Here is a 129,342-nt window from a genome sequence, read left to right as displayed (position 1 = left end):
AAACATTTTCTAGAGGGCTCTTTGGCGACTCCCAAGAGGATGGCCACAAAAATTCTTCTTGTAAATATATTATGACGTGTATGTATATATATATATATATATATATATATATATATATATATATATATATATATATATATATATATATATAAATATATATATATATATATATATATATATATATATATATATATATATATATATATATACATATATATATATATATGCATGTATATATATATATATATATATATATATATATATATATATATATATATATATATATATATATATATACATATATATATGCATGTATATATATATATATATATATATATATATATATATATATATATATTATATCTATATATATATATATATATATATATATATATATATATACATATACATGCATATATATATATATATATGTATACATATATATATATATATATATATATATATATATATATAAACATATATATATATACATATATATATATATATATATATATATATATATATATATATATATATATTATAAATTGTAATTGTAAATGTGTCTTTCCTAATAAAAGATAAAAAATAATCTTCAAGAATAAAATATCAATTAAAATATAGAGGATGTAAAAAAATCAAAATGTCCTCTAAAGATGGCTTACGTCCTAATCAGGAGTGTTGAGAGGAAGACGACAATAATTGACCATTTCAAGAACGTTGTTTAAGAATTTAAGTTCTCCAGTGAATGCTAACTTATAAAAAGAACAACACGACTGCTGACATATATACAGAAAAAGCAAACACTGTTGATACAAGACTACTGACATCTTTTCTTTAAAGGCCGCTCATGAATGGCAGAGACAAGGGACAGAGACATTGCCCTATTAAGCAGGACAATGCCCTAGAGACTGACCATATTTACATATGATCAGCGTCCAAGCCACCTCCCCTATATACAGAAAAAATACTGTTGATACAAGACTACTGACATCTTTTCTTTAAAGGCCGCTCATGAATGGCAGAGGCAAGAGACAGTGACATTGCACCCTATCAAGCAGAACAATGCCCTAGAGACTGACCATATATACATATGATCAGCGCCCAAGCTAGGACCAAGGAGGGCCAGGTGAAGGCTGCTGATGACTCAGCAAATAGGCCTATAGGCTCACCCCAAAACCCCCATCCTTAGCTCACAAAAATGGTGATAGGGTAATGTCACAGTCCCTTGCCTCTGCCATTCATGAACGGCCTTTCAAATCTTTAACTATCCCCACACTTCTAATTTTGGTTTCGTTTTCATTACTGCAACAACATTCACACTTCAAATTTTGGTTTCGTTTTCATTACTGCAACAACATTCACACTTCAAATTTTGGTTTCGTTTTCATTACTGCAACAACATTCACACTTCAAATTTTGGTTTCGTTTTCATTACTGCAACAACATTCACACTTCAAATTTTGGTTTCGTTTTCATTACTGCAACAACATTCACACTTCAAATTTTGGTTTCGTTTTCATTACTGCAACAACATTCACACTTCAAATTTTGGTTTCGTTTTCATTACTGCAACAACATTCACCTATTTATTTCTTAATACGTATTTATTACCTATTCCACAATTATACCAGCTTCTTTTCCAATATAACCACATTTCCTGGATGTATCTTTACCTCTATCATCAGACGTTTTGCCGATTTCTTCATAGGTAGTAGGTTGGCTAGGGCACCAGCCACCCGTTGAGATATTACAGTGAGATAGTTCTTGAGTCCTTTGACTGGCCAGACAGTACTACATGAAATCCCTCTCTCTAGTTACGGCTCATTTTTCCTTTGCCTACACGTACACCGAATAGTCTGGCCTATTCTTTCCAAATTCTCCTCTGTTCTTATACACCTGACAACACAGAGATTACCAAACAATTCTTCTTTCCTCAAAGGTTAACTACTGCACTGTAATTGTTCAGTGGCTACTCTCCACTTAGTAAGGGTAGAAGAGACTCTTTAGCTATGGTAAGCAGCTCTTCTAGGAGAAGGACACTCCAAAATCAAACCATTGTTCTCTAGTCTTGGGTAGTGCCATAGCCTCTGTACCATGGCATTCCACTATCTTGGGGCAGAGTTCTCTTGCTTGAGGATACACTCAGGCACCTGATTCTATCTTATTTCTCTTCCTCTTGTTTTTTTTTTTTTAGTTTTTATATTATATATATGCAAGATCTATTTCAATGTTGTTACTGTTCTTAAAATATTTTATTTTAATTGTCCATTACTTTTCTTGTAGTTTATTTATTTCCTTGTTTCCCTTCCTCATTGGGCTACTTTTTCCTGATGGAGCCTTTGGACTTATAGCCTCTTGCTTTTTCAACTAGGGTTCTAGCTTAGCTAGCATTGATAATAATAATAATAATAATAATAATAATAATAATAATAATAAGTGTTAGCTAAGCTACAACCCTAGTTGGAAAAGCAAGATGCTATAAGCCCAAGGGCTACAACAGGGAAAAATAGTCTAGTGAGGAAAGGATATGGGGAAATAAACTCTATGAGAAATAATGAACTGTCAAAATAAAATATTTTACGAACAGTAACAACATTTAAATAAATTTATAATATATAAACTATAAAAAGATACTTATGTTAGCCTGTTCAACGTGAAAGCATTTGCAATTACTAGAAGACGTAACCAAGCCATTTATCATGATTATAAGACAGAATAGACCGAGATGAATAGCATGAATTTGTCATTTCATCTACTGAAGATCATGATACCTTAGTTGAGGTGCAGATAGTAATAATCACCTTCAGAGGATTTTTTTCCATCACCGCCTGCGGCAGCTTCACATTTTTCTACTCTCTAGCTCTTCCTTTCCCTCCTCCATCATCTGCTTACTACTTCTATGCCCTTACCTTGCCCCGGCCCACGAAAAGATCTACCAGCATCTCGTTGCCCGCCAGGGATGGTAATCATATTCGAGTCTCAGCGACCTTGCAACTTGAAAGTTGCTCTTCAAAGAAAACGGGTACGTCCATTTTCTATGTTTATCTAAACAAGGGGGGGACACTGAAGAAGTTTATTTCTGAAGTTTAAAACAAGGATTTTGTTATATTCTATACAATTTATACGCTGGGTGATCTGGTGGTGGCATTTTTTAATTGTCTGCAAAATGCAGAAACTTGAGTAAAACTTCAAACCTCTCTCTGTTGAAGTGGTTAGAGAACCACGGTGTTGCCTGGCTTGGATTTGTACAATCCCAGTAAGACCTCAGGGTTGGTTTCTTGATAAGCCCCATATTCAAAATAACTCCTAAGAAAGCAAACATTTCATTCTACAAATGTTTGACCTTGTTTGATCCATAAGTTGACCATAGACCTTTTCTTTTGTTGAAGAGACTCAGTAGGAGACTGGATCCACAGGCTTGCATACAGATTAGTTTCATCAACAATTTTCTGAACAAAACTATCTGTAATACTATCTGAGATACTGCCACTAGAGAGTTATGGGGTCTTTTGACTGGCCAGACAGTACTACATTGGATCCTTCTCTCTGGTTACGGTTCATTTTCCCTTTGCCTACATATTCACACACCGAATAGTCTGGCTTATTCGTTACATATTTTCCTCTGTCCTCGTACACCTGACAACACTGAGATTACCAAACAATTCTTCTTACTGCATTGTAATTGTTCAGTGGCCACTTTCCTCTTTGTAAGGGTAGAAGAGACTCTTCAGCAATGGTAAGCAGCTCTTCTAGGAGAAGGACACTCCAAATTCAAACCATTGTTCTCTAGTCTTGGGTAGTGCCATAGCCTCTGTACCATGGTCTTCCATTGTCTTGGGTTAGAGTTCTCTTGCTTGAGGGTACACTCGGGCACACTTCTATCTAGTTTCTCTTCCTCTTGTTTTGTTAAAGTTTTTTATAGTTTTTATTGGAAATATCTATTTTAATGTTACTATGCTTAAAAAATATTTTATTTTTCTTTATTTCCTTTCCTCACTGGGCTATTTTCCATGTTGGGGCCCCTGGGCATATAGCATCCTGCTTTTCCAACTAGGGTTGTAGCTTAGCATTTAATAATAATAATAATAATAATAATAATAATAATAATGATAATAATAATAAAGAGCTTCAGGTATTCTATTGGTTGGGCCTCGTGTTTTGGGGCATAGATTGGTCCACAATGGCCTCTGTGACTCTTACTGGAGGTGGTCCAACTTCATCGTCTAATACCCTCATCCAATCTCCTTCATCACTTCTATCACTATCGGGATTATCATCACTTTCATCAACTGATACATCATCATTGTCACTTTCATCATCAGTAGAAATATCTTCCTCACTAGTATCACAGCCATCATAATTGCTATCATCATCATCAGTCTCTGACTGGGTAAAACTCCTATCATTCTCATCATCCATAATAATCAGAAAAGGTGCCCTTATGAAAAGTACTATATATATATATATATATATATATATATATATATATATATATATTTATATATATATATATATACTGTATATATATATATATATATATATATATATATATATATATTATATATATACATATATATATATATATATATATTTATATATATATATATATTTATATATATATAAATATATATATGTATATATATATATATATATATATATATATATATATATAAAATATATATATATATATATATATATATATATATATATTATATATATATATATATATATATTTATATATATATTCATATATATACATACATATATATATATATATATATATATATATATATATATATATATATAATATATATATATATATATATATATATATATATATATATATATATATATATATATAGCCTACATATACATATGTGTGTACACACACATAAAATTGAAACAGGCAACACCAAAGACCAGCGGAGAAAACTGTAAGTTACATTCATAAAGACATTCATAAAGACATACACAAGTACAAGACACAAACAAAATCATAATTACAACAAAGTGTTACACACATATATTAGTGTGTGTTTTATCATTACTCTGTTTGTTCAATTATTACACTGAAAAGGTGATGTGTTTCCCATGTATGAAAAGTGTTACCAAAATTTTCAAGTGAAACGGCTTATCCTATAATATATTTTATTCCCTAAAAGAGTGTGGGATTATAGACAATATTCCGTAAAATAATAGAGAATTAAAACACTATCATTCAACTAAATAGCACAGAATAAAATATGCTTCTAAAACTCAATAAAAAGGTATGCAGTAAGTAATGTTTACATTGGAGACCTGTACTCACGTGCGTGTATTTACATCCAGCTGTCGAAACGAGTCTACGACGCTCAAAGAAAAACAAATAACAAGGATAACATTTTGGCATGGTTTTGCTTTTGTAGTAGTTATCCTGCATTACACTTTGGCATGTAATATATATAAACTGATACTAAGTCACAATAAATGCTCACAATACAAAATTCCAAATGGACAACACAAACAGCACAGCAACACAAACGTTTTGGCAAAGATGTCGTCTTTGTAAACGAACTCTTATGATAAAATCCCGTTGTTCACTGCTTTGCCAAACATTTTTCCTTCATTACAAAACGCACAAAACATTCAAGAATCAGAGGAAACCATTATATCAATAAATATTAGCATATAAATACGAAATATTACGTAAAAGATGTAGACAATAAGTTCGTGTCACACAACAGGAAACTTGCCGCCGAAAGCAACCATCCAACCAGTGCAACCACATTCAAAACCAAAACAAAAGCTGATAATGTCATTGGTTGCTACATTATGACGTGGAATCAGTGAGCCAATGGGAAGGAAGCATTGCTGTGACGTATCCAGGCCACCAAAATTGTCTAGTGGGGACGTGAGAGCGGGGAAATTGAACAGAGGATTAGCAATAATAGCAAGCCACAATCATGGCCTCACGGGCTTTAGCGGTAAAGCCATGATAGTGGCCTCACAGAGTATAAGGGTTTACAAGGACTTTGTTATAATTAGTATTATTAGCCAAGCTTTAACCCTAGCTAGTTACATCTACAACAAGCATACACTCTCTCTCTCTCTCTCTCTCTCTCAGACAGGAGACAATTCATCTGTTTTTTTTTTAAAGCTAGTAGGCAGTGTAATACCACCCTCCTCCCTCCAGTGGCTTCAAATTCCCCCCCCCCCCCCCGCCAGTTCAGGAAATGCTAATCCAGAGACAGGCTGTACCAGGTTTCACTGCATTTGTTGTTGTATATATCATATGTCGTGAAGCTTGGTGATTTTTGCAGGAGACTCGCATTGTCCAGTCTCAAATTCAAATCCTACTTAGGTTGGAAAGAACAGACTGGATTACCATCCTGCCACCACTTTAGACTAAGGATGGATCACAGGCCAATGAAATGATGCTTTTCCATCCCCTGTAAACAGAGGATTGGTCCGTGGGCCCTTACACAGGACCCTACCAATCCTGTGAGCGAGGGCTGGGTCACTTAGTTCTCTTGTAGTCTTTCATCACTTGATATGCAAATTTTGGGTCCCTCTCCAATCATGAACTATTGAGCGCTAGTCCCACAGCTATAAATATAACCCTAACACCCTTGTGAGCTAGGCTGGGTCACTTAGTTCTCTGGTAGTCCTCCAGCAATTGAAATGGAAATTCTGGGTCCCTCTCCAATCACGAACTATAGATCACTAGTCCCACAGCTATAAATATAACCCTAACACCCTTGTGAGCTAGGACTGGGTCACTTAGTTCTCTGGTAGTCCTCCAGCAATTGAAATGAAAATTCTGGGTCCCTCTCCAATCATGAACTATAGATCAATAGTCCCAGAGCTATAAATATGACTCTACAACCCTTGTGAGCTAGGGCTGGGTTACTTAGTTCTCTGTTGGTCCTCCAGCACTTGAGATGCGAATCTCTGGGTGCCTCTCCAATCGTGAACTATTGCTCACTAGCTTTTGAAACGAAAATCGGACAGTCTGAGGACAATCTTGAAAAAATCGTAAAATCTTGAAAAAATATGTTCCTTTGCTTTATAAACAATAAAATCTTGAAAATATATAAGTCAACTGGCTTTATCCATATTAAAATCTACTTCAGTAGGCTTGAAAACATAGTAACCCATAAATATGTCACGCAACTTTGACAGCTACAAATGCCTCTAAGCAAAATGTCAACTTCGGGAGGCTAATTTGGCAGCCATCTTGAAAAAAACAATCCGTCATCTTGCATTTTAAATTGGCTAATCGGACCAGATTTGATTAGCCTAATTTGGAGAACAAATGTGCCAAATCTGATGCTTGAATCATCATTTGCATTATTTTTTCTCCTATCTCCTACATTAGATGGGCTGTGAATCTATCATTTATGTCATCATGAGGAAAGATGAGCACATAAATAAAATGAATGACACCCTAAATGACAGAATAAAATTTGAGAGTTTAGAAAAGGATCTGACTGGCCCACTGAGGAGAAAAGATTTGAACTGGTAACCAAAGCAAACATCCTACAAGATATCAGCTACAGACCTGAAAATTGCGAAGCCTGTCAAAACCTATAAACCTTGAACCATTCCGGACCTTGATGTCCAAACACCATCCCAACATAAAGGATGGCTAAGATAAAAAACGAAATCTTAAACCCTACCCACCTACAAACTTCTCTTTAAACTCCTCTACTGATTTCAGTAACATCCTTAAAACCACTGAACCGAACTTAGTACCTCTGGATTTCCCCTATCAACCAATGCTTCAGTTCAAGATACAGTTCAGATCTTCTTAAATAATGTTTGAAGAGCTGTTAGACAACCTAACAATCCTTCAAAAACTACCAGAGGATATGCTAATGCTGTGCACAATGGAAGACCCTTTCCTCTTACAAAGATGTGAACTTTTTTGGGGAGTGAATGGAGTGACAATGGAGCTCTCTTTGCCAACGTATACATGGCTGCCATGGATGACAATGGTTGGAGTGACAATGGAGCTCTCTTTGCCAACGTGTACATGACTGCCATGGATGACAGTGGATGGAGTGGCAGTGGAGCTCTCTTTCCCAAAGTTTACATGACTGCCATGGATAACAGTGGATGGAGTGACAATGGAGCTCTCTTTGCCAACGTGTACATGACTTCCATGGATGACAGTGGATGGAGTGACAGTGGAGCTTTCTTTACCCCAGTATACATGACTGCCATTGATGACAGTGAATTGAGAGACAATGGAGCTCTCTTTGCCAAAGTTTACATGACTGCCATGGATAACAGTGGATGGAGTGACAATGGAGCTCTCTTTGCCAACGTGTACATGACTGCCATGGATGACAGTGGATGGAGTGGCAGTGGAGCTTTCTTTACCCCAGTATACATGACTGCCATTGATGACAGTGAATTGAGAGACAATGGAGTTCTCTTTGCCAAAGTTTACATGACTGCCATGGATAACAGTGGATGGAGTGACAATGGAGCTCTCTTTGCCAACGTGTACATGACTGCCATGGATGACAGTGGATGGAGTGGCAGTGGAGCTTTCTTTACCCCAGTATACATGACTGCCATTGATGACAGTGAATTGAGAGACAATGGAGCTCTCTTTGCCAAAGTTTACATGACTGCCATGGATAACAGTGGATGGAGTGACAATGGAGCTCTCTTTGCCAACGTGTACATGACTGCCATGGATGACAGTGGATGGAGTGGCAGTGGAGCTCTCTTTCCCAAAGTTTACATGACTGCCATGGATAACAGTGGATGGAGTGACAATGGAGCTCTCTTTGCCAACGTGTACATGACTTCCATGGATGACAGTGGATGGAGTGACAGTGGAGCTTTCTTTACCACAGTATACATGACTGCCATTGATAACAGTGGATGGAGTGACAATGGAGCTCTCTTTGCCAAAGTTTACATGACTGCCATGGATGACAGTGGTTGGAGTGACAATGGAGCTTTCTTTACCACAGTATACATGACTGCCATTGATGACAGTGAATTGAGAGACAATGGAGCTCTCTTTGCCAAAGTTTACATGACTGCCATGGATAACAGTGGATGGAGTGACAATGGAGCTCTCTTTGCCAACGTGTACATGGCTGTCATGGATGACAGAAGATGGAGTGACAGTGGAGCTTTCTTTACCACAATATACATGACTGGCATTGATGACAGTGAATGGAGTGACAATGGAGCTCTCTTTGCCAACGTGTACATGGCTGTCGTGGATGACAGAAGATAGAGTGACAATGGAGCTCTCTTTGCCAACGTGTACATGGCTGTCATGGATGACAGAAGATAGAGTGACAATGGAGCTCTCTTTGCCAAAGTTTACATGACTGCCATGGATAACAGTGGATGGAGTGACAATGGAGCTCTCTTTGCCAACGTGTACATGACTGCTGTATGACAGTGGATGGAGTGACAGTGGAGCTTTCTTTACCACAGTATACATGACTGCCATTGATGGCAGTGAATGGAGTAACAATGGAGCTCTCTTTGCCAACGTGTACATGGCTGTCATGGATGACAGAAGATGGAGTGACAATGGAGCTCTCTTTGCCAAAGTTTACATGACTGCCATGGATAACAGTGGATGGAGTGACAATGGAGTTCTCTTTGTCAATGTGTACATAACTGCCATGGATGACGGTAATTTCATTAGCCACACAAGGGGAGGAAGTTAAGCCAAATACGCAGAAGACACTTTTTTTCCACCCACAGCAAAAGAGATGAAGCAAAGAGGAAAGTCAATGTTGTGAAATCTAATTCAGTTTTCAACTTTACCATCAAATCTAGCAAAGAAAAGGACTCCCCTTTTCATGATGTTCATGGCAAAAGAAACCCAAATAATATGGCACATATGTAAACATGAAAAGTAAAATGTGGACATCTGGCTTTAAAGAAAGGGAAACTGACAAGATTTATACAAAAAAAAATCAGTCAATTGTGTTCACATTAGAATTGCATTTAATCACTGCAGTACCAACAATTCTGGTCTAACTAATAACAGATATCCAAATGATATGACAGATAAATGATAAGTAAAAAAGGGATTAACACCACACAACAAACCAAGACAGCCATAGAAAATTTATACAAATTTACCAAGGGGTGTCCTACAGACAGGGAGTATAAAGGGTTCTTTACTAACTCGGCCACTGGATCCCCAAATTTCTAACTATGCCCCTGAGCTTATTCAGAATGAACACGTGTCTCCAGATTGTTCTCCAGGAGAAAATTATGTGACAAACCACTAGAACCAGGGGATACAGTTCTCTGAAAATTCAAGGAATAACTAGGCTACCTTTGATTGCCTTTGAGAGTGTTCAAAATTATGTTTGGATTCTTTTTTTCCTAAATTTCTCATCTTTGACTAAAATAGCTGTAAATTGTAGTTTCATTGTCAATATCGTATAATCTCGAAGAACATGAATGGATGGTGAAAACAGCTACCAGAATTAAAGAAAAGGGAAAAGCATGGTATAAAATTCATCTTTTGCAGAAATCATCCAGGTTTATTTTTGAAAGTCCTCTTGTCAGACTACTTGGTCTGTGTATAAGGCCCTTTCATTCATTTAGTTTCCTTATAAAGCAAGGAAGTCTATTACCTTACTCTCTCTCTCTCTCTCTCTCTCTCTCTCTCTCTCTCTCTCTCTCTCTCTCTCTCTCTCTCTCTCTCTCTCTCTCTCTCTATATATATATATATATATATATATATATATATATATATATATATATATATATATATATATATACTGTATATAAACACATATATATACAAGAGAGAGAGAGAGAGAGAGAGAGAGAGAGAGAGAGAGAGAGAGAGAGAGAGAGAGAGAGAGAGAGAGTAAATGGCTACCTCTCCTGATAAGGCTTACAGTACTGTATACAGATATCATTTTAGTCACAAATTCCTACAACCCGCAGTGAAATTTTTATAATAAATAAATATATTCTAAATAACCCCGAATGTTTTAGATAATAAACATTTCCTTGGTTGATATAAAAACCACAATAAAGTTACATTTCCAAAAAGGACAGTTAAAAGCCACCACACAGAACGTGAACACATTTTTACAACAAGTAGTAGAAATGTATATAATGAATAAATATTTATTGTATACAGAACATCGCATATTTTAGATAATAAAAAAAAAACATTTCCTTGATTGATATAAAAATCATGATAAAGATATATTTAAAAAAGGACAGTTAAAAGCCACCACACAAAACGTAACCAGGGTTGCCATTCGTACGATAATTATCGTTCATGTACGATTATTTTGGGTCCGGTACGATACATACCTTGGGTATATACAATGTATGTGTGTGTTTTTTATTAAACAATTATACTAAAATACCTTGAAATAAACTATATATGTTACTCCTTAATATTCTTGTTCAAAGTGTGTACGATAATTTTGGTTTATAAAACGATAATTTCAAGGTTCAGGTATGATAATCCAGTGGAAATAATCTGGTAACCCTGAACGTAACTAACGCAGGGGTGCCGTTCGTACGATAATTATAGTACGTGTACGATTATTTTGGGTCCGGTATGATGTACGATACATACCTAAGGTATAAACAATGTAGGTGTGTGTGGGTTTAATTAATCAATTATACTAAAATATTTTGAAATAAGTCAATCATGTAACACCCTAGTAATTATATTGAAACTGTGTACGATAATTTTGGTTGAAAGACGACAATTTTAAGGCTCATGTACGATAAATCAGTCGAAATAATCTGGCAACCCTGCCGAAGATCCTCAAGATCAGACAACAACTTTGTTTATGGAGGGAGAAATCAAAATTGGTCTGTGTGACAAGGGCCACAGTCATTATTAATCAAGAACTGATATATTTCTTCTTCAGGACGTATTTTTTGGATTATTTCTCGCAATGGGTGATGCTACAATGCCCGCCAGCCTTTCCAGTTCTGTTGAAAAGTGAGATATTCGAGTGTGTTAAGTCTTGTGTTCCTTTTACGAGTCTTGTTCTCTCGTATACAATATTAAACGAAAAGAAGGTTAATTTTAGTACTTTATACATAATATTATGACCTTGTTATATTGTTTAATGTTATATTTGGTATAGTGATATTATTAATCCGAGAATTACGGTTAAATGTTACCGCCTAACCTAGAGAGTCTCGGAACAGCCCATGTAGGCTGCTATTGGTCTTTTTGGTAAAGTTTTACTGTATTACAGATTTTCAGGTAATTTTGTATTGTATTACAGGGTGAGATTTCGAACAGAAAATATGTTTTCCTATAGTAAAAAACGTGATTTAACAGAATTTGATGTTCATTTCAACAGGAAACAAACAGATCAACCAATTCGGATAACTTTAATCTGCCGAATTGGTTGATGTTATTACGGATGAAATGAAGGTGAAAACCGGTTAAATCACGATATTTCCTCAGGAAAACATATTTTCTGTTAAAATGGTTAAATATAAACAATGCTGTCATATATGTTGGGTTAAAATATTTAAATATAAACACTAGTTCAACGGCGACACTTCCCTTACGGATGTGATGCGAACGATAACATTAGCATCGTTACCAATGATGCACAGTGTTACCGACGATGGCGAATGGTACACAGAGTTACCAACGGTACGATGGCATTACTAGCGACAGCAATGCTAGATATTTGCATATGTATTTCAAATAATTTTTCCATATAAGTTTTACACAATATATAAAAAGTACAAAAAGGGCACAGAACCTAACAAACCTAACCTAGTAGTATGACAGGTCACAAACCTCAGGTATTTACTGAAAACGGTAAAATTCTCCATGTTACGAATGATACGCAGTGTAACCAACGGTACAGTGACATTACTATCGATAGTAATGCTAGATATTTCCATATGTATTTTAAATAATTTTCCTATATAAGTTTTACACTATATAAAATGTACAAAAAGGGCACAGAACCTAACAAACCCACCTAACCTAACCTAGGAGTTCCCCGGTCACAAAACACATATACAGTAATGACTATTGAGGAATGACTTACCTTTTTGCAATTAATATTATCTTCCATGGGGGTAGATGACTTTTTCCCAAAAATGTACCTTTATAATAAGTAACGGTATAACCACAACGACGTTTCTTTTTGGTTTTAGGAATGATGGTTTCGGTATTACAATAAAATACGTGAATGTCTTTCCTGTAAGATGGGAGGGAAACGGCACTTGGGGCACTGTAAGGGTTGAGGAATTACGTTGTGTGATTTCAGGAAATTATCAACATTGGCTGAAGAATAATAAAAATTGCCATGGAATTTAGCAAATGAGTTTAGGTACGGAATACTGAAGCCGTTACAAGTATCTATAACTACCTCCATCACAAAAACCGAAAAAATAAAACTCACTTGAAATGAATGACGACACATTACTAGGACAAAGGTTACAAGGGAAAAGGATTTGGTATGAACAGACCACTTAAAGAGACAAAGGAAGGGGGAAGGGAAATATCAGTTGACAACCCCATTGTGTAAACTTTGAATACATATCGGTTCGTGATTGGTTAACAGAAAAACAACGGAGTGTAGAGAGTAAACATGAATGAACTGTATAGGAAAACTAGTCCAGAGAAAGTATACATGTATGATAAATAATATTGAATGGGAATATAAAATGAGATGATTTTAAAAGGAATAGGATAATAAAACGAGTAATAGGTAGGGAGAAAGCTTCTGCGCAGGGGGGAGGGGTTTCTGCACGGGACGAAACTGGTATGCATGAACAAACAAACGTACGGGTGCTAATGATAGCATGGAAAGCTAACATTTGATCTACATCAGACGTTGGCAGCACTGGTTACTGTATTTTTTCAATATTAATCTTACCCGATGATCATGTAGCTGTCAACTCCGTTGCCCGACAGAAATCTACGGTCGGGATACGCCAGCGATCGCTATCCAGGTGGGGGTGTACACAACAGCGCCATCTGTGGTCAGGTACTCAAGTACTTCTTGTCAACAAGACCTCAATTTTTCCTCTGTCGTGCCGCCGGCAAGACCTACATGGATACGCTGTTGATTTTGGAGTCTTTTGTTCACGTTTTGGTGATGTATTTGCTCTGAAATTTAGCCTTCGCTGTTCAGGAAGCTTTATCCTTAGCTTAGCAAGCTTTTGGAATTAATTTGATTCATTGGTTAACGATCTTTGCTTTACTTTGGAATTCCCCCTTGACTACCTCTAAATTCAAGATGTCTGACGATTCCCAAGTTCCTAAATACAGGCAGTGTAGTGTTAGGACTTGTAATAGGCGTCTTCCGAAGGCCTCTATAGATCCTCACACCGTATGTTCCAATTGTAGGGGAAAATCCTGTCAATTGGAAGATCGATGTGGGGAATGTGCTGGGCTTTCGGAATTCGATTTTAATGAATTCCTCAGATATACACGTAGGTTAGAGAAGGAGAGAGATAGGAGGAGTTCTTCTCGCTCTGTGGATTTTTCCTCTCCCCATGCCCCTCAACCTTTTCCTTCCCCTGTGGTGGTGACTCCCGAACCTGCTACGAGTGCTCAGCCTGCAATGGCTGATATGTTGCGTGCCATTCAGGCTCTCGGTGATAAGGTGGAGTCGTTGGTTAGTGACCGCAATCAGCTCTTGGCAGATGTCAGAGAGCTGAAAGCGAAGAGTGCAGTGGGAAGTGTTAGTGCTAGTGCTGTGCATAGTGTCAGTGTCAGTGTTGCGCATGAGGGTACATCTGTGCGTGCCAGTCGTCCTCCCAGTCCGGGACCTCTTGCAAGCTCCCAAGCCCAGGGGAGAAGCAATGTCGAAGGACCAGAGGGTTCGGCAGGCCTTGATCGGCGCACGGATGTATCCTCAGTGGTTGCGGACGCATCTGCTAAGGATCGTCCCTTCCACTCCCAGACGAATGAGCCCTTACATTCCTCGTCTGTGGAAGAGGTTTCCAGGAGGAAACGGTGGACCAAGGTCTCACGACCGTTCAAACGTAAGGTCCCTTCCGAGCTAGTCCAACGGCCCAGGTGTAGCCACTGGGTCAGTTCGGACTCGCCGCAGTCATCTGATGACTGCACACCTCCCAAGAGAGGTAGAGTGGTCCCTCAACAGGCCTCTGCACCGTCTGTTGTTGCTCCAACCACAGTAGACCCTAAGTGGTCCATGCTGCAGACTATGCAGTCTCAGCTTGCGGCTTTTATGCAGGAGTATCATGCCGAGAAGGTTAACACCTCTCCTGTTATCCTACAACCCGCAGAGGTTGTGCGCTCAGCAGATACTGCGGCTGCCTGCTCCCACACCCTACCTGTGAGAGCTCCTCCACCGATGCGCAGTCCTCACTGCCAGACGCATGTTCTTGCTGCACCATCTGCTAACATGCGTGAGCTGCCGCATCAGGAGTTGCCGGGTTCCAGCACTATGCGGCATTCTCCTCAGCCCATGCAGCATGCTCTGCAGACCTTACAGCATGCTCTGCAGACCTTACAGCATGCTCTGCAGACCTTACAGCATGCTCCGCATACCATGCAGCATGAGCCGCATACCATGCAGCATGAGCCGCATGCCTTACAACATGCTCTGCATACCATACCGCATGCTCCTCAGCCCACCGCAGACCCTCCCACACACCAGCCCTCTGCTTTTGTTGTTGCCAGCTCACAGTCTGTCCAGCAGAGGCATGATGATGGATCCGCAGGTACGCATGCACCCGTTCTGCAGGATTCAGCTGTTCAGCTTGCTGCTCTGCCTTTGCCACTCACAACTCAACTTTCGGATGAGGAGGTATCGGAGGATGAAGCTGCTCATCTGGATGATCCTCACTCTGATGTTGAAGGGCACAAGTCTTCGCCACCCTCCTTAGACTTTCGCAAAGTCCTTGCTTTGTTCAGAGAATTGTATCCTGAACACTTTGTGTCTGCAACCCCTCGTTCTCCTCCCTCCGAGTTTGCTCTGGGCATGCAGTCTGCTGCGCCTGCCTTCACCAAGCTTATTCTCGCCAGATCATCAAGGAGAGCTTTGAGGGTTATGGGGGATTGGTTGCATTCCAAGAAGCAACTGGGAAGGACCTCTTTTGTGTTTCCTCCTCCCAAGCTGGCTTCTAAGTCGAGCGTCTGGTATGCCACGGGAGAGGAACCTGGCTTGGGGGTTCCTGCCTCTGCCCAGGCCGACTTCTCAAGTCTGGTTGACTCTCCCCGCAGGTTGGCTATGAGACGTTCGAAGATCTGCTGGTCCTTTTCCGATCTTGATCATATGTTGAAGGGAGTCTTTCGTGCCTTCGAGATATTCAACTTCCTCGATTGGTGTTTGGGAGCCTTAAGCAGGAAGACTTCCCCTTCTGACAAGGACTCGGCCATGCTGATCATGTCCAGCATGGACAAGGCAATACGGGATGGGTCTGGTGAACTTGCGGCTTCATATGTATCAGGGGTCCTCAAGAAGAGAGAACATCTGTGCTCCTTCTTATCTGCTGGTATCACTCCTTGCCAGAAGTCAGAGTTGCTGTTTGCTCCTCTCTCCAAGTGTCTGTTTCCGGAGGATTTGATTAAGGGGATGGCTGCCTCTCTTATCCAGAAGGATACGCATGACCTCATGGCTTCTTCTGCACGTAAGGCTAAAACCTTACCTTCCGTGCCTAGACCCTTCCGCCCTTTAGCAGTTGATACACCTGCTTCTAGGTTCATCCCGCCCTTTCGTGGCAGAACCTCCAGCAGAGGAGGTACCCGTGCAGACAGTCACCGTGGCAAGTCCAAGAAGGGTTCCAAGTCCGCAAAAGGCAAGTTTTGACTGCCTTCCTCTCCGGACAGCAGTAGGAGCCAGACTCAAGACCTTCTGGCAAGCTTGGGAGAGCAGAGGTGCAGACGCTCAGTCTGTGAAGTGGCTAAGGGAGGGATACAGAATTCCGTTCTGCCTCAATCCCCCTCTAGCTACATCTCCCATCAACCTCTCTCCCAACTACAAGGAGAAGGACAAGAGGCTAGCGTTGCAACAAGAGGTGTCGCTCTTGCTACAAAAGGAAGCAGTGGTCATAGTCCGGGATCATCAATCCCCGGGCTTTTACAACCGTCTCTTCCTGGTAGCCAAGAAGACAGGAGGTTGGAGACCGGTGCTGGACGTCAGTGCTCTCAATGCTTATGTCACCAAGCAGACGTTTACGATGGAGACGACGAAGTCGGTCCTAGCAGCGGTCAGGCAGGAGGACTGGATGGTCTCGTTAGACCTGAAAGACGCATACTTTCACGTCCCCATCCATCCAGACTCCCAACCTTTCCTAAGATTCGTCTTTGGAAAGGTTGTGTACCAGTTCCAAGCCCTGTGCTTTGGCCTAAGCACGGCACCTCTTGTGTTTACGAGACTGATGAGGAATATTGCGAAATTCCTTCACTTGGCAGACATCAGAGCCTCCCTCTATTTAGACGACTGGCTTTTAAGAGCTCCCACAAGTCGTCGCTGTCTGGAGAATCTCAGATGGACTATGGATCTGACCAAGGAACTGGGCCTCCTGGTCAATTTAGAGAAGTCCCAGCTCGTCCCATCCCAGACCATTGTTTACCTGGGTATGGAGATTCAGAGTCGAGCTTTTCGGGCTTTTCTGTCGGCCCCAAGGATCAACCAAGCCCTAGAGTGCATCCTGAGCATGCTGAGAAGGAACCGATGCTCAGTAAGGCAGTGGATGAGTCTAACAGGGACACTTTCATCGCTGGCCCTGTTCATCGGGTTAGGGAGACTCCACCTCCGCCCCCTTCAGTATCATCTGGCTGCTCACTGGATAAAGGACATGACGCTAGAGACGGTCTCAGTTCCTGTTTCCGAAGAGATGAGGTCTACTCTAACGTGGTGGAAGAACAGCATTCTTCTCAAGGAAGGTCTTTCGTTAGCTGTTCAGACCCCCGACCACCGTCTCTTCTCGGACGCATCAGACTCGGGCTGGGGTGCGACATTGGACGGACAGGAATGCTCGGGAACATGGAATCAGGAGCAAAGGACACTTCACATCAATTGCAAGGAGTTGTTGGCGGTTCATCTGGCCTTAATAAACTTCAAGTCCCTCCAGCTAAACAAGGTGGTGGAGGTGAACTCCGACAACACCACAGCCTTGGCTTACGTCTCCAAGCAGGGGGGGACTCATTCGAGGAAGTTGTTCGAGATCGCAAGGGACCTCCTCATTTGGTCAAAAGATCGAAGGCTCACGCTGGTAACGAGGTTCATTCAGGGCGATATGAATGTCATGGCAGATCGCCTCAGCCGGAAGGGTCAGGTCATCCCCACAGAGTGGACCCTTCACAAGAATGTTTGCAGCAGACTTTGGACCCTGTGGGGTCAGCCAACCATAGATCTGTTCGCTACCTCGATGACCAAGAGGCTCCCATTGTATTGTTCTCCGATTCCAGACCCAGCAGCAGTTCACGTGGATGCCTTTCTGCTGGATTGGTCCCATCTCGACCTGTATGCATTCCCGCCGTTCAAGATTGTCAACAGGGTACTTCAGAAATTCGCCTCTCACAAAGGGACACGGCTGACGTTGGTTGCTCCCCTCTGGCCCGCGAGAGAATGGTTCACAGAGGTACTGCAATGGCTGGTCGACGTTCCCAGGACTCTCCCTCTAAGAGTGGACCTTCTGCGTCAACCTCACGTAAAGAAGGTACACCCAAACCTCCACGCTCTTCGTCTGACTGCCTTCAGACTATCGAAAGACTCTCAAGAGCTAGAGGCTTTTCGAAGGAGGCAGCCAGAGCGATTGCCAGAGCAAGGAGGACATCCACTCTCAGAGTCTATCAATCTAAATAGGAAGTCTTCTGAAGCTGGTGAAAGGCCAATGCAGTTTCCTCAACCAGTACCACTGTAACCCAGATTGCTGACTTCCTGTTACATCTAAGGAACGTTAGATCCCTATCAGCTCCTACGATCAAGGGTTACAGAAGTATGTTGGCAGCGGTTTTCCGCCACAGAGGCTTGGATCTTTCCACCAACAAAGATCTACAGGACCTCCTTAGGTCTTTTGAGACCTCAAAGGAACGTCGGTTGTCCACTCCAGGCTGGAATCTAGACGTGGTCCTAAGGTTCCTGATGTCATCTAGATTTGAACCGCTCCAATCAGCCTCTTTTAAGGACCTCACATTAAAAACTCTTTTCCTCGTATGCCTAGCAACAGCTAAAAGAGTAAGTGAGATCCACGCCTTCAGCAGGAACATAGGTTTCACATCGGAAACGGCTACATGTTCCTTGCAGCTCGGTTTTTTGGCTAAAAACGAGCTTCCTTCACGTCCTTGGCCTAAATCGTTCGAGATCCCTAGCCTGTCCAACTTGGTGGGTAACGAACTGGAGAGAGTACTTTGCCCAGTCAGAGCTCTTAGGTACTATCTAAAAAGGTCAAAACCCTTACGAGGACAATCAGAAGCCTTATGGTGTGCTGTTAAGAAGCCTTCGCTACCAATGTCTAAGAACGCAGTTTCTTACTACATCAGCCTTCTGATTAGAGAAGCTCATTCTCATATGAAGGAAGAAGACCTTGCTTTGCTGAAGGTAAGGACACATGAAGTGAGAGCTGTGGCTACTTCAGTGGCCTTCAAACAGAACCGTTCTCTGCAGAGTGTTATGGATGCAACCTATTGGAGAAGCAAGTCAGTGTTCACATCATTCTATCTCAAAGATGTCCAGTCTCTTTACGAGAACTGCTACACCCTGGGACCATTCGTAGCAGCGAGTGCAGTAGTAGGTGAGGGCTCAGCCACTACATTCCCATAATCCCATAACCTTTTTAACCTTTCTCTTGAATACTTTTTATTGTTGTTTTTGGGTTGTACGGTCGGCTAAGAAGCCTTCCGCATCCTGGTTGATTTGGCGGGTGGTCAATTCTTTCTTGAGAAACGCCTAGGTTAGAGGTTGTGATGAGGTCCTTTAGTATGGGTTGCAGCCCTTTATACTTCAGCACCTAAGAGTCGTTCAGCATCCTAAGAGGACCGCTACGCTCAGTAAGGAAGACGTACTTAATAAAGGCAGAGTAATGGTTTAAGTCGACTTCCTTACCAGGTACTTATTTATTTTATATTGTTATTTTGAATAACTAATAAAATGAAATACGGGATACTTAGCTTCTTTGTTAACATGTATGCTGGTCTCCACCCACCACCCTGAGTGTGAATCAGCTACATGATCATCGGGTAAGATTAATATTGAAAAATGTTTTCATTAGTAAAATAAATTTTTGAATATACTTACCCGATGATCATGATTTAAAGGACCCGCCCTTCCTCCCCATAGAGAACCAGTGGACCGAGGAGAAAATTGAGGTCTTGTTGACAAGAAGTACTTGAGTACCTGACCACAGATGGCGCTGTTGTGTACACCCCCACCTGGATAGCGATCGCTGGCGTATACCGACCGTAGATTTCTGTCGGGCAACGGAGTTGACAGCTACATGATCATCGGGTAAGTATATTCAAAAATTTATTTTACTAATGAAAATAACATTTTTCATGAGACAATCTTTGCAACAGCACCTCCAAAGTTTACTCGCATATACTGTTTTGTATTTTCCTTCGATTATTATACATTCAAAAAGTTAATGTATAGAGAAGAAAAGGCTTGTTTTACGATTATACAGCATATCGTTTCCCCAGTATGTTTTCCCCATCCAAAACCCCGAGTTCCCACTGGGGGTCCCCCATTATCGTAGGATATAGATGTATATATATTTCTGAAACTATTCATTTGCGACGGGAACGAGTGTCATTTTCGAAGAGAGCGTAATTTTTTCTATAAGAAAAAGTAGTTTTTTTCCTAGGTTACATTGCTCTGTAATACAGTACACTACAATAAAACCCAAATGTGACCTTCATTTCAACCGCAAACAAACTGAACAACCAATTCGACTAACTTTAAGTAGCCGAACTGGTTGCTGTTATTACGGATGAAATGAAGGTCAAAACCGATTAAATCACGTTATTTTCTACAAGAAAACATATTTTCCGATAAAAATGTTTAAATATGATGACTTGTTCAAATTTTGTGTCACTTAACTCACGTATGTACTGCGAACGTTAACATTAGCAATGTTACGCAACGTTACCAACGTTGCGATGGCATTGCTAACATTAGCAATGCTACGATAATATTAGAATGTGTATTTTAAAGCATTTTTCCATATACCCTTTACACAATATATAAAAAGCTACAAAAGGCTATAGAATCTAACGAACCCACCTAACTTAACCTAGAAGTTCCCAGGTCACGACCCCTACCCGGGGGCAAGCCCCCAGACCCCCTTCCCAGGTCACTACCCCTACCTGGGGGCAAGCCCTTCCCAGGTCACAAAATTGTACTGGCAAGAGGTAATGTTGAGCTTAGCACTATAAAAACATTAAAATGAAAGAAATGAATGACTTTCTTTTATGATTGGCATTTCTTCTTGGTCTTAGATACCTTAGTTTGGGTATTGCAGTAATATACGTGAATGTCTTTCCAGTTAGGAAGAAACGTCACTTGAGGCACTGTAAACGTTGAGGTATTACATTGTGTGACTTAAAGAAATTATCAACAGTGGATGACGTATCAAAAAAATCACCATGAAATTTAGCAAATGCTTTTAAGTATGGAATACTGCAGCCGTTACAAGTTTCTATAACTTCCTCCATCGCAAAATACGAAAAAAAAAATTCACTTGAAATAACGAACACCTGACTAGGACAAAGGTTTCCAGGGAAAAGGATTTGGTGTAAGGGGAATGAATAGACCACATGAAGAGGTAAGGGAAGGGGGTAGGGAAATATTAACCCCCAACCCCCTCGTGCAAACTTTACATACGTATGGGTCCGTGATTGGTTAACGGGAAAATAACGGAGTCTAGAGGGAAAACATGAATGAACTAGAATGGGAAACTTGTCCAGAGCAAGTATTTATGTGAAATTGGTGTGTGACAAGGTAATAACAAAATGAATAAAAGTAATACTGTATAGGAAGGTAAAATGGAATTTATGATAAATATTATTTAATGGGAATATAAAATGGGGTGATTTTATGAGGTATCGGATAATAAAACGTGTAATACTTGAGTCAATCGTAATATGTATGCGAGGGTATTACATAAAAGGAATGGTATAGTTGAACTGGATCAAGTAATAGACTTGAACAGAGCTGGTAGAGAAGACGCATAGTTACATTTCATGATTAGATAAGAAAACCTATTGGTGGAGGAAGAGTCTCTGCGCAGGGAGGTGGGGTTTTTGCGCAGAAGGTCGAAACCTGCTATGTACAAACGAATGAACGGGAGTGACAACAACCGGCAAGTAGAATGAGAAAAATTAATTGAAAAACACTGCTAATGTTAGCATGTTACGCTAACATTGCCACAGATCTACATCACACGTTGGCAGCTCTGGTTACTGTATTTTTTCATGAGACATAGCCTTTGCAACGGCGCCTCTAAAGTTTATCCAGTTACATGTATACTGTTTTGTCTTTGTTCCGTAACAGAAATACAAACCACGCTATTTACGTAGGGTAATTACTTTGGCGTAGCTGAATGACAAGCCATAAGAATTTTAACGAGGGTTTACTACCCCACCGCTAGTTAGCGGGGAGTAGGGAGGGGTAGCTTGCTACCCCTCCCCCTCACACACAGTGAGTGCTTCACTTTGCTTTTGGCTCAGAGAGACGACAGATGTGTCTGCGCTCTCCTTCGTTTTGACTGCCATAATCTGTTCTGCTTTTTCTTTCAGAGTGTGTTTGAAGTTGGCCTCTATTCTTTTATCATGCGTACGTGCCCTGGACAACCCGGCCGCCCTTGTGGTACCTTTATGTCGGCCACGGACACCGATCCTCACTCCTTATGTACTCACTGTAGGGGCCAACGGTGTGATAGGTCTAACGTATGTATTGAGTGTAGGGAGTGGTCTACCTCCCAGTGGGAGAGGTTTGCCCGGCGCCGCAAGAAGAAGGCTAAGAGGGATATTTCTCCTTCAGAGGTTTCTCTGAAGAGAGAAAGTTCCAAGGCTTCTTCCGTAGCTCTTTCCTCCTCCGAAGCTCCCACTCGATCGGCTTCGCCCGGGAGGCCGGCGAGTGGTACTGTAGACCGTGTTTCTGTTCACCGATCCCGGGGTGCGGGAGAGGTAGTTGCCTCCCATAGCGAGGCAGCTGCCCTTCCTCCCCCTGAGGAGGATATTGTTTCTCATTTAAATGTAAATAATTCTGATTTATTGCAGCTTTGGGCTTCCTTGGGTCTTCAGGGTTCGCCCTCCAGGGAAGCCCTGTTTGATATGATCAAACTTGGTGCAACTGTCAAACAATCGCCAACAACAGCAGGGATAGATCCTCTGTCTGTGGTTGACGTTGTTGTGACGGAGGCATCGAGTGTTTCTGTTCAAACACCCGTGCCTGTTGCTGTTGCCGAGGTAGCTGAAGGTTTAGGTTCCCCCTCCGAACATTCTTCGAGGGAGGAACTAAGTCCTACGGTCTCTCCTGCAAGTGTTTCTCCCTCCCCTCGGGGAAGTTCACTAAAAGAGACTCCTCTGCGGAGGTCCTATGAAGGTCAGAGTGCTGATTCAACGGCCCCTCGTGGGCGTATAAAGCGGAAGGCTCGTCCTCCCCTTAGCCGTAGAGGCCTTCCTTCTCCTTACAAGGGAGTTAGGAGGCGCCTCTTCGGCTCGTCATCCCCACAGTCCTCTACGGAGGAGACAGCTCGCCGTTCACCGTTCCTGCCAGCTACCACCTTAGACCTCTCCAGAGATCGTTCGCGATCCCCGTCGGAGGATGGTCGTCCTTCGGGACTCTGTATCCAGTCACCCTCCAGGCCCTCTTAATGAGAGAATGCCTTGATGAAGTCATTAAGCTTCAGCACGGCATTTCATTCCTGTGCTGAAACTTGGTGACGGACAAGAGGGCTCTCGAACTAGGGGAAATTGCTCCCCCAGTTCGAATCTAAATTTCTCTCCTTCACCTTTTTCTTTTACTCAATATTACGTCGACCTTATCCTAATTTCATAAACTTTCTTTCGTCTTGCTTTCCAAACTCTATGAGAAAAATTTCCCTCATTATATATGTGTATACATTATGTACATATATATTTATTATTATTTTTTTTTTTCTTCTATGGCTTGGATGTTTCTACATCCATTGTAGTCCCGGCGGGGATGTTCATACATCCTTTATTGCTGCCTGCTTTGATGAGTGGGAGGAGGTATCACGGTTAGGAGGTGTTTGCATTCAAAGGTATATGTGAGAGTATTGGATGATTTCAGCCATCCTGAAGATGGTTTGGACCTTTTTGGCGGAACTATTCTCAAGTGTTGGGTCTTCGGAATCCAAGGGGATCCAATGCTTGGGATAGGACTCTCGGCTTTTGGCCGGAAGCCCGTCATTACAGATATGGGGAGGATGATTCCATAGTTTCTTGGTCTCAGTCCTAACAGGCGGGTTCAGCTTACACCTGTGCCTCTATATCTGTTTTGATGCTATCCTTCGGGTAGGGTATGGAGTGGACCATCTGGGAAGTATACTCTCATTGTGCCGATAGTGGAGAGTGCAAATTTCCTTTCTGACGTGTGATGGCCTAACATTCTCGAGCAGGTACATCAAACTAACCCTTTTCTCTCTCTCTCGTCTAATGGATTCTTTAAGTAACGAACCCCCATCCCCTGGATACGCTGACTCTCCCCCGGCACTGTTGACGACCTCTGCTAATTCAATTAAGGAAAATTCTGTTGACGACCTAGGAACAAAAAAGGACCCCTCTACTAATGTTTTAAAACCAATTAAGTCGGGTAACAAAGGGAAACTCCGAATCCTTCATGTTACCCAAATTCCAATGAATACTGATTATGATATGATATATAAAGCATTTAGATACTATGGAGTGATAAAAGAAATTAGAATGAAACTTGAAAATGAAAAGTGGCATTCATGGATAACTTATGATAATCATGAAGAAGCATTCAATGCAATATGTAACATCAATGATATCAAAATTAATAACTTAAATGTCATGGGTGCCCTATGTGATAAGATACCAAACAGTTTGGATGTATATAGACCTGCTGACTGGTTTGAGAAAGATATCAATTTAACTATGCTCCCCAAAAGAAAGCCAAAACCACCAATGTGGCTTGTTGCTGAACCTAAAGGGAGTAATGGGAATTATTTTAAAATTAGCAAACTAATTCAGAAAAAGGTAGGAACCATTGCACCAGGTGATATATCTTGCTTTGGGAAAAATAGCTTCTTAATCCATGCAAAATCATACACGCAATCAGTTATACTGTCTAACCTTAAGATAAGCAGTGATGAGGATATGTTAGATGTCAAACCCCACCTAAACTTTAGTTACGGAAGGGGAGTAGTCTTCAGTAAAGATCTGTATGAATTTACAGAAGAGGAAATACCAGCCATGTGCCCATTAACAGTGTGGAAAGTGCACAAGATTCCTGGGACGTCAATGATTATCCTTACTTTCCAGGATGCTGATGTGCCTTTCCACATCGATATTGAAAATGAAAGAATAAAAGTTCGACCTTTCAAACAAAAGCCCTTACAATGTTTCAAGTGTTTCAAATTTGGACATCCTTCTAAAGTTTGTAAAAATGAAAAAATGTGTAGCATCTGCTCCAAACCTTATCATGGAGAGTGTACACTTGAGCCCAGCTGTTTGAACTGCAATTCAAACCATAAATCCACTGACAGGAGCTGCGAGATTTATAAGTTTGAAGAAGCAGCCCTCAACAAATCCAGTGTAGAACACACAAGTGTAGGACATGCCAAAAGACTACTGAAAAAACCAAACAGCTATGCAAAGGCACTGAAATCAAGAGAAAATATACCACAGGAGACATTGAACCCACATAGTGCTGCCAGTAACTCCAAGAAAAGGAATACATCATCTAATGATAGTAAAGTTTTGCGTGACAAGGTAAGCATATTGCCTTCCAAGGCTTTGCCACTGTGTATCAAATCTCCAGCACTGCCCACTTTCATACAAACTTCATCCCCCATTACCAGTAATAGTATTAACCTCTCTCAGGCCATGTCCTTGCCTGATTTGATGGAGGTTCCACCCGAAACAAAGTTACCAGGTGCACCTGTGGTAGGGAAGGTGCAAAAACCTGGTAGATCCTCACCACCGATAAATAGGAAAAGAGAGAGACCTCCATCTCTCTCACCCCCTTCCATAAGAAATATTAGAGTTATGACATCAAATAAATATGATGTTTTGTCTGTTGATGTTTCTGATCAACCAGAAGACAATTTAAATAAATCAGTAATTCAAGTTGAGGTCCACCATCCCCCTCAACAAATAGATAAAAAAGATACAAAGAAAAAGTCTTTCAGAGAGCAATCCTCATTGTTCAATGTTGATGCTAAGTGAAGAACCTTATCCAAGGACCATGAAATGGGCTTTGGAGGGGCTGTGGGCTGAAGTTTAGCGCAGGCTTTAGGAATCTTGTTAAAGATTTCGTTAGAGAAGTCTACCTGGAAGGCGTAAAGCAATGGTCTTGTTAGGGCAGATTTGCATGTAGCAATCGTATTGGCTGCTAAACCTTGTTCATGGAGATGGATGAAGAAGGATAAGCAAAAATCCATAGAAATCTCCTTTGGTTTCTTTGCCTTGACAAAGGCAACCCATTTTTTCCAGGAAGACTCATATTGTCTTCTTGTTGACTTTGACTTGTATTCTTCTAAGAAGTTAATACTGTCTCTTGAAATTCCGAACCTTTTCTTGACTGCTAAATCGAGAAAATCATGAGATGAAGGTTCCGGGTTAGCTGTGATGAAGCTGAGACAGTCAATTTCTGCACTTGTTGAGTCAGAACTGGATCCGGCAACGGGATCAGCTTCAGGCGTAGTTCCATTATTAAGGGGAACCAAACGCTGTTGGGCCACTTGTGAGCCACTATCGCTGCTGTTCCGTGGAAAGATCTCAGTTTGTTGAGGACTTTTAGCAGAAGGTTGGTTGGAGGGAACAGGTATATCTTGGACCATCTGTTCCAATCTATGGACATTGCATCCGTTGCTTCCGCTAGAGGGTCCTCGTACGGGGCTACATACCGGGGTAGCTTCCTGTTGTCGCTCGTTGCGAAGAGGTCTATCTGCAGTCCTGGGACTTTGCGTAAGATGAAGGAGAATGATCTTGTGTCTAGGGACCATTCTGACTCTATCGGGTTGACCCTGGATGAGCGTCCGCCGTCACATTGCGGAACCCTTGAAGGTGGACTGCTGACAAGTGCCATCTCTTCTTCTCCGCTAGTCGAAGGATGGCCAATATCACTTGATTGATTTGAGGCGATCTCGAGCCCTGTCGATTTAGGCATATCATTACGACCTCGCTGTCTAGAACCAGACGGATGTGGATGGAGCAGCGAAGTTTCAGTTTCTTCAGTGAGAGGAAAACTGCCATGGCTTCCAGAAAATTGATGTGGAAGGTTCTGAAGAGGGAAGACCAGGTTCCTTGGACTTTCCGATTGTGAGAGTGGCTTTCCCATCCTTCTCTTGAGGCGTCCTTGTGAATGGGGACTGATGGTGGAGGCGGTTGTAAGGGTACCTTCTTCTTTAGGTACTTGGCCTCCGACCATGGCTTGAGTAGGAATCGCAGACGATTCGGTATCGGTCTATTTTTTTTTTTTTTTTTTTTTTTAAGATCTTCAAGCGTTTGATGCGTATTTTCTCCAAACTCCTGACCCTCTTAATGAGAGAATGCCTTGATGAAGTCATTGAGCTTCAGCACGGCATTTCATTCCCGTGCTGAATCTTGGTGACAGGCAAGAGGGCTCTCGAACTTCGGGAAATTGCTCCCCCAGTTCAAATCTAAATTTCTCTCTTTCATCTTTTTCTTCTGCTTAATATTACTTCGACCTTCTCCTAATTTTATCAACTTTCTTTCATCTTGCTGTCCTATCTGTATGATTATTATTTTTCTTAAGTTATATATATGTAGATGTATGCATATATGTATTTATGGGTCGACCTGTGACGGCCGGTGAAATGAGTCCTTCTTTACACTTTTCTGATATAAATCTTCCAAATATACCAGAGAAAGATAAAAGCATGGAATGCAGAGGTTACTTCCCTCGCGCGAGCACCTCGTGGGTGTCGTGTATACATCAGGGGCGTCTGAAAACCACTATTCACAGGCTGTCTTCCATTTAGATCATTCCTTCATCAAAGGGAAGGGCCGTAACAAAGGCCCCAGAAACCACACTTGGACCACGCCACCGTCACTCAACACGAGCGCCCTCTAGGTCATCCTTCTGTTTTGGACTTGCCCGCATAGTCGTATTTTTTTGTGCTGTCGGTGTTTTTCAAGTGTTTGTCGTTAATTCATCATGACTGACGCTGCTACTTCACCTTTACCAATGTTAAGTACCATAGTTTGTTTTGACAGCTTTTTTCAGTACCGGGCATTTGTTCTCTTTCCAGTAATGTGGATTTTAATTTTGGAAGCGGCTTGGCCTTCCTCGGTGATGGCAGCCATGTTGGATTCGTTTGCTTCGCTAGTATTTTAAGTTAATATTGCCCATCTGGTACTCTGTCATCTAGGTTATATCACTTACGTTTTATGACCATTATTATTATCATTATTTTATTATTGTTTTTACTGGGCGTCACAGGTCTCTCCCCAGAAATAGATTTTTCCTTCGTCAAAATCCCTTATTTATTTATTTTATTTGTTCATTTATTTATTTATCTATTTTTTTTTTCTATATTATTTAAATGGCGTGGATATTTCCACATTCGTTATTACTGCCTGCTTAGATGAATGGGAGAAGGGATCACGGTTGGGAGGTATTTGTATTCAAAGCTATATATGAGAGTATTGGATGATCTCGGCCATCCCAAAGATGGTCTGGACCTTTTTGGCGGAACTTCTCTCAAGGGTTGGGTCATCGGAATCCAGGGGGATCCAATCCTTGAGGTGGGACTCTTGGCTTTTGGCCGGAAGCCCATCATTACAGATATGGGGAGGATGATTCCATATTTCCTTGGTCTCAGTCCTAACAGGCGGGTTTAGCTTACACCTGTGCCTCTATATCTGTTTTGATGCTATCCTTCGGGTAGGGTATGGAGTGGACCATCTGGGAAGTATACTCTCATTGTGCCGATAGTGGAGAATACAAATTTCCTTTCCAACGTATGATACTTTCTTATACAGTAATTCTCAAGCAGGTAAACCAACAAAACAACAAAAAACATGAAAATCCCACCCTTAAATATGGACCCTTCAAATACTGACTCCCCATCCCCTGGATTTGCTGACTCCCTCTCGGCACTGTTGACGACTTCTGTACTGTAATTAAGGAAAATTCTGTTGACGACCTTCGAACTAAAAAGGACCACTCTACTGATGTTAAAAAATCTAGCAATTTGGGTAACACAGGGAAACTACGATTCCTTCATGTTCCCCAAATCCCATTAGAGACAAATTATGATGGTATATATAGAGCATTTGAGTGCTATGGATTGATAAAGGAAATAAGGATGAGACTCGAAGATGAAAAATGGGACTCTTGGATACATTTTGAAAGTCATGATGAAGCGTTTAATGCCATATGTAATATTAGTAGTATCAAAATTAACGAATTGAACATCATGGGAGCTCTTTGTGATAAGGTCCCAAAGGAATTGGATGTGTACAAACCTGCTGATTGGTTTGAAAAAGATAGAAATGTACCCATGCCTTCACAGAGAAAACCCAAACCACCAATGTGGCTCTTAGCTGAGCCTAAAGGGATAATAGGGAATTATTTTAAGATATGTAAATTTATCCAAAAAAAAGTAGGAACCATAGCACCTGGAGATATATCTCGTTTTGGGAAGAATAGTTATCTCATCTATGCCAAATCTTCGACTCAGTCTGCAATACTATCCAACTTATAGACAGGCAGTGATGAAATTACATTGGAAATGAAACCTCATCTAAATTTTAGTTATGGACGGCGAGTGGTCTTTAATAAGGACCTGTATGAATTTACAGAGGAGGAGATACTTTCTATGTGTCCATTAAATGTATGGAAAGTGCATAAGGTTCCTGGAACTTCAATGATTATACTTACTTTCCAGGATGCTGATGTACCTTTCCATATTTTTATTGAAAATGAAAGGATTAAAGTTCGGCCTTTCAAACAAAAGCCCCTGCAATGTTTTAATTGTTTTAAATTTGGACACCCATCCAAAGTTTGCAAAAATGGAAAAATGTGTGGTATTTGCTCCAAAACTTATCATGGAGAATGTACACGAGGCCAGGTGTTCAAATTGCAATTTGAATCATAAATCAACTGATAGGAGATGCGAACTGTATAAGTTGGAGGAAGCTGCCCTAAACAAATCAAGTTTAGAACACATAAGTGTGGGACATGCAAAAAGACTGTTGAATAAATCAACCAGCTATGCAAAGGCCTTAAAATTAAAGGTAAATTTACCACAGGAGACATCAACCCCACCTAGCACTGCCAGTAATCCTAAGAAAAGAAATACAACCTCTGATAATAAAGTACTGCATGACAAGGTAATCATATTGCCTTCTGAGGCTCTGCCACAGTGTATTAAAAATGGGTCATTGCCCATTTCTGTATAGCCTTTGTTCCCCATTACCAACAATAGTACTAACCTCTCTCAGGCCATGTCCTTGCCTGATTTGATGGAGATGCCACCTGACACCAAGTCACCAGGTGCACCTGTATTGGGGAAGTGCAAAAACCTGGTAGCTCAAAACCTACTAATCGGAAAAGAGAGAGACCTCCATCTCTCTCGCCCCCTTCCATAAGAAATATTAAAATTACGACGTCAAATAAATATGATGATTTGTCTGTTGATATTTCTGATCTGGAATTCAATTTAAATAAATCGGAAATTCAAGTGGAGGTCCACCAACCTCCTCAACAATCAGATCAAAAAGACAAAAAGAAAATCATAATTGCTAAACCCAATCTATCAAGAACCTCTTTAATAAAGCCACCTAAAAATAGTGTCTACCAAATTATAAACCATAGTTTTTTCCTCCATTTTGCAATGGAATTGTCAGGGTTTAAGGGCCAAATATGAAGAACTTAAGCTCCTTATTCATGAGCATTCCCCCATAATTATTTGTCTACAGGAGAGCAAACTTGATCATAATACCCCTTGTCCTCGCGAATATATTAGTTATAGGACACCATATGATCACCAAGTGGGGAGCCATGGCGGAAGTCTCATATACGTTCGTCGAGATTTTCCCCAAGTTTCTCTGTCTATTCGTACACCTCTGCAGGCAGTGGTTGTACGGATTGACATAAGGCAAAAATATACAATTTGTTCTCTGTACTTGCCTCCAAATGATAACATTTTGTATGATAACTTAGTGGAGGCGATTCAACAACTCCCTCAACCTTTTCTTTTACTTGGAGATTTGAATGGTAGACATCCTTTGTGGGGTGATGTTTTAGCAAACACGAGGGGAAATATCATATCATCAATTGTGGAAAATGAAGATGTGGGACTCCTTAATACAGGAGAGCCCACACACTTTCATGTCCAGACAGGTACCTTGTCATGTATTGACCTATCAATCGTAAGCTCTAATTGCCTTCTCGACTTCGATTGGAGAACATTAGATGATTGGCATACTAGTGATCATGCACCAATCATTATAAACACCAACAATGGTCCACCTTTACAGAGATCGCCACGATGGAATCTTGACAAGGCAGACTGGGATAAATTTCGTGAGCTAAGCGAAATTGAGGGGGATGCAGGACAGGTTGAAAATATCGATGATGCCATAGACTTACTGAATGGAACTCTCCATACAGCAGGAGTCAATTCAATTCCCAAAGCAACAGGGTTATTCAAACGACGATCAGTCCCATGGTGGTCTTCAGAACTAACTGTCCTCCACAGAGCCACAAGAAGATCTCTAACACGATTGCGTAGACGCAGAACTGATGAGAATTTAATTATGTACAAGAAATGTAGAGCACAGTTCCTTCGTGCCATGAAAGAAGCAAGGCGCCAGTCTTGGATGTCTTTTGTTTCCTCCATTAACAGTAGAACACCACCATCTTCTGTGTGGAGGAAAGTAAAAAAGATAGCTGGCAAATTCACCCCCAACCCACCACCAGTGTTGAAGGTGAATGGCCAGTATGTAACTGAAGCAAATGATGTTAGCAATGCCCTGGCTAATCATTTTTCAAATGTATCCAGCAAGTATGAAGGAGCCCCTGGTCACCAGTATAGGAGCACTGAAGAAAAGAAAATTTTAAATCTTGCAACAAGAAGGGAAGAGCCGTATAATTCTCCTTTTACTGAAAGAGAATTTGATTCTGCACTTGCTCATTGCAATGATACAGCCCCTGGACCCGATGGAATTCCATATGCAATTATTAAACACGTACATTTTAATACAAAGCTATTTTTTTCAATATTAAACTTAGCCGGTGATCATATAGCTGCAACTCTGTTGCTCGACAGAAAAACCTACGGTCAAAATACGCCAGCGATCGCTATGCAGGTGGGGGTGTACATCAACAGCGCCATCTGTCGAGCAGGTACTTAGTACTCCAAGTAAACAAAGAACCAATTTTCTCTCTGTCGGGCTACTGACAAGACCTACTAATACGCTGTTACTAACTGGATTTGTTTTCACAACTATTTGGTGAAGTACACTATTCTAGTTTTGAGCTTTCGCTATGCAGGGGTTTTATCTTCATCTCAAAACTTGAACTCGTTTTGGATAGATTTAATTATGGTGACAAAGAGAGTATGGACTCTCTTTCACTTTTAAATGGCCGACCCTTCCCTTAGACGGAAGTGTGTTTAGGTTTTTAGTAATTTTGCTTAACACGTTATAGATCTACTGTACAGTGATACCTCGGTACTCGACCATAATCCGTTCGAGATCCGTGTTCGACCTCCGATTTGTTCGAGTACCGAATTTTTTTTCCCCATAAGAAATAATGGTATATATTCTATTCCGTTCCCAAGCACTCGAACAGGCCCAAAATATTAATAAAACGTGTACCTAAACAACAATAATTATCTAAATGTGTATGAAATTGGTCAGAAAATCCTATAAAACAATTTTAAACCATTTACTGTACTAAAATAAAACAATTTTAAACCATTTTCTGTACTGTAGTGAACATACCTTTGAGCAGCGGTTCGATGGCATACAGGGATGGATGTGGAGAGGATGGAAGGGGGAGGTTACTGCTTGGAAGGAGAGTCCCCTTCCATGATGTGGCGGGGTAGTTCTCCTTCAGGAGTTGTTTCTCTCTCCAATGAAAGGGTGGGCAGATCTATTTCAGGGGTTTCTTCTCTTCTTTGTCTCTTCTTTGGAGGAGAAACAGGCTTTGATGTAGCAGCTTTCTTTTCTTTTGTGAAAAACTGGTCTATTGTTAATTGTTTCTTCCTCCTCTGCAGTATTCTTCGAAAATGATGAATACCTGTTCTATTACGAATACCTGTTCTATTACGAAACTTTTCAAACCAACCCCTGCTCGCTTTAAATGTAAATGAATCACTTTCACTGGTACTCGGACTTTTCTTCACTAATTCTTCATAGATATGCAACGCTTTTTCACAAATGAACGCTTCACTAACACTTTCCCCGGCCAACTGTTTTTCTTTAATAAATATTAAAAGCAACTTTTCCATCTCCTCAATCACTTGTGGCCTTTGCTTAGTTACCGCCGTAACTCCCGTTGCAACATTCGCCTTCTTAATCATTTCTTTATGCTTTAAAAACGTAGAAATGGTCGACTTCGCCATTCCGTATTCTACCGCTAAATCGGACACTCGTACACCATTCTCATATTTCGCTATAATTTCCTTCTTCAACTCGATCGTTGTTCGCACTGTTTTCCTCTTCTCCTTCCCCTTAACACTCATTACTTTCTTGGGACTCATTATGAAAGCTAAAAAAGCAATTAAAAGCACTGAAAATCACTAAATCACAACGAATGCTGATCGCGCGTTGTCTGAGTGACGCTCTCGAGAGAACTGATGCTTCCCGAACAAGCGAGAGTGGCCGAGAGATGGCGCGATCATCACAAAGCCCATGCGGTCGTCACGTGTTCGGCTGGTCGAGTACCGAATTTTTGGTCGAGCACCGCAGCAAAAATTTCTCGAAAATTTTGGTCGAACTCCGAATTGTTCGAGTATAGAGTCGTTCGACTACCGAGGTATCACTGTATATATTTTATATCTCTCCGCCTTTATTAGGCCTCTTCGATTAACTTTCCATTTATTATAAACATATAATTTTTTATGTTTTGTTTATATGCGACCTTTCCTGATAGTAGGCGGTCCTAACTTGGAACCGAAGTTAATCAACGTTGAGCCCGTTATATCGTATTTAGCCTTTAAAGAATTTAAAACTTTTAAATTTAATGTTTTATGAAAGAATTTCTTTGATAGTCTTCGTTCTGTTTTCAAAGATGAACTAACGTTTAGTTTTTTAGACTACGCAGTTGTTGACGTTCAGGACGTTCAACATGCGCTCTATCGTTACGATAGAGAGAGAGTGTATCACGGTTTCACTTTGCAGTAAGAGTAAATCGATTCTGACGTTTCGTTCATTCTTTCTTAGCTTAAATGGTTTAAATTCTAAATTAAAGGAACTTTTTATTTGGAAAACCTTTCAGTTTTTTCCTTTAGCCAAATAACATTTTTTTTTTGACGATATATAATTGGGCTCTTCTCTCAGGTGCGAAATCAAGAGAGAAAGAGAGAGAGAGATAGAGACGGAGGGAGAGAGAGGAGAAAAAACGTTCCGTTCAAGCGGGTAACGTTGTTCTCGTGTTACTCTCCTCCCTAGTCGCTGTACGGGGAAGAAGGTAAAACGTTTCTAGGGTTTTATTCTTGTCCCCAGGCTATGTGTGGTGAGAGATTGTAAACGTAGTTTATTTGAACTAGTGTTTAGTCTCTTTCCCAGCCACTGAATTCTTTATCTTTATATATGTTTTCTGTTTTTGCTAGTATTAATGAGCTGCATTATACGACTGTTTTCGCAATTACTACCTTTTAATGAAGGGTATAATTGCGTGTTTCAGGTAGAAATCAGTAAAAGTTTCGATTTCAGTGAAATAAGTGCAAAACAGAAAATCGAAGTGATAAAGTGATATGCGCAAAGTGTTACAGTGTTGCGTCCGAGGGTTCGTCTGTTCGTGCCTGTCGTTCACCTAGTCCGGGACCTCTTGCAAGCTCCCAAGCCCAGGGGAGAAGTAATGTCGAACGACTTATGGGTTCGTCAGGCCTTGATCAACGAACAGACGTTTCCCTCCGTGGTTTCGGGCGTATCTACCCAAGATCGCCCCACCCACACAAAGACGAGAGAGCCCATTTACTTCTCGTCTGCGGAAGAGGTTTCTCGTAAGAAACCATGGACCAAGGTCTCGCAGCTTATTAAGCGCAAGTCGGTCCCTTCCGCGCAAGTCCAACGGCCCAGTTGTAGCCACTGGGTCAGTTCGGACTCGCTGCAGTCTTCCGACGACTGCTCACCTCCTAAGAGAGGCAAAGCGGTACCGCAACAGGCAGTAACACCGTCTGTTGCCGCACCTGCTACTGTAGACCCTAAGTGGTCTTTGCTGCAGACCATGCAGACACAGTTAACATCTTTAATGCAGGACTTTCGTGTGGAGAAGGTTGACGCTGCACCCGTTAGCCTACAACCAACCACGGTTGTGCGTTCAGTTGACGCTGAGGCTACCTTCTCCCGCACTCCAGCTGTGAGAGTCCCGCCACCCATGCGCAGTGTACCCTGCCAGCCGCATGTTGACGTTCAGCGACGCACGGAACCCTCCGTTGACGTTAGCGAGTTACACAACAACCTAAGTTGTTTTGTTTTGACGCGGTGCGTCAACCTCCGCATTCTAGAGTTGTTTTGACTGCTCAGTATAGACAGTCAAAGCAGTCTCGAGTGAACACTGTATGTCCTCACGCTCCTGTTGTGGTTGACAGTTCAGTTGTTGACAGTTCACAGACTGTCAAGCAGTTACATGACGTTGCCTCCTGATCTGCTACTAATGCACCAGTGCTGTATGTCCTCACGCACCTGTTGTGGTTGACAGTTCAGTTGTTGACAGTTCACAGACTGTCAAGCAGTTACATGACGTTGCCTTCTGGTCTGCTACTAATGCACCAGTGAGAGACTCACTGAGATAACCTAGCTTTTATCGGACAAGGTTCCTGTAGATGAGAAAGTGCTGTTCTCCCTCCTACTGATATTCCTTTGAGGACTCTGTCATTTGGAGAGGAGCCTTAAGCTGCTTAGCCTCCTATGGACTTTAATTAAATCATGATGATTTTTTAACGATCTTCGTCCGGATCTTGTAACTGCTGCTCCTCGTTCGCCTAAACGTCAGAACTTACACTAGGCCTAGCTACTTCGAAGCCGTTGTTGTTAAGCTAGTGCTCTCTCGCTCTCCTAGAGAGAGTTACGTTGGCTAGGCGACTGGTTTTTGCACCAGGAGGAGTTTTAGGGATACAGCCTTTGATTTCCCTTCTTTTAAACTGGCTTATAGAGCGAGAGTCTGATAGGACACGAGAGAAGTTCTCGGCTTGGGAGTTCATGCCTCCGCCCAGATAGACTTCTCAATTCTGGTAGACTCGCCCTGGCGCCTAGCCAGGAGACGCTCCAAGTTGTTTACAGGTCAACTTCTCAACTTTTGTCGAGCCTTTGAAGTTTTGCTGTACTATTATGTCACACATAACAAGGCTTCCAGGGATGGTAAATGGTTCCGCCTCAGTCGCTAACCCCGTCTGTTGCCACACCTGCTCCCGTAGACCCTAAATGGGCTTTGCTGCAAGACATGCAGTCCAAGCTTGTGTCCTTGATAGAGGACTTAAATGCGGAGAAGAACCTTCTGGCCAACAACCTTCCAACCGGTTGGTTGTGCGCCCTGTTGACGCTGAGGTATCCTACTCGCGTCTGCCAGTTGAGGTGGTTCCTCCACCGATGCGACCCAGTGTGGGTTGCCAGTCGCACGTTGACGTTAAGCGACGCTCGGAGGTGGTTGTTGACGTTCAGTGTGTCACTAGGAAGACGTTCAACAACCAGCAGAGGTGACTTGTTGTGACGCAGTGCGTCAACCTCAGCAACCCGGTAGGGTGTTGACTGCACAACCCAGACAGTCTAGACAGTTTCGGGTTGACGCTGTACTTCCTCGCGCACCCATGGTTGTTGACAGTTCACAGACTGTGCAGCAGTACCATGATATTGCGTCCGGCTCCGTCACGCATCCACCAGTGCGACCGGATTCAGCGAGTCAGACGTTGCCCACTCCATTGCCGTTTCCTCATCAGTTTCGGATGAGGAACCCTCTGATGAGGACGTTGCTGAACAAGACGATCAACCCCCAGCCCTGCTATCCATCCAGAAGATGCTGAAGAAGGAACGCTGCCCAGTCAGGCTGTGGATGAGTCTGGTAGGGACACTGTCATCCGTGGATCAATTTGTGTCACTAGGAAGACTACACCTCCGTCCTCTTCTATACCATCTAGCTTTTCACTGGAAAAAGGACAAGACGCTAGAAGCGGTCTCGATCCCGGTTTCCGGAAAGATAAAGTCTTGTCTGACTTGGTGAAAGGACTACTGTATATCAACCTTAGAGAGGGTCTTCCCCTGACTGTTCAGACTCCCAACCACGTTCTCTTCTCGGACGCATCGGACGTAGGCTGGGGTGCGACATTAGACGGTAGGGAATGCTCGGGATTATGGAACTCGAGTCAAAGGACAATGCATTTCAACTGCAAGGAGCTACTGGCAGTACGTCTGACCTGGAAAGCTTCAGGTCTCTCCTTCAAGGCAAAGTGGTGGAGGTGAACTCGGACAACACCACGGCTTTGGCGTACATCTCCAAGCCAGGAGGGACTTACTCTCTGACATTGTACGAGATCGCAAGGGACCTCCTCACCTGGTCAAAAGGTCTAAACATTTCACTAGTAACGAGGTTCATCCAAGGCAACTTGAATGTCATGGCAGATTGTCTCAGTCGGAAGGGACAAATAATTCCAACAGAATGGACCCTCCACAAGGATGTATGCAAGAGACTTTGGGCCACCTGGGGCCAGCCAACCATAGATCTCTTCGCAACCTCGATGACCAAGAGGCTCCCAATATTTTGCTCACCAATCCCGGACCCAGCAGCAGTTCATATAGATGCCTTTCTACTAGATTGGTCACATCTAGATCTATATGCATTCCCTCCGTTCAAGATTGTCAACAAGGTACTGCAGAAGTTCGCCTCTCACGAAGGGACAAGGTTGACGCTAGTTGCTTCCCTCTGGCCCGCGAGAGAATGGCTCACCGAGGTACTTCGATGGCTAGTAGACGTTCCCAGAACACTTCCCCTAAGGGTGGACCTTCTACGTCAGCCTCGCGTAAAGAAGGTACACCAAGGCCTCCACGCTCTTCGTCTGACTGCCTTCAGACTATTGAAAGACTCTCGAGAGCTAGAGGCTTTACGAAGGAGGCAACCAGAGCGATTGCTAGAGCAAGGAGAACATCCACCCTTAGAGTCTACCAATCGAAGTGGGAAATCTTCCGAAACTGGTGCAAGTCAGTATCCGTATCCTCGACCAGTACCTCTGTAACTCAAATAGCTGACTTTCTCTTATATCTGAGGAAAGAACGATCTCTTTCAGCTCCCACTATCAAGGGTTACAGAAGCATGTTGGCATCAGTCTTCCGTCACAGAGGCTTAGATCTTTCCAACAATAAAGATCTACAGGACCTCCTTAAGTCTTTTGAGACCACGAAGGAGCGTCGTTTGGTTACACCTGGTTGGAATTTAGACGTGGTACTAAGATTCCTTATGTCAGACAGGTTCGAACTGCTACAATCAGCCTCCCTGAAAGATCTCACCTTTAAGACTCTTTTCCTGATATGCTTAGCCACAGCTAAAAGAGTCAGTGAGATTCATGCCTTCAGCAAGAACATCGGATTCTCATCCGAAACGGCTACATGTTCTACAACTTGGTTTTCTAGCCAAACACGAGCTGCCTTCTCGGCCTTGACCAATATCGTTCGATATTCCAAACTTATCGTATGGTTGGAAATGAACTAGAAAGAGTCTTATGTCCTGTAAGAGCTCTTAAGTTCTATTTAAAAACCTTTACGAGGCCCGTCTGAAGCTTTATGGTGTTCAGTTAAGAATCCATCTTTGCCTATGTCAAAGAATGCTTTATCCTATTTTATCAGACTGTTAATACGAGAAGCTCATTCCCATCTGAATGAGGAAGACCAAGCTTTGCTGAAGGTAAGGACACACGAAGTTAGAGCTGTCGCAACTTCCGTGGCCTTTAAACAAAATAGATCTCTGCAAAGTATAATCGACGCAACCTATTGGAAAAGCAAATCAGTGTTCGCGTCTTTTTATCTTAAGAATGTCCAGTCTCTTTACGAGAACTGCTACACTCTGGGACCATTCGTAGCAACGAGTGCAGTAGTGGGTGAGGGCTCAACCACTACAATTCCCTAATTCCATAACCTTTTTAATCTTTCTCTTGAAATGTTTTATTATTGTTTTTGGGTTGTCCGGAAGGCTAAGAAGCCTTTCGCATCCTACTTGATTTGGCGGGTGGTCAAAGTCATTTCTTGAGAAGCGCCTAGATTAGAGGTTTTGATGAGGTCCTGTTGTATGGGTTGCAACCCTTGATACTTCAGATCCTAGGGGTCGCTCAGCATCCTAAGAGGATCGCGAGGCTCCGTAAGGAAGACGTACTTAAAAAGGCAGAGTAATTGTTCAAGTCGACTTCCTTACCAGGTACTTATTTATTTTATGTTTGTTATTTTGAATAACTGCTAAAATGAAATACAAAATACTTAGCTCATAATAATGTAAACATGTAATGCTGGTCTCTACCCACCCCCCTGGGTGTGAATCAGCTATATGATCACCGGCTAAGTTTAATATTGAAAAATGTTATTTTTATTAATAAAATAAATTTTTGAATATACTTACACGGTGATCATATATTAAAGGACCCTCCCTTCCTCCCCAATAGAGACCCAGTGGACCGAGGAGAAAATTGGTTCTTTGTTTACTTGGAGTACTAAGTACCTGCTCGACAGATGGCGCTGTTGATGTACACCCCCACCTGCATAGCGATCGCTGGCGTATTTTGACCGTAGGTTTTTCTGTCGAGCAACAGAGTTGCAGCTATATGATCACCGGGTAAGTATATTCAAAAATTTATTTTATTAATAAAAATAACATATTTTAAGCATTATTAATAGAATATGGCATGATCATAGTTACCCATGTGTTTGGGAACTAGCCATTATTTTAGCCTTTTTAAAACCCGGTAAAGACAAGTTTTTAGCAGCAAACTATCGTCCTATTGCATTGACATCTTGTTTATGTAAAATCATGGAGATGGTCAATGCAAGGCTGATGTGGTACCTTGAAAAGAAAGGTATTTTATCATAGATTCAATGTGGATTCAGAAAAATGCACTCAACGACTGATGTGTTGATACGACTTGAGTCTTCTATTTGTGAAGCCTTTGCTTCCAAACAGCACCATGTTACAGTATTTTTTGACCTTGTCTCAGGCTGTTGCTTGAGAATTTACGTGCGTTCTTACATCAAAATTCAACTAATCTACAATCTTGACTGCTGTATAAATAAATTTATGAAAATCATGCTTGGTTGTACAGTCTACTTGGTAAACTGTCACATCATTTTAGTGCATTGCATGCGTGAGAGTTGCTCTAAGTAAATGTAGGCGTAACCAATTATCTGGTTTTATGAGTACTATAAAAATAATTTATTTTTTTAATTATTATTATTCAGTAGGCCTAACTTTACATATTGTTAGTTTAACTATGGTTAGCAAAATATGCAGCTATAAATAGGATTGTAAATGTCTATTAAAAAGGTACGTGATGTAAATTAGGTTAGCATTTGCTGTGGTAGGATGAGGACCTAATTTCTTTATAACACTGAATTGAATAATGTTAAGTAGATGCTGATGACATCAGAGTCTACTTATGCAACGTAAAGGGTAGCTTATCAGTCCGATATTTACTGGGTAATATAGAAAAACTTATGTTATTTTACAACATAAATTCTTATTTCCTCACTGGGTCTCAAAACAGACTCCTACTGCCTGGCATGTTATGATACACCCCAGGGATTGGCAAGGGTAACAAGCTCTTGCTGATGGCCTTTCTCCATGGTATTGGTAGGTTTCCTGTAGCTGGCATCTTCTTTTGGATGAAACAAGCTACTGCGGATCTTCTTACAGAAGAAAAATTTACTACAGTTACTACTGCCCTGATTATTGTTCTCACAAAGCTGGTTATTCCTTGTCTATGGAAATAATAACTACAATGATCATGGTCACAGCTGATGGAAGTTTACTTCGATATCTGCTGGCATCATTGCCTGTACTCCTCTTACTAGTGGGTACAATTGAGGGCTTTGTCAAGGCATGTTGATACACTTGAGGAGGTTGGGAATTAATCTAATCTTGTATGATCAGTGTTAAGATGTTAGAAGATCGCAATTGTCTGTCATGAGGGTAAGAAGGAGAATGTTTTCAAGCTGTGCAGCAGTACTGTATGAGTGTAGTTACTGGAGTGGTAACAACCAAAGAGAGGTCCCAATCAGTAAAACAGCAATCATTGTCTAGCAGATTCTATTAGAGTCAAGGTCATAAGAAGAGTTACAATCACTGTATGAGAAGGCTTAGTAGAGAGTCAACATCACCCTCTGCCTCAGATGTGTCTGCAGTCTCCCATTCAACTGAGCCATGTACAAATTGTTATTGGACATAGACATATCTACTTGACGGGGCACTGACAGGTGTCAAACCAGCCCGTTGATAGGTGAATAAGTAGAAAAGCAGATAGACAGGCTGAAAGATTGTGATCAGTTTGATAAGCAGATGTGACATTATTTCAGGATTGGCATTCCTTTAACATGACCATCTACAAGGAACGCCATTGCTAACCCTAAGACCAAAGACTTGAGCAAATTCAGCATTCACATTGGTAGGAACACTCCTTGACTATCTTTACTTGTATAGCCTCTTCTAAGCATAGCAAAATACTAGTCACATAACCACTCATAACATACCTCACAGGTTAGGTGAAAACTAGGCCAGGACATTTAAGTAAATTAGGGAAGGGTCTCGAGTCTTGGAACAGTAATCCAGTTGGAAAGTAAACACCTGGGAAACAGTAAAAAATTATTTGTTCCTATGCAGCATACAAACCTCTAATTGAGGATATTGTTTTACCGCGAGCTGGAATCCATCGTTAAAAGTTGGAGAACAAGTGGTTATTCAGCTGGGTAGAGAGTGGGGCAAGGATTCCCACCCCCTTTCCAGCCGGATAGTATTCATTTTTGTTTCGTGTCGTAGATGTGCGTACCAGACAGTGCTCTGTACACTAATTTCTTTCTCTCCTTTTAAGAGGTGAATTTTAATTGGTTGAGATGGAGTAGAAGCAAGAAGTTTGTGTTTGCCGAGGGAAGGGATGGCGCTGCAATCAGTTTATCTTCACTCCCTCTGTGCCTCTTGTAGGGGGCATGACTTCGCAGTCATCCCTATGTCCCAAGTGTAGGTTGTGGCCTCCAGTGCAGTGACAGGCGTAAGCCCTAAAGGGGAGGTAATGGGCAAAACATTTGTTGGGGTCAGACTGGGCAACGTCCAAGAAGAATCCAGGTTAGTCTTTCGCTGCTTCTGTCTCTTCAGAAGATGCCGCTGCTGCTGTCCCCCTGTGTATACGCACCTGGATCAATCATCATGGAGTATGCTGCAGGTGTCAGGAAGACACTGATTTACATTGGCCTAGTTTTCAAGATTAGCTGGAGCGTGGGGAACCCCTAGTGTTCGTCACTCCTCTTCGGAGACTAGAGACTTCTCTTCTGATCATGCAGGCTGCTGATGACCCTCCTCCTGTGATAGTGTGCCCCAGTGTTTAGGCTTCTGATGGAGCAACCAGTGTGGTTTCTCCCTTCGAGGAAGCTTCATCGTCAACGGTTGTTCAGACTTTGACCTCTCTGCTTTCAGAGCCAGAAGCGAGAGCTAGGAATAAGAAACATACATATTATTCTTTCTCATCCTCCTCCTTGTCCTCCGACTCTTATTCTCAGATGAAGAGGAGAAGGGCGAGAAAGCCAGCAGTAGTTGCAGGGAAAGGGCTCTCTCTCTCTCTCTCTCTCTGAGAGAGAGAGAGAGAGAGAGAGAGAGAGAGAGAGAGAGAGAGAGAGAGAGAGAGAGAGAGAGAGAGGGGGGGGGGGGGGTTCCCCCAGCTCGGGTCCCAGCCATCCAGGCAGACAGGGATCTTCGGGTGGCCCCACCTTCCCCATCTACCCTGGTAGCAAGCCGAAACAAAGATGTACGGCCCTGTGCACGTTCACTTGGAAAGTTAATGGATGACCTTCGGTGACCTCATCTCCTTTTCTTCCAGGACATTAGAGACCTGCTCCTCCCTCTATCTATATGTGGTCTTTCCGATTCGTTAAGAGAGGGTGGTACCATTCGAAACCGTTATCAAGTGCATGTGAGTTTTAGCTAGTCTAGAATGGGAGGCGGTGGGGGTACGGGGCCGTGGTTGTACCTATGCCTCAACCCGCAGAATGGGAAATAACTGGTACTCTTAACTGTTCCTGTCAGGTCTTATACCAGGATATCTCTTTTATTTGCCGTTGGTTGTCCCTGGTCTTCGACAACCCTCAATTACGTCCCTGGCTCTGTTCTTGGGGCATAATACTCATATCGTATTTGTTGGGGAGAGAAGAGTCTCCTCAGCTTGCTGCCTTGCTCTTGGCCTTGGCGAGGAGCAAGATGATTTCGATATTGTTAAAGCTTTAAAGATTTATGTACAGTTTTGTGTATACGTATATATGAATGGAATTTTCACATTCTGACTCCAAAAACTAATGCTAGCTTGTTTAGTGAAAAACAAGTACCGTAAATTGTGAAGGTTATCAGTCTCTTTCCAAAATAGCCACTTGCGACACACGGGAATCTAACCTACCAGTGTCTCAGGTGACATTTATAGCATTTGTAAAATAATTTTTGTATGATAAAGAATTATGCAGTTTTATCATGATACTGAATAATATAGCAATTTCAGTACCTGGTCATTAGGTCAAAGCTTCATACATCACATCAGGACTACTGTATACTGTACAGTTGTAAGAGTTTTAGTAATTTTATTTTTACATTTCAGACTGATGACTGATAAAAACTGTGGCAAAGAAGTAATAGTTGTAGCTGACGAACAGCTGATGATAACTCGTGATCACTGTCCTGAAATTCTTTTGCCCGTCAATCAACATTCGGAGATCATTTTGGTACAACGATTTTCACAGGTAAGAAGTGATTTTCACAAGACTTATGTTTTTATTTTTTGGTAGATATGAAAAATTTTAATGGTTTTTTTTATATAGAACTAATAGATATTACAGGGTACATTACTAAGTTTATTATAGTATTCTATAATAAATGAGTCTTTTTATAGTTTATATATGACATATTTGTTTTTGACGTTGTTAATAGTTTATATATGACATATCTGTTTTGACGTTGCCTTTTTTAGAATGATTTATTGTTAATTTGTTCTCTTCATTTATTTATTTCCTTTCCTCACTGGGCTATTTTTCCCTATTGGGGCCCTTGGGCTTAAAGCATCTTGCTTTTCCAAATAGGGTTGTAGCTTGGATAGTAATAATAATAATAATATGACATTGAATATCCTGACATTTTGATAGTGCAGCTTCTCGTGTTACTTTTCCTTACAGCAAAACAGGAGGCTGCTTAGTGTAGAAGATGAAAAGCAAGCAAACTTTAGTGAAAATATAAGCAGCACTCCACGGCCTAGGGGAAAATCTAATTCTGGTAGGTATACACCCTTCTGCATGCAGGATGATCTCTCCTGCTCTAATATTGGGCTACAAGGTACAAATTCTTAAATCCAATCATCAGCATTAAAATATGCGTAAATTGTATTTTACATCAGACAAATTGATTTCTTGAAACACTATACTTTTAATTTTACTTAGTTTTGTTTACCCTTGCATAGAAAAAAAAAGTTATGTACTGTATTCAATAAATAGCCCTTTTGAATAGGGTATAGGCTATGGGAATTTAATTTTTAATGGACATTTAGAGTTATCATAATAAGTTTTTATTTTTCCAGTTTTTGAAATTGTAGAATCATAAGTGAAACTTCTAAATATTTATCGAGCTGGATAAAGCTAAGATCCTACCTAATTAACAAACTATTATCAGCTAAGTTAAGCATCTTTTATGCCACATTACTAATCTCTGTTTCCACAATGACATCTACATCCAGTATTGAAATCTACATCCAGTATTCATTTTCATGATATAGTGTTGTACCTTATTATAAGTGATATGTACATTAGTCCTCTTTAATTTTCAGATTTAGACGTTACCGGATCTCCGCTGAAGTGTCCATTCTCTTTGGGGGATGGCTCATCAGAGTTATCCCCAGTCACTCTTGTATCTCTCCCTGCGGCAAAAAAAGCGAGAGTCTCCTACTCCCCTGTGTCTGCTTTCAAGGCTGAGTAATGAACCATTATTGTTATAATTAATTATCCATTTAAAAAGGCCATTTAGTAAGAATTTGTTCATGAAGTTGGACAGCTAAGTAGGAATAGTCATAAGGGAATAGATAGAAATTAAGATTCAGTTTCACTGAAGGAACATTGCAAAGACCCCTTAGTAATATTTAATACGCCATACATAGCACTGTCTTTGGTTAGAGTTCTCGTGCTTGAGGGTACACTCGGGCACACTTCTATCTAGTTTCCCTTCCTCTTGGTTTGTTAAAGTTTTTTTTATAGTTTTTATAGGAAATATTTTTTTTTAATGTTACTATACTTAAAATATTTTACTTTTCTTTATTTCCTTTCCTCACTGGGCTATTTTCCCTGTTGGGGCCCCTGGGCTTATAGCATCCTGCTTTTCCAACTAGGGTTGTAGCTTAGCATTTAATAATAATAATAATAATAATAATAATAATAATATATTTTCAGATTATTAGTGTACGTTATTACTCAACTTGTTTCATATCCTTCCTTTTTTGATTGATTGTGGATGGATTTGTATACTAAGTAAATACAGATCATATTTCTGAGATCAACTAATCAATCTTGATTAACCCTTTTACCCCCAGGCTCTTTGGAAATTTCCAACCCTTAACCCTCAAGGGGTTATTTTTTCCCCAGCACATTTTGCAGTATATTTTTTTTAAATTGCTCTAACAGCCTTAATTTTTGTCATAGAGAGGTCAGGTTGGTCTCATTCTCTTGGAAAATGCCTGAATTTTTTCAAAAAATTATCAAAATTATGAAAAAATAATTTTTTTTAGCATTTTTTTGTAAGGACGTACCGGTACGTCCATGGGGGTAAAGGGATGAGTTTTGTGGAACATACCAGTACGTCCTTTGGGGGTAAAAGGGTTAATACTGGAACTAAAGTTTATTTTTCCTTGTGCCCAAAGTAAGCTTATTATTATTATTATTATTACTTACTAAGCTACAACCCTAGTTGGAAAAGCAGTATGCTATAAGCCCAGGGGCTCCAACAGGGAAAATAGCTCAGTGCGGAAAGGAAAAAAGGAAGATAAAATATCCTAAGAAGAGTAACAACAATAAATATCTCCTATATAAACTATAAAAACTTTAACAAAACAAGAGGAAGAGAAATAAGATAGGAGAGTGTGCTCGAGTGTACCCTCAAGCAAGAGAACTCTAACCCAAGACAGTGAAAGGCCATGGTACAGAGGCTATGGCACTACCCAAGACTAGAGAACAGTGGTTTGATTTTGGAGTGTCCTTCTCCTAGAAGAGCTGCTTACCATAGCTAAAGAGTCTCTTCTACCCTTACCAAGAGGAAAGTGGCACTGAACAAGTACAGTGCAGTAACCCCTTGGGTGATGAAGAATTGTTTGGTAATCTGTGTTGTCAGGTGTATGAGGATAGAGGAGAATATGTAAAGAATATGCCAGACTATTCAGTGTGTATGTAGGCAAAGGGAAAATGAACCGTAACCAGAGAGGAGGATCCAATGTAGTACTGTCTGGCCAGTCAAAAGACCCCATAACTCTCTAGCGGTAGTATCTCAACGGGTGGCTGGTGCCCTTGTAATTCAGACTTGGCTCGGTGCTCGAGTTTTCCCTGAATTATTTGATTTCATCTAATGTTAATTCTTTTCCTTTCAAGGATAATTGCCTCAAAATTCAACATGGCTTTAAGAAAGCTTTGTAACAAGACCTCTAACAATATCCCTCTCTGGATCATATGTGATGGCAAAGATGCGCAGGTAGGTGTTCTACTCAGCCATGTTTTATTCTAACAGTTAATTTTTGAGGATTTAAACCAGACTATTTTATGGATTGCTTAACGTTGCATTGTGGAGTTAAGTTTTTAATTCATTTCCTTAGTCAGTTTGTGTGTTAAGAAATTTGTCTTTTTAGTACTTTTTATTTACCTTGACTTTTGACCATCTCTCGTATGAATTTTGTCATAGTGAAAAATCCCTCATTGCTAGCATACTATTCATTAAAACATATTTGTTCCGACACGGAGACTTACCTCGAAACACTTTCTAAGGAGGTTACTGGTAACTCCTCTCAAACGACCAGAGTTTTGTGTAGTTTACCCTACTCCCATTCTCTATAGTGACCTGCTAGCGGGAGAGAACGTGACCTGGGGGCAATGCCCGAGGTCGGCCGCGTGGCTTTGCGCTTGACCCAGCCAGTAAGTTTTCTGATTGCGTCGTGTGTACACGCCGCTCCTCAGTTCTCTGTGCGACCCCCTTTGTGTTTGATACCACCTGCTTCCCACATGGTCTGGATTCCTTAGCGAGTGTTTAGTGCCTTACCTACGTTCTTTTGCTATCGCTCCCTTGTGCTTTACTAGTGTTTTAGTGCTTTCCCTTTTGATGTTCTTGTGTCTAACGGTCTTTTGTGTTGTGCCATGGAGCACGCTCGCCGTTGTCCTGGGCCTAGAGCCGGTAAATACATATATAATGTGTAACAAGTGCCTCATCTCCACACAAAAAAGTGGATATGTACATAATTTATGCATTATCAAGTAAATAAAAAAGGTTATTGGTACATCTTTTTCTTGAAGAGTTACTATCAATACCAAAGATATGGGTTTCCTATTTGCTGTTATGTAAATGTTTAATTTTCCTTTTAGTTAATATTTTTAATGAAGGAAATATTAACAAAAAAATTTAGACCTCATACATTCAAAAGATTGGCACAACTCAGAACTATTACTCTTCATTTGCCATTTGTCATTATTATTTTCTAAATATGGAAGCTGAGAGTTTTTGTATTTTGCATATGAAAAGGTGGGGTCTGTTTTATCTGGTACACTCGAAAAACTAATACCCCTTGAATTACAACACTCGTGCACATCTCCCTTTCCTTTATATAGTGGTACAATACACGCATACACCTAGTCCAACTGGTACCTTTAACATAAAACATATATTAAACGATCATTTACCTTAGTAAACCCTTAAAAATGAGTGTACATGTGTATTTATGATGTGGAATACATCAAGTAAATTCCTTCTATTTCTTATTAGAACATTTTTTTTTCATTACACGAGCTTGCTTCTTGAATGAATTAAGCTTGTATACCGAGGTACTATGCTACTATAATTTGATGAAAATTTAACGACCCTATTGACATTAAAAAGGGCGAATTGATAGATATATACTGTATAGTCTCGGGAGAAGCAGGTGCTTTGCTTGTTACCATTAAATGCTAGTGTCTCATTACTTTACCAAAGGCCTGTGTCTATTGAAAAGAAAAAAATATTTTTTTTCTATTTTCTCAGGTGAATGTCTATAAATTGAGCTTCTGGAGAAGATGTAATATGAACATCTTGGGAGGTTTACTGTATAGAAGTAACATGCTGTTATGCAAAAAATTTGAGTATAGCAGAGTATCCCTGATGTCGGTGTACAAGTTACATAAACAATGTTGCACAATAATTTATAGTCTCATGGCAGATGCAATCGTTGGAATTTAAAAAAAAAAAATATCCAGTAATAGTGACACTCTTCAAATAACTCTTGACATTTAGGTTAGATTCCTCATCCATAGCTGATTTGAGTCTGGCAATAACCTGCTTGCTATAATGGGCCCTGAATTTTTTTATGATATTCCGGTCTATTGGCTGAATTAGTGATGGGAAATAATTTCAAAGAATTATCCATATAAAATGAATGGTGTCCTGTAACTGTGTCCTGTAACTGTGTCCTGTAACTGTATCCTGTCTGTGAACTGTGTAATCAATGGAGAAATTAAGAATTCGCTTGGTTAAGGATTACTGCCCTTTGGAGGTGTAGATTCTCTTGATGATGGTGATAGGGGGGATACGATGTAGGGTACACTCGGGCACGCTATTCTACCTTGTTTCTCTTCCTCTCGTTGTTTTGAAGTTGTTATCTTCTAGTTATTATAATTATTATTAATTGTTATTATTATTGTTGTTGTTGTTATTATTATTATTATTATCATTATTATTATTATTATCATCATCATCATCATCATCATGTTTGGTGCAGTATATTATATTGCATTGGTAAACTAATTTTCTCTCTTCAAGGGCACCCTCTTTTGTGGACTGCACCGCACAGATACCGAAGTCACCAGAACAGTGATATCTTCTTCAGGTCCATTCAATTCAACTGATAATCTTCCTTCTCTCGATCACCTCCAGTTACATCTCACTGCAGGTTGTCAGTCAGATGACGTAAGTACAGCAATATAATGTTATTTGACCAGCATTTTGTTAGATATGAAAAATGATCTATTCATATCGTTGCTTTAAAAGATTTTGACATAACAGAAAATTATTATGAACTAGGTCAACCTGATAAGGTCATATGTATTGCTTGAAAATAATGGGCTACATAATATCATCAGTATCTTGCTTAGCTCTCAATTCTTGCTGTTTTACTAGTTGACCTTGCTACTACAGTAGGATAGATTTGAAATTTTATACATTACTCTTAATACGTACAGTACATTAATAATGTACAGGTATTTCATTAGCAGTTGTATTGCTCTCTCTAACTTCTGTCGTAGAAAAATCTTTTTATATAATTTTGCTTTACTTTGCATCATATTTTTTAGTCTTAAATAGTTTACTTTTGCATTTTTCATCAGTCCCACGTCATTACGTAAGTATTGAGTCTAGTACGTTAACCCCCTTGTATTTTATGTCATATTAGAGAGCAGTTGCATGTATTAATGCTGGAGTGCCTTGAAAAAAAAAAAAAAAAAAGGGACATAACACTGTGCTAAACAATATAGATGCTGTGCCATTTCTAATGAATGACGGTTTGTATTATAAATCGTGTTGAAGTTCACTGATGTTTGATAGTATTCTTTACGTTATTGCATGAGGCTTCTAATAAATTTGATGTATGTTGCTAACTCATTGGCCCAATCCCAGTTTGTAGAATGACACATGCAATCAAACAGGATCTACTAGAGCAGGGGTCGGGTAACTTTTTTGGGTGTTACCCCAATAGAATTTGTAGTAAAATGAATTTACCCCCACACTTGGAAGTACTCTGGTGGACAAACTAATTTACTTATAGAATTCATGGATAATAAATAAATAAAAAATGTATATTGGAAAAATTTTTAATTGTTAATTTCATCTATCATAGGAAATAAAAGTCTGTCTTTTTGGCATGGAAATAGCACACAAGAAAAAAAAGTAGGAATCACATTTATAAACGGAAATAAAACACACTTTTTAGCATTACATGGCACACAAGCAAAACTACTGACCATCATGTATTTCAAATTGAAATTGAAATTTTATTGAATCCACTATTATGGGGAAAAAAGTTTATCCTTTCTGGCATAAGAATGGCACACAAAGAAAAATAATGTTATTCTTTCTGGCATAAGAATGGCACACAAAGAAAAATAATGTTATTCTTTCTGACATAAGAATGGCTCACAAAGAAAAATAATGTTATTCTTTCTGGCATAAGAATGGCACACAAAGAAAAATAATGTTATTCTTTCTGACATAAGAATGGCTCACAAAGAAAAATAATATTATTCTTTCTGGCATAAGAATGGCACACAAAGAAAAATAATGTTATTCTTTCTGGCATAAGAATGGCACACAAAGAAAAATAATGTTATTCTTTCTGGCATAAGAATGGCACACAAAGAAAAATAATGTTATTCTTTCTGGCATAAGAATGGCACACAAAGAAAAATAATGTTATTCTTTCTAGCATAAGAATGGCACACAACGAAAAATAATTAAGAAAATATTGAAAACTTCAATATTTTAACGACAGATTGAAATCTTTAATATTTTCATATCAGCTACCTCAGGCTTTGGAAAAATGATGCTGTTTCATCTTGGATACAACAAACTCGAAATCAGGGATTTTTCAAGTTACTGCTACTAGGATGCTGTCTTCAGGATTCAACCGGTTTCTGTATTTTGTTTTCAGATTTAAAAAGGGTAGAAAAACCTTGTTCGCAAAGGTAGGTTGTTGCGAAAGGTAGTAGCATTTTAGTTGCTTCCATATGTGCAGTTTTATAAGCCTTTGCAGTTTTTGACATCCAAAAATTTGAGAGATCATCCTTGCTCTCAAATTCCATTTTTGTTTCATTGCTGGAACGAAGTTCAATAAGCTCTTCTGCCAATCCTTCAAGCTGTTCAGGCAAATCAGCCTGCTCACTTTTGAAAGGATTTACAACAAGGCTGACAGTATGTGATTCAAGTTCTGGAAAATAGTCACAGAACCTATTTCTAAATTTGGTCAGGTGCCTTGTGACTGACTCCTTTATGTCACTAAGACTGCAGTCTTGACAGTCTTCCAAAAACTCCGTTTTGGAAAGACAGCAGTCTTATTGGCATTTATTTTCTGGTTCCAATACTGAAGCTTTGATACAAATGCTGAATTTTTTTCCCTTGCTGACAGGAGATTGACTTTCTTTCCTTGCAATTCCTTGTTCAGTTCGTTTACATGTCCAAAAATGTCAGTTAAGTATGCAAGAAGAGCTAGCCAGGTTGTTTTTCTGAACTTTTCTGCAAGTGTGTGTTTTTTATCGGTCAGAAACATTTCGAGTTCTTTTTTAAGAGCCCACACTCTATTCAGGACATTTCCACGTGAAAGCCACCTCACTTCCATATGGAAAAGAAGGGTTGAATATTCAGCCTCTCCATCCTCACATAAATCACGAAACATCCTCGTGTTTAGTGCATGCCCTTTTACAACATTGACAATCTTAACCACATCATTTAACACAGCTTCCACTTCTGGTTCCAAATTCTTCACAACTAATGCCTGGCGATCTATCATACAATGGATTCTGTTGTTTGGCCAAAGCCACAAAACCATTGATGTGACCAAGCATGGCAGGAGTTCCATCAACTGATACTGCAATACAATCTTCCCACATCAGATCAACACTTGGTTTTTTGAAGCATGCATCAACCTTATTGAACTCAAGAGGAGAACACAACATTTCTTCTTCGATTTCATCAGAGCCCCTATATTGAATGTATACCATCAATTTTGAATTGCTACTTACATCTGTAGTCTCATCAATTTGAATGGCAAACTCTACTTTTTTTTTTTTTACTGAAGAAGTCACTTGTTCCCTCACATTTTCTGCTAAGATGGAAATTCTTTCTTTAATAACTCTAGCAGACAAAGGTACTGTATTCAGTTGTTTAGCTACTTTCTGCCCACACATTATTTCTGCCATTTTGTCAAAGGTACTGTATTCAGTTGTTTAGATACTTTCTGCCCACACATTATTTCTGCCATTTTGTCAAAGGTACTGTATTCAGTTGTTTAGATACTTTCTGCCCACACATTATTTCTGCCATTTTGTCAAAGGTACTGTATTCAGTTGTTTAGCTACTTTCTGCCTACACATTATTTCGGCCATTTTTACAGCCGCAGTCTTGATTAAGTCTTCACCAATAGTATGCGGTTTCTTGTTTCGAGCAACCAACCATGCCACTTCAAAACTAGCTATTGCAGCTGAACGTTGGTCAAACATTGCACTCTTGTTACTTTCCAGTCTGTCTTTTGACTGTTTTTTCCAGATTCTCAAAGTATTCCCGTGGTTTGGAAGACAGATGTGAATGAACCTTGTCCAAGTGTTTCTTCAGTTGATTCTTTTCGAAAGACTCGGCAGTCAGTAGTAGTACTTTCATACAAACTACACATTGAGGCTTCATTTGTCCTTTGTCCTCTATTTCTGTGAAACCATAATTAAGGAACTCTGCCTGATATGTCCTTTTCCTTGCTGATGCCATCTGAAAATGAAAACAAATCAGCAATTACACATACGATGCAACATTAACTTATTCACCACACTAAACGTTAACTATAATCACTGTCAGTCAACAGACTTCCTCCACCAACTTGAACTGCTAGATAACCCTTTTACCCCCAAAGGACGTACTGGTACGTTTCACAAAAGCCATCCCTTTACCCCCATGGACGTATCGGTACGTCCTTGCAAAAAAATGCTATAAATTTTTTTTTTCATATTTTTGATAATTTTTTTGAGAAAATTCAGGCATTTTCCAAGAGAATGAGACCAACCTGACCTCTCTCTGAAAAAAATTAAGGCTTTTAGAGCAATTTAAAAAAAAATATACTGCAAAATGTGCTGGGAAAAAAATAACCCCCTGAGGGTTAAGGGTTGGAAATTTCCAAATACTGTATCCTGGGGGTAAAAGGGTTAAAATCAAGCATAATCGTCCAGCCACCCACTCCAACACAATCCAAGCTGCCACCACCACAACCACCACCTTTCACTCGCTTTTCTTATTCCCTTTATCCAGGCCTCCCTTACCTATGATTGTGGTTGTTCCTCCCGTAACACCCCAGGTCAAAAATCCACCAGGTAGATGACGAGGGGTAAATAAAGACTGATAAGTCAAGGAGCAAATGCCACCACCAAGACAACAACGCAAAAGCGATCTCAATGAGGGTCAAAAACAGTTTCAATACTGATGAATCAGTTTCAATGCAGATATTTCTCCATTTCCATAGTTTTAACCCTTTTACCCCCAAAGGACGTACTGGTACGTTTCACAAAAGCCATCCCTTTACCCCCATGGAATTACCGGTACGTCCTTGCAAATAAATGCTATAAAAAATTTTTTTTTCATATTTTTGATAATATTTTGAGAAAATTCAGGCATTTTCCAAGAGAATGAGACCAACCTGACCTCTCTATGACAAAAATTAAGGCTGTTAGAGCAATTTAAAAAAAAATATAATGCAAAATGTGCTGGGAAAAAATAACCCCCTGGGGGTTAAGGGTTGGAAATTTCCAAATAGCCTGGGGGTAAAAGGGTTAAAATCAAGCATAATCGTCCAGCCACCCACTCCAACACAATCCAAGCTGCCACCACCACAACCACCACCTTTCACTCCTTTTTTTCTTCCCTTTATCTAGGCCTCCCTTACCTATGATCCTGGTTGTTCCTCCCGTAACACCCCAGGTCAAAAATCCACCAGGTAGATGATGAGGGGCTAAATAAAGACTGATAAGTCAAGGAGCAAATGCCACCACCAAGACAACAACGCAAAAGCAATCTCACTGAGGGTTAAAAACAGTTTCAATACTGATGAAGCAGTTTCAATGCAAATATTTCTCCGTTTCCATAGTTTTAACCCTTTTACCCCCAAAGGACATACTGGTACGTTTCACAAAAGCCATCCCTTTACCCCCATGGACGTACCGGTACGTCCTTGCAAAAAAATGCTATAAATTTTTTTTTTTTTTTTTTTCATATTTTTGATAATTTTTTGAGAAAATTCAGGCATTTTCCAAGAGAATGAGACCAACCTGACCTCTCTATGACAAAAATTAAGGCTATTAGAGCAATTTAAAAAAAAATATACTGCAAAATGTGCTGGGAAAAAAATAACCCCCTGGGGGTTAAGGGTTGGAAATTTCCAAATAGCCTGGGGGTAAAAGGGTTAAAATCAAGCATAATCGTCCAGCCACCCACTCCAACACAATCCAAGCTGCCACCACCACAACCACCACCTTTCACTCCTTTTCTTCTTCCCTTTATCCAGGCCTCCCTTACCTATGATCGTGGTTGTTCCTCCCGTAACACCCCAGGTCAAAAATCCACCAGGTAGATGACGAGGTTAGCACCTCGTCATCTACCTGGTGGATAAGTCAAGGAGCAAATGCCACCACCAAGACAACAACGCAAAAGCGATCTCACCGAGTGTTAAAAACAGTTTCAATGCTGATGAAGCAGTTTCAATGCAAATATTTCTCCGTTTCCATAGTTTTAAAGACCGTGGGATCCTCGATGCATTCTTTTCTCCAACTTTCATATTAGTTTCCCTCACTTAGCACATCCACATCCGTAGCACGTTCATTAATCCCCAAAATTTCTAATTTTACCTCATTTGGGGTAATTTACCCCTGTTCCCCGACCACTGTACTAGAGTGTACAACATCACCCAGCTGCTAAATTTTTTTTGAAATTTTGTCCGATTCTTCAATGTTTTCAGCTTATCTATTTGTCAAATTTTTAAGGACTTTTCATTAATTGAAAAAAAAATCAATATATCTATCAAGAACAAAACCTTCAGGACTGTACTGTGAGAATTAAGAATTTTAAATCAGCAGTAATGTTTAGGAAATTCCATGATGATAATTTGATCCTTGGACTGGAATTCATTCAGAGTTACTCTAGATCCTTTAGGTGTTTTAATTCACTCCTCTTCCGACATTTAATAATGCTTTGGATCCATGTAAGTATTTTATAACATTGCATAACTCAAAATATCAGTTATTACAGCAAATTTTTGTATTTCAGATTATTAGTTCTGTAAAGGCAACATACGACGTGTTGCGCTGCGAAGAAGAAAACGAGAATTCCAGTGTTCACATGACTTGCAAGTGGAAGGAGATACACAAAATTCTCACTCCTCCGTCTTTTGATGCCCATACAGTAGTTGTAAGTTCTTGCATGTTTATCTGTAATTCATAAAATCCTAATGAATGTTGACATAAGTACAGAAGGTTCTCAATTTATAAACTTAATCGGTTCAAAGAAGCTGTTTGCAAGTCGGATTTTGTTAAATTTTACCTATTCTTGGACATGATGTGTCCTACTATGCGAGTGGAATTTTTAGATTTATTTCAGAAGCAGGTCTTCTGAAAACTATTTAACTATTGTAATGACTTCTTAACTTTTATGGTTTTAATTGAATTTATTTTATTTTTCATATATAATAAATGCTATGGGCGTCAATGACCTTAGATGTCAGGATGCCAGAAAACTTTCAATCAATCAATCAATCAATCAATTTGGCCTAGGGTAGGCCCAACCTGAATCCCATGCCTATGATTTCCAGCTACAAAAGTCAACCAATAGTCGGGTTTCATATGAAATACATATCAGGTTATTACAAATGTTATGATACTGTATTAAATTACAGTGATACCTCGGTAGTCGAACGACTCTATACTCGAACAATTCGGAGTTCGACCAAAATTTTCGAGAAATTTTTGCTGCGGTGCTCGACCAAAAATTCGGTACTCGACCAGCCGAACACGTGACGACCGCATGGGCTTTGTGATGATCGCGCCATCTCGGCCACTCTCGCTTGTTCGGGAAGCATCAGTTCTCTCGAGAGCGTCACTCAGACAACGCGCGATCAGCATTCGTTGTGATTTAGTGATTTTCAGTGCTTTTAATTGCTTTTTTAGCTTTCATAATGAGTCCCAAGAAAGTAATGAGTGTTAAGGGGAAGGAGAAGAGGAAAACAGTGCGAACAACGATCGAGTTGAAGAAGGAAATTATAGCGAAATATGAGAATGGTGTACGAGTGTCCGATTTAGCGGTAGAATACGGAATGGCGAAGTCGACCATTTCTACGTTTTTAAAGCATAAAGAAATGATTAAGAAGGTGAATGTTGCAACGGGAGTTACGGCGGTAACTAAGCAAAGGCCACAAGTGATTGAGGAGATGGAAAAGTTGCTTTTAATATTTATTAAAGAAAAACAGTTGGCCGGGGAAAGTGTTAGTGAAGCGTTCATTTGTGAAAAAGCGTTGCATATCTATGAAGAATTAGTGAAGAAAAGTCCGAGTACCAGTGAAAGTGATTCATTTACATTTAAAGCGAGCAGGGGTTGGTTTGAAAAGTTTCGTAATAGAACAGGTATTCGTAATAGAACAGGTATTCATCATTTTCGAAGAATACTGCAGAGGAGGAAGAAACAATTAACAATAGACCAGTTTTTCACAAAAGAAAAGAAAGCTGCTACATCAAAGCCTGTTTCTCCTCCAAAGAAGAGACAAAGAAGAGAAGAAACCCCTGAAATAGATCTGCCCACCCTTTCATTGGAGAGAGAAACAACTCCTGAAGGAGAACTACCCCGCCACATCATGGAAGGGGACTCTCCTTCCAAGCAGTAACCTCCCCCTTCCATCCTCTCCACATCCATCCCTGTATGCCATCGAACCGCTGCTCAAAGGTATGTTCACTACAGTACAGAAAATGGTTTAAAATTGTTTTATTTTAGTACAGTAAATGGTTTAAAATTGTTTTATAGGATTTTCTGACCAATTTCATACACATTTAGATAATTATTGTTGTTTAGGTACACGTTTTATTAATATTTTGGGCCTGTTCGAGTGCTTGGGAACGGAATAGAATATATACCATTATTTCTTATGGGGAAAAAAAATTCGGTACTCGAACAAATCGGAGGTCGAACACGGATCTCGAACGGATTATGGTCGAGTACCGAGGTATCACTGTATATAATATTGTTCAATTAGAGTATTTCTTTATATCTTTGTTATTTTTCATTGGATTTGTGTATGTAAGTTGAGGACCTGTACAGTACATAAAATAAAGTACAGTATCTATATTTTAGTGGTTGAACAAGAAAAAAACTTTGCAAAGCTTTTCCTTCAGAAAAATAATTTTATATGCAGTTTGTTTCCCAATAATTAGTAATACATTCAGATATCAAGGCACTTCCCCCAATTTTGGGTGGCACTTCCCCCAATTTTGGGTGGTAGCCGACATCAACAAATGAAACAAAACAAAAAACGGGACCTCTACTCTCTACGTTCCTCCCAGCCGAACAAGGGACTCAACCGAGTTCAGCTGGTACTGCTAGGGTGCCACAGCCCACCCTCCCACATTATCCACCACAGATGAAGCTTTTTAATTAGTAATTATTGGAAACAAAACTAAGTACTGTACTCTAGAGTAAACTCTCACTAAATGGAATTGATAAAAAGAAACTGTGGTATTTGGGAAGTATTTGTTTATAGGAAAAGCTTATGTACTGTATGTAAAAAAGCATATGTACTGTATGTATAAGTATTTTGCCCTTTCAGCTTGTGAAGGTGATATGCTGTGATCAAAGGAGTCCTGCATACCAGATGTTTCAAGAGTTGAGCGTTTTGCAAGGCTTTGTCAAAGGACTTAAGTGTGGCGAAGTTTCTTGGTGCGTAAGAGAAGACTCTAGCTCGGTTTCAAAGGATCTAGAAGCGTTTTTCACCACAATTAAGGAGAAAGGTAGACGATGACTTGGATTATTTTCAGTTATAGTTTATCTTGATTTTATTTCGCAAATATTGTTAAGTAAATTAAGCTAATTACTTCTTTTAACACTAAGCATCATGTGTTATGTGTGACATACATTTGAATTCAAGGTATGCACTATATATGGTAAGGGATTACTTTACTTTAAGGGCTGCTTTTCTGGTCCTGTACAGCAGAGGAATCCTACTGTCTATAGGACCTTCATAGTCATTTTATTATATGCTTTCCAAGGAATTCGGCATTTCAAACTGCATATTACTCGTTTATTGTCAAATCCATGCTACCAAATTAAAAAAAAAACTTTTTTTTTATTATAAAGAGCACTAGAAGATTGGAAGTATGTCTTACATTTTTGCAGTCTGCACTTATGTGCATCTAAGTGGCTGTTTTTCATTCAGATTATTTGTCTTTCTGGGCAAGATTATTGTTAAACGAACAAATTGATTTGGACAACAAAAGGTGAAATGTTTGATCATTTGACCATATCTGAAAGATTTTTGAGATTTTTGTTAGAAGACTATTATTTTTGTTTCCAGCAGATTTTGCTTTTTATGACTTTAAACTGATCATTGGAAGGCATCACTCAGAGTATTTTCAGAATTTTTTTTTTTTTTTTTTATAAATTTTCCAATTTAAGTTGTGCATAGATAGGGATGCAATGTCAAGATTACATTTGATATATATAGTAATCACTTTTGTACTGCTTTTGGCTGTTAACACCAAACATCATAATCCATGAGCCAGACCCAAGAATTGTAGGGATTGGTACCACCTGGGGTGGCAAAATGTAAGCAGCTTTTCTAGGAGAAGGACACTCCAAAATCAAACCATTGTTCTTTAGTCTTGGGTAGTGCTATAGCCTCTGTACCATGGCCTTCCACTGTCTTGGGTTAGAGTTCTCTTGCTTGAGGGTACACTCAGGCACACTGTTCTATCTAGTTTCTCTTTCTCTTGTTTTGTTGAAGTTTTTATTGTTTATATAGGAAATATTTATTTTAATGTTACTATTCTTAAAATATTTTATTTTTCCTTGTTTCCTTTCCTCACTGAGCTATTTTCCCTGTTGGGGCCCCTGGGCTTATAGCATCCTGCTTTTCCAACTAGGGTTGTAGCTTAGCATTTAATAATAATAATAATAATAATAAAAAGTTTGAAGCCAAGCTTAGAGCAGTAGCTTAGTGCTAGTAATCACCTTGTAAAGATCTACGAATGGTCCCAATATGGGATCCAAAATTTTGGGGTAGGGAAAATGTAAATTGCAATATCTTTTGAAGTAATGGGCCAGTATCTGCAAGTTACCACTCAAAATGTTAGGAATTTTATGTTCTACAAAATTATTTATAATTTTCTCCAATATGCCAATAAAGTAGGTCACTAAAGGTCAAAAGGTCATAAAACTTTGCCCTTGCATAAAATCTGTACCTCTGTTCAAAAAATCTCCCCAGTTACTGCAGCAATGGGAATCTTTTCCACTGAAATGAGCTTAGATAGAAGATGATAAGTGTCCAACTTCATTTTATGCCTAAAAGTGTTATATTTATTTATATCTGAGGTATGGTACTTGATGGTATTTGACACAAATTTGGAAAAGGTCATTTTTTTAATGAAACACTTGCAAACATAAAGATAACAATTTGTTGCTCGTTCATGCAATTTTACAACCAGATTTTTCCCACCAAGGGCAAAATCATGTCAGAATGAGTTTATTTCATCTAGGACTGTTTTGACATTTAAAGGTCAATGCCCTGGGGTCAAGGTCAAACACATACACCACTTAACTTTGGAAATGCATGTTACTTCTATCTGACAGAACAAAACATAAAAATATGGTAAACCATCTTTCAACCAATACAAAAGTGCTGATACTTGCAAACAATTTTTCTGCATTTGTAGGCCGACTTATCTCCTACCCTTAAGTCATGCTCCCCGGGATATTTTTTGGCCTCTTTGAATCAGTAAACCTTTTTATCTCATTCTTCATCAGTGTCGTCATCATCAAATGAGCCTTCAAATTCAATAGTCCTCTGCTCCTCCTCCTCTTCCTCTATGTTGCTACATGTCTGTAACTTGCAAAGGTATGCGCACCTCATTCTGTTCTGTAGGCAAGAACAACTCTCCTCCGAGCACTGCTTTTGACAATTGCAGGCGATCCACTCCATGACAGCCTCAGGGGCAGGTGGTGCGTCGCCCCAGTCGATCACTAACTCTCCTTCATCCACCTTCCACCCATGGCCAACTGGAGAAGGAATATTTGGATTCCTTTCCAAACTTCTTTTCCAGATGACACACTAATAGTTGGCTCTCTTGCAGTGATTGAGCAAGGAAGATGCACATGGTAGCAGTTGCTAAGACTCAGCCTCGCCTTTCTTCGTACAAAAAATTGGAGAAACGCTACTCATTTATGCTGTTAATTGTTGTCCTGGTACTATAAAGGGAACATGTTAGTGCCTCTAGTTGTTTGATTGCTTGGTTCGATAGGTCCCATGATTAGCCTAATGACTGCAGGTTGTCATGTGGTCTTTATCATTTAGAAGACAGAGAACTGAGACTTTGCCCTTGCAGGCAAAGCTGCTCACAGTGTCACAACATGTGAATGAGTGGAGATCAAGAAGGCAGGCACATTTTTCGAGATCGAGAAGATCTGAAGCCTTCTTAACGTCTATATATTCAGTACGCATCTTTGAGCCCACTTTGAAATATACATGGCATGCTAACTTTGGTGTAAAAGCCATAGCCAAAATAAAGACGTCAGTGTCTGGTGATACGTTGACAACAGTTGCCAGACCAGACCTGCCACAGTGCTCTGCATGTAGAAGTAGCCGGGTTTCTGCCTCCTCCTGACTACTCTGTAGATCTTGAATGTCAGAGACTGATTCTTTTGTTACTCATATGCATTGATCTTCATGTGTTAGGAAAAGCTCTTTCTTGTCCAGTCTTTCACGTAGTCTTTGATCATTGCTCCATTCATCAACAAGAAACTCAATCAGTTGGGTCTTGTTGTTTCCATTATGTAGAAAATTCTTCCACTGCTTCAAACTGTGGCCGATACAATCTTGCCAAACGTCATAGCACCCTCAGACCCTCTTTTCACCCGCTCAGCATTCTTAATGGAATTTTCTTTGTATACGTTGAAGACAACATCAATTCGGCAGTTAACTCTCCTCTCCATCAGGATCGCAGAGAAGATGGACTTGGAAGCTTCTCCAAAAGAGACATTTGTGGTGTTGGCCATTATTTTCTGTACAATGGCCATTCCATCAATGATGCAAGCAGAATTAGACTGGATGGTATCTGCTGGTGAAAGATCCTTTCTCAGACGATTGGAGAGCTGTGCCATATTGGTCTTTCGTAGGGTGCCTTCAGGGTTTGCTAATGCCCAAGATATAGGACCAAGACGATAGGACAGCACATTCCTCATGTCCAGCGTACTGGTCTGTCCAAGGAGCATCATTTTTGCAAACAAGTTTCTGTCAGCAGCTATGATGACACTCCGTCCCTGTGTTTTCACAGAACTTTTCATTTTGATATCACTGAATGTTTTCAGTTTCAGTTTCTTTAGTGGGTCAAAAAAACTTTTGGTGGCGCTGATATCAAGCCTTTCTTTGTAAAATTCTTTAAATGCTAAAGTTCCTTTAACCTTGGTCCCTAAAAGATCTTTTGCAATGTTGTCAGGAGCGGTCATTCCTGTGGAGAGGCTGATTAGCTCAGAGGAGACACCGAATAGATTTGTCCAGTTTTCATCCAACATGCTGACCAACATTGATACTGCCCTTTCATCGTTCTTTATCCGTGGTGCAGTGAGATCAGGGTGGCAAAATGGTTGGGTACTCCTCAGTTCACTTTTCATTAAACCAGGAAATGAACTTCTGTACTCTGCAGTCAGGTAGTATCTGTGTACTGCACTTGGCCTGAGGCTGAAACCTTTTGTCCCTCCTGGTGTCTGGGTGTCTTTATTCACTGTCTCCTCAATGGCCTGATCCACAGGAATCCTTCCAAATGGATTGGCAGGTCCAATTTGAATGGAAAACCCGCCATTCTGGAAGTGCTCCAGGGCATCTGGGTGCTCTGTTGACAGATTTGTCATCTCTGCGTAATATGTGCTAAGATACCGGGCATATTTGTGCTTATTATATGCAAAAGACCATGGTATCATGTCTTTGATAGCAGACAGATGGAGACACCAATTCCCTTCTCTAGAAGCTCGCAGCATGTTCAACATGATGTCTACCATGTCCAAATACGACATCCAAAATGATGCTAGATCCCCTCAATCCTGGCGCAGACTCTCTTTGTATGCCTCAAAACGTTCAGCCAGTGACACAAATGCTTGGTTGCTCAGTGTCTCTGTGGAGGTCTCCTGGCATATATCTTGGAAAAATGTATTGACCAAGTTTCGAATGGCAATTTCATCTTCTCCATGTATTTCCAAGAACCCTTTCCAGACAAGATGATGCAGAGCTTCATACAATAGTTTGTGGAACCTAACTGAACTATTGTACTGTTTTCCCAAAAGTAGCTTTTCTATTGACCCCTCAGCAATGCAAAGATATCTCAACCCAGCATCTTGGAATCGTTTACCATTGATGCTTAAGAGTGTACAAAGGGTGTGAAATATGCCCATCCGAGGAACGACTTCTGAAAATGTATCTCTCTGCTTCCAAATTATTTCAGTTGCTTTGGCATATAGTGCTTGGTCAAACACAATGATAATGCTACTAAGACCTAGTGATCTTCTGATCAGTTGAGACTGGCACAACACCTCATGGACATTAGATAGCTCAGTGGCAGGGGAATTTATTGTGGGTAGATAACCAACTTCATCAGGGGTGATCTCTACTTCATCACAGACTTGAATGTTGAAGCCTGTCCAGCTCCCCACAGTTTGGTTTGAAACACAATGTGCACGAGTGAGCAAGCAAAGCAGAGTTTTCTTTTTCACTTCATGATTCATTGTCTGGTCATCCATTTCCACATAACCAAGAAGAGGAGGTCCAACACACTTTCCAGCAATGTAGATGGAAGGAAGCCTTTCCTCAATCTCTATGGTCCGATGTTTTCGCTTCACTTCATTTATTTGTTGCATCATGAGGGGTTGTGGTCCAAACACCCTGGGCTGTGCAATGAGGCTGTTAACTCGGTGTGATGTCCCTCCTCTGCTCAGTGTCTCCTCCCTCCTATCAATGTTGTCATATGCCAATGTCACTTGAAAGTTAGGCTGAATAATTCTTGGTATGGCAGTGGCAGCAATCCTAAGAATTCCGGCATGCTTCCGAATCTCAGCTGCTTTTAGGAGCCGTTCCCACAATGCACGATCCTGGGGCGAATTCAACTCAAGGTCTGTATCATCGCATTCAAAGATACAGGAATTGCGTGTTAACTTGCACGGCAACAGTACTTGGTCTATATCACCGGAACTCTCCATGATAGTCTGGAAATGAAAAATGAAATTAGACACTTAATTGTATACAATCCTAAATAATGCCAAGACCCTATGACCTTATCATAATGTAAAATGTACAGCGCTCTATCTCAATACATTGTAGTCCGTTTAGAAGTTATTTCAGAGAATTGGAAGGGGTACCTGTTTTAAATGGGTTAAAGGGCTATCAAATTACTTCATCCCTTGTAAACCTTACAGAATGTAACCTAGTCTATGCATATTGCAATATTTTAATAGTTAAAAACAGATTTCAGCAAAACATGCATACTAAATGATCAGAATATTAAGTAATTTAATTTTGTTTCTTCTCTGGCTAAAAAAGGGATTTTGACGAAGGAAAAATCTATTTCTGGGCGAGAGACCCGTGCCGCCCAGTGAAATGCTCCTTTAACATCATTTCTAAGGTAAAAACTGCTATGAATTTACCAGAGAAAAATTTGTATAGGAATGCTAGGTTGAACCCAGCTCGCTCACCTTAATAAGGTGTCAGTATAATACTGGGGCGCTGAATAAATCTCAACCAGAGGCCTCGCACCAATGGGCTTTTTAAATAATTTGTCAAATACCGTTAAGTATCATACCTCAGATACAAATAAATTTAATATTTCTAGGCATAAAATGGATTTGGACACTTATTATCTCTAATCTGAGCCCATTTCAGTGGAGAAATTCTCATTGGTTCAGTATGCGGGATGATTTTTTTGAACAGAGCTACTCATTTTAGGCAAGGGTAAAATCTTGTGACCTTTTGACCTCTAGTGACCTACTTTATTAGCATATGGGCATATATGACATATAATTATGTAGAACATAAAATTTCCAATATTTTGAGTGGTCATACGTAGCAATTGGACCATTACTTCAAATGATATTGCAATTTATATTTCCCCTACCCCAAAATTTAGGATCCCATATTGGGACCATTCGTAGATCTTCACGAGGTGATTATCAGCATTAAGCTACTGCTCTAAGCTTGGCTTCAAACTTTTTTTTCCTCTATGGATATATACATATACCAAGGCACTTCCCCCAATTTTGGGGGGTAGCCGACATCAACAAAAGAAACAAAACAAAAAAGGGGACCTCTACTCTCTGCGTTTATGGATCTGGAGAAAGCGTATGATAGAGTTGATAGGGAAGCAATGTGGAATGTGATGAGGTTATATGGAGTTGGTGGGAGGTTGTTGCAAGCAGTGAAAAGTTTCTACAAAGGTAGTAAAGCATGTGTTAGAATAGGAAATGAAGTGAGTGATTGGTTTCTGGTGAGAGTGGGGCTGAGACAGGGATGTGTGATGTCGCCGTGGTTGTTTAACTTGTATGTTGATGGAGTGGTGAGAGAGGTGAAGAAAACACAGTGACATTTTGCCACCCCAGGTGGTACCAATATCTGGTCTGGCTCATGGACTATCAGGTACACTAGTGTTACTCTTCAAAACTCGCAGGCTTCATTGCTTAGGACCTTTTTCCTTTATAACCCTGCATATTTTCTCTCCTAGCTACCTGACTTCTTTTTAATTAATTTTATTTAAATTTTCATATCCCAATTTAGCCTAGAAATTTAACAGCGGTCTCTTCATACTTGGTAATGACAATAATTTTATTTCCTCTTGACATAGCTTAATTTCCAATCTATGGCACATTTTATCTTCTTAGCAATAGGGGAAAACTCAATTCCTATACTGTAGTTATAAATATTTAGGAAACCAAAACTATTCCAATACTGTATTCTTATAGATAATAGGAAAAACCAGTTTCTTCCCTCTGTAAGTATTTGTAATTTTTGAAAACAATGTCTCATTTTTTGGTAATAAAACAAAAAGATAATTATGGGACAATTGACCACTGAGTAGCAATTTGAAAGACTTGTAGATACTAGACTTTGCACTAAGGATTTGTTCTTGGAAGTAGGAATGAGGTAAAGTTGAGAAGCTGAAAGGCTTTGTTGGAAACAACCCAAGGAATATGAATGAGGTACAAAGCAATGCTACTGAACCTGAAAGGATGTTATATAAAACTTTTGTTACCACCTAATGTGAACCAAAGAAACACTATTAACAGTTTCCTTTTTACAAAGTTTTTGCCTTTCATAATGCATACTGTCTTATTTTCATGCAGCACAACGTCAGAAGAAAGTGGAAGAAGATGCAATGGTTGAAGAAAAGTTTTACAATCGCCGGCAAAATATGGACTTCACCGATCTCCTGTGGAATGTCTTAATGAGTATGACTTTACCTTTGATGCAAATACAGTTTTGGAGATAAACCGGATTGATTACTTTTTATACAGGTTTCAACTTTTGAAAACCTTCAATGTTAATATTTTGTCCTTAAAGATTCAAGGTTTTAAGGTTTTATTTCCATAGTAAAAATACTTGAATTCAATATAGGAAATAATTTGTTCTACAAGTATACCAAATTCTGTATAAATTTTGCATTTTGATTTTTAATTGCAGAGTGCGAATCTTACAATGAACTAAAATCAAGTCTCAGGTCTGTTTTCAAGGCCATTGCATCAGGACACATTCGGCCGCAGATACATGTTCGGACTAAAACAAAGGTACGGAGGTCAGGCATTATGCTTTCACTTTTTGCTTTTAACTTAGAATATTCTAGTTTAATTCTTTTTGTTTTATGCTTCAAATAGAATATTCTATTCTAGTTTGATTCTTTTTATTCTATGCTTTAAATAGAATATTTTATTCTAGTTTCATTCTTTTTATTCTATGCTTTAAATAGAATATTTTATTCTATTTTCATTCTTTTTGTTCTATGCTTCAAATAGAATATTTTATTCTATTTTCATTCTTTTTGTTCTATGCTTCAAATATAATATTTTATTTTAGTTTCATTCTTTTTATTCTATGCTTCAAATAGAATATTTTATTCTATTTTAACTCTTTTTGTTCTATGCTTCAAATAGAATATTTTATTCAGGTTTAATTCTTTTTGTTCTATGCTTCAAGTAGAATATTTTATTCTAGTTTAACTCTTTTTGTTCTATTGTACACAGAATATTTTATTCTAGTTTAATTCTTTTTGTTCTGTGCTTCAACTATCTTGAGACATATTAAGTCTTATAAAAACTCTTAATTACTTTATTAAACTTCTAAAACAAGTGTATTTTTATAGTTTACTTTTATACTAAGCTATGATCACCTTGCAGATCGGAATTGCAGCCCTTGGTCTCATGCGAGGTCAGTCAGGAGATCCCGACTTGAGTGGCATTACTCCTATTGAAATGCTCGTTGACATTGGAATGGAGAAAATCAAACGAGACTACGTAAACATATTCCAAGGTACCTGGTATTATTGATGCTATTTCTTTACTTAATTTAAAGCCTTTTGCTGTACAGTAATAGGAATTACTATACTACTTTAAGAATATCAATAGTATTAACCCTTTTACCCCCAAAGGACGTACTGGTACGTTTCACAAAAGCCATTCCTTTACCCCCATGGACGTACCAGTACGTCCTTGCAAAAAAATGCTATAAAATTTTTTTTTTTTCATATTTTTGATAATTTATTGAGAAAATTCAGACATTTTCCAAGAGAATGAGACCAACCTGACCTCTCTATGACAAAAATTAAGGCTGTTAGAGCAAAAAAAAAAAATATACTGCAAAATTTGCTGGGAAAAGAATAACCCCCTGGGGGTTAAGGGTTGGAAATTTCCAAATAGCCTGGGGGTAAAAGGGTTAATATCTGTAAGAGGTTGTGCCTACTGTATACCTCTCTACATTATAACTATTACTAAAAAACTTTCATAACATCTATGTACCAACTCCAACTTCACTTTACTCTTTAATTTTCATTTTGGTATTTCTACTGCGTTACTACTCCAAGTGAAAGTTAATAATCTTCCTAATCGGAAGAGTAAAAACGACACTCGAGGGGTGGGGGAGTTCCAAGTACAGTGTACAGCCTACCTCTCACAATAGGTAAACCTTACCTTTCGGTGCGCTTCTCGTCAAAAAACCAGAGCGCTAAATAAAAAAAAATTGCATTTATAACAAACCAATGTAAGAAAAGAGCCAACAGCAGAACAGTGCAGCAACAGTATGTCAGTAGTGGTTACGGCCAATGTTAAAAGTGGCTAGTCTGTGACTGGTGGGCGACATGGGCTTCCCCCTCGCTCCACCTGTCATTAACCAACTACTTTGCTAATGATTCAGCAGCCATTCCAGCTCATGCTGAAGTGATTTATTTTAGACACAAGATTTTTATATTCGTCAGAAAATATTAAATTAGTAAAAATACATACATACATATACCAAGGCACTTCCCCCAATTTTGGGCGGTAGCCGACATCAACAAATGAAACAAAACAAAAAGGGGACCCCTACTCTCTACGTTCCTCCCAGCCTGACAAGGGACTCAACCGAGTTAAGCTGGTACTGCTAGGGTGCCACAGCCCACCCTACCCCGTTATCCACCACAGATGAAGCTTCATAATGCTGAATCCCCTACTGCTGCTACCTCCATAGTCATCTAAGGCACCGGAGGAAGCAGCAGGGCCTACCGGAACTGCGTCACAATCGCTCGCCATTCATTCCTATTTCTAGCACGTTTTCTTGCCTCTCTCACATCTATCCTCCTATTAGTAAAAATAAAATTTCCTAATAGTCTTATTCCTTTAGAAATAATAAATTTGAAATAAAAATAGCGGTACATGTAGCTACAGTTTTTTTATCCAAAATATGGATAATGACATCTAAATACTGGGGCTTAAAAAACGTGTAAGGCACCAATCTAAATACTGGGAATCAAGAAACTAGAAAGGCACCAATGCATAATGCATCCACTGTGCATAAAACTATGCATATGAAAGGTCTACAGTATAGGTATTTAATACTGAACTAAGATTATGAATGATGGGAACTGGAATAATTACTCAAGAAGAAACTGGAACTAACTTGAAATGTTTATCTAAAGATTAATCATACAAGGAAACATTGAAGAAAAATAATTATAAAGTACAAAAAACATTGACGTACTGTACTACTATAATGTTTCCACAACCAAAAGAGGGTAATCTAAATTAAACCTAAACTCTATATGAAGTCCCAGAAACAATCATGACAAACAACAGCTGGCAATGATAAGGAATAATTTGCTATATATACTGTACTGTGAATGATCCCTGTAGTACCCACAGATCTAATTCAAACAAAACAAGTTAGATATCGACTTGCCAGTGATCCCAGGGCAGGTGGAATTGAAAGCTAAGTCTTGTGAATGAAAGATTTACTGTAATTTTTATTTATTAATGTAATTCGTTTGGTGTTCCAGATGTATATGTATCTTGTAATGCTAAGTAATGAGATACTGTATTCTGTTTCTGTTGAGAGTGGTTCATACATTTTAAATAAATTAAGTTTGTATGTATGAGATTAGATTTAGAAATTTTCTTATTATTTTATATTCTTTATCTCCTCAAGGACCAGGTTAGTGAATACTAATAGTAAAGTATTACTAACAAGATTCATTAAACTCAAGTGCCAGTAGAATATTAAAATAAATATACCTATACTTGATGAGAATTTTTGTTTACAGGTGGTGATTTAGTACTAGGAGACGAGCTTAGTTGGTTTGTCGTTAATGAAGATCAAAGCATAGAGAAGACAATGAGTCTATTAGAGAAACTCCACGTTGGGTTCCAGGTTGTCCTTTTGCTACGCACATATCTTCACTTGCCTCAAGCAATCTTGAAACAGTTTGCATCGCAGGTCAGTATTATTTATGATTATTTAATATGGATAATTTATAGGGTTTGTACTGTAATTGAATCTGGGGTACATTTAACCATACCTTGGAAATTCATCTTATTACGATAACGTTTTTGTACTGTGTTGTTCATTGATTGCTTGCTGTCTGGCAGACTCAATATTATTTTTGCAGCCTTTGCCAGATGTTGACTTTTTCATTGCTCCTTTTTATCCTTATCCTTTTGGTGATAACATTTGAGACTAGCAAGCTTACAGAATAGAATGCCTGTATGAGTTGCATCATCCAATCCTTTTCAGCTTTTCACCTCTATTCGCCTAATTTCTTCTACTTTGGATTGTTCTAATTTTCCCCTTCTTAAAATCAAATCTATGATGGTACAAATTTGATGCAATAGTCTAGTTTCACTACTTTGTAATAATAAAACATTGGATTTTTGTTCATCCTGATATTATAGACATGCTAATTGCTCATTCAAAATGACCATAACCATTACTATTTTGTTCAAGTTCACTTTGTACTTCATTCTGAATTCTCATCTGGTTTAGGTCTTTGTCAATGACATTTTACCATTATGATAATGGTGCTTCTTGCCAGGATTTTTCTGTCCACTACCATCCATATCTAATTCCTTTTCCTCACCTTTTTTATCACGCCCCCTCAAACCATCTAAATCAACTGTATTTTCCAGCCACTAGACGCTGTATCTATCTATACCTTATTTTCAATCTTTTGCATTCGGTGATCTCACCTTTTTGAAATCTACTTTTTAAATATTTAACTTAGCCGGTGAATATATAATAGCTGCAACTCTGTTGCTCGACAGACAAAAAACAGTAAAAACTCGCCAGCGATCGCTATACAGGTTGCGGGTGTGCCCACCAGCGCCAACTGTCGGCCAGATACCATACTCGATGTAAACAAAGACTCAATTTCTTCTCTGTCGACGTGTCGACAAGACCTACTTTACTCGCTGTTGAAACCTGGAGTTTTTCCCATCATATTTGGTGAAGTACTTTAATTTGGTTTGAGCTTTCGCAGTACAGGTGTTTTTCTTCAAATAAATCCTTGAACTCTTTTTTGTATCGGATTAATTGTTGATGACTTAGATCGTTTTTGGAATTTTCCCTTGACCAATTCAAAATGGCTGACCTTTCACAAGTTCCCAAGTTCAGAAAATGCAATGCTAGGGACTGTCATAGGCGTCTTCCAAAGGCTTCTCTCGACCCTCACACTGTTTGTTCCAATTGTCGGGGTAAAACCTGTCAATTGGAAGATCGGTGTGAGGAATGCGTGGGCCTTTCGGAATTCGATTTTATCGAATTTGAGAGGTATACACGCAGACTAGAGAGAGATAGGGTAAGGAGAAGTTCTTCTAGGTCGGTAGATTTTTCCTCTCCTCATGCCCCTCAACCTAATCCTTCCCCTGTAGTGGTTGTTCCTAACCCCCCTCCTAGCACTCAGGAACCATCGATGGCTGACATGATTCGTGCTATCCATGCCTTGGGGGAGAGAGTCGAGTCCCTTGCAAGTGACCGCAATCAAGAACCTTCTGGCCAACAACCATCCAAGCGGTCTGTTGTGCGTCCTGTTGACGCTGAGGTAACTTTCTCGCGTCTACCAGTTGGGGTTGCACCTCCACCGATGCGACCCAGTGTGGGTTGCCAGCCGCACGTTGACGTTAGGCGACGCACGGAGGTGGTTGTTGACGTTCAGGACGTTCAGCAACCATCAGAGGTGACTTGTTTTGACGCGGTGCGTCAACCTCCGCAACCCGGTTGGTGTTGACTGCACAACCCAGACGGTCTAAACAGTCTCGGGTGGATGCTGTGCGTCCTCGCGCACCCATGGTTGTTGACAGTTCACAGACTGTGCAGCAGTTCCATGACGCTGCGTCCGGCTCCGTCACGCATGCACCAGTGCGACCGGACTCAGCGAGCCAAACGTTGCCCACTCCTTTGCCGTTTCCTCATCAGTTTTCGGATGAGGAACTATCAGATGAGGACGTTGCTGAACCACAAGAGGATCAACCTTCAGAACTTGACGAGCCTAAGGCAACTCAACCATCATTGGACTTTAGAAAAGTCATGGCTGTATTTAAGGAGTTGTTCCCTGACCACTTTGTTTCTGTGGCTCCTCGTTCGCCGTCGTCAGAGTTTGTATTAGGCGTGCCTGCTACCGCACCTGCCTTTACTAAACTCGTTCTCTCTCGCTCATCCAAGAGAGCTTTGCGGCTGTTGGGAGATTGGTTAGAGACTAAGAAGAGTTTAGGAAAGACAGCATTTGCCTTTCCCCCATCTAAACTCTCGTCTAGATCGAGCGTCTGGTATGCCACGGGAGAAGTTCTCGGCTTGGGAGTTCCTGCCTCTGCCCAGGGCGACTTCTCAAGTCTTGTAGACTCTCCCCGCCGCCTTGCCATGAGACGCTCGAAGATTTGTTGGTCACCATCGGACCTGGACCACCTTCTTAAAGGGATCTTTAGGGCTTTCGAAGTCTTTAACTTCCTAGACTGGTGCTTAGGAGCCCTGAGCAGGAAAATCTCTTCTGCAGATAAGGATGTTTCCTTGCTCATTATGTCCTGCATGGACAAGGCCGTCCGTGATGGGTCCAACGAGCTAGCCGCCTCATTCACGTCCGGAGTCCTGAAGAAGCGAGAGTCTCTCTGTTCTTTCCTGTCTGCTGGAGTGACGCCATGCCAAAGATCTGAGCTACTCTTTGCTCCCCTTTCCAAGTGCCTGTTTCCTGAAGTCTTGGTAAAGGAAATTGCCTTATCTTTAGTTCAGAAGGACACCCACGATCTAGTTGCGTCCTCGGCTCGCAAAGCTCCCCCTTTGCCTACATTGTCTGCTAGACCGAGGATAGACACTCCAGCGTCTCGCTTTATTCCGCCCTTTCGTGGCAGAGCCTCCAGCAGAGGAGGTGCTCGTGCCGAAGGGAAGCGAGGGAAGAGGAAAGGATCCAAGTCCTCTAAGGGCAGAGTCTGACTGCCCGCAACTTCTGACAGCAGTAGGAGCCAGACTCAAGAACTTCTGGCAAGCCTGGGAGAAGAGAGGCGCAGATCAACAATCTGTGAAGTTACTCAGAGAGGGGTACAAGATCCCTTTTGTACGCAAACCCCCTCTAGCGACGTCCCCCATCGATCTCTCTCCCAGGTACAGAGAGGAAGAAAAGAGACAAGCCCTGAAACTGGAAGTGTCTCTTTTGCTAGAGAAGGGAGCGGTGGTCAAAGTCTCGGACCTTCAATCACCGGGGTTTTACAACCGTCTCTTCCTAGTATCAAAGAAGACAGGAGGTTGGAGACCGGTGCTAGACGTCAGTGCTCTGAATGTCTTTGTCACAAAGACGAAGTTTTCCATGGAGACCACAAAGTCAGTCTTAGCAGCGGTCAGAAAGGAAGACTGGATGGTCTCTCTAGACCTAAGGGACGCCTACTTCCACATTCACTCAGACTCCCAACCTTTTCTGAGATTCGTCTTCGAAGATGTGGTTTACCAGTTTCGGGCCCTGTGCTTTGGCCTAAGCACAGCTCCTCTCGTATTTACGAGGCTGATGAGGAATGTGGCCAAATTCCTCCACTTATCGGACATCCGAGCCTCCCTTTATTTGGACGACTGGCTTCTCAGAGCCTCTTCCAGTCGTCGCTGTCTGAAGGATCTCAAATGGACTCTAGATCTGACCAAGGAATTGGGACTCCTAGTCAATTTGGAAAAGTCGCAGCTGGTCCCATCCCAAACTATTCTGTATTTAGGGATGGAGATTCACAGTCAAGCTTTTCGGGCTTTTCCGTCGGCCCCCAGAATAGATCAAGCCCTGCTATCCATCCAGAAGATGCTGAAGAAAGAACGCTGCTCAGTCAGGCTGTGGATGAGTCTGGTAGGGACGCTGTCATCCCTGGAGCAATTTGTATCACTAGGAAGACTACACCTCCGTCCTCTTCAATTCCATCTGGCTTTTCACTGGAAAAAGGACAAGACGCTAGAGGCGGTCTCGATCCCGATTTCCGGAAAGATAAAGTCTTGTCTGACTTGGTGGAAGGACAATATCAACCTAAGAGAGGGTCTTCCCCTGGCTGTTCAGATACCCAACCACGTTCTCTTCTCGGACGCATCGGACTTGGGCTGGGGCGCGACGCTGGACGGTCGGGAATGCTCAGGTCTGTGAAACTCGAGTCAGAGGAGCATGCATATCAACTGCAAGGAGCTGTTGGCAGTTCATCTGGCCTTGAAAAGCTTCGAGTATCTCCTTCGAGGCAAAGTGGTGGAAGTAAACTCGGACAACACCACGGCCTTGCCGTACATCTCCAAACAAGGAGGTACCCACTCACTGACGTTGTACGAGATCGCAAGGGACCTGCTCATCTGGTCAAAAGGTCGAGACATCTCCCTAGTGACGAGGTTCATCCAGGGCGACTTGAACGTCATAGCAGATTGTCTCAGTCGGAAAGGGCAAGTAATTCCAACCGAATGGACCCTCCACAAGGATGTGTGCAAGAGACTTTGGGCCACTTGGGGTCAACCAACCATAGATCTCTTTGCAACCTCGCTGACCAAGAGGCTTCCAATCTATTGCTCTCCAGTCCCGGACCCAGCAGCAATACATATAGGTGCCTTTCTCCTAGATTGGTCACATCTGGATCTCTACGCATTCCCACCGTTCAAGATTGTCAACAAGGTACTGCAGAAGTTCGCCTCTCACGAAGGGACAAGGTTGACGTTAGTTGCTCCCCTCTGGCCCGCGAGAGAATGGTTCACCGAGGTACTTCGATGGTTAGTAGACGTTCCCAGAAGTCTTCCTCTAAGAGTAGACCTTCTACGTCAGCCACACGTAAAGAAGGTACACCAAAGCCTCCACGCTCTTCGTCTGACTGCCTTCAGACTATCGAAAGACTCTCGAGAGCTAGAGGCTTTTCGAAGGAGGCAGCCAGTGCGATTGCTAGAGCAAGGAGAGCGTCTACCATTAGAGTCTACCAATCGAAGTGGGAAGTCTTCCGAGACTGGTGCAAGTCAGTTTCTGTATCCTCGACCAGTACCTCTGTAGCCCAAATAGCTGATTTTCTCTTATACCTGAGAAAAGGATGATCCCTTTCAGCTCCCACTATCAAGGGCTACAGAAGCATGTTGGCATCGGTCTTCCGGCATAGAGGCTTAGATCTTTCCAACAATAAAGATCTGCAAGACCTCCTTAAGTCTTTTGAGACCACTAAGGAGCGTCGTTTGGCTACTCCTGGGTGGAATTTAGACGTGGTACTAAGATTTCTCATGTCAGACAGGTTTGAGCCTTTACAGTCAGCCTCCCTGAAAGATCTCACTCTTAAGACTCTTTTCCTGGTATGCTTAGCCTCGGCTAAAAGAGTCATTGAGATTCATGCCTTCAGCAAGAACATCGGATTTTCGTCGGAAAAAGCTACTTGTTCGCTGCAACTTGGTTTTCTAGCCAAAAATGAGCTACCTTCTCGGCCTTGGCCTAAATCTTTCGATATTCCCAGCTTATCGGAGATCGTAGGCAATGAACTAGAAAGAGTCTTATGCCCTGTTAGAGCTCTTAAGTTCTATTTAGATCGTACTAAACCTTTACGAGGCCAATCTGAAGCTTTATGGTGTTCAGTTAAGAAACCATCCTTGCCTATGTCAAAGAATGCTTTGTCATACTTTATCAGATTGTTAATACGAGAAGCTCATTCACATCTGAGTGAGGAAGACCGATCTTTGCTTAAGGTTAAGACGCACGAAGTTAGAGCTGTAGCAACTTCCGTGGCCTTTAAGCAAAATAGATCTCTGCAAAGTATAATGGACGCAACCTATTGGAGAAGCAAGTCAGTGTTCGCGTCATTTTACTTGAAAGATGTCCAGTCTCTTTACGAGAACTGCTACACACTGGGACCATTCGTAGCAGCGAGTGCAGTAGTAGGTGAGGGCTCAACCACTACAATTCCCTAATTCCATATCCTTTTAATCTGTCTCTTGAAATGTTTTTAATGTTGTTTTTTATGGGTTGTCCGGAAGGCTAAGAAGCCTTTCGCATCCTGGTTGATTTGGCGGGTGGTCAAAGTCATTTCTTGAGAGCGCCCAGATTAGGGGTTTGATGAGGTCCTGTTGTATGTGTTGCAGCCCTTGATACTTCAGCTCCTAGGGGTCTGTCAGCATCCTAAGAGGATCGCGAGGCTCCGTAAGGAAGACGTACTTACAAGGCAGAGTAATCGTCTAAGTCGACTTCCTTACCAGGTACCTATTTATTTTGTTTTTGTTATATTGATAACTTCCAAAATGAAATAAAAACTCTTAGCTTGTACGATGTAAACATATTTAACTGGTCTCTACCCACCTCCCTGGGTGTGAATCAGCTATTATATATTCACCGGCTAAGTTAAATATTTAAAAATGATATTTTAATTATAAAATAAATTTTTGAATATACTTACCCGGAGAATATATAAATTAAACGACCCTCCCTTCCTCCCCAATAGAGACGCAGTGGGATGAGAAGAAATTGAGTCTTTGTTTACATCGAGTATGGTATCTGGCCGACAGTTGGCGCTGGTGGGCACACCCGCAACCTGTATAGCGATCGCTGGCGAGTTTTTACTGTTTTTTGTCTGTCGAGCAACAGAGTTGCAGCTATTATATATTCACCGGGTAAGTATATTCAAAAATTTATTTTATAATTAAAATATCATTTTTCTTTTTGCTGCATAGAAAAGACTCCTGCAAGCAGTTTTGATTTATTCTCTGTACCAATGGGCTTTCTTATTACACTCGGTACTTTTTTCCCAATAATGTTTTCTAGGTCAGATATGTTCTTCCTCTTCAAGCTGAGGTCAAGAGTTAGTTACCGATTCCCTTCTTTCAAGATAAGTCCTGCCCCCAAAATCATAACTAGTGCTGGGGTCACCCTGAGAGGTTTAGGACCATAGATAGCAAAATTAAATCAATGATACTGGAGCAGGTGATAAAAAAGGGGCACACTGGTTTTTCAGGCTTCTTTGGGTAAATTTTCCTGGTCCTAAAGGTATATGACCATCTATCTCATTCCATTGATTGAGTATTTGTAGCTAACTTCCTTCAAGATAAAGACTGTGGAGCTGGTGCAGCAGTCTTTTAGTAAGGAAGACTTCCTGGAATTCTTGGTTGTGTAGTATGTATAATTTCTTGGCCCAATCTATCTGTTTTGTGTGAACAGGGAATGCATTTAGTTTCGTGTTTTCACCTAGCCTTTGACACCACAGGCAAATGGGCCCACTAGTCTGTCATAAGACTTAGCGGTATTGTATTCGGATGACTTCACTGGTGAAGACTATGGAGCTGAAACAGCAGTTCGATTACCTGTGTTGTTTGTGTTATAAACCTATGGAGGTAGTTATCAACAACATAAAGGCTTTACTTTGGTTATCAGCATGGAACATCATAAGGTGTGTCAGTCCCTTATTGACATCTCTTGTTTCTCGAGAAGTTATTTCCAGTCTCTTTAAGATAAGGTCGCTGTAGAATTGTTAGCCTGTTATGTCTTAAAGATGTTTGCTCAGTTATAGCTTAACCCTCTAAGGATTTGAAGATGCACTTTGGTATCATGTGTTCATATAACCATAAGGTCTTTATAGGAAAATTATACAGTATTCTAATGCAATTCTTAGTTTCTTTCTATCGTTATTCCTTTGTTAGTCAACACGAGTAGGTTGACACATGATGCCATTGTTCCCCGGCCAAAAGTCATAAGCATAAGAGTGATTTTGTCATGCCTGGAATCACCAGAGGATTACAAATGATGTCATGAAGAATTTGCTGAGGTACAACAACCAGGTTACTTATCAGTAGCAATTCCTCAGGTTCTTTGGAATTTGAAATCGTCTTACATAATAATGCTGGTGGTCAGCAAGTAACAGGCAGGAATTAGCATACCAGACACATCATCTTCATTATGAAGGTTGTATTTATAGGTATCCAAGCATTTGCTCCATCATTAAGAGCAACAGTCATTATAATGAACAACTTTTACAACTCTACCTTTAGAATGTCATAAAGTGTTAGAAGTTTTTGCCTGGGTAAAAGCTAACAATGTTGGAATAGGACTAAGATTCATACCAGGAAGAGGGAATTTCATCACAGAGTCTTGGCCAAGGGAATCAGGTCCTGCCTTTATGGTCAATGGATCTGTGAGTCTACAAGGCACCTTGGTAACTTTAGGGCAGCCTGTTAGTGGATCTTTTTGCCAAATGCCAAAACATTTTACTGTTTAGTTCTGGAAGCCAAAGCAGCATGAGAATTGGATACAGTACAGCATTTCTGGGACAAACTGAATGGCTACACAAACTGTATCCTTTACCCAGCAAAATAAAACAACTTAGGGACCCTCATGACACTGTATACCCTCATTATGGTTGCAGCAGGACAGTTTTGTGAATGGATTCCCTCTCTTCATAGATAATTCGGAAACTTGCTGTTCTGGAGGAGTTTCCAGAAGTGGTTATACTTCTAGTCCCATGACAATCCCAGCATGTTGACTCCCCTTATGTTGGCTATCAAGCAAAGTCTCTGGGTTAATACTTAAAGCTTTCCCACTGGCTCTCTCACAGCTACTGATTCTATTGTTCTTCGACCATCAACCTGTACCAAACAAAGTAGGTGTATTAATCTGATTAATGTCTGTATTCTCATAATTGCAAGCTTTTTCCTAGCTGTATTCCTGTGATTACAGGCTTTTTATTGGCTGTATTCCCATAATTGCAGGCTTTTTCCTTGACTGTATTCCTATTATTGCAGACTTCTTCCGGGCTGTATTCCCATGATTGCATGCTTTTTTTAGGCTGTATTCCTATGATTGGAGACCTTTTCCTTCATCTACATCCTTTTTAAAAAGATGCCTCTAAAGTCAATTCATTGTTTGAAGAGTCACATTTCTCATAATAGCACCATACAAATCCATTAGGGACTCTACATTCAAAATGTAAAAATCAAGACTATTTCTAGTGGGTGTTTGGACATAGCATGCGAGCAAGTTGCATGCATTGCCAAGCAGTAGGACATGCCAGACATGCCATTTGCTCTGAACTTATTGCCAGACGAGTAAGGTCACTTTCCATTTTGATATCTAACCCTTGCCTTTTACTTTAGATGATATGGAGAATATTTTGCTTTACCCACCATTGCTTAACCCTTTTACCTCCGGGGTATTTGGAAATTTCCAACCCTTAACCCCTAGGGGGTTATTTTTTTCCCAGCACATTTTGCAGTATATTTTTTTTAAATTGCTCTAACAGCCTTAATTTTGGTCATAGAGAGGTCAGGTTGGTCTCATTCTCTTGGAAAATGCCTGAATTTTCTCAAAAAATTATCAAAAAATATGAAAAACATTTTTATAGCATTTTTTTGCAAGGACGTACCGGTACGTCCATGGGGGTAAAGGGATGGCTTTTGTGAAACGTACCAGTACGTCCTTTGCGGGTAAAAGGGTTAATGAAAGGGAATAAGGCATCTCAAGAATGATAGATTTGTTTTTGATTCATTATTTAGAGACTTAATTTCTTGTAACCCTTTTGATGTTTCACAGGCATTGAAGGAACTCAAGCTGGAAAATTCATCTTCACCATACACCTTCACCTTTAATGTAGAAACGGGAAAAGTGCGGCAATTCCTTAACAGGTTAGTATGTGTATTCACCATTAACTTTACTGAAGAAAACTTCATTGTAATTTTTCTTTACCTATAATTTAGGCTATATCTTTTGTATCCTTGTCTATACGGTATTTAGAATACAGTAGATGTTAATTGATTTCTCAGCATTACCAGTATGTACGGTATAGGTGCAGAATACTTCGTTTTCTTATACATTGAATTAAATTTAAGATATCACCATATATATGGTGTTCTTGTGGTTATCTTTAGTATTGTTTTAAGGAGGAAGTGATTTCTGTCGACTTAAGCATGATACTTTATTGAGTTTTTTTTTTTTCCAATGATCACTATTTGAATTATCAAATATTTTCTCTGCATTATAGTTTATGTTACTAAGAACATCATGTGTAGTTGATTTTAAGAGTAATATAAAAGCCAGGCTTATTATAAATTAATTTATTTTATTTCATGTACTGCACACAGCATTTCACCGACAACATGGGAAGTGTCACTAGAGAGTAACCTCAAGAAGTACTCAAAATCCTTGATAGTAAATTTCTCAAAAGACCCACTCCTCAAGTTTGAAAGTAACAACAACGGTAAGTATAAAATCTAATTCCATTAGAATTTGATGTTAATAGTTTATATATGACATGTCTATTTTGACGTTGTTACTTTTTTTTGAATGATTTATTGTTAATTTGTTTTCTTCATTTATTTATTTCCTTATTTCCTTTCCTCACTGGGCTATTTTTCCCTGTTGGAGCCCCTGGGCTTATAGCATCTTGCTTTTCCAACTAGGGTTGTAGCTTGGATAGTAATAATAATAATAATAGTAAGCAAGGAACACCAGATAGCATATTCCTATGCTCACTGTAGTGCCCATCAATAACTGTAGAACACTACACCAAGAGTGCAAATACGTTTTGAACATCGGCGTTTTACTAAGGGTGAAGTCAAACACTCTTCCTCTGGTTCGTTCGTATATTCCATCAAAGAAGCGAGATTTGACGTTGCAAACAAAAGCAGCAATAAATATACAAAAAAATAATGTAAATATTCATGTAAATACAATAAATATACTGTAACTATTATGTAAATACAAAATAATATAGATGATGTAAAATACAATACAGTAATTCCACAGGTAAGATTCACTTAACATAAAAAATAAACTTACATTTTCCAGACGCCGATTCTAATACTAAATTCACAGATAACCACTGGTAGAAGTTGCTGTACAACCAGAAGCATTCAGCCTCCTAGCTAGCAACACCGGTCACTTATTACTATGATGAGTACACTGGGCAGCTCAGCACACCACAAATACTGCAGAACCAAAGCATGCACAAATTCCATGTGCTTTCCAGAGCCTGCCCACGCTGAACTAAACAAAGGCGGGCATAAATCGCGGCCTTTTGGGCAGATGCCATCAATAACAATACAATATTTTTCAGTACCAACTCAATACTTCTTTTTCATACAAAAAAGTAAACAAAAAATTTATACAGTTTCCCATTCAATAGAAATATTTAATTAAAAACAGTGCACATATGTATATAATTAAATTACAAAACAAACATCAGGCAATCCCGACGCTCGCTTATCCCCTCGTCCTTATCATCAACAAAGAAAACGTGTAGCGCCAACTTAACTAGAAACGTAAAACGCTGTGGCATATCCTACACCGCCCCCTATTTTGTAGCACCGCAAATATGCCACATACACAGCACGCCATATGAGCAGCGCACGGCGTTCACTCTTTCCAATGGCACTCCACTGTCGTCACACTCCGTTTCAAGGAGAAGGCACATTTTCTGCACTGGGCGTAAGTACAACCCACACTCGGTCTTAATCTTGACTTGTCTAACTCGGTTGTCAATCTCTCGAGTCACTTCCAAGACTCGTCCCAAAGGCCAAGAGCCTCTGGGGAGACGTTCGTCGGTAGTCAGCACAATGGCGCCAACTTGGATGTCTTGCCGTTGGACGGTCCACTTCTGTCTTTCTTGCAGGAATGGAAGGTACTCCCTCAGCCATCGCTTCCAGAATTGGTCAGCAAGATATTGTGCTTGACGCCAGCGGCGCCTAACATACAAGTCCTTCTGGTCAGTCTTCTTTACTGGGAGCAATGCACTCTTCAGAGTCAACAGCATACTAGGCATCAACGGCAGTGGACAGTCTGGGTCGTCGTTTACCTTGGTTAGAGGTCTTCCATTCACCAAAGACTCGGCTTCTCAGAACATCTTCCATTCACCAAAGACTGGTCTTCTCAGAACAGAGTCGATAGTATGTCGTTAGTGGTGACCTGCTGCAGGCAGGTTGCACTGAGAGCTCTTCTCACTGAGCGTATGAGGCGTTCCCAGACTCCTCCGAAGTGTGACGCATGTGGCGGGTTGAAACGCCACTCGATGCCCTTAGCTGCTAGGGTTTGGGCAATTTCCTCTTCCTTGAAGTCTTGAAGAGCTTCCTTCAGCTCTCGGTCAGCTGCGACGAGGTTGGTACTGTTGTCTGACCATATTCTCTTGACAGCTCCTCGCCTGGCCGTAAACTTTCTCACTGCATCTACCCACTGACATTGGGTATGATTGTGCTTGGGAGATATTGTGTCGTAAATACAAGAATGACAATGACCTGTCAGATGCTTATGTCAAGAAGCTATTTGATTGGAAGGAGATTAATGCAGGTGATATTGATGGCCTGGAAAATTATGCTGCATGTTTGAAGACAGTTAAGGCAGCACTTGGTAATAACTACCATCGAATATAGCTTCAAGAAACAATGAAGAAGATTGTTGAAAAGCTCCCATACCAACTGAGAGTGAGATGGGTAGCGAAATGTGAGGAACATAAGTTCAAGCTTCCAGCTCTAATAGAGTACATTGAAAAGCAGGCGTGTATTGCCAAGCATCTCTCCTATTATGAGTGCGACCGTCGTACCCCGAAGCCTACTGAGAAGCCATCCAAGCCCGTCAGGCCTAAGACCTTACCTGTACAACACACAGCTTTACCAGCTAGAGGGGGAAATGGTGTCCCTTCTGCACTAAGGAGGACCATGAACTTAAAGAGTGCTTCAACTTTGAGAGGTTGAAGCTTCCAGATTGCTGGGAGGTGATAAAGAAGGCAAGATACTGCTTCAGGTGTCTTAATGGTGAACATTCACATGCAAAATGTGAAGATGCATCCATCTGTGAAAAGTGTGGATCTCACAAGCACCATACCATGCTGCATAGTCCACCTAAGACTGCAATCAATACAGGTGCGGCCCATGTGGGAGGCAAAATTGCTATCGGGGGCGGTGAGAAGGCAGTTGGTGCTACAGAAGGTGGCGCGACTGCTACAGCTGACAAAGAGTGCTGTAGCCCCCAATGTGCAACCTATGCACTCAGTGAGTGCAAGCCAGTTACCTAAGGGAAGAACAATGCTCAAGATCTTACCTGTTCTCGTGAATGGCATCCATGCAACCTATGGATTCATCGACAGTGGAGTTGCCCCAACATTGGCAGTAAGAAGCCTGATAGACCGAATGGGTCTCAAAGGAAGACCATGCAACCAGATCATGGCAACTGAAGAAGGGACTTTCACTTGTAAGGAAGTTCTGTCCCTACACATTGTTAATATTAATACTGATGAAGGAGAACATGTGACCAACGTGTTCGTGGTTGACAAGATCAATGTGTCTATGGACCATGCCATGAGTCAAGAATGGCTGACCAAGTGGCCACATCTGAGTGACCTGGAAGTAGAAAATCTACCTGAAGATCATCGTCAAGTAGAGCTGATCATTGAGCTAGACACGACATTGAACAGAGTGATTCTAGACCAGCGACATGGGCTGAAGGACGAGGCATTTGCCTACCTGACCAAGCTAGGGTGGGTTGTTTTCGGCCCAACAGGACCCAGATCGATTTCAGGTCCTGCCCTCCTCTGTTCCATGTGTGCACTGTGGATGATACAACAGAAGTTCTGCAATGCAACTTCAACCAAGACTTTTGGGAGAAAGAGACACTCAAAGATAAAAGATTCTTTTGAAGACAAGAGATTCCTGTCTTTGCTGGACGAAACTGTTGTCCAGACAGATGAGAAGTATGTTGCTTGCTTACCCTTTAGTGACACTGAGCCTCTACCTAATAACCGTGTCATGGCAGAACGTAGGGCTCACTCCTTAAAGAAGAAATTTGAGGCAAATGAAACGTACAAGACTATATACGTCGAACAAGTAGAGAGGTACCTTTTGAAAGGGTACGCTGAGCTTGTCCCAGTCGACAAGCTGAATCGCAGTGATGGCCGTGTGAACTACATGGCGCATCATGGGGTCAAACACCCTACCAAGGACAAGCTTAGGGTTGTCTTCGACCTTAAGACTAAGCATGCTGGGATCTCACTCAATGACCACCTCATGCAGGGACCAGATCTCACAAGTAGTCTTGCTGGAGTGCTGCTGCGCTTCAGGGAAGGACAACATGCTGTTACTGCGGACATACAAGAAATGTTCCATCAAGTCGAGGTGCCAGAAGACGACAGGGACTCTTTACGCTTCCTGTGGTGGCCAGGTGGAGACACCAATCAAGCTATTCAAGAGTTCAGGATAACTTCACATGTGTTTGGAGTGCGATCATCTCCAAGTGTAGTCAACTTCTGCCTCAGACAGGCAGCACTGGACTATGGTGACAAAGCTTGCCATGCCATTCGACGCAACTTCTACGTCGACAACTTGTTGAAGTCAATGGACAGCGAGGAAGACTGTATCCAATTGACAAAAGACCTCATTGGACTCTGTGCTGATGGAGGATTCCGGCTGAACCAGTGGACATCTAGCAACAAGTGCATTCTCGCTGCTATGCCTGAAGGGGAGAGAGATAAATCAGTGGCTACATTGGACCTCAGTAAGGACGAGCTGCGTACGGAGCGCGCTTTGGGTATCCACTGGGACATGAGCAGTGATGAGTTCACCTTCAAGATCAACCTGAAGGAAAAGCCTAGGACGTGCAGAGGAGTTCTCTCTGTAGTGGCTTCCTTGTACGATCCGCTTGGTTTTGTTGCACCTTTCACCCTGAAAGGGAAGATGTTACTACAAGACCTGTGTCGTCGTAACTTACCTTGGGACGAAGAAATGAACAACGACGAAGCAAATCGCTGGAGCAGATGGACTTCCCAGTTTCAGTGTCTAGGAGACTTCAAGATCAGAAGAAGCCTAGTGCCTCCAGACTTTGGGGAGGTATTATCGTACCAACTTCACCATTTTGCGGACGCAAGCCAGACAGGATATGTTGTGGCCACATATCTGTGCACGGTAAGCAAGAATAACCAAGTGAACAGTACACTGGTTATGGGTCAAGAGACCAAACATTCCACAAATGGAATTGACTGCAGCTGCTGTAGCAGCTCTACTTGATTGCAAGATCAGGTCAGAACTCGATTTGGAGTTGTGTGACTCAGTGTTCTGGAACGACAGCACGTATGTCCTGAAGTACATCCATAACCTGTCTGCAAGATACCACACGTTTGTGAACAACCGTGTGAACCTCATCCGCGACCTCAGTGACATCACCGCTTGGAGGTATATGAACTCCTCTGCGAACCCTGCAGACCTGGCCTCTCGGGGCCTTGATGTGGACAGCATGCTGGAGTCATCGCTGTGGCTGACAGGACCAGAGTTCCTGTGTCAAGAGCAGGACAGTTGGCCAGCTCTTCCTGACGATGTGAAGCGAGCAGAACTAGATGGAGATCCAGAAGTTAAGCAGTCTGCACCCATCTTCAGCATGGTTGTGCCGGAACCAATCTTAGTAGAGAAGATTGCTGCCAAGTTCTCTTCATGGACCAAGATAATGCGAATCATCGCTCGACTGAGGCGATTAGGAACCAAGAGCGGATCAGAAGTGTTATCTGCAAACGAGATGAATAGTGCAACAACCATAATATGGAAGAAGATTCAAGTTCAAGAGTATGGGAGTGAGATCAAATCACTTCAAGAAGGATTCCGAGGTGAAGAAATCCAGCAAGATTTGCAAGTTGCGACCATTTCTGCAAGAAGGCTTGCTGAAGGTTGGTGGAAGACTCTGTGAAGCCACCATCAGGTGATAGCTGCAAGCACCCCATCATTCTTCCATCCAAGTCGCCAATTGTGAGGAAGATGGTGCGATGGACCCATGAAACAAACAGCCATTGTGGGCAGAACCATCTTATGGCTTAACTAAGAAAAAACTACTGGATCATTCATGGAAATTCAGTAGTTAGATCAGTGATACGTGACTGTGTCATCTGTAGAAGACTCAGTTGTCGGCCAGTGAATCAAGTGATGGCTGACTTGCACTCTGACCGGATCTGTCCGGGGATCCTCCCTTCACCAATACAGGGGCAAACTGCTTCGGTCCCTTCTTTGTGAAGCAAGGGCGCTCTACAGTGAAGCGCTGGGGAGCCATTTTTACCTGCCTGACGGTGCGAGCGATTCACCTGGAGGTTCTCAGCTCGATGGTACCAACCTCCAGGTGAATCGCTCGCACTGTCAGGCAGGTAAAAATGGCTCCCCAGCGCTTCACTGTAGAGCGCCCTTGCTTCACAAAGAAGGGACCGAAGCAGTCTGCCCCTGTATTGGTGAAGGAAGGATCCCCCGGACAGATCCGGTCAGAGGGCAAGTCAGCCATCACTTGATTCACTGGCCGACAACTGAGTCTTCTACAGATGACAGTCACGTATCACTGATCTAACTACTGAATTTCCATGAACGATCCAGTAGTTTTTTCTTAGTTAAGCCATAAGATGGTTCTGCCCACAATGGCTGTTTGTTTTATGGGTCCATCGCACCATCTTCCTCACAATTGGCGACTTGGATGAAAGAATGATGGGGTGCTTGCAGCTATCACTGATGGTGGCTTCACAGTCTTCCACCAACCTTCAGCAAGCCTTCTTGTAGAAATGGTCGCAACTTGCAAATCTTGCTGGATTTCTTCACCTTGGAATCCTTCTTGAAGTGATTTGATCTCACTCCCATACTCTTGAACTTGATTCTTCTTCCATATTATGGTTGTTGCACTATTCATCTCGTTTGCAGATAACACTTCTGATCCGCTTTTGGTTCCTAATCGCCTCAGTCGAGCGATGATTCGCACTATCTTGGTCCATGAAGAGAACTTGGCAGCAATCTTCTCTACTAAGATTGGTTCCGGCACAACCATGCTAAAGTTGGGTGCAGACTGCTTAACTTCTGGATCTCCATCTAGTTCTGCTCGCTTCACATCGTCAGGAAGAGCTGGCCAACTGCCCTGCTCTTGACACAGGAACTCTGGTCCTGTCAGCCACAGCGATGACTCCACCAAGCTGTCCACTTAAGGCCCCGAGAGGCCAGGTCTGCAGGGTTCGCAGAGGTGTTCACACACCTCCAAGCGGTGATGTCACTGAGGTCGCGGATGAGGTTCACACGGTTGTTCACAAACGTGTGGTATCTTGCAGACAGGTTCCGGATGTACTTCAGGACAGACGTGCTGTCGTTCCAGAACACTGAGTCACACAACTCCAAATCGAGTTCTGACCTGATCTTGCAATCAAGTTGAGCTGCCACAGCAGCTGCAGTCAATTCCATTCGTGGAATGTTTGGTCTCTACACGAGCTCGACCCATAACCAGTGTACTGTTCACTTGGTTATTCTTGCTTACCGTGCGCAGATACGTGGCCACACCATATCCTTTCTGGCTTGCGTCCACAAAATGGTGAAGTTGGTACGATGATACCTCCCCAAAGTCTGGAGGCACCAGGCTTCTTCTGATCTTGAAGTCTCCTAGACACTGAAACTCGGAAGTCTATCTGCTCCAGCGATTTGCTTCATCGTTGTTCATTTCTTCGTCCCAAGGTAAGTTGCGACGACACAGGTCTTGTAATAACATCTTCCCTTTCAGGGTGAAAGGTGCAACAAAACCAAGTGGATCGTACAAGGAAGCCACTACAGAGAGAACTCCTCTGCGTGTCCTAGGCTTCTCCTTCAGGTTGATTTTGAAGGTGAACTCATCACTGCTCATGTCCCAGTGGATACCCAAAGTGCGCTCCGCAGGTAGCTCGTCCTTACCGAGGTCCAATGTAGCCACTGATTTATCTCTCTCTCCTTCAGGCATGGAAGCGAGAATGCACTTGTTGCTAGGTGTCCACTGGTTCAGCCGGAATCCTCCATCAGCACAGAGTCCAATGAGGTCTTTTGTCAATTGGATACAGTCTTCCTCGCTGTCCATTGACTTCAACAAGTTGTCGACGTAGAAGTTGCGTCGAATGGCATGGCAAGCCTCTTCACCATACTTGTCACCATAGTCCAGTGCTGCCTGTCTGAGGCAGAAGTTGACTACACTTGGAGACGATCGCGCTCCAAACACATGTGAAGTCATCCTGAACTCTTGAATAGCTTGATTGGTGTCTCCACCTGGCCACCACAGGAAGCGTAAAGAGTCCCTGTCGTCTTCTTGCACCTTGACTTGATGGAACATTTCTTGTATGTCCGCAGTAACAGCATATTGTCCTTCCCTGAAGCGCAACAGCACTCCAGCAAGACTACTTGTGAGATCTGGTCCCTGCATGAGGTGGTCATTGAGTGAGGTCCCAGCATGCTTAGTCTTAAGGTCGAAGACAACCCTAAGCTTGTCTTTGGTAGGGTGTTTGACCCCATGGTGCACCATGTAGTTCACACGGCCATCACTGCGATTCAGCTTGTCGACTGGGACAAGCTCAGCGTACCCTTTCAAAAGGTACCTCTCTACTTGTTCGACGTATATAGTCTTGTACATTTCATTTGCCTCAAATTTCTTCTTTAAGGAGTGAGCCCTACGTTCTGCCATGACACTGTTATTAGGTAGAGGCTCAGCGTCACTAAAGGGTAAGCAAGCAACATACTTCCTATCTGTCTGGACAACAGTTTCGTCCAACAAAGACAGGAATCTCTTGTCTTCAAAAGAATCTTCTATCTTTGAGAGAGTCTCTTTCTCCCAAAAGTCTTGGTTGAAGTTGCATTGCAGAACTTCTGTTGTATCATCCACAGTGCACACATGGAACAGAGGGGGCAGGACCTGAAGTCGATCTGGGTCCTGTTGGGCCGAAAACAACCCACCCTAGCTTGGTCAGGTAGGCAGATGCCTCGTCCTTCAGCCCATGTCGCTGGTCTAGAATCACTCTGTTCAATGTCGTGTCTAGCCCAATGATCAGCTCTACTTGACGATGATCTTCAGGTAGACTTTCTACTTCCAGGTCACTCAGATGTGGCCACTTGGTCAGCCATTCTTGACTCATGGCATGGTCCATAGACACATAGATCTTGTCAACCACGAGCACGTCGGTCACATGTTCTCCTTCATCAGTATTAATATTACCAATGTGTAGGGACAGAACTTCCTTACAAGTGAAAGTCCCTGCTTCAGTTGCCATGATATGGTTGCATGGTCTTCCTTTGATACCCATTCGGTCTATCAGGCTTCTTGCTGCCAATGTTGGGGCAGCTCCACTGTCGATGAATCCATAGATTGCATGGATGCCATTCACGAGAACAGGTAAGATCTTGAGCACTGTTCTTCCCTTAGGTAACTGGCTTGCACTCACTGAGTGCATAGGTTGCACATTGGAGGCTACAGCACTCTTGTCAGCTGTAGCAGTCGCGCCACCTTCTGTAGCACCAACTGCCTTCTCACCGCCCCCGATAGCACTTTTGCCTCCCACATGGGCCGCACCTGTATTACTTGCAGTCTTAGGTGGACTATGCAGCATGGTATGGTGCTTGTGAGATCCACACTTTTCACAGATGGATGCATCTTCACATTTTGCATGTGAATGTTCACCATTAAGACACCTGAAGCAGTATCTTGCCTTCTTTATCACCTCCCAGTGATCTGGAAGTTTCAACCTCTCAAAGTTGAGGCACTCTTTTAAGTTCATGGTCCTCCTTAGTGCAGAAGGGACACCATTTCCCTCTAGCTGGTAAAGCTGTGTGGTGTACAGGTAAGGTCTTAGGCCTGACAGGCTTGGATGGCTTCTCAGTAGGCTTCGGGATACGACGGTCGCACTTATAATAGGAGAGATGCTTGGCAATACACGCCTGCTTTTCAATGTACTCTATTAGAGCTGGAAGCTTGAACTTATGTTCCTCCCATTTCGCTACCCATCTCACTCTCAGTTGGTATGGGAGCTTTTCAATAATCTTCTTCATTGTGCCTTGAAGCTCTATTCGATGGTAGTTATTACCAAGTGCTGCCTTAACTGTCTTCAAACATGCAGCATAATTTTCCAGGCCATCAATGTCACCTGCATTAATCTCCTTCCAATCAAATAGCATCTTGATATAAGCATCTGACAGGTCATTGCCGTTCTTGTATTTATGACACATCTCCCAAGCACAATTATACCCAATGTCAGTGGGTAGATGGAAACAGTTTTCAATCAGGTTCTTGGGAGTACCATCTAAACAGTTGTATAGATGAGTTAGCCTTCGAGCAGGGCGTTGTCGGTATTACAGTCCACAATCCTTGCGAAAGAATTCTTAAACATGGAGAATTTGGTTAAGTCTCCACTGAAACGCTCCAGCTTAATCTGTGGCAGCTGCATTCATCGTGTTAGTTCTTGCTGACTAGCTAGAGCGCAATCAAGAGCCTTTACTATTTCAGAAGTTTGCAGATCTGCTTGTGACACATCTCGAGTTAAGGGAACACGTCTTGGCACAAAAGGTGTCGCATCTGGGACCAATGAAGTTGAATGATGTTCAAGACCCTTCAGGTCATACGTCACACTGTGGACGTTTGTAGGATTCACATCTACTTCATGTACCCTGCTGATTCTCCCACTCTCATAGTGAGAATTTATATCACTTCTCCACTGCTCAATCCCTTTGACATCCAACTGAGCTGATGAGTCCCTCTTCTCCCGTTGTGAAGCATTACTAGCATCGGAACCAGCATATGAAGTTCCAACTCCAGACAGTGTTTCATACTCTACCTGTAGTTTATCACAGTCTAACTTCAGGCCGTTAATCTCTTCTTGGCTCTTGCGTTAAGCTGCAGTTGCTTTGGCTTGCATTTCAACTGCAAGTGTTTTGGCTTGCATTTCCAAAGCCAATTCCTCTTCTTCTTGCTGTTTTGCTTCCACTTGTCCAACGCTGGCGTTACTTGACCCAGGCTGGAGTATTCGTCAAACTGTAGAACACTAAACCACCAGTGCAGCTAGGTTCTGAATATCGACGTTTTACTAGGGGTGAAGTCAAACACTCTTCCTCTGGTTCGTTCATATATTCCATCAAAGAAGCGAGGTTTGACCCTGCAAACAAAAGCAGCAATAAATATACAAAAAAAAAAATAATGTAAATATTCATGTAAATACAATATATATACAGTACTGTAAATATTATGTAAATACAAAATAATATAAATGATGTAAAATACAATACAGTAATTCTTCCACAGGTAAGATTCACTTAACATAAAAAAATAATAAACTTTTCCAGACGCCGATTCTAATACTAAATTCACAGATAACTACTGGTAGAAGTTGCTGTACAACCAGAAGCATTCAGCCTCCTAGCTAACAGCAACACCGGTCACTTAATACTATGATGAGTACACTGGGCAGCTCAGCACACCACAAATACAGCAGAACCACAGCATGCACAAATTCCATGTGCTTTCCAGAGTCTGCCCACGCTGAACTAAACAAAGGCGGGCATAAATCGCGGCCTTTTGGGCAGATGCCATCAATAACAATACAATATTTTTCAGTACCAACTCAAAAAAGTAAACAAAAAATGTATAGTTTTCTATTCAATAGAAATATTTAATTCAAAACAGTGCACATATGTATATAATTAAATTACAAAACAAACATCAGGCAATCCCGACGCTCGCTTATCCCCTCATCCTTATCATCAACAAAGAAAACGTTTAGCGCCAACTTAACTAGAAACGTAAAATGGTGTGGCATATCTTACAATAACTATTCATTGCAATCTATTACTTAAAAATTCAATAATTATGCTAATAAAAGATCCACCTACTCCCATCTGTTTAAATCTGAAAACAAGGGCTTCATGATTATAACGGTAAAAGGCAGCACTAAAATCAAGACCAATGACATGAACCTCCTAACTGCAATAAAGGGATTTCTTAACCCTTTTACCCCCAAAGGACGTACTGGTACGTTTCACAAAACACATCCCTTTACTCCCATGGACGTACCAGTACGTCCCTGCAAAAAAATGCTATTTACAATTTATTTTTTATTTTTTTGATAATTTTTTGAGAAAATTCAGGCATTTTCCGAGAGAATGAGACCAACCTGGCCTCTCTATGACAAAAATTAAAGCTGTTAGAGCAATTTGAAAAATATATACTGCAAAATGTGCTTGAATAAAAAATAACCCTTGGGGGTTAAGGGTTGGAAATTTCCAAATAGCCTGGGGGTAAAAGGGTTAACGGCGGAAATTATAAGAAGTGCATCACATGCTGTAAGGTCTTTACGAAAGCTAAATTGCAAACTGGGGAAGAGGTGATTGCCTTTAGTATATTTATCTAATGTAATTAGATGTTTTACCAAAAGACAAAAAACTTAATAGTATGGGAGTTATGGAAATTGGGCAGTAATCAGTCTGGCTAAATCTACCACAAACACACTCGCCTAACAGACTTACTAACATTTTCAAAAGTATATTTAATCAAATGTCATTTATTAAATTTATAATATCACTTGATGTAACATGTAAATTCAATATACTGTATTAGTACTTGGAAATTTATACTTTCCAGATTGTGAAGAAGTCTTCGATGAAGGTGAAAAAGATGGCACCGAGGATACTGAAGATAGTTATTATTGCTGCTTTTACAACACTGTGAAAGACAAAACATTATTTTAATTTTCCAACATTTGTATCTATATGTTTTTTTTATTGTGTTAGTGGAATGATAAGAAGTCAACTTTTGAGCATTGGAGCCATTTTGTATCCATGAAATACTTGATATTGGTAGCTATCAGTCATAAATTTCAAAATATCCAGAAAATAATTTATAGAAGAAATCACTACACGATCATTGTAGTTTTTGCAGTGTTGTAATAAGCATTAATATCCTCAGCATATTTATTTCTTGCTGGATTTTCTGCAAGTGGACATTCAAGTCTTATCAGCTTCTTATTTGTTCCTACTGGTATGGGTACATAGGCAGCAGAAGAGATTTATATACTGTACTATAGTCCATTTCTTTTAGCGATGCATATTTGCACCGACTCGCAGCCGTGCCCTTTTAGCTCGGAAAAATTTCCGGATCGCTGATTGGTTGACGAGATAATTCCAACCAATCAGCGATCACTAAACTTTTCCGAGCTAAAAGGGCACCGCTGCGAGTCGGTGCAAATATGCATCGCTAAAAGAAATAGACTATAGAAATAATGCAATGATGTTTACTTCTAACAATTGGTACCTTTTTCATTGTATAGTTTTAATGAATTTTTTAATGTTTCTTCTATTGACCATTTTGACTTATTGGGTAAAATACTATAAGATTATTATCTGAGAAGTATTTTCTGATTCTTGCATAATCTATATTATATTACATTTTCAACTGAAAACTATCTAGATAATGAAATCTTTTAAGAAGTTAGAGAAGTATTTTCTGATTCTTGCATAATCTATATTATATTACATTTTCAACTGAAAACAATATCCAGATAATGAAATCTTTCAAGAAGTTGGAAACAAACTGTGAAAAATGCCTTGAATTTATTGCAATGTGCAGATACTATTTATCCTTAAAAACAAAGAACATGTATGTCCGAGTTTCCATTATTATTGTTTTCAGCCGGATTATTTACAATATTTGGTTGTATCCAAGTTTTTTCCGTTCTTTATATGAGATATTTTTACCTTCAGGAGTAGGATATTTGCTGTAGCAAAAATTATACTTCCTTTCTTATGTATACTGTCCTCTTTGCATTAGAAATTAGTACTATACCAACAATAGCCATAACATCCTTGAATGTTTATATTTCACAGACTTGCCAAAGGACATATTGTAGATGACTGTTATGTGTCAGGAAACTTAACGACATCCTGATTTTCTGTTACATAGAATATTCACACTTAAAAATTTGTAAATTATTTTCTTAATGCTTTATACATATTTATATTTATTTTGAATTTTATTTAACCTATAATTGTTCCGTAACCGAAATACAAACCACGCTATTTATATAGGGTTTACTTCGGCGTAGCTGAAATGACGAGCCATTAGAATTTTAACGAGGGTTAATTAACCCCGCGCTAGTTAGCAAGGGGATAGGGGAGTGGTAGCTAGCTACCCCTACCCCCCTCACACACCGGTGAACTGCTTCTCTTCACTTTTGGCTCGGACGATGAACAGACGTCTCTGTCCCGTCCTCGCATGGCAGCCATTAATGTTTTGTCTTTACTTAATTACTTACTTTTCTTATACTTATGTAAACATTCTTATGTTTATGTATATATTTGAGTATAGAAATACAGTAAGTTTCCAACCGCTTATGTAACCATGCTCAAGGGGCTGAGCGGTTGCAAGGCCGGACCATGGAATTCGTGCGAGTATGCTCTTGGTGCTGAGCGGTCGCACTTGCAGCTACACTCAAGGGGCTAAGGAGCTGCAGGAGCTCCTCTTCGGAGGGTTGCTCTTTATGGTCAGCTTGCTGATCCAACGGCCTTAGGGGGCGCCTTCATCAGTTCTTCTTGTCTCTTCTACGAAGTGTTCACCTCTCTCGTTCGCGAGAGAGGACACTCATAGAGACTTCTCTTCGGAGGACTCCCCTGCTGTTGTTGCTGATGTTGCTGAAGGCTCAGTTCCCCCCTCCGAACATCCTTCAAGGGGGCAGCTGAGTCCAACGGTCTCTCCTGCGAGTGTCTCTCCCACTCGGGGGAATTCAGTAACAGAGACTCCTCTTCGGAGGACTGATGATGGTGCTCCTGTTCGTGGTCGTCTTCATCTTCAGCATCAGAGGATCCTCCTCGACAAGAACAGACCATTGCAGCTGCTTCGCTAGACCTTTCGGCAAATCGTTCGCGATCTCCAACACCTGCCAGACCTTCTTGTCTTCCTTCTCTGTTCCTGGACGCAGATGCGCAGTGGGCGCCACTCCACCCCGTTTTCCAACGGGCACCGGTCCCTTCGGGGAAAAGGGCTTATCTCACAATGTGAGTAACTCCCTTTAGTGCCAGGTTTTTACCTGTGCAACCTCATTCTCCAGTTACAAATGCTCTCCTGCTGTGGACCAGACTTCTGCTGAATCAACACTCCAGCGACCTCCTGTAGCTGAGTCTCGCCATAGATCTCCTGATCGCCAACTCTTCTGAGACCTTCTGTGCGGCTACGCGCCATGTGCACCAACGGTCTCCTGAACGCCCACGATCACCTGCTCGCCAGCGCACATCTGCTCGCCCTTTTCTGATGTGCGCAAATGCGCGCCAACGTTCGCCCTCGCGCCCACGATCTCCGGATCTGGGCGCAGGCAGGGAGATTATTTCTTCGCTGAACTCTACGTTCACCTGCTCGCCAGCGCGCATCTGCGCCCCCCTTTCCTGATGTGCGCAATACGCGCCAACGTTGCCCACGCGTCCACGCGTCCACGATCTTCTGATCTGGGCACAGGCAAGGAGTTTATTCCTTCGCCTCCTCGCCGACGATCTCTCTGGTTCTGCACCCTCGCTGATATCATCTGGACGCGCATATCTTCTGGCCACGCAACTACGCGCCTACGATCTCCCGGTTCCTGCCTCGTTGCGCGCAGTTCAAGAAGTTCCTACGCTAGCGCACAGGTTCTTCTGGACTCGCAGCGCCCTTCTGGAGTTTCGCGCCAAGCACGCGCGGTTCCAGTTCCAGCGCGCCAACGCGCCAGCACGCTTCCACTTCACACCGCGCCGCGCCGCGCCGCCCAGGAGACACCTCACAGGCACCCCTGGGCTCTCCTTGCGCGCCAGCGATCTCCAATGCGCCCGCGCAATTCTTCGCCTGCGTGCAAGCGTTTTCAATGCACCAACGCTTCAATCGTCATAAGTTTCCTATGCGCCCACGCGTTAACTCTCCTGTACGCGATCGGTCACTACGCGCCACCTCGCCAACGAGCCTTCGAGCCATCGCTCGCTTACGCGTCATCGGTCTCCCGGCCGCCTGCGCTCGCCCTTACGACCGCGCACTCATGTTCGCCCGCGCGATTCCCGCCAGCGAGCCATCGCTCGCCTACGCGCCATCGGTCTTCCGACTGCCAGCGCTCGCCCTCACCTGCTCGGCCACGCGCACTTTCGCCTGCGTGCGAACCAACGATTTACCATCGCGCAAGCGCCATGGCGATTTCGACCGCGATTCCCGTCGGGCTTTCGCAACACGGGCAACCTGGCGAGTCTTCTGGAGCGCGTACTTCGATCTTCACCCCGTAAACGCAGAGCATGGCACATGCAAGAGCAGGAAGAATCTTCAGAGGTCTCCTTCTTTTCAGGCAGGCCCCATCATCTCTACTCCTCAGGATCGTTCGATTCCCTTCCCCCAGCGGGAGTCGCTGACACTGCGTCTGTCAGCCGTCAGCAGAGGAGGTACTTCGAGATCATGGGGGAACCTGGTTTAGCCCTTCCTCTCCACCATTCCGTGGAAGGGGCTTACCAGGGAGTTTTTCTCTCGAGAAATTCTCCGCCCGGCAGGTGACATTCTTGTCTTCGGAGATCTTAAGCCAGGAGAAAGCTGCAAAGTGTGCCATGCGGGCCTCTTCGTGGCTGGTCGTCTGGCTTGGATCTCTGGGCATCCTGTTGCGATCCGAGAATTCCTCCATGGAGAGCTCCAGGAAGGTCATGGAAACTTTCCTCTTCCCGGGCACGAGCACCATCGTTTCCCGGCTCACCAAGTTTCGAACTTGTGGGCAAACTCGATGTTGAAGCATTGAGATGCAGTGACCGAGAGGTTCCTCTCGGAAGTCTCGACCATGGATGTCGGCAAGCTCAGACACTCTTCCATCCTTGGAAAGACCTTGTTTTGAGCCCAAGGACGGGGAACGGACAGCTGAGAGGTGGAGAAAGTCGAATCACGATTCGCTCCTCCAAAGGCGCTTACATCCAGACCCTACAAGCCTCCAGCGCCTCAACAACAACAGCCTCGTCAGCCTAGGACTTCGGAACCGGCCCCGGCAGCTAAGACAAGGTGTCTAAACATCAGCCCCCTCCTGTCAGAGACAAGAAGGGCGGGAAGTCCTCCTGGGGAGGCAATAATCCTGTCCTGAGGGAGAGGCCGCAAACGCTAGGATTGGCAACCCCCCTGCATGATCCCCAGTGGGGGTATGCCTAAGGTTGCGCGCTCAGGTGGCAGCAACTCGGGGCCGATTCCTGCACGATCTCCGTGATCAGCCAAGGATATCGCGTCCTGTTCTTTACATCTCTACCTCCACTGACAGCGAATTCAGTGTCGCTGAGCTCCTATGCCATGGGATTGGCAAAGGGGCTAGCCCTTTAGGCAGAAATCGAGACTATGCTCTAGAAGGATGCTCTCCAAAAGGTCATCGACGGCTCCCCCCCCCCAGCTTCTTCAGTCGACTACTCTTTCTTGTAAGAAAGCGTCTGAAGGCTGGAGACCTGTCTCGACCTCTCAGCCCTGAACAAATTTGTCGAATAAACTTCGTTCAGCGTGGAACAGCAGAGTCAATCAGGCTTGTAGTGAGACCACAAGACTTCATGTACACACTGGATCTGAAGGACGGGTACTTCCAGATCCCAATCCATCCGTCTCCAGGAAGTACTTGAAATTCAGCCTAGACAACAAGATATACCAGTTCAAGGTGCTGTTTCGATTTCTCCACAGCACCGCAGGTGTCCACCAGAATGTTCACCCTGTTATCTTCATGGCCACACAGGAGCGGCATCCGTCTCCTTCGCTTTCTGGATGACTGGCTAACCCAGGCAGTCTTGGAATCGACCCTTCTTCGACACCGAGACAAGCTTCTGGGACTTTGCCAAGATCTAAGGATCATGGTAATTCTCGAGAAGTCTTCTCTGCTTCCATCTCAACAACTGGGATATCTAGGCATGATATTAGACTCCAATCTCCAAGCCTTCCCATCAGATGACAGGATAGCAAGGCTGAGGAGAGTCGCAGAACCTTTCCTCAGACGAGGAGAGCTTCCAGCCCAATCTTGGTTACGCCTCCTAGATCACCTTTCCTCCTTGGCCAGGCTAGTTCCAACGGCCGCCTCAGGATGAGATCCCTGCATTGGCGGCCCTAGTCCTGGTGGGATCAAGACGACGATTCCCCGGACATCCTGATCCCTTTCAGACCTGCGGAACGAATGGACCTGCAGTGGTAGTTAACCTACGGAAACCTTTGCTAGGGAATGGATCTTCTCGTCCTTCCCCCGCATTTGATGCTGTTCTCGGACTTGGCAAAAGGGGGGGGGGGGCATGTTCTGAATCAGGCCTATGGTCAGAACCAGAAGGGTACCTCCACATCAATCTGCTAGGAATGAAGGCCGTATTCTGGCCCTTTAACACTTCCAACAGACCCTGGCGAGTCACTCCGTGAACGACAACTCCACGGTAGTGGCTTTTTTCAACAAGCAGGGAGGTAACTTTTCATAACAACTTTCTCATCTTGCAGTAGAGATACTGAGATGAACTGCTCAATACCCTATCGGCTCGCTTCATTCCGGACAAAGGAATGTGCTCTCCGACAGTCTGAGCAGGGCCTCACAGATAGAGAGTACCGAGTGGTCTTCGGCCCCCCCTGGTAGCCAACAAGTCCTGACCTTGTGGACCTGTTTGCGACAGCCTTGAATTTCAAGCTGCCGCTGTACTAATCCCAGTCCCAGACCCCAAGGCACTCTGGCAAGATGCCTTCTTACAACGATAGGACAACATCGACGTCTACGTCTTCCCACCGTTCTGTCTGTTGAGAAGGGGGCTCAACAAGACCAGACTATCGGTCAACCTGTCGATGACTCTGATAGCTCTGCTGCGGCATCATGCAGAGTGGTTCCCGGAACTTCTGCATCTCCTGACGGAACTCCTGAGAGAGCTTCCCCCACGACACGAGCTACTCAAACAACCATCCAGCATCTCCTCACAGAGGCGTTCCGCAACAAGTTGCGGAGCGGATGTCTCGACACCTGCGAAAGTCATCCGCAGGGGTCTACCAGGCGAAGTGAAGTCTTCTGTGGTTGGTGTCGTGGGAGAGGTACCTCTCCCCTTGATGCCACTATTCCAGCAATAGCGGAGTTATTGTATATCGGCGGGAGGAAATGCGCCTTTCGCTCTCGGCGGTGGAAGCCTATCGCTCAGCCTTAAGCCTGGCCTTCAGGCTGAAAGGAATAGACATTTCCTCCTCGCTGGATCTTTCTTCGCTCATACGAAACTACGAACTTACCTGCCCCCAGTCGGAGTGAGACCTCCTCCATGGAACATGGTTCGGGCTCTTAGGGCTCTTAAGAGATCTCCTTGTGAACCATTATGCCAGGCTTCTGATCGTCACCTGTCTTGGAAGATGGTGCTCCTGCTCGCTCTGGCCTCGGCCGAGCATGTCAGCGAACTTCATGGTCTCTTGTACGACGTCGCCCATTCAAGAGGATAGGTGGAGGTAACGTTCAGGTTCGTCCCTGAGTTGGTTACTAGACTCAAAATCTTGGAGTCCCGGACCTTCGGTTCGACTCCTTCAGGATTTCGAGTCTCCGTTCTGTAACAGATGACCCAGACCTTCTCCTACTATGCTCAGTAAGGAGTCGGAGGGGTTATCTTAAGGAACAGCTGCAGTTCGTCCTCACGTGCAAGCCCTGTTTGGGAGCACAGGGAGGACGGAGAGGAGGGTCATCAAGAATGCCTTTTCAGCCTGGATTCAAAGGGTCATCCATCACGCCCTGAATCCAGACCCTCCTCCGTCACGTCGCCTTAGAGCACACAATGTCAGGCATCGCAACGTCCCTGGCCTTCAAGAGGAACTGCTCTGTGACGCAGGTGCTACAAGCTGGAGTCTGGAAGCGTCTAACGACCTTCACAGCCCACTACCTGCAGGAAGTGACCCACAGGAGGCTCGATACGTTTTCTATCGGCCTTGTGGTGGCTACACAGCAGCTGGTCTAACCTCAGGCTCCTTAATGGACTGGTAGCAGAAGGTTGAGGGCATTGTTACCCGGTCTTAAACTGCATGAATGAAAGAAGTATGTCTGGCCCTTACTTCTTTCTTCATCCTCCCCTCTCTTGGGGAAAGCAGCATCCTGGGTTCTCTGCATAGCTGACCTCAAACCTCTGCAGGTAAACCATGCTTCCTTGTGTTCCTAGTATTAAGTTAATACTGTTGCGTCCCCCATACCCTGACGAGGTGGTATTGGGAACGTCCTAGCCTAGAATTCCAGCTAAAGGACTTCAGGTCGACTTCCTAGGACAAGTCACACTTCTTTCCTCCACACACAAGCTTATGTAGGCCGCACGTTTCTTGCGTAGCAAGAAACTTGCGAGGTGCAGGGACTCTTTTTCTTGAGTGCTGCTCACTCGGATTCTGAGTCCCCAGGTAAGCCAAAGCCAGTAAGGCTGGGGACTTTCCACCCTACCTAAGGGTAAGTCACCCTATGTAATTAGCGTGGTTTGTATTTCGGTTACAGAACAAATGACAAATTCGGAGATAATTTTTATTTTTCCTAACCATACAAACCTTAGCTATTTACATATTTTCCCGCCAGCCCTGTCCCCCAAGGCAAGTCCTACCTCTAAGTGAAGTGAAGCAGTTCACCGGTGTGTGAGGGGGGGGAGGGGTAGCTAGCTACCACTCCCCTACCCCCTTGCTAACTAGCGCGGGGGGGTAATTAACCCTCGTTAAAATTCTAATGGCTCGTCATTTCAGCTACGCCGAAAGTAAACCCTATGTAAATAGCTAAGGTTTGTATGGTTAGGAAAAATAAAAATTATCTCCGAATGTCATATTTATGAATGTAAAACGACAAAATCTCGCTATGAACGTTGGGTGCGGGAGGTGTGCTTATCTAGAGGCCTTAATCTACGGTTATTTGCCAACCTCTTGTTTCTATACTTTTATAGCACTTTGTTCTTTTCTCAGGCTTGTGAACTTTCTAAAATTTTTACACTGTTGCAGTGGTACCCCAGTTCAAGAACGTAAATTGTTCTGGAAAGCTGTTTGAGCATAGGTTTTGTGAAAATCTGATTAACTTTCCCCTTTAAAAATAAATTTCAAATGTATTAAACTGTTATGAACTCCAAAATTCACTCCTAAAGTAGTTTTGCATGAAGCTTGTTTACATGCATAAAGTCTTACAAAACCAAATAACTAAAAATTTTAAAAACAATTTGTATTTTTCCTAGCTATTCAAACCTGAGCTGTTCACTGGGTTAGCTCTGGCACAGTTTTTGTTACAACCAGACTGAAGAATTATTGTGGATTTGGCAACATTGTATGGTTGTCATGGACCCATCAGCGCTTCGAAGATGAGTTGATGCTTGGTCAAGACTTTCAGGGTGGTTGAGGCAGGTAGTATATACAAATGAATTTGGTTTGTATAAATAGGAAAAATACAAATTGTTTTTAAAATTTGTAGTTTGTTCCTATGTGAATACAAATCCTCAGAATTTGTTGGGCCTTCCTTTGGTGGGAGAAAGACCCCAAGTGACAGAGAGAGCATCTGTCCAACCTTTGATGTGAAAAGTCATGTTCGTCTCTCATATGTGAATATAAATCTTCAGAATTTGTTGGGGCCTTCCTTTGGTGGGAGAAAGTCCCCAAGCGACAGAGAAAGCATCTGTCCAACCTTTGATGTGAAAAGTCATGTTCGTCTCTCATATGTGAATATAAATCTTCAGAATTTGTTGGGGCCTTCCTTTGGTGGGAGAAAGTCCCCAAGCGACAGAGAAAGCATCTGTCCAACCTTTGATGCAAGAGGTTATGTTCGGTTCTGATAAGAGGTGAGGGGTATGATGTTCTAACCTCAGCTAACAAATGTAAGTAACAATCATGGCCTGACCAAAGATTAAATTATTGTAAGAAAATTCAGTTATTTAATTGAAGGATATATATTACCATCATAACACACAAAGGTGTGCTTAGTTGCATGAGTTTCCATCAGTGTGGATACTTCATAGGGAGGGAGAGGAGGAGAAGAGGAAGAACCCATTCATTTAACTTATACAAAAGAGTAGAACCTTTATCACTCTCCAAGTTGGGGGTCTGATTGATCAAAGCTGAGAGCTCCTACAAGGAGGACAGGTCAATTCCCTTCAGTATATACAAATGGCTAAAGGCTGAGCGATATCCTTTCACTGTTGTGACTGAGAGAAGTTTCTCTTTCCGCTAAGCAATGTCCTTTTCATAACAACAATCGCAGAAAGGGAACACTGCCTGGTAGACTGCTATGGAGGTATCCTGAAATTGCTTCGCAGTCGGTCTTGAAAAGCCCTTCTTTCGGAGATGCTGGATAACTTCCAGCGGTGAAAACACAGTAATTAAATGCTTCATGGAATTTTTTCACATGAGGTTGCCAAAGAAGGTTTGGCCAAGCTGGAAGCTCTTTTGGAGCTTCTATGAACAGGTTTCAAAGATCTGGATACCTCTCCACTTGAGGCCACTTTGGTGTACCCTATTAGATTTTGAGGCATCCTAATTTTGTTTAGAACCTAACAGATCAGGCAGAACAGGCAAAGGCACAGATGTCCACCCTGTCCCAGGGGGTGTTGGAAGGCATCTTCCATTACTGCTGTTGGGTCGAGGAAAGGAGAACAATACACTGCTAGTTTGTGGTTCAGGTGTGGCAAACAAGTCGATGATCGGGGAACTCCACACTATCAGGAGACCCCTTGCAACTGGAGAATTTAAAGACCATTCTTAACCAACTATTGTTCCTAGTCAGCTTAAATTGCATGCTATCACATGACTTTTCTGTGATGAAACAGGCTGAGAGATGGATGACGTTCACTTGAGCCCAATGCTGCATCCCTACTGCCAAAAGAAGTAACACAGAACCTCCTTGCTTGTTGATGTATGTCACTACTAACATGCTGTCGGTCATCAACACTACTGAGTAACCTGCGACCCTTGACAGTTGAAAGCGAAGTAGAGTAACACTAGATGTGCAGCACTTTCATTGCCAAGTAGTTTATATGGAACAACTTGACTTCCTGTGTTTATTTTCCTGACACTTTTGCCTCTCGAAGATGCACTCCCCACCCTTGGCAAGAAACATTAGAGAATAGGAGGAAGACTGGAGATACTCTCAGCAGAGCAGATGATTGAGACCATTGGTTTTTCAATGCTCACTGAACTGAGCAGAGATGCATTCTCCGTAAGGCACCCAAGGGGCACTAATTTTTCTAGAGAAGTGAGATGTCTGTGAATCTTTTGTCAAAGGAAAACTTGAAGGAAACCCTTCTTGAGGAAGGGTGGTGCGATCTGCTGGAGTCGCAGAATTCTGTCTCTGGATGGATATACTCAGGCTTCACCGAGTCTATGTCCATGTCAAGTTACCGAAGACGAGACTGTGGATCGAAACTTGACTTGTAATTTAACCAGATCCTCAGATCACAGCCAAATTTCCGAATAAGCTCTCTGTGGTGTATAAGCCAGGCTCTTCAGTCTCCCAGTAAGGGTCATTTTTCCAGGTAAATACAGGAGTCTAAATCACATGGCATGGGGCCATGAGATGACTAGAGTGAAGAGACGAGTAAAGACCTGTGAAGCTGTCGACAAGCCAAAACTCAGCAATTTGAACTGAAAATCCGTTCTCAGAAGGAGAACTGCAGATACTATATTTCCTTGATCTCGGATGGACTGGGATCTGAAAGTACGCGTCTTGAAGGTCTATGGACAAACAAGAAGACGTTCTGGTGAATTTCCTGGATAACTGTGTTGGGAGTTTCCCTCTTCAACTGGGTATGAAGGATGAACCGGTCTAAACGGAAAAGGTTATGAAAAGTTTAACCTCCCATCAGTTTCTCCAATAGGAACAGGTTGCTGAAGAAACTGGGTACCTGTCTAAGACTTCTTCAATGCCATTCTTTTCCAGCATCTTTTGCACTTTCTGGAAAAGAAGGTCTTTATAGGACCACATCGAATGGAACAATGGGATTATTGGAGTCTGTGTTAGAGGAGGGTGACAGTACGTGAACTGGACACGATACCCTGAATGGAGCACCTTTAATGCCCAGGGTCCTGCCCTGTAGAACTGCCACCTTGTCCAATGACTTTGCAGGCATCCCCCACTGGTGGTGAGTTGGGGGACATTATCATAATGGGCACCTTGACATTCTCGGTTCCTTCTGGATGAGGGATTACCTCCGCATCGAAAGGAAGACTAGGGATACATCCGTCTCTTATATTGTTGAGCGTGGACCAGTTAGGGCCGAAGACGACGCCTGGGTGTCTAGAGGAGATGATCCAGGCATGGCTGGAGGAGTAGAGAAATGTGTTGCAACTACTCTCTTTTAAAAGGATGCCTGGCCAGACTTTTCCCATTTCTCAACTGCTGCAGCCATTTCCACATGTGGGAAGAGTACCCGGTGGTCTACAGTATAACATTATTGTTTTCCTGGGCTAATATATCCTTAGCAGACATATGTAGAGCAAACTTAATATAGTGTCCCTCTTTTTGATGATGCAATTACCCTCAGATAAAGCCACACTAGGGAAGCATAAATTCTAGAACTTTTGCTCCAGAACTGACAAGTTTTTCATACTCCTTTCAACCATTTGGTTCCAAAAAGTTTTCAGACAGCATAGAAGGACAGTGCTCCTAAATGGTCTAGGCAGGAGTGGGCTTGGAAATCTGACAGGGACACAGCCTCTACATTCTGCAACTCAAGTGGCAGAGAAGGCAGCTGATTGAAGGTTAAGTCAATCGATTACTGGAGTTACACGGTATCAGGGTAGTCACATCCAAGACAAAAGGTATCAGGGCTGGAAGAAGAATGCTTCAGCTTCTTGCCTCCCTTCAAGGAACAAGCTGTCATAAGGGAACTATCTTGTTTAGCTTTCTTTTTCCTGCATCTGTTATACTTCTCCTACTGGGAGGACAACCATTCCCGGCAAATATCATAAGGGGAGTTCATTTCACATCTCTTACCTCTATACATACCACACGAGATGCAGACCAATTTTCACTCAACTCAAAAAGGTGCAAGGGTGACCAAGTCGGTTGCAGGTTCACATAAGCGCTTGCGGTTTAACACTCATACTGAGAGTAAGGAAAAGAATCACACAAAGCAATGGAGGAAGGTCGGTAACGGACGACCATTCATCGTTGCGACCAAGAGCAGAGAGGAAACGCATACACTAGCATCAACTCACCAAAGTGCTGCTTGGTCCATGACGCAGCCATACAATGTTGCCATGCTCACAAAAATGCTTCAATCTGATTGTAACAAAAGCTGCGACAAAGCTAACTCAATAAATGACGAGGATTTGGATCCTCGTGGGAACATACAACAAATAGATGAAATAAATGAAAATTTAACTTCACTTTACCTGTGAAGGAGGAAGGAATGTGAAGAGGAGAGATGTTATTGTTATGAAAGGAGCTTCCCTTCCATAAAAATGTCAAATTAGAACCTAATGCAATACACTGTTGGCATTACTTAGGGTCTTTGCAGTGTTCTTTTAGACCCTAGTTGCAGTTACTTTGTATCCTTATGCCTTACCTCAATTCTCGATTACTCTCTTTTGCTCTCAAACCTCTCGCAACTTTTACCTCACAGAGCAACAGCTGAGTTTTCCTGCGTTGCATAAGCACTGGATGGCTTCACAGGCCTCCGTATCGGCCTATACTGTATAGTCCACACATATAAATCCAATCGAAGAGTCCTTCTGGTGTTCACTCACTTCTCTCTCTGCTACTGCAAAGATAATTGTTTCTGCTTACATTTGAACATGTGTTAACAATGACAAATTCGTAGATAATTTGTATTTTTCCTAACCATACAAACCTTAGCTATTTAAATAGGGTACAGTATTACTTTTGGCGTAGCTGAAATGACGAGCCATTAGATTTTTAACAAGGGTTTACTACCCCCTCGCTAGTTAGCAAGGGGGTAGGGGAAGGGTAGCTAGCTACCCCTTCCCCCCTCACACACCGGTGAACTAGTTCACTTTGCTTAGAGGTAGGACTTATCCCGGGGGACAGGGCTGGTGGGCAAGTTTGATTAAATAGCTAAGGTTTGTACGGTTAGGAAATATACAAATTATCTACGAATTTGTCATTTGTTCCGTAACCCAAATACAAACCACGCTATTTAAATAGGGTGACTTAACCCTTAGGAAGGGTTATAAGTCCCAGCCGTACTGGCTTTGGCTTTTTGCCCGGGGACTCAGTATCTGAGTACAGTAAGTAGAACTCAAGATAAGGAGTCCCTGCATCTCGCAAGTACCTTGCTCTGCAAGGATCGCGGCCTACGTAAGCTTGTGTGTGAAGGAATGAAGTTCGACTCGTCCTAGGAAGTTGACCTGGAGTCCTTTAGATGGAATTCTAGGATAGGACGTTCCCAATACCACCTCGTAAGGGTATGGGGGACGTGACAGTATTATCTTAATACTAGGAACACAAGGAAGCATGGTTTACCTGCAGTGGTTTGAGGTCAGCTGTGCAGAGAACCCAGGATGCTGCTTTCCCCAAGAGGGGAGGATGAAGAAAAGAATAAGGGCCAGGCATACCTTTTCATTCATGCAGACTAAAACCGGGTAACAATGCCCTCAACCTTCTGCTACTTGTCCATTAAGGAGCCTGAGGTTTAGACCAGCTGTTTTGCAGCCACCACAGGGCCGATAGAGAATGTATCAAGCCTCCTGTGGGTCACGTCTTGCAGGTAGTGGGCTGTGAAGGTCGTTTGACGCTTCCAAACGCCTGCTTGTAGAACCTGCATCACTGAGTAGTTTCTCTTGAATGCCAGGGACGTAGCGATGCCCCTGACATCATGTGCTCTCGGGCGACGTGACTGAGGAGGGTCTGGATTCAGGGAATGGTGGATGACCCTGCGAATCCACGCTGAGATAGTTTTCTTAGTGACCCTCCTCTTCGTCCTTCCTGTGCTCACAAACAATGCTTGCACTCGAAGACAAACTGCAGCTGTTCTTTCAAGATAGAGCCTCAGACTCCTTACTGGGCACAGTAGGAGATGGTCTGGGTCATCTGTTACAGAACGGAGACTCGAAATCCTGAAGGAGTCGAACCGGGGGTCCGGCACTCCTGGATTTTGAGTCTTAACTACAAACTCAGGGACGAACCTGAACGTTACCTCCCCCCATCCCCTTGAATGGGCGATGTCATACGAGAGACCATGAAGTTTGCTGACTCGCTTGGCCGGGGCCAAAGCAAGTAGGAACACCGTCTTCCAAGTCAGGTGGCGATCAGAAGCCTGGTATAATGGTTCGAACGGAGGTCTCTTAAAAGCCCTGAGGACTCGAACCACGTTCCATGGAGGAGGTCTCACTTCCGACTGAGGGCAGGTAAGTTCATAACTTCGTATGAGTAGAGAAAGTTCCAGCGAGGAGGAAATGTCCATTCCTTTTAGCCTGAAGGCAAGACTTAAGGCTGAGCGATAGCCTTTCACTGTGGATGACTTTCGCAGGTGTCGAGACATCCTTTCCGCAACTTGTTGCGAAAAGCCTTTCGCTGTGAGGAGGTGCTGGATAGATGTTGGCGTGTGGTCGCTTGACTAGCTCGTGTCGAGGAGGGAGTTCTCTCGGGAGTTCCATCAGGAGCTGCAGAAGGTCCAGGAACCACTCTGCATGATGCCATAGCGGAGCTATTAAGGTCATTGACTGGTTGACCGATATTCTGGTCTTGTTGAGCACCCTTCTCATCAGACAGAACGGGAAAAAGGCGTAAACGTCGATGTCGTCCCACCGTTGTTGGAAGGCATCTTGCCAGAGTGCCTTGGGGTCCGGGACTGGGGAGCAGTACAGCAGAAGCTTGAAATTCAAGGCTATCGCGAACAGATCCACCGTCGGGGAACCCCACAAAGTCAGGACTTAGTTGGCTACCAGAGGATCCATAGACCACTCGGTACTCACTATCTGGGATGCTCTGCTCAGACTGTCGGCGAGCACATTCCTTTTGCCCGGAATAAAGCGAGCCAATAGTGGAATCGAGTGGACTTCGGTCCATCTCAGTATCTCAATTGCAAGATGGGATAGCTGTTGTGAAAAGGTACCTCCCTGCTTGTTGATGTAACCCACTACCGTGGTGTTGTCGCTCATCACCACCACGGAGTGACCCGCGAGGTACTGTCGGAACTGTTGAAGAGCCCGATAGACGGCCTTCATCTCTAACAGGTTTATGTGAGGGCACTTTTCTGATTCTGACCATAGGCCTGAGGTCCTGTGGCTCAGAACGTGGGCCCCCACCCTTCTTTTGAGGCGTCCGTGAACAGCAAATCCGGGGGGAGGACAAGAAGAGCCACTCCCTTTCGGAGGTTTTTGTCTGTCACCCACTATTGAAGGTCCATCCGTTCCCCAGGACCCATAGGGACCAAAATGTCCGGGGAATCGTGACCTTGATTCCACCGAGACATGAGCCGCCATTGCAGGGATCTCATCCTAAGGCGCCCATTTGGAACTAGACGGGCCAGAGAGGAAAGGTGACCGAGGAGACGTAACCACGATTGGGGTGGGAGTTCTTCTCGTCTGAGGAAAGGATCTGCGACCCTCCTCAGCCTTGCTATCCTGTCGCCTGATGGAAAGGCTTTGTGGAGATTGTTGTCCAAGATCATGCCTAGATATACCAGTCGTTGAGATGGAAGCAGAGAAGACCTCGAGATTTACCATGATCCCTAGATCTTGGCAAAGTCCCAGAGGCTTGTCTCGGTGTATAAGAAGGGTCGACTCCGAGTCTGCCAGGATCAGCCAGTTGTCCAGATAACGGAGTAGACGAATGCCGATCCTGTGTGCCCACGAAGAGATCAGGGTGAACACTGGTGAAAACCTGAGGTGCTGTGGAGAGACCGAAATACAGCACCTTGAACTGGTAGATCTTGTTGTCTAGGCTGAATCTTAAGTACTTCCTTGAAGACGGATGGCTTGGGATCTGGAAGTACGCGTCCTTCAGATCCAGTGTACACATGAAGTCTTGTGGTCTCACTGCAAGTCTGACCGTGTCTGCTGTCTCCATGCTGAACGGTGTTGGTTCGACAAACCTGTTCAGAGCTGAGAGGTCGATGACTGGTCTCCAGCCTCCAGACGCCTTCTTTACAAGAAAGAGTCGACTGAAGAAGCCTGGGGACCTGTCGACGTCCTCTTGGAGAGCATCCTTCTTTAGCATGGTCTCAACTTCTGCCCGTAGGGCTAGCCCCTTTGCCGATCCCATGGCATAGGAGCTCAACGACACTGGATTCGCTGTCAGGGGAGGAAGAGATGTTGTGAACGGGATGCGATATCCTTGACTGATTACAGAAACCGTCCAGGAATCTGCACCGAGTTGCTGCCACCTGATTGCGCAACTTTGCAGGCATCCCCCCACTGGTGGACATGCAGGGGGATTGCCAATCCTAGCGTTTGCGGCCTCGGCCACTCCCCCTAGGATTCTTGCCTCCCCTGGAGGACTTCTTGCCTCTCTTGTCTTTGACAGGAAAGGGCTGCTGTTTGGACACTGTTGTCTTCGCTGCCACTGCCGGTTTCGTCGTCTTGGACTGGTGAGGTTGTTGTTGAGGTGCTGGAGGTTTGTAGGGCTTCGATGTGAGAGCCCTTTGGAGGAGAGAATCCTGATTGGATTTCCTCCACCTCTCAGCTGCCTGTTCCACATCCTTGGGCTCAAACAGGCTCTTTCCCCTAAGGGAAGAGTGTCTGAGCTTGCTGACTTCGACGGTTGAGACCTTCGAATGGAACCTCTCTACCACCGCATCACGTCGTTTCACGATCGAATTGGACCACAAGTTCGAGACTTGGTGGGCCAGAAACTCAATGGTGCGGGTGCCCGAGAGGAGGAAGGTCTCCAGGGCCTTCCTAGTGCTTTCCTTGGACAGATCCTTGGATTGCAAAAGGATCCCCAGAGACCCCAACCAGACATCCAGCCACGAAGTAGCCTGCATGGCACACTTCGCGACCTTCTCCTGGTTTAGGATCTCTGTCGCCGAGAGAGTCACTTGCCGGTTAGAGAGTCTATCAAGAGGAACTCCCTTGGTAAGCTCTTCCACAGAGATGTGCAACGGAAGAGCTAAACAAGACTCCTCCATGATCTCAAAATACCTCCTCTGGTGGACAAGAGGAGGCGGGAGGAGTTTGTTGCCAGCAGTGGAACGGCTGGAGGAGGCGAGCTCGGAGAGCTGGCCCTCAACCTTATCCCTGGCACTCTTAACCCCTTGGGACCAGGGCAGAGCCGCACTGGCCTTAGTGGGTTTCTGAGTGCCAAAAACTTGGTCCAGGACCTTGTCCTTGCCCTCACGAGGAGGAATCTCAGGGTCCGGAAACTTGTTGAGATTTCTCATCAGAGTCAAGACCTGCCATAAGGCATGCTCTGACTCTTGCTGCTCTCCCCCTGGATAACTGGCAGCGAAGTCTCCTGTCCCCAAAGGCTCTTCTTGGTGGGACAAGTGGACGTTCTCCGCGGGTCTCGTTGGCTCTGGTCGAATCCTGGAAGAAGACTTCGGGATGGTCTTCCGAGTCCTTCGGTTACCTCCTAGGAGGGATACAGGACTCCAGCAACGAAGTCTGAGGGCTCTTCTCCGCCCCAACACGGGACGATTCTCATGCTCGAGGTGGGGTTGCTCCCATTGGTGCGGTGGGAGAAGGTCTCACCTCGGAAGACTCCCCTGAGGACGGAAAATCCTCGTCCACAGGGGATGGAGAAAACGTCTGCGGGGGGGAAGGAGCCTTTCTGACGGACTTCTTAGGAGCCAGCTTGACCCGAGGAGAAGTCACCACGACCTCTATGCCTCTCTTCCTCTTCAGTGGGGTCGGAGCTGCCCTTGGTTTGGGGCCCAAATCAGAGAAGGCAGCCTTAACAGCCTGGACGACAGCTCTGATAAGGGACTCAAACCATGGCTGCTTACTAACAAACGCAGTGTCAGAGACTCCCTCTGGAGGGAAGGGAATCGGTCGATCCTCTGGAGTAGAGACTACAACATGGCCTGCCTGGAAAGAAAGGGAAGAAGATGGGTGCCTGGACCTATCTGAAGATCTCCCCTCCTCCTGTGAGCGCGCTGGTTTGCGCTTGCGGGGGGGGCCCCAGCGGCGGCGTGAAGACGACCTAGCTGTTCTCATTCCTGACGACTCGTTCGGTAGCTCGCGTTGCGAAACCCGGTGGGAATCGCACTTGGACTCGCGCAAGGGAATAATCCTAGGTTCGCACGCGGGCGAACGTTTGCGCGTGTGTGCGGGCGCGCGGAGATGAAGGCGCGGGAGCGCGTGGACGAGTAGGCGAGGGCGCGCAGGCGAGGGCGCGCACGGGCGAGTGCTGCCGAGCAGGAGAATGATGGTGCGCAGGCGAGCGATGGCGCGCAGGCGAGCGATGGCGCGCAGGCGAGCGATGGCGCGCAGGCGAGCGATGGCGCGCAGGCGAGCGATGGCGCAAAGGAGAGCGATGACGCGCAGGTGTGCGACTGCGCACTGGTGACGGTGCGCGTGGGTGCGTAGGTGATCTACGGCGAGCAGGCTCGTGGGCGCGAGTGCGTGCTGGGGAGTGATGGCGTGCAGGAGATCGATGGTGCGCAGGTGAGCGGTCTGGTGAAGACAGAGGGCCCGCAGAAGGACCAGCAAGCGTGGAAGCGCGAGGAGGAGACTGCTCGTAGGCGCGTGGGCACGCAGGATCTCAGAAGCCTCTGGAAGGCCGTACGGTAGGAGCTGGAACCTGTGCGCGCGATGGTGCGCGGGCGAGGGCTGACGGGTGGGCGAGTTCTCAGGGCGCGCAGGAGATCGCTGGCGAGAAGGCGAGGGACGACTCTTCTTTCCTGTGCTCAGATCCGGAGATCAAGGGCGCGCAGGCGAGCGATGGCGCGCAGCTGCACGCTGGCGAGCAGGTGAAGAGCGCTGGCGAGCTGGAGATTGTGGGCACGCAGGAGATCGTGGGCGTGCGTAGCGCATAACAGGATCAGGGCCCGCAGCTGTGCGCTCGCGAGTAGGAGATCGCTGACGCCCAGGTGAGCGCTGGCGCGCAGGTGAGCGCTGACGAGCAGGAGATCGGTAAGAGCGCTGGCGCGTCGACTCTGCAGCAGGGGCTCGCCGGCGCGTTGTCCCTGGCATAGAATGTGTCTGGGTCGTTGTCTCAGGAACATCAGGAACAGCGCAGGAGACCGTGGGCGCACAGGGGATACCTGGCACTTAAGGGACTTGCCCACATTGTGAGCAAGCACCTTTTGCCCCGAAGGGACCGGTGCCCATTGGAAAACGGGGTGCGTGGGCGCCCACAGCGCGTCAGCTGCCAGGAACGGAGAAGGAAGGTCAGCAGGTCTGGCAGGCGGAGGAGATCGCAAACGATCTGCAGAGAGGTCCAGTGATGCAGCTGCTATGGTCAAAGCACGGTGAGGAGGATCCTCTGCGGGGGACTGCGAAGGCGAGGAGCCGATAAGGCGCCTCCTAACTCCCTTGTGGGGAGAAGGAAGGCCTCTACGGCGAAGAGGAAGACGAGCCTTGCGTCGGATACGTCCTCTGGGGGAATCAGGAACACCATCGTCAGTCCTCCGAAGAGGAGTCTCTGTTAGTGAACTCCCCTGAGGGGGAGAATCACCTGCAGGAGAGACTGTTGGACTTGGCCCCTCCCTCGGAGGATGTTCGGAGGGGGAACCAAGCCTTCAGCAACATCAGCACCCAAGGCAGAGGTTTGACCCAACTCGCCGGAAGCCTCTGCCACAACAACGTCGACGATAGACAGAGGGTCAACCTCCGCTATCACCGGCGACTGTTTGACAGCTGCTCCCAACTGGATAAGGTCAAACAGGGCTTTCCTGGAGGGCGAACCCTTAAGCCCCAAGGAAGCCCAAAGCTGCAATAAATCATAATTAGCAACATTCATAGAAAAATCCTCCCCCGGAGGAGGAGGAGGAGGAGCTGCCTCGCTATGGGAGGCAACTCCCTCTCCTGAACCCCGAGGTCGGTCTACAAAAGTACCGCCTACGCTACCACTCGACGGCCTCTCGGGAGAGACCGATCGAGTGGGAGCTTCGGAGGAGGTTCGGGCAACAAAAGAAGAGTCCTTGGAGATTTCCTTCTTCAAGGAGATCCTTGAAAGAGAAAGATCCCGCTTGGACTGCTTCTTTCAGCGCTGGGAAAACCTCTCCCACTGAGAGGTAGACCACTCCCTGCAGTCACAACAAACTTTATCCTTATCACACCGTTGGCCCCTGCAGAATGGACACAAGGTGTGAGGGTCCGTTCGACCGCCGACATATATGTCCCACAAGGGCGGTCTGGTAACCCGGGGCACTTCCGCATGATAAAGAGAGAGGCCAACTTCCAAACACACAACTGAAAGAAAAAGCAAAAAAGATTAAGGCTGTCAATACGCGAGGGTGAGACCAGACACGTCTGTTCATCACCCGAGCCAAAAGCAAAGTGAACTAGTTCACCGGTGTGTGAGGAGGGAGGGGTAGCTAGCTACCCCTCCCCTACCCCCTCGCTAACTAGCGAGGGGGTAGTAAACCCTCGTTAAAAATCTAATGGCTCGTCATTTCAGCTACGCCGAAAGTAATACCCTATTTAAATAGCGTGGTTTGTATTTCGGTTACGGAACAAATGACACTTTGCATTGACATTATATACTTTAAGGACACAGGTTTTTACGTTTCCTTATATACAGTACTAGGAAAACCGTGCCTTTCTTCCTCCCCTTCTGAAGACTATTTTCTTAGCTCCAGTCTGCTACTGTTCCTGAAAGTCTTGGAGTTCCTCTATAGTGAGCTCTGTACTGTGATCCTCCATATCATCAGTGACATCCAAACCCACCGACTTACCTAAGGTGACAAAACTTTTTACCCAAGGCTCAGGCTTAAAGTCTTTGAAATCCCTCTCTGGTACAGAGTATGTTCATAACTAGTAAACACTTTACTCTAAAGCTTTGTCTGAGATTCATGCCGAGAAGAAAGTAGGAATGGGTCTTCCATAATGTCCTGAGAGTTAACAACATATAAGAGGTGAACTTGAAGCACCTCTGGAAAAGTTTGAAAATTTGAAATCACCTACTGGCCCATGGGCTGGACCAGAGGAGTCATATTGGTGACAAGAACTTCATAGTTATAAGCTAAACTCCTCCTCCAAGCAGGTGTATTTTTCATGAGAAGGAAGGCCTTAAATTCACTCAATGAAAAATTGTAGTTACCCAGATCTTGATGCCTCTCCAAATAATGTTTAACTTAAAATACTTCGCCAGTCACTCAACCACACCATCACTACTGGCACCTCAGTATCTCCTTTGTAATTCTGATTTATATATATATATATATATATATATATATATATATATATATATATATATATATATATATATATATATATATATATATATATATATACTGTATATACAGTATATATATGCATACACACACACATATATATATAACGGATTTTGAGCGAAGGGAAAAATCTATTTTTGGGTGAGATCGCCGTGTCGTCCTGATGGAAGTCCCTAAGGTAGCTTCAAAAGGATATATTATATACTACAGTGATATTCCCAGAGAATTAACCTACAGGTTCCAAAATTCTAACTCCTGGAGCGAATATCCTTAAAATTTTCTCAAGGATATCGCATAATATTAGAGGATGCATTCTTGACACGTCACATAACAATCTCTACCCCAAATAGCGTTAACGCTTCGAGGGGGACGTGGCAAAAGAATAGAAGGGGGCCGTAACAAGGTTACCCCCGTTCCCGTACTACTATTGCCACCACCCCAGCGCCATTTCCAGGATGGCGGACATTCCTTGTAGCATTGAGCGTGGAGCTACAGATACAGTATGTCAGGGAGGAAACTGTGAAGATCTTTTCTTTTAAGAAAGAAGGGTGGGTCCATCAGGACGACATGGCGATCTCACCCAAAAATAGATTTTTCGCTTCGCTCAAAATCCGTTTTTTGGGCTCAAGCCATGTCGTCCTGATGGAAGTATACCAGAGCATTAATGTATCTGTGGATTTTCATCAGTGCCTTAACCTTGGGACAACCTTTCTATGATCATTTGGATCAATCGAGACAAATGACGTTACCGTTATCCGTCATTATCACTAATCATCTCCGATATTAGTGCTTCCTGCCCCCTACAGGGAAGAGTCATTCTAGACGGTAGAGAGGGGCGTCTCAAGGTAAGCATACATTGTATGGACAAACATAAGAATACACCAGATGAACAAACCGTCTCGTAGTTTGTGAAAATTACCAAATACTTAACAGCGTTTCTTAATTCCATTGCTTGTGAGCATACAAATATATAAAAGTACATACTCTGGACTATAAACATGCAATTGTTGGGCGAGTTAGGACGCAATTACATTCTAATAGACGTTTACTAGCAAGTAAAACGGATGTAGCATAACGGAACTATACATGTAACCTGTACAGAGATTATCTTTATTTCTTGGAAAGCAAGAAATGATGAGTGCCACTCTCAGATTGAAGAGAATTATAAAACAAATTCTCTTCATAATTCCTGTACTGGTTACTTTTATCGGTACTGTGTACTACATACACCGGCACTAGTGCCATCTGTATAATTCCACACCTGGGATTTTGAACAGAGCTAGTGTCACCATGGTAACACTTGATCAATGGAGGTCACACCCTAAGAGGGATGACCTCTTCTCCCTTTAATTGACAGTCCCAGTCAATTAGCTGTTCATCGTAGAATTAGACGGCGGGTTAAGTATTCTACCCGATGTCACCACATACTGCTTCAGATCATGGACTTGCTTAGCATAGTGTTTGTAGAACACTGTGGATGATTCTCACCCAGTATATGTGCGAGGACATTTGAAGTCAAAACCATTGACTGTCTATAACAGTAATTAGGGGGCAGGTGTTAATACACTACCTGCCGCCACTACATAGTGTTTCAGTTCATGTACCTGTTTCGCATAATGTTTGTAAAACACTCTGGATGATTTCCATCCAGTGTATGAACGAAGACGCTCAAAGTCCATATACTGAAAGAAGTTCAGTGATGAAGCAATCTTTCTCGGAGCATGACCTGCGGGAGTACTGTCGGGATCCGCTCTACTAATAAAGTAGGTGAGCTTCGCCCTCAGTTGTTTTAGGGATAAATTTGATCCAGAGGTTTCTCCTTTAAAGAGCTGTCCTCCCTTGAAGTCTGAAGTTCTACGAAGATAGACCTTTAGACACTCTACCGGACATATAGAGACATCTTCCTTCAGGGGGCAGATTCTCCAGGGACCCCACCTTTTAGCGGGTAGCTCATTCTTAGCGAGAGAAGATGGATCAGGGAAGAGATTCAGTTCACCTGTTTCCGAGAACTGAATGTGGCCCTCATCCCTAGAGAGGGCCACTATTTCACTAACTCTAGCCCCTGAGGCTATAGCGAACATAAAAACAACCTTTTGGGTTAGAACCTTAAGTGAACAATCTTCATTGTTCAAGGATGAGGCATAATGTAGGACCTTGTCCAAAGACCAAGAGATGGGCTTTGGTGGTGCAGCAGGCCTAAGCCTCGCACATGCCTTCGGGATCTTATTAAAGATCTCATTCGCCAAGTCTACTTGAAAGGCATATAGAAGAGGTCTAGTCAAGGCTGACTTGCACGTAGTTATCGTGTTGGCCGCCAAACCCTGGTTATGAAGATGGATAAAGAAGGACATGCAGAAGTTCATTGAAATCTCTCTCGGTCCTTTTGCTTTTACGAAAGCAACCCACTTTTTCCATGATGACTCATATTGTCTTCTAGTTGACTTAGACATGTATTCCTCTAAGAATTCTATACTGTATTGCCTTTTCAGATCCCAAATCTTTTCTTAACCAATAGGGCAAGAAAATCATGCAATGAAGGGTTTGGGTTCTCTATAATAAATTCGAAGGATATTAATCTCTGAACCTTCTGGAGTTGTCCCACCTGGAAAGATCTCAGCATGTTGAGGACTCTCAGCAGGTAATTGGACGGGATGAACTGGAAATCCTAAGTCTATCCCTTCCATTTCAGAGACATGATGTTTATCATTTAAATTAGAGGATCCTCGTATGGGGCTACATATCAAGGTAGTTCCTTGACAGCGCTCGTAATGAAGAGGTCGGATTGCAGTTCGGGGACTTGTTCCCATCTGGGAGAGAATAGGTCTGCGTCCGTGGACCATTCTAACTCTATCGGCCTGAACCTGAATAGAGCATCCACTATCATATTGCGGATTGATTGTATGTGAACTGCTGACAGGTGCCATCCCTTTAGGTAAGGGATGGCTAACTACACTTAAAACTGTATGAGACGTTTCTTAGCATCGTCGATTGCAGCGTCTCGTTATCACTTCGGAGTCCCAGATCAGCTGTAGACAATCCGATCTGCTTGGAGAGAGTTTCCCTACTCATGACTGGACCAACATGGTCTTGGGATTTTCGGGCTTTGACCTTTGTTAGGGAAGCGATTAAGGAAGGACCGGTATCGGTCTTTTTAGGCCTCTTCGAGCGTTTGATGCTTGTTTTCTCCAGGTTCCCAGCGCATCTTGCAGCCGTGCTCTTAGCACAGGGCCGGCCTTTATTGCGAACTGGAGAGAGAACAGGGTTCCTCCCAGTACTCGTTTTGGGAATCTGAAATTTATCTTTTATCCACGATGTTCCGGGGACCGGATCATTTCTTCGGATGTTCATAGACCAGCCACCTTGGGTGCTGCCCACCCCAGCCTCTTGTCCAGGAACATTGTTGCCTGAACCTTTCTTAGGCTTAAATATTGCGTGACTGTGTCTGCCAATTTTATGAAGGCAGCTAGGACTCTGTCTAGTCTGACGAGTATCTTTCCTAGGAAGTGCGTTACTTTGCGTAACCTGAATCCTAGATAGGAGGGGAAAGGGTGATTGACTGGAAGCTGCCGATAGACGACTTTCAGGTCTGGTAAGACTATAGGCACCCTTTTTTGCAGCGGGGTCCTTATGTTCAGGAGGAGAAACCTCCTGGACTCGTTGTTTTATTTGGACTTGAGTGGCGATAAGTCCTGAATGTCTCTGAATTTTCTTGAGTCCTTCTCGTAAACACACAACGGCCTTCCCTGGAATTCGGTGAACTAAAGTTTCCTTACCACCTGTATGCTCTAGACTCTAGAGCTCTCAGGTAAACTCCTCCAGGAGGGTTTTGGATAATCGGATGAGTAGAGGAAATGGTGGTAGAGATATCTCCACCTCTCAACTTAGTCCCATCTTGATTAGGCCATGGACCCAAGGATCGAAGGTCCAGCGATCCTAGAGGAATCTCCATCCTACTAGAAACATTTTTAGGCTTCGACTGATCAGTAGGAATCTCTTTTCGACCATCTGTCTGTGACATCTCGGTCACTACAACTGTGGATCGTTGTTGAACCGCTCGAAATGGATTTCCAGACCTCTCTATCTTCCTTTTAGGTTGGGGACCCACAACCTTAGAAGATTCTCTTTTTGAAAGGATGCCCCACTTTTGGAGAAGTCCTACTTTCTCCGTGGAGGCGTTCTTAATCACTTCCTTGACTACCTCATCTGGAAAGAGGTCTTTACCCCAGATGTTGGAAGATATTAGCTTTCTTGTATCGTGTTTCGCCGTTGCGTTAGCTAACACGAACTCCCTACATGTTCTTCTAGCCTTTATAAAAGCATAAAGGTCTTTTACCAAAGTAGCCATATCTATTTTGGGTAAAACCTTAAGCATGTCTGGGGTATCTTGATAAGCCGAACAGAACTCTATGTAGTTCTGTAGAGATAAGGAGGCTGCAAGTCTCTCCATTGTTTCTTGTTCGTCCTGTAAGAGAAACTCAGATAATTTTGGAAGATTTTCCTTAAATTGTCGACTGGCGACATCCGCCTCAAGTCTTCCTACTGAAAAGGTGAAATGGGCCTCCTTCCAGTTCTTCTCCTGTCTGGGAAATGCTAGTGACAGAGGCTCGCACTCCTTGAGTGTAGGACACTGTTTACCTGTCTCTATTGCCTCAGTGACATATTTGAAAGCCTTCTCCGTAAAGGGGAATGAAATTGAAACAGGAGCAAGAAAGGAAGAGTGCTTGTTACCCGGTGTGGATACCTTCGACACCGAGTAACCCGCCTTTTCTATGCTGTTTGATAGGATAGCCTGTGCTTTATCATTGTCGAGAATCATAACCTCCTTTGATTCCGTTCCTTTTTCTGATGTTGGTTCATCCTTCAGTCTAATGAAACAGTTCGGGAAAGCGTCAAAGCTTGGCCAGAACTGGATTTTGTCCAAAGGAACAGCACCCATCTTCTCCGAGATGTAGAGTTTGCCGTTTAAAATCGGCATTAGCTCCGCAAACCTCCAGGGATTGGTTATGGAGCATGTCAGAAGGTCTTGATCTCCGAGTCTTTTGTACGACCCTTTAGGAGCGACAAGTGGAGCTTTACCAAGCTCTAGCTTGCATTTTGCTTCCTGCTTTTTGCTCTGTTTGCACAAATTTTCTACTGGATTCTTGACTTGGGCCCATAACTGGTTCATTCCGTCTAAAAGAGGGATAGAAGGCGGAGATATTGATATCGTTGGCTCATGAGCCTGTTGGGACGGAGACAATTCCAACCCGACTTTCTCCCCTTCTACCCGTGGGCGCTTTTTGCCCTTCTTCCCGAAGGTTATCTGGCCATCGGGAAATATACCTCGTGTCTGGGGTACCACTATTTCCTTACTCGCTGTTGGAAATAGTAACCTACGCATCTTGTCATTAGGCAGGTAAGGTCGCGGAGAGATTTTCTGAAAGCCTCTCACCCAGTTGCGTAGTTTGAAACGAGCTGCATCCCTAGTCTCCACCGACTTTGGGATTCTTGAAACCTTCGGACAATAGGGCCCGACATACTTTGCAGGCCTGCAGGTTCCAATACTGCAGGTGTTCGGAAATAATATTGCAGGGGGCATGAAACCTGCATGCATTATGTCCGTAAAAACACTTACTCTTAGTTTTGCAGAAGACTGGAACACATGACATCTGGCATTCCTCCTGTAAAGAAAGGAAAACAAAATGAGTATATGATTGATTATCTCACTGATAACCAATAAATCAAAAGTCATATCTTAACAGAATAGCTTAGGATAGCAAGCTATAAAGGGATAATAGGAGACACATACTTGTGTATCCCTTGCAAGCAAATGCTGGTACCTCCTCTCAGTATTAAGTGATAGGAATTCCCATTTCGAAGGAATTCCAACTGAAAAAGGGGTTTTCTAACCCCTAGGGATAGGGAAGTGTATACTTCACTGTCCCTTTCATACTAAATACTGTGGGGTACGGAAGACTGATTTCCCAGTCAGCTTAACGAAGAAACACTATTCCTTCAATGTAAGAACGGCTGCAGCATAAGCTCACATGAGGATACCCAAGATATGCTAGAAATAGTTACTGTATAATCATACTGTAGTTTTCTATTTGCAGTATGCACTAAATTGCAATATACTGGCTACTGTATAATTATATATAGAATGGAAAGGAAAGACACATATTTGTATATATCACACCCAACTTATTTGCTGTGACCCCCCTTACAAAATTAAAACATAGAGTTTCCTAATCATGGAGACTCGAGGATAAGGGCTCTGCCCTTTAAGGGTTAGGAGTGTAATCTCCAGTCCTTAAAATTTTAATATTGCAGGGTAATCTGAAGACTGATTTCTAATCAGAATATTGAAGAATTAAATTCTTTCAATATGAGATTGGGTTCCACAAACATTTGGGTAGGATTTTCAAATATATTGGAAAAACATTACTAGCAAATATACAGAAGCTTTCTATTTGCAGTATATCCTATACTGCAGAAATACTAACTACCTGTATAAACATATACTGTACTGTAGTACAGCCAGCATGTCGTCGGCATAGCTAGCTAATGCTAGCACATCCAGCCTGCTAGCTAAAAGAAAAAGAGATAGCATGGAGAACAGGCTACCTAATACTGTATATATATACAGTAAAAGGGATGTAAAAGTATATTACTACCTGCTCCAGAAAGAAGGTTCAAAGGGAAGGGGAGAATATAAAATTAAAGCTTCCATCCAGCTACAGTACTGTCGCCGGCAAGGATCTGTCTAAACCTTACCGGCCGGCACTGCTGGCCAGTACTGCCGGCCGGCAGTACTAGTACAGTCGGCGTGCTGCCGGTTGAGCAGGCACCATTCTCTGCCGGCCTGGTAGGCAGCACCCCGGCAGTAGCCACTGTTGCTAGCAGTTCAAGAAAGAACTGAAGAACCTTTATAAACAGAAGGGACTTCCCACTTACAGCCAACATGGCCAGCAGCTGCCCTAGTTGCCTGCCAGCAGTCACCATGACTGCCAGCCGGCAGTAGTCTTTACTGCCGGCCGGCAACCAAAATGGCCGGTAGCTCACAGCTGTCATTACTGTCGGCCGACAGATGTTAAGACTGCCGGCCGGCAGCTATCAACTGTAAGAGGGGGAGTCTGGTCGATCTCGGCAACCCACCGGCAACAGTAAGGTTGCCGGGATTCGCCAACATAAAGGGATAGAAGGAAAGGGAAAAGAGGGTCCTGTGAAAGGTACAGCAGGAGCCGGCCTTAGCCTGTCCTGCCCCACCTAACAACTCCATTCCTGTATTAGAACTATCCCAGGCAGCTAAAGAATTCTATTCCTTAGCCTAGGGTTAGATTAATACAAATAAGAGGTTGGTAGCATCCTCGCCACCACCTCTAAAGGAAAGGAAACTGGGTTGCAGTGCCAGTGTCCCCTAAGCATAAGAAGAATTATATTCCTCAGCCTAGGGTCCACTAACACAGGACTAGTCTGCTAGGTCACAGGAAGAAGGGTCATATTGTACAGACCCTTCAGGAGTGGCCTAGGGAGGTCTAGCCTCCTATGTCGGTAGCCTAACGTAGCGAAAGAATTCTATTCATCTTGCCATGTAGCTACCGACCACAGACTAAATACTCTGAGATTCTGGCCAAAACCCCAAAAACCTGCATCTGCGGTTACCAAGGAAGGGCAGAAAAAACCGTAGGAAAGTCATGCCTGAATTAAAAATTCGAGGCCGACCCGCTAAGGTTGTAGCCTGAGGCTACACTCAGAGGGAAGAGGGATTACCCTTAAACTCCCTTTTTTTAGAGGGGTAAAGTTCATCCAATTAAAAGAGATACCTATCTCTGCATAATTGAAATCACCATACACAAGGGTAACCGGAGAGTGTCTAACGTATAATAACACGCCTAGGTTAGGAACCTAGGCGAGACGAGATCTCGGTTACCTCACTCACCGAGACTCTAACTATACGATCGACATGGAAAGGAAAAATATGAACAATGTAAATATCTTTACAAGAATATATTGCCTAAATAGCTAACATAACAAAATAATTAATTAATGATATATGAAGCTATTTAAAAACCGGTAAGTCGTTCTGCTAACTAAATAACATGCCCAACAAACGACAGCGCTCATAGCACCTCCGGTACAGGCTAGCTCTAAACACAATAAATTACTCAAATTTCACTGTGAAAAGGGAGCTAAAAAACTATTCATTATAAAGACCCAATACTCAACTTTCCGAAGGCGAAAGAAGTTGGAGAATGCATGAAAAATTCTTGAAAATCGATCGAAAAGTTAGATCAACAGGGAACACCACTGAGCAAAATCGCTACAAAATTAGGAATGTCCACCATCCTGGGAATGGCGCTGGGGTGGTGGTCAATAGTAGTACGGGAACGGGGGTAACCTTGTTACGGCCCCCTTCTATTCTTTTGCCACGTCCCCCTCGAAGCATTAACGCTATTTGGGGTAGAGATTGCTATGTGACGTGTCAAGAATGCGTATTCTGATATTATGCGATATCCTTGAGAAAATTTTAAGGATATTTGCTCCAGGGGTTAGAATTCTGGAATCTGAAGGTTAATTCTCTGGGAATATCACTGTAGTATATAATATATCCTTTTGAAGCTACCTTAGGAACTTCCATCAGGACTACATGGCTTGAGCCCAAATATATATATATATATATATATATATATATATATATATATATATATATATATATATATATATATATATATATATATATATATTCGTGGTCTAGTGGTAGTCACTGTCTATACAAGCTTGCCGGACCAGGGTTCGATTCCCGGCCGGTCACAAGCTCTTATCTTTGTGTGATTTTGCCTGGGGCTCTGATCCCAAGGTTGTTAAGAGAATCCAGACATTAATGTATCAAAAATATATGGCTTATTTGAATATGAAAAACACGTCTAAATGTGCAAAAATTTATCACATATATATATATATTTATATATATATATATATATATATATATATATATATATATATATATATATATATATATATATATATATATATATATATATATATATATATATTCTGGTTCCACTGATTACCTCAAGTTGTTAGCTTTGTTTATGCAGTGTTTGATGCACAGTAACTGTTTTTGGGGACATAAAATAGCGTGTGTGCATGTACAGTATATATATATATATATATATATATATATATATATATATATATATATATATATATATACATATATATATATATATATATATATATATATATATATATATATATATATATATATAAGTGAATGAATATTATTTTAGAACACTTGAAGATATCTATATTAGAAGTACTGTACAGCAAACCTAATACTATATGAGATATTGAGAAAAATCCAATAAAGAAGGGAGTTAGACAGGGAGAACCCATCTCTTCTAAATTATTTTAATTATGACTAGTAGAACATTTAAAACATTTAGATTGAGAAAATGTAGGAATTATTATTAATGGGGAATACCTTAGCATACGATTTGCAGATGCCGTCGATATGTTTAGTGAATCATGGGAGGAACTGCAAAAGATAATAGAAGATTTGAATAGATAATGCAGAAATGTAGGACTGAAAAGGAATATGAATACAACTAGGATAATATTCAATGAAAATGCAGACCGCAAATAAGGAAAATGGACAAACTTTTAGAGATTGTTAATGAATATATGTACTTAGGACAGACAGGAGGTGTTTCTGCAGGGCATGATATCAAAATTAAAAGAAGGATAAGCATGGGTTGGAGAGCTTTTGGTAAACAAATGAGATCATGAGAAGTAAAATGTTACTATAAAAAGAAAGATACATAATAAGATGGTCCTACCAGAAACTTGGAGCCTTACTAAAGTCTTAGAACACAAGCAATTCAAAGACCTAAGGAAAGAATAATAATGGGAATAACACTAAGAGACAGAAAAAGAACAACATGGATATGAGAGGAAACTTAGTAGAGGATATTCAAACAACATGTAAGAAAATACAATGGATATGGGCAGGACATACAATGAGAATGACAGATAGTAGATGGACATTAAGCATATCAGAATGGGTCCCCATAGACTGCAAAAGAGGCAGGGGAAGGAAGAGAAGACAATGGATTGACGAACCAAGAAATTTTGCCGATATAAAATGGCATAGAAAAACCGTATATAGACACGAATGGAAATACATGTCTAAGGGTTTTGTCCTGCAGTAGAGTAGTTACGGCTGATATATATATATATACATAAATATATATATATATATATATATATATATATATATATATATATATATATATATATATATATACACTGTGTGTGTATATATATATATATATATATATATATATATATATATATATATATATATATATATACTGTGTGTATATATATATATATATATATATATATATATATATATATATATATATATATATATATATATAATATTACTAGCTGAGATACAACCCTAGTTGGAAAAGCAATATGCGATAAACCCAAGGGCTCCAACAAGGAAAAATAACCTGGTGAGGAAAGGAAATAAGGAAATAAACAATATGGGAAATAATGAACAATTAAAATAAAATATTATATATATATATATATATATATATATATATATATATATATATATATATATATATGTGTGTGTGTGTGTGTGTGTGTGAGTGAGTGTGTGTGTATGTGTATGAGATCAAGGATACGTTCACCGTCAAACGCACATATCCAATATATATTTTTTTGCTTCCCCTATCACGTTAAAAATACATAACGTTCGAAAGGCTGCACTTTGCACCGTCTGCACTAATGATGAACAAATGATTCATTAGTAGAACATAAATAAATTTGGGGGATTTACATTAAGCGGTGGAGATTTAAAGTGATTACCGAGCGACCCCAGCAAATGTATGTAAATCAACGCTAGTGTTTTTTTTTTTTTGCGTTGACACCAGCGCTGGTTACTTCACTGGATGTTAGTCTGTTTGTGAAAGTACACAGTAAAAAAAAAAAAAAAAAAAAAAAAAAAAAAAAAAAAAAAAAAAAAAAAAAAAAAAAAAAAAAACCGTAATTTTAATCGGAAAATCTCCGTAAAAAGATATTGTTCTTAACTACTGGACTGTAGTTGTTCAGTGGCCACTTTCCTCTGGATGTTGGTCTGTTTGTGAAAGTACACAGTTAGAAAAAAAAAACACCGTAATTTTAATCGGAAAATCTCCGTTAAAAGATATTGTTCTTAACTACTGCACTGTAATTGTTCAGTGGCTACTTTCCTCTTGGTAAGGGTAGAAGAGACTCTTTAGCTATGGTAAGCAGCTCTTCTAGGAGGACACTCCAAAATCAAACCACTGTTCTCTAGTCTTGGGTAGTGTCATAGCCTCTGTATCATGGTCTTCCACTGTCTTGGGTTAGAGTTCTCTTGCTTGAGGGTACACTCAGGCACACTATTCTATCTGATTTCTTTTCCTCTTGTTTTGTTAAAGTTTTCATGATCTATAGAGGAAATATTTATTTTATCGTTACTCTTCTTAAAATATTCCATTTTTCCTTGTTTTCTTTCCTCACTGGGCTATTTTCCCTGTTGGGACCCCTGGGCTTATAGCATTCTGCTTTTCCAACTAGGGTTGTAGCTTAGAAAATAATAATAATAATAATAATAACCGTATTTCAGTAAAATACACGCGACCGTAAGTTTACCTTACTTGGTTATTGTTTTTTACGGGTTGGTGACCGTAATATCACTTTTTTTACGTCAATATATCCGTCTTTCAAACGATAAAAATCCTGGAATAAAAGTTGCCAAAGAATTACTGGTTTTTTTTTAATGCAAATTTTTAACAGTGTATGTAATAAAGTTATTATTATAGTTTGTATTGTGATTATTAAATTATTACTGGTAAATCCAATCTTAATTTTTGTTGATATCAAAATTTCTGATTAAAAATACACGATTATGCAATAGACATTCACTGGATGTTGGTCTGTTTGTGAAACGTTTAGTATAACTTTTATTGTGATTAACATTAATTTATCACTTAAATCTAAAATCTCCGTTTTTGTTGATAATAAAAATTTCTATGGTGTTGAGGTGGCCGATGTAGTAACGTCCCTAACTGGTGATCCCCAGAGTGGGGTCTGAGTCCCGCTCAAGCTCGTTAGCTCCTTCAGTCGCTGCAACCTCACCATCCTTGTAAGCTAAGATAGGGGGGTTTGGGTGAACCTATAAGTCTATCTGCCGAGTCATCAGCAGCCATTGCCTGGCCCTCCTTGGCCCTAGCTTGGATGGAGAGGGGGCTTGGGCGCTGATCATATGTATGTATGGTCAGTCTCTAGGGCATCGTCCTGCTTGGTAGGGCAATGTCACTGCATTAACTCTGCCATTCATGAGCGGCCTTTAAACCTTTAAACAATAAATACAAGATTATGCTTTAGACATTTGTAATGATGGTAACTGACTACGAGTAAAATGTAAATAACTTTTGGTTATATTTAGTATATTTTTCTAAGGAGAATTTCTACTTAAATTAGGTTTTTTTAACACTGTACTGTACACCATATGAGGTACACTGGTGGTACTATTGCCCAGCCGAGGCATTCAGGTAATAGATGTGTTAAAAAAATAAAAAAAATGGCGGTAAAGCATGATTGATAAACACTGGAAAAATGGAATAATTTCAGATTTAAGAGTCAAATACAAAGATGGCGGTAAAGCAGGATTGATAAACACTGGAAAAACGGAATAATTTCAGATTTAAGAGTCAAAAACAAAGATGGCGGTAAAGCATGATTGATAAACACTGGAAAATGGAATAATTTCAGATTTAAGAGTCAAATACAAAGATGGCGGTAAAGCAGGATTGATAAACACTGGAAAAACGGAATAAATTAAGTTTTAAGAGTCAAATACAAAGATGGCGGTATAGCATGATTGATAAACACTGGAAAAACGGAATAATTTCAGTTTTAAGAGTCAAATACAAAGATGGCGGTATAGCATGATTGATAAACACTGGAAAAACGGAATAATTTCAGTTTTAAGAGTCAAATACAAAGATGGCGGTATAGCATGATTGATAAACATTGGAAAAACGGAATAATTTCAGTTTTAAGAGTCAAATACAAAGATGGCGGTATAGCATGATTGATAAACACTGGAAAAAACGGAATAATTTCAGTTTTAAGAGTCAAATACAAAGATGGCGGTATAGCATGATTGATAAACACTGGAAAAACGGAATAATTTCAGTTTTAGGAGTCAAATACAAAGATGGCGGTATAGCATGATTGATAAACACTGGAAAAACGGAATAATTTCAGTTTTAAGAGTCAAATACAAAGATGGCGGTATAGCATGATTGATAAACATTGGAAAAACGGAATAATTTCAGTTTTAAGAGTCAAATACAAAGATGGCGGTAAATCATGATTGATAAACATTGGAAAAACAGAATAATTTCAGTTTTAAGAGTCAAATACATAGATGGCGGTATAGCATGATTGATAAACACTGGAAAAATTGAATAACTTCAGTTTCAAGAGTCAAATACAAAGATGGCGGTAAAGCATGATTGATAAACACTGGAAAAACAGGATATTTTCAGTTTTAAGAGTCAAATACAAAGATGGCGGTAAAGCATGATTGATAAACATTGGAAAAACGGAATAATCTCAAAAGTTTAAAAGGGTCTAATTGTCAAGCTATATCCATCACCTAATGGAAAATCCCTGTGGTTTAAATGGATTCCTTTCTTCAATTATAGCAATTCGACCGTTTTTAAAAGGAGACCGTCGCATAAATACGAATAGGACACCTCATTAAAAATATAGAGAGAGGGGCGGGGAGGGGGGGGGGGGGGCGCTGGGTGGGTTGGGCTCTGGAAAGTGATTCGGCAAAGACTCTTGATTTGCATACGAGATAGCAAGCTTTAAACCCCCCTCCCCCCTCCCCCTGCCTCCTCCCCTTCCCGTATACTACCTGTGAATAAACCCCGTATTCCCCTACCCCGCTTTTACTTAACCCTTCCCACACCATATACCCTTTTTATACTTTATGTTCGACTTTTCCCTCTCTCTCCCTTGGTCCCCCTACGAGTCCTCGTCGTACATTAGAATATTGGGTAATTGTTACCCTACTTTCCACTTCTCTAAGTCTCCATATAGGAGAGAGAGAGAGAGAGAGAGAGAGAGAGAGAGAGAGAGAGAGAGAGAGAGAGAGAGAGAGAGAGAGAGATATTAGTATTTTATCAGTGAAGATTTTTCAAGTTTCTCTTTTGTGTTTGGTATGCTTTAGCATCTAAGTTTTCCTCGTCCTGTTTTTTTTTAATTAGAATATTAGGTAATTGTTACCCTACTTTCCACTTCTCTAAGTCTCCATATAGGGGAGAGAGAGAGAGAGAGAGAGAGAGAGAGAGAGAGAGAGAGAGAGAGAGAGAGAGAGAGATCAGCATCTTAGCAGTGAAGATTTTTCAAGTTTCTCTTTTGTGATTTGTCTGCTTTTGGCATCTCAGTTTTCCTCTTCCTGTTTTTCTTTAATTAGAATATTGGGTAATTTTTACCCTACTTTCCACTTCTCTAAGTCTCCATATAGGAGAGAGAGAGAGAGAGAGAGAGAGAGAGAGAGGAGAGAGAGAGACGAGAGAGAGAGAGAGATATTAGCATCTTAGCAGTGAAGATTTTTCAAGTTTCTCTTTTGTGTTTTGTCTGCTTTTGGCATCTCAGTTTTCCTCGTCCTGGTTTTTTTTTAATCAGAATTTTTCAAAGTAAAACATCATCCCGTCCATTAGCATGATTATAACTAAAGGTTCGATATATCACAAAAAAAAAAAAAAAAAAAAAAAAAAAAAAAAAAAAAAACTACTACTACTAGGCATCATTTCAGTCGACGAAATATTTTGAGGAAAGGAAGTCTTAAAACTTGAAAGACACTCAGTAGAGGGCAGACCTTCGCTACCGCAGCTTATTTCTCGGCCTTGACCTTGACCTTAACATGTATTAATTGACGTGGATTTTCATACACTCAAATATGAACCAAGTTTGAAGTCTCTGTGATAACGATGTCCAAACTTATGGCTGACTAGGTGAATTGGACACTTCGGTCAAGCGAAGTGTCCAATTCACCTAATCAGCTTGACTGTGACCTTAACCTTTGACCTTGACCTTCCAAATTTTAATAATTTCCAACTTTTTACATGGCAGTTAATCTCTACAAGTTTCATTACTGTACGATTAAAATTGTGGCCACGATACCATGGCCTTCCACAGTCTTGGGTTAGAGTTCCCTTGCTTGAGGGTACATTCGGGCACAATATTCTATCTAATTTCTCTTCCTCTTGTTCTGTTAAAGTTTTTATAGTTTATATAGGAAATATTAATCTTAATGTTGTTACTCTTCTTGAAATATTTTATTTTTCCTTGTTTCCTCTCCTCACTGGGCTATTTTCCCTGTTGGGGCCCTTTGACTTATAGCATTCTGCTTTTCCAACTAGGGTTGTAGTTTAGCAAATAATAATAATAATAATAATAATAATAATAATAATAATAATAATATAAGAAATATTTATCTTAATGTTGTTACTGTTCTTAAAATATTTTATTTTTCCTTGTTTCCTTTCCTCACTGGGCTATTTTCTCTGTTGGGGCCCCTGGGCTTACAGCATCCTGGTTTTCCAACAGGAGTTGTAGTTTAGCAAGTAA

General features: G+C 42.1%; 1 protein-coding gene across 2 annotated transcripts; it reads left to right on the top strand.

Moving 5' to 3' along the window:
- The first annotated feature begins 11,764 nt into the window (after window positions 1–11,764).
- Window positions 11,765–93,449, top strand: Zwilch (zwilch kinetochore protein). Of its 2 annotated transcripts, none has more exons than XM_068345311.1 (15): window positions 11,765–11,953; window positions 44,128–44,269; window positions 44,699–44,795; window positions 45,343–45,487; window positions 47,147–47,246; window positions 49,554–49,700; window positions 55,800–55,940; window positions 58,342–58,522; window positions 66,105–66,209; window positions 66,442–66,545; window positions 67,152–67,284; window positions 69,545–69,717; window positions 79,256–79,347; window positions 79,804–79,919; window positions 92,072–93,449. In XM_068345311.1, exons 1-15 carry the CDS (start codon window positions 11,907–11,909, stop codon window positions 92,176–92,178), a joined length of 1,830 nt encoding a protein of 609 aa, XP_068201412.1. In that variant the 5' UTR covers window positions 11,765–11,906; the 3' UTR covers window positions 92,179–93,449. The 2 variants fall into 2 exon arrangements, with proteins under 2 accessions (XP_068201412.1, XP_068201411.1); XM_068345310.1 differs by having other exon boundaries at window positions 44,699–44,855.
- Window positions 93,450–129,342: the final 35,893 nt, after the last annotated feature.

The sequence above is a fragment of the Palaemon carinicauda genome, chromosome 21 (assembly GCF_036898095.1).
Source record: "Palaemon carinicauda isolate YSFRI2023 chromosome 21, ASM3689809v2, whole genome shotgun sequence".
NCBI classification, from domain to species: Eukaryota; Metazoa; Arthropoda; class Malacostraca; order Decapoda; family Palaemonidae; genus Palaemon; species Palaemon carinicauda.
Note: the sequence above shows the minus strand (reverse complement) of the source record. Positions and strands in the feature narration are given on the sequence as shown.

Coding starts and splice junctions, on each gene's coding strand:
- Zwilch (XM_068345310.1), top strand. CDS start 11,907: ATGGGTGATGCTACAATGCCCGCCAGCCTTTCCAGTTCTGTTGAAAA. Junction 69,718..79,255: donor TGAAACAGTTTGCATCGCAG/GTCAGTATTATT, acceptor GATGTTTCACAG/GCATTGAAGGAACTCAAGCT. Junction 79,348..79,803: donor GTGCGGCAATTCCTTAACAG/GTTAGTATGTGT, acceptor TACTGCACACAG/CATTTCACCGACAACATGGG.